The sequence below is a fragment of the Dermacentor silvarum genome, chromosome 11 (assembly GCF_013339745.2).
Source record: "Dermacentor silvarum isolate Dsil-2018 chromosome 11, BIME_Dsil_1.4, whole genome shotgun sequence".
Classification (NCBI taxonomy): domain Eukaryota; kingdom Metazoa; phylum Arthropoda; class Arachnida; order Ixodida; family Ixodidae; genus Dermacentor; species Dermacentor silvarum.
The window spans coordinates 95,136,855-95,281,033 of record NC_051164.1 but is presented as its reverse complement, the minus strand read 5'-3'; the positions used below and the strand labels follow the sequence as shown (position 1 = coordinate 95,281,033).

Sequence of the window (144,179 nt, the reverse complement as noted above, 5' to 3'; positions counted from 1 at the left end):
GACTGTTCGTCACGTGGTATGAAGCGCCCTTATCAGCGTAAAATAATGGCCTCCGCGATGGGCGCCGCTGGCGCGCCGCTGGCGGAACTTATCACAAAGTCCACGGTTAAGCTATGCTACAGAACGTGCAGTTGTACTTGTGATTAATATAACGTGGGAGGCATTAGATGGTGTCACAAAATATGTTCGTAGAACTGAAATGCGCTCTGCCCTATATTTGGTTAAACTGAAATGCATTGGGCCCAATGCACTCTAAGACGACGCGACCAAATGCATGTTGCTCACTTCTTTATGTAGTCTGTCACGCTATTTTGTGTATTTTGCTTAATTAGATAATTAGTCAAAAGTAATTAACCAACTTCTGAAGCAACGAAGCCAGGAAAAAAAATTCCAATGGGAAAGTTGCAGAGCGGTTTGCAAAACGTCTGAATAAACAGTTTATGTCTTTCTATCTATTAAGTATTAGTGTTGGTATTAGTGCGAAACTATAAGCGTCCTACGCATGCAGCGCGTAGCGCCGCATGCTTGGGACGCCGATAGTTTCGCTTACGCAACAGTCTGTGTGGTGGAAGCCTCGTAAACCATAGGTCGTTGCTTCCGCATGTCTACAGCGCCCTCTGCCTGCACACATGAATGAAACTCCAGCCAATTTCGTTCAACATGAGCCGGAATCGGATCAACGCACCATTCTCGCACCTCGCGAATCGCACGATCGTGCTAGCTTGTGCTGCGTTACCTGCCTCTTAGCTCGCAGCGATCGCCACTTACGTGGGGCGCGCAACGCAAGGGCGCAGATTTCACGTGCGTACGTGACACGCGACGGGGTTTCCTACGGCCGGCGCATACGCATTTGCATACTCAAGACCTTCACGTACGTAACACTTCTACGTACGTGAAACTAAAACTGTCTAATCATAGGTGCGCTGCCGCTTAAAAAGCGACAGGGCAGCGACGCAAGCGTTGGTTGTTCGATTTAGCTAGCAACCATTGTCGCTTGTGCTGCGTAAAGCGACTAACGGACGTGGTGGTGGTGGTGGTAGTTCCAGACAGCGATAAACAGACTATCGTGCATCGGCTGTTAAAGCGCGAGCAATTTCGTGATGCCTTTTTCCAACGAGGAAAAAACAGACATGATCCTTGCCCTAGGAGCTGCAGGCGCACAGAGACGGCAGGCTGCGAGAATATTTCCAAGCTGGCACCCGGGTACGCGACCCAGCCCGATGACAGCACTCAATACCTACGAATCACTGAAGCAAACGGGCAGCTTCACACGAAAGAGGCAGAGAGCTTCAGTCATAAATGATGAGGTTCGCTCCAATGTTTGGTCTTTCATGGCGGATAATCCACAAGCTAGCACGCGTAGCGTGAACGCACAACTCGGTGTGTCCAACTCAATTGCCTGGAGGACTTTGAAAACAGCTGGACTGCACCCCTATCATCTGCAGTTGCATCAATGCCTGGAGTCAAGGGACCTCCAAAAGAGACACTCGACTTTGCGGATTGGATTTTAATTCGGGAGGAGCAGGATTCTGACTTTCTCACCAAGATACTCTGGACTGACGAGGCGAACTTTTCCCGAAATTGGCAAGTAAATATCCACAACGCACACTATTGGAGTGAGCCAAATCCCCACCTGGCTAGGAAGATCCCGCCACCAATATCAGTGGTCTTTTAACGTTTGTGCGGAATATATGACCGCACAATCACTGGGCCAGTGTTCTTTAACAACACTCCAACCGGCAAGAGGCAAGTGAGTGAGATGTTCAAAGGGCCGGTTGAAGACTTCTGCTGCAACATGCCACTAGCCCGGCTTGACGCAATGTGGTATCAGCACGATGGGGCCCCAGCCCACAGCTGCAGTCAAGCACGAGCGTGGCTTGATGTTACCTTCCCAGGGTAATGGATAGGGAGAAACGGGTCCGTTCTGTGACGGGCAAAGTCACCCGACCCCAAACCCTCTTGACTTTTTCGGGTGCGACTATATTAAGGATCACATATAGACGACCGAAACGACGACTCCAGAAGCCTTACAGGAGAAAATAACTAGGGAAACGTGAGAGACCGGGTAGGTTGCGCCACCTGGTGGCACATACTTTAACCTGACGGGACACATCAATCAGTTTATTTCAGTTTCCTTATAAACGAAACTGAGGTTGGCAAGAAAAAAACTGTCTCAACGACTGCTTGACTAGCCTAGCCAACCCTATATTTGAGGAGCCAACCATTTTCCAGGAGCTAACCAGGTGCTGCTGTAAAGTGTTGGCAGCGACGTAATCGTTAGCATGCAGCCTTTCTTTTTGTATGAATTCCTCGGACAAGAACACACATGTAACACAAATTGCAGTAGGGTGTTTAACTGGTCGAGTTGGTTGATGTTCACCGTAACGGCAGCGCGAGTGGGACGGGCGACGTACAGAAGGAAACACGCAGGACAAGCGCTGATGGTCGAGTTCAGCGCTTGTTTTGTGTGTGGCTCTTCTCTGCGTCACCGTCCCACTTGTGCTGCCGTTATAATGTAACATGAAAGTAAGTCCGACGCGTTGTGGCTGGACAAGGCATCACAAGATGTCGCCAATATATATATATATATATATATATATATATATGTATATATATATATATATATATATATATATATAATATGACAAAGAAGTCTGGCACGGCTGTGGACGACACGAAGGAAGCCGACAGGAAGACACAACTGCGTAGGCTTATCCAGGCGCACCAGGAACAGCGTCGAGCCCGAGCCCCACTTCAGTAGCGCTGGCAATCCGGCTGCGGAGCTCTGCCCGGCGTACTTCTTCTTCCTTACAATATATATATATATATATATATATATATATATATATATATATATATATATATATTCAAATGTACAAACTGAAAAGAAAGTTCGTAATGCTATGTTTGGACAACGCTCCTCAGTTTCAAGTTGCATTCAAAGGCGGAGAAAAAAATCGGCTTTATCGGGTAATCCCTGGCCCGTGTCTTTTTGTTGAGTGAAGTACGCGGTAAACAACCATTAGGAAACAGGAAACTGAACAAAGTAAACCGGGAATAAGCATCACTCCTCAATATGCATCCGCCTTCGGCAGAATACTTCATCACAAGTAACCGTCTCTTGAAGAGAACCCCGATGTTTGTATCTCTCGTAATAAATTTCACTAATTAGATGATGCGCTTCTACGTATCAAGGTCACAGTTTGATTATGAGTGAGAGAGACACCTCACGGTTAGAAGCTCCGATGAATTCTCACTACCTGGGGTTCTCTAACGTGCACTCGATATTCGGCACAATAATCGGTTTTTGGCTTGACGCCCATACCGGACGCGAGAGGCGTGGTACCCGCTACGCGACGTCGTGCTAGAAATATGTCGCGTCGCACGTAAGGAGACTTATGCAATGCACTTAAGAAGACTTAAGTGCTTCTGAAACTTTTTGCCATATGCGTTGGTTAGAATTCTTGGCGTTAAACGTGCCGTGTTCTTGATTTCTGTGTTAAATGAGTCGTGGTTCTTGCGAAAACACCAAAAATGCGGGAGATGGAAATTCAAGACGATGAGTAACACGAGAACAAGGTGAGAGCAGGAGTCAACGATTCGACAAGTGGACATGTCTTTTTCAAGGCGACATATGCTCTCCACGGCGCAGCCTAAATAGGTACGGTTCTTCTAAAGGGGAGAGAGGGTAAGGCGGGTGGGTGAGGTAACCAGCGAGGGTGTGTTAACGGCGAGGGTGTAGAATTGAACAGAAAGATAATGCGCTACTGAACGTCGGTGGAGGAATGTGAAGTAGCGCAGTGTGTCAGCCGGTTGACGTGTCATTGTAGGTTGCTCTTTTCGTGGAATGGGCCTGGACGACGAAGAGGGGGGGGATGGCTCTGCTCGGCTGGAGGTCACTGAATTACCGTCTCTCTGAAAGCGAGAATAAATGTAGAGGCAGAAAGATGGTGTTCGTGGAAAAAAATGGCGGAAGGGGGGGGGGGGGGGGAGTAGATATACAAATAAAAGAACGAAAGGAATGAACGAAAGAAAATGGAAGTTGGAATATTATTGATAAGCCAATAACAACAAAAAAAAGCAACTGAATGAAAAATAACTAAGTCCTGTTGCCTATTGTTTGAAGTTTAGCATCGCGAATAGATTTTAAAGCTCCCTTTCAAACGTTTATGCTTATTGATTGCGATGTCTTGCACTTGTGGATGCCGTATGATTCTCTATATTTTCTGTCTCGCGCAGAACGGAAATTGGACTGTATGCAGTAGGTAGAATTTAAGTTCATCAAAGTTGTGACCTTCAGAAGGAACATTCAGAAGGAACAGAAGGAACATTCAAGCATATAAATTACATCGGAACTAGTGCAAGTAAAGCTAGTTATCATTTCGTGTGTATATCTATTTGCGGTGCGTTTAACTTTCCAGTCACTTTGAAGGTGCTTGTATGTTTTGCACCTCCGAGCGTGAAAAATGCCTCGAATACACACAAAGTGCCTCGAACAGCGGGCCGCGCGGCAATTTTGCGTTTCTTCGCGGGCTTCTTTCACACTTGGAAAAACACTTTTATGTAGCACGTATTCAGTAACAGAAAGTTGTATCGGGAGTTTTTCATGTTGCTCTGCAATTTTCTCATTGACATTTTTCATCTCATTAAAAAGATTGAGAAGTTGATTAAATATTTAGAACTAATTACCTAATTAGGCGGAATGCAAAAAAATATCTGAGTATCTCCAAGCGGCGGCAAACAACATTACCTTGGTTCTGTCCAGCTACGTATCATTTGCATGTTTTGTAGCGTGAGCTACACTGGCCGAGGTTGAGCAGTTTCGCGTGGCTCCTGGTGAGCCGTGCTGCGCATGCGCGAGGAGAAGTGACGTCACACGGCGCACAGTTGGTGCGCCGGGCGTTTGCGCTGGGCGTTTGCCATTGTGGTATAGCCATGGAGAAGGAGAGCGAAATTGCTGTTCAGCGGCGCAGAAGAGCGGAGAAACTTAACTCATCGGATCCCGAAGTGGTTGCCTGGCAATTAGCGGTTGAGCGTAGGAAGAACGAACAGAAGAAGGCTAAACGTGCTGCGGAGACACCGGAGCAAAAGGAGGAACATCTAGCAATTAGCGGCGTCGCCAGGAGGCTGAGCGACGTGCCCGACCATCTCAGCAGCAGCAACAACAAGACGCCGTCGATGACGTCGAGGCTCGCCGATTGACTGACTATACGGTGAAACTTAGCGAAAGCGCCAGTGCGACTCGGACCTTCGAGACGGACTTCGTAAACAATCTGTTTGGATATGTGTGCGACGTGTGTGAAAGACTGTGGCACATGAAAGACTTGACGCCGGTAAGTAGTGTCATGCGTGAAACGTTGAGTCAGTCGTGTTGACGCTATACCAGAAGCTCTGGAGTCTGTATCTATGTGAGGAATGGGATTGCTGCCAGTGAACTGCCAAACGTAGCGGTTCCCAAGGATGAAGCCTGTGCCGTTCAGCTTGAGGAAAGTGGTGTGGTCATCGAAGCCGTGTACGTGTCGCCGAACAATTAAGTTAAAGACACTATAGAGTCTAGACGTAGTGGCTACGTCTATACCTAGTCGTGCGGCAAGTGAGCTGTGTGTGGTGGCTGGTGACAAATCGTGCTCCAGACTCTCTTGGTTTTCCTTTGAAGGATACGTTTAACCTGGACTTAGCCAGTGTTCCAACAGTACAGACGACCTAATGGGGAAGCACAATTGATCTTGTGTATCACAGACAGACAATCAATTCAAAATACTGCGTTGGGGTCACGCAGACGGCAGCGTGTTACTACACTGACCACCGAGCCGTCTTTGTGGCAATAGAGAAGCAACCAGACGTTGAGCAATAAATAAATAAATAAAATAAATATGCATGTGTCACATAATGCGTATACCGTGTCTGTGTCATTGAAGCAGCAGTAAGCATGGTAATCAAGCTAATCCTAGACAACCAGGAAAGCTAAGAATAACCAGCTGAACCTTCGCTCACGCTACGTATATCCTGGCATAGCCGAGATAAGCCACTGCTAACGTTTTTAATGTTTGGCTAAAGTTACGTGAAACACCTTGTATACGGAATGGAGTACAGTTATGCGCAATGGAGGCGGACGTATCGGTTTCTCCGCGATCCGATCGAGTCAGTAATGTTTGCGCCGCTACGATGGCAATAAGACACACAGCGCTGCAGCAAACGCGCTGTAAAGACTGGTTCACCGGTTGCTTCGATCTCGCAAACAACCCGCGGTGACAGATGATAGACAGCTAGGAAATAACTCATACGGGCACCCAACCATTTGAGGAAACATTCGAGTGACAGTGCGAAGACCGCAGTTTCACGTATCCGTCACACGGTATATAAATCCACATTGCGGCGTTCGGCGACTGCTGTAAATACAGCGTGTGGCGATGTACACGTGGACATACACTGTAGGCTTGCAGCCCTGGTTGTCGTCTGCTGCACAAACGCTCGCCAAGTGACGGCGCCCAGAGAAGAAACGGGGAGAAGCGAGCGTGTGCGTGGGGAGACGTTGCTTTAACAACTACCCCGTCTATAGGGCGGGGCTTCTGCGCCACCACCTTCAGCGACGTCACAGGTCACGTGCGCGGCACTTTTAAGTATGAAATGATTTTAGCTCCCGTTGTCGGCGATCTTCAAGTGACCTTGAGCGAAAAGCCAGAGCCTTTATCCGGGCACTCAAAAGACGAATTCCGGGCGTCGTTGTGAGAACAAAACGAGAACATCCAGGCAACCAGTCAAAAGTTAAAAAAGATGCGGTCTCTGGCCCCCAACCCTTTGTACAGGACCGCATTGCATACGCTAATTACTGCCCAAACAAGTTACGAAAATATTGCTTTCGAGTTCTTCGCATTTCGATGGGGGCGAAATGCGAAAACACCCGTGTACTTAGATTTAGGTGCACGTTAAAGAACCCCAGGTGGTCCAAATTTCCGGAGTCCCCCACTACGGCGTGCCTCATAATCAGAACTGGTTTTGGCACGTAAAACCCCATAATATATATTCAATATCACTCAAGCTGTAAATGCTATAGCACGCTGATGCTTAATTTCTCATTTCCAATAGCGACGTTCAAGAGGCAGATGCAGGGCACCATACACTTGACTGTCATCTTTTGACGCTGAGACAGGGTTGCCTGTGCTCTCTTCAACGCCAGCGGTCCGTGAGTTCCGCGGCAAGGGTGATGCGTCGCCTCGAGAGATGGCGCCACGCTGCGTGGCACCTCATTCAGGTCATTTTCTTCTTCTAGCTGGGCAGCGTCCATATGGACCAGTGCGCAGTATGGCGTGCTGCAGTGGGGTGTGCTGAAGTGTGCCGTTGCGAACATGCACTCCATCCATTTTAGGATTGTGGCTATTACCATCTCCAACCAACCTGCTTTGCCGGTAGGCAATTAATGCCTACATGTACTCTCGATTACAGGAGAGCCAGCAATCTTTTTAAAGTCGATAACTGGTGACATGTGCGTGGTAGAAGCGTAGTGCCTGGCCAAAGCGATGCTGCCACGCATGGAAGTGACGTAACAGTCGTAATCGCGTGGTTGTGACGTTGTTTAAGCAAGTATGGCGTGTTCCGGTTCATAGTTTTGTGCGCGCTGCTGGAGCTGCTTCAACTTTTGAGCCGAGTCTAACATAATTTTATGGTTTCCGACTGTGTTGCGTGCTAGACTATTCTTCTATTTAGTGGCGCTGGAAGCACGGGATGGTGTTCGAGCTTGCCATCACGAGCGACACTAGGGCGCAACCCTGGAGCAGCTCGTTTTATTTTGCCTTGCAGAGCGTTTATGGTTGTTAGAGTGGTCTTTTTGCAGCTGCTATTCTGTTTTTCAGTGCAGTAGCTCTTGTTTGTTGAATTTGTTGTTGTGAATGGGGCACATGTGTGCTCTCAGCTAGGCAGCATTTTTTATCTTATGGTGTAAAGGTTTAAAGGCGTTCTAAATTCTTGTTGCTGCCGTTGTCGCATAATTTTGTGCATCGCTCGCAAAAAAAAAAAAAAAAAAACAACGTTGTTTCCTCCTTCGTGGGATTTCCTGTTGCACATAATGCGCGAGTAAGTGAGCTGTTGCAAAATTTGTTACGGGACTCGATGTAGCGTTTACCTCGACTGTTTCCTGTTTATCTCGGATTTCGTGGCTAGCCAATCACGACTTGCTTGTGCCTTTTGAACTGCGGTGAGCAGTTAAAAAGGCACAAGCGTGCCTTTTGCACGCGTCAACAACGAAAGAAGCTCGCCTGCATCGTGATGTCACTGAAATGAGCGAAAGCGATTAGCTGGCTAATATCCAAATTCTCTTCGAGTCGGACAGCAGTGCCATTTGCTCCCGAATCCTTAGGTTACCGCCGACTACAGACTGTATCAAGTGCTTCCTAAAGGTGTAGTTTACACTCAACGTAACCAAAGGAAGTCGCCCCAATGCATGCACGCTGGTAGTGGTGTGGCAAAGTTCGCGCATAACTACAAGATCGTCATGAGGTTATCGCATGTATAATACCCCATACAGAAGGATACGGAAGGGTACGATAACCTCGTGAAGCTATATAAGCACGATAGCGTTTAGGGCCCCGTGTCGCAGAAAATCCGGCGTCGACGTCGGCATTGGCGCCCGCGGCCGAGAAAATCATCCCCAACCACGTTTAGGTATGCCACACCATTCTATCATTAATGTTACTCATACTTTGTCTTGCATTCTTGGCAAAGCCATTCCTCGGAAGTTTGAGAATGACAATCCGCAAACAAATGTCGCGAAACAAAACAATCACGGCGCATGCCTTTTATGTTAAATCTTCTCAGACTGAAATATTAAAAGTGCGAAACAAATACGGAAACCTGAAAATGGTGTAATTTCTATTTGTTTGGCGCGGTTGTGGACTATCTCGGGATCGGCCCACGCCATGCAGAGGCCTAGTTTCCACCAGAATGCTCGCCTACGTGCATAGCGTTCGCCGCCAGCGTTTGCCAGTAACCATTACGGCTGCATAAGCTGCAGTCGTCGGGAACCATGTGTAGCAGTCAGGGATCTTTCAATGCTATCGCGTTCCACTCTTAAAAGCAAAGCTTAAGCGTCCTCCCAATTTTTGTACTGTATGGACCCCGAAAGTCGTACCCTGCTCGATACTTTTTCGCTTTCTGCGATGAACTGCGATCCTACGAGACCATCGTCCAGCGTTTCATGCAGCACTTTGTTCACCCGGCTAACGAGCTCTATGAAACTTCTCGCTTTCACAAGCGTACTCAAGAACCGGGCGAAAGCGTTGACGCTTATTACGCAGAACTGTGCGGGCTACTCAAGCGTTGCAACTACCCGTCGATCCAAGTCGAAGAGCGTCTTGTGCGGGACAGATTCGTAGTAGGCTTAAGAGGCGCTCGTCTCTCGGATGAGCTGTGTCGTAGCTCAAAGCTCACGCTAAAGGATGCTTGGACTCAAGCGCGTCAATGGGAAGACGCCGACAAGGAAATAAAAATCACAGCATATCCACGGGGTGAATGATAATGAGTGGGCGAAGCTCCGGAGGGAATCATCAGATCTCCCGCTTAAGGGGACGCTAGCACAAACGCGTTGGAAACGTGCAGTACTCTCTAGTAAGGGGGAGCGGCCACAGCGTCTTACGCAGCCATTTACACATGCCGGAACGTGCACCGCGTTTGCCGACGCCATCACATGACTGCTGAGAGAGTATACCCCCCGTATTCATAAACGCTCCTCGACTTGAACTTGACTTGCCACCGCCTTGGGCAGCGCGTTCGAAACGCGTTGAAGGTAAGGCGGAGAGGCCACAGCGTCTTACACCAGCTTCTTACACGGGCCGTAACGCGCTAGCACAAACGCGTTAGAAACGCGCAGTCTTTCGTTAATGTTGGGTATTTATTGCCATCGTGGTGCGTGTGTCTATGTGCGCTTCGTGGCGTAGTGGTTAGTGCCGCGCGTTCGGAAGCGAGGGGTCCCTGGTTCGATTCCGCGCTACGGACACAACTTTCGGATTTTTTTTTTCATAAAACGCCGGAAGCGTTCTCCAGAAGCCGGAAGCTGGCTTCCGGAACCGGAAGTGGAAACGGAAGCGGAACCGGAAGTGGAACCGGAAGCGGAAGTCGGCTTCCGGTTATACTATACGTATACATATATATGTATATATGGGTATACATACATATACGGACACACAACGCCATCTATTGAGCAATTCATAAACCTAGACGTGGCTACCTACTACGACGGGGACGAACGGGTGCCGCTATAAGGAGCTTCGCCCCTAAAAGCGGCAAAAGGAACTGCAGAAGGTTCCACGCCAGTTCAACTAGACGCAGTCACATTTCGCAAGGCCCTTCGACGCCCGGATGCCAGGCAGCCAGACGCGCCGCCCAGGATGGAACGCTCCGGCGACGCTACTTGTTCTTTCTGCGGGCGCTCGCTGCATCCACGCTCAGAATGCCCAGCACGTGCGTCGCTCTGCAATCACTGTCGAAAGAAAGGACATTTTGCTGAGGTATGTAGCTCCCGCAAAGCAAAGCCAACCAAGCTTGCTGCTACCCGCCTGGATACTGGCGTGGTGCCTGAGAACACCAAGTACGTTGACGTCACGGTGGACAACTATACTGCCTCCTTCAAAGTTGACTCTGATGCGGAAGTCTCGGCAGTGCCGGAAGGTTTCCCTACAGTGCCTCCGCAGCTTGACAAAGTGGACAATCAGTTGACAGCTCCAGGAAGTCAACCGCTTCGAGTACTTGGATCGTACGTCGCCCAGTTCCTCTGGAAAGGAAAAACAAGTGCCCAGCGACTGTATGCGGTGCAGTCTCTCTCTACTCCACTACTAGGTTTCCCAGCACTTCAAGCACTCGACGGCGTCAGATTCCTAGGAGGCGTAGGGACCCCTCCGCCGCAGCACCATGCGGAACTGTTCAAAGGCTTCGGCATGCAGTATCTTCCAGGGAAACTATTAGCAACTGTGAGCGCTGTCTCGAGGATACCACCCAAGGTTTCATCTCCTCTGAACACGGTAGAATTATTTGCAACGGAAGTTATTAAGAACGCATCCTCAACTTTGCCGTTGACTCGACAAGACATCGAGAGAGCCCAAAGCATGGATGGTGAGTGTACGTCCCTAATATCATACGCCCAACATGCTTGGCCTTAGAAGAAGCTGACATTGTACTTAACGAAGTATGGTGCCGTAGCTAAAGAAATCACAGTATGTGATGGTCTTCTAAGGCCCATGGATAGTGGTTCCCCCTTCCTTGAGACCTACAGTCTTGAATTTACTGCACGACGGTCATCAAGCTGTAAACCAGTGTAAAGCGAAAGCTAGAGAGTCGGTGTGGTGGGGGGAAATTTTTGGAGACGTGCGTCGCTCTGCAATCACTGTCGAAAAAAAGGACATTTTGCTGAGGTATGTCACTCCCGCAAAGCAAAGCCAACCAAGCTTGCTGCTACCCGCCTAGATACTGGCGTGGTGCCTGAGAACGCCAAGTACGTGGTGCTTGGTAGCCAGATGCGAGCAGTGTGCATATACTCGCATAAATCCAGCAGAACCACTTATTTCCACACCTTTACCGGGTACCCATGGGAAGTTCTTGGTATGGACCTCTTCCACAGCAAAGGACAAACATTTTTGCTTGTTGTGGATTGCTACTCTCGCTTCCCTGAAGTTATTACCCTTCGATCGTCAACAGCTTCTAGGGTCGTCGAGGTACTAAAGAGCATATTTGCTCGGCACGGTACCCCGGAAGTCATGAGGTCCGATAATGGTCCACCATTTTCCTCTCATGAACTCAAAAACTTTGCCAAGACCTATGGTTTTACTCTCGTGACCAGCAGTTCACACTTTCCTCAGTCGAACGGAGAGGCTGAAAGGATGGTCCGCACAGTAAAGGAACTACTTGGCAAATCGAGTGACCCACATCTGGCTTTACTCAGCTATAGGGACACACCGAGTGTGAATGGCTTCAGCCCCGCGCAACTCCTAATGGGCAGACAATTCAGCACTCGCATTCCGAAGACGAAACAGCTGCTGCAACTGGCTTGGCCTGCTAGAGACATCGTGGCAACAAGAGATGCAACTTACAAGAAAAAAAGTGAGTGCAACTTCAACCAGCGTCATCGGACAAGGCGAGTCCCAGCAATAGAAACGTGAGAACGTGTCTGGGTTCGACCTGAAGGAGTTCGAGCAACTGTGTTGAGTGAGGGCAACGACCTTGCTGTTACATCGTGGAGACGGATCAAGTAACAGTCCTGCAGCGTAACCGGTGTCACCTGTCGGGGTTCTCACAGGAGAATCAGACAGACCCTGAAGCATGACACAACGCAGGTTACTTCATCTGTAGATTCAACAGCTGACATTCCAGGCGCTGCATCGATCAGAGTACTAGAGGCCGTTGGTGGCTCTGAAGACGGCAGTGTTGTGAGGACACGGAGTGGCCGCCGCGTAGTTCCGTGCGTGCATTTGAACTTGTAAGTGGTGCAACAAAAGCTACAAGCTCATAAAGGAAGGAGATGTTGTGGTCGCCACCTATATTCTATGAGCTGTCTGGTGGCGCCACCTGTATCGGGGCGGGGATTGCGACGCGGCAATAAAGACACGATGTTGCGGCGCTCAGGCGAGTAGACGTGTCTCTTCGCAAGCGGCGTCCGAGCCGCCTCAACATTCGACACCTCTTGGGCAAGTTGGTGAAGTCTGCTAAACATTGTCTGCTAAGATACCCGGTTCTTGGCCAATCCCCAAGAGTGGGTATGTGCCAGTAACATCTAGGCGTTACATCTAGATCTACACTTTTCTGGCCAATAACCCGTTGCAGTTCGTTGTTTGGTTGGTCGATGACTGGAGTTATGGCTCAACCCAGTGCGGGGGAGATAGGCCATGAATCGGGAGGTACAGTACAGCGGAAAAGAAAGAAGAAAACTAAGTAAAGAAAATTAGTGGGTACATGTCATTGTCTAGGATCATCATCATTAGCTTCCGTGGCTTGAGCTCGCGTGCCTCGAGCTCACGTGTGCCCCGAGACTGCAAGAGAACCGTGTGCAAACGAAAGGAACGTGGCACGCTGCCGAAGGCGTCGGCCTGCGAAAACTTCTCGCATCGTCCGTCGTCGTTCTTCTTCGCATGTCTTCACCTGCACGTCCCAAGGCCCGCCCCGCCCGCGATGTGGACGACTGCAGAGCTGCTTCCACGATCGGCATTTCCGGGAGGCGGCGTCGAGGGGTACGACCTAAACGCCGTCCGCTCTGTTCGATTTCTCGAGGCTCGTTCCACGCGCCTACAGGGTGAGTGCAGTGTTCGACAAACGGCTTGCTCCATCGGTTATCGGAGATCTTTCAATGCGCCCATGCGACGTCGCGTATGCAGGTGGCGTCCTGCGCAGTTGGACTCTGGCAGTCCAGAAGACCCGCCGCGTGGCTCAGTTAGCTGCGCCGATTTGGCGCTGAACGCGCGATGTTCCGGGTTCGACTGCATGCCGGCCGCGGCGGACGCGTTTCGATGACCACGGATAGTAGATACACTCGGGTACTTAGATTTAGGTTCGCGTTCCACGCCACATAAAAGAAAATTAAATTAGCCCCGAACAGCCGAAACATCATTTCCCTTCAAAGGAAGTTAAAGCAACTTGTTCGCACTTATTTTCGGCCATAGAGCTCGTTCGTTCAAAAAACAAGATGCAATTGAGTGAAGGTATTAATACGGCAAATAATTATCTAGCAATTGGTTTTCTGAACTATCCACAAGAAAAAAAAAACTACGTCCAGCGAATAAAACACCAAGTTTACAGCGCCTAAATTTCATCCGACATTAGAGGCATCAAATTGAACTAGTCAAAAATGATAAGTTGACCTCTGTGGGGTTAAACAAGAGCCCTACGCTGCGGCGTATCACAACGCCACAGTTGCTTTGTGACGTTTAAGCCACGAATAATTCAAAATCTTATAAGTTAATTAATGAATTTGAAGAGAACAGCTTCAAACGCTGCTGGATCACCGCGAGGAACCAGCTGGCGTGGCTGACATACCAGATTATATTACCAATGCGCGCATTACTGCGCAGTTCTTTGCATGACGCCCGGGCTGCCCTACCGAGAATGAAGTGAAACGGTCTCCAGATTAGCGAAATACTTGTTTTTAGAAAAAAGTGTCGAAAACTGCAAAATCGAATATAAGTACGAAGTTTTCAACTCCGAGAAGTAAGTGACGATATCAAATTCTGTAAGCTGCACCTAATAAGACGTCTACACCGGAAAAATGTATGTATATTATACGTAGCAGTCTCACCTATATTAATTTGTTTGTATGACTTGCAAAACATACATTTATGTACTAAAATTGTTCGCTTTAGATTTTTTTAACATACTCAATTTAGAGAACTGCGATACCTGCTTTTGGTCCCGAGTTACGGATTTGTAAATTTCGTGCTTTAAACTTTTTAAACGTTCGCTAATTCAAAATAAATCAGGCATTTAAATTAAAATTCTGCACGCTAGAGTCGATACAACCGCTGGATGCAACAAATGTAATAAATTCCGCCGGTTGTCTCATAAAAACATTTCTGCGTTTTACATGTATCTCAATAGCCGGAATCAGAGTTAGCCTCGAGCTATAAAGCTTCCTTTCAATGGTCTTAATCTAAACTTCTGCGCATTGCAGCGATATCTTTGAAGGCGCGACCATCGGCTGAAGATCGCATATGAAAATCTTTGCTGTGCATTGAGATTTCCTGTCAAATATTCATTCATTGATACTGTAACACTACGTTGCCGTATGCATATTGCCACGGGTCTTCAAAGGGGGCTGACGACGTTTATTGGGAGCGGCTGGGGCTCTGGCGAAAACGGCAGCGAGAGGCAGCTATCGAGCGGGGCGGTTAGCACGCGCACTTCTTTCTTCTTGCGCCTCTGCGCTTGCCCTATGCCCACTACTACAGGTGACATTTCCCCCCTTCCTCGGAAAGAGCATCGGCTCGATGCTCAAGAAGTGGTGTGGGAAAGGAAAAAAAACAACAACAAAAAAACAACACACGCTCAATGAAGATGCTCGCGCACAGAACACAGCGAGAGCTACAGCAGCGTAGCTAGAAACAATTCTCTACCGCTCTAGAAACGAAGAGGTAAGTGCATTATGTGCAAATGGGCGCGTAAAAATCACTAACGCGCAACGTAAGGCTTCATGCGTACGACGTGAACTACGTCAGAACTAGGTGGTTGTCGGCGCCGTGTTTGCGCCGCACTGTCAGGAACGACTTCATAGTTCACGTCACTAATGCGGCGCAGCACTTTGTACGGGCCAAAATACCGGCTGAGCAACTTTTCACAAAGGCCACGGCGGCGAACAGGGGTCCACACCAACACTTGGTCGCCGGGACTGTAGCGCACTTGCCGGTGACGGATGTTATAGCGCCGTGCATCTGCGTGTTGCTGCTCACCGATGTGCAGCCGCGCGAGCTGGCGAGCCTCCTCAGCGCGCTGAGCAAATTCTTCGGCGTCAGTAGTTAGGTTCTCGGCGTCGTGGCACGGAAGCATAGCGTCCAGCATCGTCTGTACTTCGCGGCCGTAGACAAGGCGAAATGGTGTGAAGCGCGTTGTTTCTTGTACGGCGGTATTATACGCGAAGGTCACATAAGGCAGGATACGATCCCATGTTTTGTGCTGGACGTCGATGTACATAGAGATCATGTCTGTGATGGTCTTGTTTAATCGCTCCGTAAGGCCGTTGGACTGCGGATGGTAAGCGGTCGTCTTTCGATGCCTGGTGTTGCTTAGTTGAAAAATTTCGTCCGTGAGCTGTGCCGTGAACGCCGTTCCTCTATCTGTGATAACAGTGGCTGGGGCACCATGGCGCAATACAATGTGACACATGAAGAACTGCGCTACCTCAGAAGCCGTGGCTCGTGGGAGCGCCTCTGTCTCGGCATAGCGGGTTAAATAGTCAGTGGCGACAATCACCCACTTGTTGCCGTCGGTTGACAGAGGAAAAGGCCCAAGAATGTCCAAGCCGACTTGGTCGAATGGCTTATGAGGTGGTTCAATGGGTTGCAATAACCCGGCGGGCTTCAGGGGTGGTGACTTTCGTCGCTGACATTCACGGCAGCCTTTCACATACTGCTTGACGCTTGCTGAAAGTCCGGGCCAGTAATACATCTCGCGCACTCTAGCAAGCGTTCGTGAGGAGCCGAGGTGGCCAGATGTAGGCTCGTCGTGGCAAGCGAAAAGAATATCGTCCCGCAAGTCTTTGGGAACTACTAGGAGGTAGGCTCGATCATTCGGGCGGGCGTTCTTCTTGTACAGCACATTGTCTCGTAGACAGAAGGACGTCAAGACGCGACGTAGATGGCGTGGTATGGTTGTATCACGGCCCTCTAAGTGGTCGATGAGAGGTCGAATTTCAGCGTCGTCACGCTGCGATTTGACCAAGTCCGACGTAGTAAGGGCGCCCAGGAAGCCGTCGTCGTCCTCTGACTGTCGACTGAAAGATTCGGCGGGAGCACGCGACAACGTGTCGGCGTCTTCGTGCTTGCGGCCAGACTTATAAACTATGGTGACGTCGAACTCCTGTAGCCGCAAGCTCCACCGTGCCAGCCGTCCTGAAGGATCGCGTATGTTCGCCAACCAACATAGAGCATGGTGGTCTGTCACCACTTTGAAGGGACGGCCGTAGAGATAAGGGCGAAACTTCGTGATCGCCCAGACGACCGCGAGACACTCTTTTTCTGTAGTAGTGTAGTTCGCCTCGGCACGGGACAGCGAGCGGCTAGCATAGGCTATTACTCGTTCAATGCCGTCTTGACGTTGGACGAGTACTGCGCCAAGGCCGATGTTGCTGGCGTCAGTATGCACCTCGGTGTCAGCCTCTTCGTCGAAATGTGCCAGGACGGGTGCTGACTGCATGCGTTGGCGTAGTTCAGCGAAGGCCGCTTGTTGCTCATTCGTCCAGGCAAATGTCGTGTCATCCCTGGTAAGGCGAGTCAGGGGTTCCGCAATCTTCGAGAAGTTGTCGATGAAGCGGCGATAATACGCGCACAAGCCCAGGAAGCGTCGGACGGCCTTCTTGTCGGCAGGAAGAGGAAAAGCTGCTACAGCGGCAAGCTTGTCGGGATCGGGTCGAAACTCCTTTGGCGCTGACGACGTGTCCGAGAAACTTGAGCTCTTCATAACCGAAGTGGCACTTCTCTGGTTTAAGCGTGAGGTCAGCCGATCGGAGCGCTTCTAGCACATGCCGCAGGCGATGAAGATGTTGCTCAAATGTTTCAGAAAAGACAACTACGTCGTCAAGATACACAAGGCAAGTCTGCCACTTCAATCCAGCGAGGACAGTATCCATCATGCGCTGGAAAGTTGCTGGGGCTGAACACAAACCGAAAGGGAGCACTCGAAATTCGTAAAGGCCGTCGGGAGTCACAAAGGCAGTTTTCTCGCGGTCTCGTTCATCTACCTCGATCTGCCAGTATCCACTTTTCAAATCGAGTGACGAAAAGTACTGGGCACGCCGCAGTCTATCTAACGAGTCGTCGATACGTGGCAGTGGGTACACGTCCTTTTTAGTTACGTTGTTGAGCTTCCGGTAGTCGACGCAAAAGCGTAGCGTTCCGTCTTTCTTTTTGACAAGAACGACCGGAGACGACCATGAGCTGTTGGAAGGTTCGATCACGCCATCTTCAAGCATCTCTTGTACTTGCGTACGAATCGCCGCGCGTTCCTTTGCCGACACGCGGTAAGGCTGCTGGTGTATCGGGCGTGCGTCGTCGCATGTGATGATCCGGTGCCTTGTAACCGAAGTCTGGCGTACCTTAGACGAGCTTGCGAAGCATGCCCTGAATTCAAGCAAGAGCTCGTGCAGTGCTGCCTGTTTGTCGTTAGATAACTCGGGATTAATGTCGACGGTGCCCAGTGACTTGTCAGCCAGCCTCACTGGTTCAGGGGCAAAACATTCAGCTACGTGTTCCACTTCTTCGGCAAACGCTATCGAAGTACCGCGGAAGAGGTGTCGATGCTCATTACTAAAGTTGGTGACTAGCAACTTAGATCGGCCATCACGAAGCTGTAGCACACTCCTGGCCGCACAAACACCTTGTGTCAGTAGATGCGCTAAGTTACTTTCTGCGACCACTCCACCTTCGCGCATTCCACCGCACATCACTTCGACTAGAACACTGGCTCGTGGAGGAAGCGTAACACTTTCGGCGGAAACACGTAGCGCGTCATCACGTCGATTGTCGTCGTTTGCGTCGATTGCTTGGTCGGCTGAGAAGGTGACTACACCGCCCCGTAAGTCAATAACAGCGCCGTATTCCTGCAGGAAGTCAACTCCGAGAATGACGTCGCGGGAGCATTCGCGTAGGACAAGGCAACTCGCCACGAATGTCGATCCTCGAATCCGAACTCTTGTCGTGCAGGTTCCCAGTGGAGTAACGACGTGACCGCCAGCCGTACGAATCTGCGAGCCATGCCAAGGTGTAATTACTTTCTTCAGAAACGTCGCCATCTTCCCGCTTAATATAGAATAGTCCGCTCCGGTGTCCACTAAAGCGCTAACCGCGTAACCGTCGATCACCACCGGTATGTCGAGCGAAAGCCGGTCATTCCGTTCAGTTGATGGCGTACCGGTACCCTTGTTTACTCGCGTCGATCGGAGGTCTTCAGCGCGTCGACTGCCAGCGGCCTCGCCCCCAAAGGTCGCTGTAGTTAGTTTTCCCGGCGGGGACTTGGCGACCGTCCGCTCGAATACCGCTGGGGCGATGGTGAAAATCGCCTTGGCGACGGCGAGCGTGACTGCCGCCCGGTAGGCGGTGGCATGCGTTGCTGAGCCAGATAATCCTCAATGTCCCGAGGTCGTTGGCCCAGTCGGGGTGGCGGCGAATAGGCAGAAAAGCCCCGCAACCCGAGGCGTCGGTATGGGCACTGGCGGTACAAATGATCTGCCTCACCACAGTGGAAACACAGAGGACGGCGATCCGGAGTGCGCCAAACCTCTGACTTCCGAGGGGGCATGCGTCGATCATCGGCGTAATGCACTGGTCGCTCTTGCGGAAGCACAACCGGAGAAGCGGCATGGGGAAACGGTGGAGGCGTGCGTCGTTCCTCGATGTATGGCACCGGTTGGGCTGGTGGGAGTGCAACCGGATGAGCGGCTTGAACAAACAGCGGCGGGGACGAAGCAGGCTGTCGCAAGACTTCTGCGTAGGTCGCACGGTGGTGTACAGAAGGTGCAGGCGCGGTGTTAGAAAAAGGAACGGTGGACCGGAGCGCTTGGTGCACTTCATCTCTTATTACACTCGCAATGGAGCTCACCGTGGCTTGTGGGGTGCCGTAAACCTTCAGTATCTCTTCGCGCACAACGGTGCGGATGAGGTCTCGAAGGTTGTCATTGTGACTTCCGATGGTCGTGGACATGTCCGTAGTCGCGTTCACTTGCCGCTCGTAAAAGTTAGAGCGCTGCTGAAGCGTCTTCTCCATACTGACCGCCTCGGATAGAAATTCGGCGACAGTCTGCGGAGGATTGCGCACCAGACCAGCGAAGAGCTGCTCCTTCACCCCTCGCATCAGGTGACGCAACTTCTTGTCCTCGGTCATTCCAGGGTCTGCTCGTCTGAAGAGGCGCGTCATATCTTCAACGAACGCGGTAACGCTTTCGTTGGGAAGCTGGACGCGGACCTGAATTGCTCGTTCGGCTCGTTCGCGGCGATCAGGACTGGCGTAAGTGTCCAGTAGATGACGGCGGAACTCGCGCCACGACGTCAGTTGCTCCTCACGGTTTTGAAGCCATGTACGCTTGCCGTCCTCGAGGCAAAAGTAGACATTCCTACGTTTAGTCGCGTCGTCCCATTCGTTGTATTCGGCGACGCGCTCGAAGTCGGTCATCCAGTCTTCGACGTCTTCGAAGATGTCGCCATGGAACGACTTCGGCGCCAGCGGGTTCTGAAGTGTATACCGGTTCGTCATTGCACGTTCCATACCGGTTGAGGTAGTCTGAAGCACTACGGTGTCTTCAGGGGGCAGTCCCCGGATCCTGCGGCTGGTCCGATGGACGGGAGTATCGACTAACACAGGGCTGGTGCTTCTGCTCCCAGGAGGAGTCTGTGGCATGAGTGATAAATACCCAGCACCTCCACCACTTTGCCACGGGTCTTCAAAAGGGGCTGACGACGTTTATTGGGAGCGGCTGGGGCTCTGGCGAAAACGGCAGCGAGAGGCAGCTATCGAGCGGGGCGGTTAGCACGCGCACTTCTTTCTTCTTGCGCCTCTGCGCTTGCCCTATGCCCACTACTACAGGTGACAATATACACGTTACAATATGTTCATTTCTTTTGTTTCTGTGAGTCTACAAATGAGAATTCAAAATTTATCTGCAGGCACCCGAGAGCCCATCCCCTGGCTCATGGACGCGTCTTTTGGCAAGGCGACCGCATTCTGGCGAACAATGACGTGGCAGTATTCGATCCTTCACTGCGACAAGAAAGGCCGGGCATCATCCTTCAGTCTGACAGCAATGCCAACAAAGCGTACTTTTGCTTCGTCTGGTGGACGTCGTCAATGCCGCTTTCAATAACCTGCAGGGGTCAAAGGTCTCTGACCGAACAAACAGTTATTGTGAGACCGACCGGAACATCCACCGGGTGTTCAGGAACCACATGCGAACCATCTTCGAGATCGCAGACGTTCGAGGTTTCTGCACCATCGCCTGCAACCACGTTGTCACTGCCGTCGTCGTCGACATCTTCCAGGTGTCCACAGCCTACGGCAGACGACGCGGAGCGTCAGAGGTCGATCGGGATATGCATCAGCCGTACAGGATTGAGGCAGGAACCACCTTTGAAACTGCCGACGCTTGCGCATTCGTCGCCGCCCAAGTCCACTACGCCCTCGCCTGCAACGACCGCGTCGTCATTGCCACCGTCGACGTCATCTGGGTGTCCACAGGCCGCGACAGACGACGCAGAGCATCAGACGTCAGTACCGACGTCTACCAACCACTCAGGGTTGGAGTGGTTGGTCGACGTCTTCCAGGTGTCCCCAGCCTACGGCAGACGACGCGGAGCGTCGGAGGTCGATCGGGATATCAATCAGGCGTACAGGATTGAGTCAGGAACCACCTTTGAAACTGCCGACGCTTGCGCATTCGTCGCCGCCCAAGACCACTACGCCCTCGCCTGCGACGACCGCGTCGTCATTGCCACCGTCGACGTCTTCTGGGTGTCCACAGGCCGCGACAGACGACGCAGAGCATCAGACGTCAGTAACGACGTCGACCAACCACTCAGGGTTGGAGCACAAGCCAACTTCGCCACAACCGACGTTCGGGCATGCGTCGTCGAACAAGTCTACCTCGCCCGCGTCTGGGACCAGGTCTTCAGCACGATCGTCGACGCATTAAAGAGCTCTGACAGACGACGGTACGAAACTTCGGCGGCTGAGCGAGACGTCGACCGCTCTGATGGGAATGGCGCCCAAATCACCTTCGGGACCGTCGACCTCGATTTCGTCGAAGTCTTCAGGATCTCGGCGAGTCGGCGACGCGAAACGTGCCCTGTATACACTCTGCGTGGAGTCCCATCGGGGCGGCCAAACCACTACGCAAACTCGCCTTCTACAGGATATCTCCAGCGTCATCCTGGACTTTCCGCTGTAACTCTGTCGAGGCGTGGCCTCCGTCTACGAGAACCCCGTGTCCAGCCGCCACGGATGACGCGGCGTGAACAGGCATTGTTCGGTGGCTCATTCGCATCAATCCAACGGTGAGTCTATGAAGACACTCCTTCGATCTAAGCTTGTCTGTTGTAAAGAATCGCTTGTATGATTATTCAGTTTATGCTTCGTGTGGGCGGGGGAGTTTGATGGCGTCCTAGCTATTAAACGTAATGAGGAGGCTTTAGCTCGGGGCAAACTCCGATGCCGCCTAATAATGTCTGCAGAAATGCCTTTGAGACAAGCTCTTCGCCGAATTGAAATTTGTTGCATTCGAGCGTAAAGGTGAAATTCTAGTGACTGTGAGATGCATAACTTTAATTTATGGCTCGACTTTTTGTTTTACAAGATTTGAGCAAATAGGTAAGAATAAACAAATTTAGAAGCACGAAATTTAAAAATCCGTAACGCAGAACCAAGAACAGATATCGAAGTTCTGTAAACTACAACTGTTAGAGCATTTAAAGCGGACAGACTTTATATATTAATTTAAGGCTTATACGAATATTTGTATAATGTATAGGGTTCACTGGCCTCGAATATATGTAATGTATAGGGTTCACTGGCCTCGTCAAGCTGTCCATAAACAGCTTTTAGCCAGTGAACCTCTCCAGAACCTGTTTCTTTCTGGGAAATAAAAATGATTTGATTTGATTTGATTTGATTTGATTTTAGTGCTTACAAAACCGTACTCACACAGTAATAATAGATTTCAAAGCTGAGTCATCATCATCCTATATTTATGTCCACTACAGGACGAAGACCTCTCCGTATCCCCAATTACGCCTGTCTTGCGCTACCTGATTCAAACTTGCGCCTGCGAATCTCCTAACTTCATCACTCCACCTAGTTTTCTGCCGTCCTCGACTGCACTTCCCTTCTCTTGGTATCCATTCTGTAACCTTAATGGTGGATACCATGAGAAGGGAAGAGCGAAGTATTTTACATCAATTGTCCGCTTTAGATGCATTTTTAGGTGCAGTTTATAAAACTGCCATATAATTTTTAATTGTTTAGTTGTAAACCTAGTTTCATTTTTTAAATTTTCAACATTTATTAAAAGCTGTGACTGCCTAAATGAAAAGTCCGCTTGCTCCAGTAACTACATTACAACTTTACTTTATTTAACAAACCATGAAATCCGGTGAGCTGGCTGCCGAGAAAAACGATTTCTCCATTCCCATGTATCGAACCCCCGAGCCAAGGCTTATTAAAGGAAGAGGCGAATTCGTGTATGCCTACGTTCACATTATAACTCGGAGTTCAATTTCTATGTGGCGTGTAGGGGGAACGCAGCATTCGTTTACGCTCGCCGCAATGGCTGGACAGTAGTGTTGTACTTTAAACACGCAGTCACGGGTTCTATTCCTGTCAGGGACGGCCGCATCTGGACGGAGTTAGCAAACGAAGACACTCGTATGGCGATATTTTGGGGCACCAATAACATCAGGAGGTAAATATTAACACTTAAACCTCCACTACGACATCTCATGCAGCTAATTCGAAGCTTTGGCACGTTAAAGGAAATGTCTGTCCGTTGCTCGGTCACGTCAGTAGGTCGAGGCAGCCAATCGGTGTGTCAGACAGCCCAGCAACAATCAAACAGTCTAGGGGTCAGTCAGTCAGTCAGTCGGTCGGTCGGTCCTTTCAATGGTCTTCATCTAAACTTCTGCACATTGTAGCGATATCTTTGAAGGCGCGACCATCGGCTGAAGATATCATATGAAAATCTTTGCTGTTCATTGTGATTTCCTGTCAAATATTCATTCATTGATACTATAACACTACGTTGCCGTATGCATATACACGTTACAATATGTTCATTTCTTCGGTCGGTCGGTCGGTCGGTCGGTCGGTCGGTCGGTCGGTCGGTCGGTCGGTCGGTCGGTCGGTCGGTCGGTCGGTCGGTCGGTCGTGTCGACAGTCGTGTCGGTCGTGTCGGTCGTGTCGGTCGTGTCGGTCGGTCGTGTCGGTCGGTCGTGTCGGTCGGTCGGTCGTGTCGGTCGTGTCGGTCGTGTCGGTCTTGTCGGTCGGTCTTGTCGGTCGGTCTTGTCGGTCGGTCTTGTCGGTCGGTCTTGTTGGTCTGTGTCCGTCTATCTCTGTCTGCTCGCCTGTCTGTCTGTCTGTCAGAATGTCGCTTGAACCGTGTGTTCCCCGTAACACTGTTTACAGGCGCAATACAGGCCCACCTTCAGCAAGTCCGCAGCGGCGGCATGTCGACAACCAAGTCCGACCAGGCCGAGTGGTGGCTCGCATCAGAGGAACTCGAAGAGCGCTGAAGGTCAGGGTCTCCGAGGAGGCGACGGAGTGCGAGGTGGTGCCCGTGAAAGTTCTTGCCCTCGGATGCCTCCTGGGCTACAATACGTTTGTTGCGCACTTCGACAGCGCGAGCGTATGTTTTCACCTACGCTGCGTTCCTCGGGTCTTCCGAGTATTCGTCAACGTCGTCGTCCCGCGTCGAGGAATGTTGAGCGACGCAGTTCGACGGCGAAGACCGGAGGGACCACGGCTGGCTCCGGTCCTGTCTATTGGGACAACGACGCGACCACGCTCTCAGCCGCCGAGATCGGGCCGTACAGCTGCGCGGTCGCGGGGTGGTGAATCTGGTTATCGCTTGCTGGGTCCAGGACGAGGCCGAAGTAGTCGGCGTCCGTGCCATTGTCTCTGCCTGCTCAAGCGGTGAAGGCTTCAAGGTGAGGCAGCAATTTCTAACACAGTACGCAAATCTGAGGCGCCTGTTAGCTTGCTCACAAACGTTCTCACTCTCGGCAGCCGCTTAATTCTTCGAAAAAAGAAACTTTTTCTCTCTCCTGAAATATATATATATATATATATATATATATATATATATATATATATATATACTGTGGTTAACACCCGAAACTGGCCAGATGAGGGACGCAGTAGTATTAGAAGGGCTCCGTATCAACTACCTGGGGTTCCTTCACGTGCACCCAATTCAATAACGGTACACGGGCGCTTTTTCAAGCGAAGCGTATATGCTAGCCTGCGCCGGCGATGTAACGCTAAAAAATCAGCTGCTCTCAGAGCTGCACAGGTGGCTCGTGCTCGGCACACGCTCGCGGCACTGCTCCCGCGTTCGTCGTCGTCGTATGCTTCCACAGCTGGCTGTGTTGCCGCTCACTATTTCAGCGTAGAATTTCACTTCTCTTCTGTCGTCGTAATGGGGCGGCCGCGTTTACCGGGGTATGATCCATTGCTTAACGGGGTATTAGCCATTCATTGTCTTACGTAACGGACAACTTAAATTTTGAAAAAAATTCATAGTAATCCATCCAGAATGAGCGCACTCGGGAAAGGGCTCGTCGTCAACGTGCCGATTCTAGCGTGAGGGCTTCCGAAGCCAAATCGAAACGTCAGCGAATAGCCCCGGACCCCGAGCTGCGGGAGCGCGATGTTGAGGCCAAACGTCAGCGTTATCTTGCCCTCCAGGAACCCGGTAACAGTGGTGAACGCCTCGGCTTCGCTAGCGGCAACTTCCCCGGTGACACGGCCAAGTTTCAACGCGAGTTTCTCAACCGGAACTTCGGATATAGTTGCAGTGCGTGTGACCGATTGTGGATCGAGCACAACGTGGTACTCGTCAGTGCAATTCGTTCGGAGGAACAACGAAGAAGCAGACGAAAAACTTCGCTTGCCCCCATTTCCTCGACAGGGAAAGGGCTACTGATTTTTTGCATTTCATCCCATCGGAATGCGGCCACCACGGCAGGGATCGAACGCGCGACCTCGATCTAAGCAGCGAAACGCCATAACCGCCAATCCACCGTGGCGGGTATGTCTGTCCGACTCCTGGTGTATCTGCGGGAGACGTCTCTGCGAACTCTAATGAAAGAGCCCCTCCTCTCTTCCCCAGATGCCAACCCCTTACGTTCGATAAAATTTAACAATCATTGCTCGGTATCTGCTTTGCTATTATAGAATCGTAGTTTATTAGTAATGCTTAAGACACGGTTTCTGCTCAGCCTTTGTTTCCTTGAGGACCAAGGGTGTGTAAAAAAAATACGCTGTCACTTTCAAATCTCCCATGCATCTACGACCCGCTTGCATTAAACAATACTAACGCGATATCAATATAGGCGGATTTCCCCCACTTTGGTGGCATCTGACGGAAAATATGCGCCGATCCTGAAGGCAGTACAGTCTAAAGGCACGTCCACACCGAAAGCGCAGCGTCTAAGCGGCTAAGCGGATTTTCAACGTGGCGAGGCGGCGAGACCGGGCGGCTTGCCTGGCTGCCAGCGCCGCCGAGGAGGCGGAGCCTCTAGCGCTTTCGCGGCGGAGGTGTTGCCATCTCGTGGCACCGGTCGTGCGCCCTCACCGCCCGCGCGCTGACCGCGGTGATGATGATGATTTAATGGCATCCCCTTTGAAAGGGGCGGTGACAAATAGTCACCTAACCTGCTTGATTTATTTAGGTATACATGTTCTATATCTAGCATTTTTGTATACCTCTCATTATTTTTATTTTTAAGAAATTTACCTTATACCACTACCTATGAATTTAAGATATCAGGTCATATCAATCTCTTCCCTGCTTTCTTTCCATTTGTACTCTAATCGTCTCTTGCTTATCTCTACGGCTGATTGGTTGATGTTTCCTTCGACTTTAAACCCAAGCGCTTCTGGAAGTTGTACGTTACTTAGTTCTCTTTGGGTGAACCCCTTCGCATTCCATTAGGATGTGCTGAGTGGTCACCGGATCTTTATTGCAGCATATACATGCCTCATCTACTTCCTAATATTTGCTCCGGTATGTTTTCGTCCGTAGGCAATCGGCTCGAGCCTCAAAAAGCAAGGCACTGCCCAAGATACACCGAGATACACCGCCGAGATACACCAGCGCCACCATCGTCTGGCGTTCTGATTGGCTGCGGCAAAGCGGAGAGCTCCGGCGGGCGGAAAAAAATCGGTCCGCGAGCTTGCCGCCTCGTTTTCCGCTCGCTTTACCCGCCTGGCGAGGAGGTTTTGCCCGCTTTCCGCTTGCCCGCTTTGGCCGCTCGCTCCGCCTTAAGGCTGTTTCACATGGTGCGATTTTGCACTGCGATTTTCGCAGCTGCGATTTTCGCAGATGCGAAATTCGCAACGGCCATTTCACATGGTGCGGTGTCAACAATGCGATTATGCGACGCCCAGGGTTGCTTGCTGCCAGATTTTGTTGCACACGCCGCATAAATTCGTTTAATGTAATGAAAAAGACGTGCGCGTTATAATATAATTGACCTCTCTTTATTAGGACCAAATAATACGTGCGTTTTGTAATTTAAAAGCGCTTCAAAGTTTAGTTTGTTTTGGAGTGCGCAACTGCGGTTTGTGAAGTTCAATACGAGGAGAAATGGCGGACGTAAACAGCTGTTCGCAGGTGGTCGTTCAGCGTTGTGTGCTGTCTCTGTGTGTGTTTTATGCCTGTGTCGTTCTACCTGCGGTTAAACAAATTACAAGAGGACCTATCAACATGCCCTTATAGCTGTTGTCATCGCATATGCAGTATTCGGGATTCGGCGGAGTCGTCATGTCAACGCAGAGACCCTCGCGCTACCCGTGATTAACGTCAGCTTCTGAAAAACGGATGTGTGTGTATTGCTCGTGATTGCGCATTAGTGGTTCCTGCTCCTAGCAATATTCTTGCACCAAACTTAGCAGCAAGCACCAACCCAAAAGCTCACGTGTGCCCCTGAACAAAGCCGCAAATGATCTGTGTGTAATTACAACGTGCAATGGAATTTGTGTTGTGAACGTTTATCTTAGCGCCAGCCTGGCTCGTCCGTCTCGGCGCCTGTGCTGTAATTATTCATACAAGTGCTCTCTGAATATTTCGAAAGGCGTAAAAGCCGACACTACATTTTCTTAGGAGCTGCAGTCACTTGTGTACGTAGTATCGTATCATTCTGGCAGACATGGGCGTCGTCTATTTTCTCGTCCTGTTTCTTGCGCTGTTAGTGTGCTGTGAATCTGTATCAAGAAGCTTAAGTTAATATGCTGCAGTACGTAGCGCAGCCGCGTAGCCACACGGCTAACATTAAAATACCTTGTTAGGAGTACGTTTGTTTGTTTAATAACAAAATCGAACGCTAAAATTTTGTATTCATGGTGGCAAGTGTAAGGTAAGAAGCTATCGAAACTATCCGCTAATGGCATGCGTGTGCTTATACCTGCTTCAGCAGGTAGAACATATGCAACTGGAGCAGGTGCTATGATTCCTCTCCTGGAAATGAAAGCCAGCATCCCAGTCTGTTAAGCTAGTCATGTACTTAACCTATATTAGACCAATGTTAGAGTATGCTAACTGGAGCCATTTAAAACTGGGTTATTTCACCAAAATAAGAAAGTGCAAGGAAAGTTTCAAGGTACAGTCTAATCTGGTATTCCCGAACCTATTGCATTAGCAAAACTTTATGCCTCCCTGAATTGCCTGCATTAACCCAATGCTGAAAACAGGGGAAGGTGATTCCCTTTCTTGCTGTTGAAAAGCTGCTAGAATCTCAATAACAGACCACTTATGTTCTGAGAGAAAGTGAGGGGCACTGACAATATCTCTAATTTTTTGTATGAGCCTTCACCTTGAACGAAAATGGAATAAAAATATTTACCTTTGCAAGCCTCAGAATCCAAACATTCTCAAAAATTTGAGGAGCCACATTAAATTTTTGAGATACAGACAATAAAAAGGGTGCCTAAGTACAAGTGCGCACTGAACACACTTGAGTGGTTGAGTGGCCAGCTGCGAATGCAAAAACGTCCATAGCTGCTACCTCGAGGTAACTGCTAGGTTGCACGTGTGTTTCTCCTATAGCCCATGTACCTGGCAAGGGGAATGGTTATACGTAGTCCTGGGCTTTTTCTTTTTTTTTTCAATAGGTGGTGGCTAGCTGATTCCATCTGTTTATGTATTTATCATTTGTGTGTATCTTATGTGCATGTGTTTGTGTCATGTTCTGATTGTTATACGTGCAGTGATGCAAGAATCTTTTTTTTAATATATTGCACTACAGTCATTTATTAAACTTTGTGTTGAAATATACAAAATGTGGCCACCCAGTAATGGTTAGGACAGACAGCAGGATTGGCAAAAAATATGATGCAGATCCAATGCACTTGCTTGAATCGACATGAGGCGAAGTTTTCACGCAACGGTCAGTTGAACTCTAGAAAACTAACTGCAGTGTTTACAGTTGTCCTTATTTCACCCGATGCAACACGTACTCATAGACAATGTTTGCTTATTCACCGCACAGGTCACATAATGTAATGTATACATAGCACGGTGAACTCACTCAAACGTCGGCTCACTAAGTTCGAACTAACCGTGAGTCTGAGTTCGTTTCAGCCTGACTGAGTAGAATTTTGGTGAATACGAGTAAGAGCAAGCTCAGTTGAGTAAACTTTTAGTGAATATTGTCATGTGGTAGTCGGGGAAAGCTGATCCAAGTATAATTTTAGTGAATATGAGTCAAAGCAAGCTCGGCAAGTAGATTTTTGGTGAATATGACTCAGTGCAAGCTCACCTGAGTAGAATTTTGATGAATATAAGTCGGAGCAAGCTTGGCTAAGTAGATGTTTGGTGAATATGACTCGGTGCAAGCTTGCCTGAGTAGAATCTTTGTGAATATTAGTCAGATCAAGCTCGGCCAAGTACAATTTTGGTGAATATGAGTCAGAGCAAGCTCGGATAAGTAGAATTTTGGTGAATATGACTGAGCAAGCTCGATTGAGTAATGATGGGATATGGTTATACGAGTTTATGCAGTAATACATGTAAGTGCAGACTCATTAGCAACATTGCCTCCATCTTGATGGGCTATACCTACGCCTCGTGATGAGTCTGCACACTTTATGAGCTGTGGACATGCAAGACCCACCCACACTTGAAACGATACTATCATTCATACGAAGGAATGCAACCGGCTGACTTCACTGCACAATTTTGATCTGCTTTTCGCATTATTGCATGTGTTTTACAGGAAGTAGAGACAGAGAAGCAAGAAAAGGCAAGGATGTTTATGGCTATGTAGTTTCTTAGAGTACTGCAATATGTTACAACCAGCATAAACAAAAGTAATTCGATGCACTGAAGTAAGCGAAATGTGCAATTACCTTTTAATGTGAGGGTTAATACAGATGCAGTAAGGATACAAAGTCTGCAACACACTGAAGGTTTATTGGTTTTTTTATTCAGGAGAAAAATGATGCATCAGAAAAATGAGAAAAAGACTGTTGTATTGTATTGCTTCGAAAATAAATTGGCAATATTGCTTATTGCGTGAAATATGCTATTGTAGAACATTCATTACGATATCCAGTTTGCACGTTCGCTTTGCGTCTCGCAGCGGAAGTAACAGAACCTTGAAATGAGATAATTCATTGGGGAAAATGCGCATGAAAGCCCTAACCAACCGACTGCAACTAAATGGTCGCGCGTATAGCGTGACCTATTGACACACAGCATTTGTCCGTAGTTGCATATTCTTTAAATTGTTCCGTCCGTAAAAGCATACGGCGATAAAACTGTGGCGTTTTCGTATATCGCGAGTTGTCTCCAGAACCAGAAAATTGGGACGACATCCGAAGGCCATGCCTTCCCGTGAGGGACACCTCGTAGTATTTACACACTCGCAGCGCGTGTGAATAACGGAAAATCACGCAAAAGTACGTACTATCAGCACCCGAAGCCAACCTAAAAAACAGCGTCGCCAGATTAGCAACGTAGCGTGTCAACAAACTCGTAGAAATCACAGAACCGAATCTGACCTACGAGTTTTTATCTGCACTGTTCGCGTGTCGGTGCTGATGTTACGTACCGATTGCGTAATCCAAGGCTCCACTCAATTAGTTGCACTGTTCGAGGCTCGTTGATCCAATATTTATAGACAAAAAAGTATCTATAAACGTTGCGTTGAGCGACCGCCGCCATTTTCCAAAACAGACTGCGAAATACCTCTCGGCGCAATTTCGACGGAAAAATCGCAGCGATTGCTGCGACGTTGCGACGCTGCGACCAACCGGTTGGTCGCAGCCGAAAATCGCAGAAACGGCCCTGCGACTGCGATTTTCGTCGCATGCGACGGAAATCGCACTTCCGGTGCGATAATCGCAGTGCAAAATCGCACCATGTGAAACGGCCTTTAGGCGTGAACGTGCGTGCGACCATGGCCTAGAATGATTAGAGTTGTTACAGCAGTGAACTGCTGTGCTGGAAAACAGAGGTCGGATCTTACGAAGAGACCCGCACTTCTTTAAGGGAATTTAGGTCAACTTGGCCTGTATTGGAGTGGTTGAAATCTGTACAGAAAACTCAAGGTGTGCTACGTGTTCGGGAAAGCGTAATGTGCACGAAATCGCAAGTTTGTAAGAGATACGAGGTACAGATATGTTCACTTTGATAAACGAATGCGTAGCAAGGTTGCCCATGACACGCGCGCGCGCGCAGCTCTCGAGCCATCCCGATCTAAGTACGTTATCTCATGCTTATTTAACGGTGCTAAGTTTCGGCCTAGTATTTTGTTGGGATAACACCACTTCCGGTTCAATGATATCGGATGACTTTTCTAATGCGCCGTGTACGGGTTTTCTAGGGTTGCTGACACTCTACGCAGGTGACGCACTGCGACGTCCTACCCTGATCACTGCGGCAGTGCGTGGCACCTGTGCTTCGAGGGTGGCCCGGCAGGGGTCGCTCCGGCGCAAGGCCCCCTACCGGCTGCTAGTGCGGTACTCCACGACATGCCGCATCGTGCTTAGCAAGACGCCACCCGCGTCAATCATCACCGCGGCGTGCATCCGTAGCCGTGCCTGTTGCGGTGACTTGGCACGCCTGTTGGCGGAACGTTTGATGAATGTTTGCGGATTTTGTACTGTTTCGTCTCGTTGATAAACGACGTTTGATTGCGAGCCCGCGTGTTCCATGAGTTCTCTCGCGTCTGCATCTTTCAAGCTTTAGCTACATTGGTCACGTTGGGTGGTTAGACGATCTCGCATGTCCAGTGACCCACGTTATGTACTGGCTTGGGCCACCGGGTGTGGGCTGGCTGCAGTCTTGTCGATCAGACATGGGCCACTGTTTACGTGTCCGAATACACCAATTGCTGTTGGCTGCTGTATGGCCGAGTAGACAATGGGGTACTGTGATTGATATATATGCCGAATTGTGGCATCACTTGGCATTGTGGTTGGCAGCGAGACTGCCACTTCGCGTCTTCTGAAGGGCCAAAACAGGTTCGTAGAAGCAATGAAAGCTGAGCTAGTTAGTACGAATTCATTGTGGCTAAACAGCCACGTGTACGGTGGTGGAAAAGCACTAGACAAGGGGCGTGTCTCGCGCTTTGTCCCCGTGTACGTGTTACCGTTGCGCTGTTAAGTCAATAAGGTATCGAGATTCAGGGATGGCATAGGGATATGCCGCAGCTCGCACAAGAAAGCTATTGCTGACTTCGATAATCTTGGATGGTTTCTGCACGAAATTTCCGTTCGATTGTCAACTGAAGCTTTCTTTAAAGTAGGTGTGCAAGAATGTTCGGCATTTTTCAATTTGTGACCAAGTATTCGCCCACACCTCTGTTACTGAATTCGTATTCGATTCGAAAATTCGCCATTCGAATGTCGACCTCTTTTCGAATAGTTGGAGTGTCGAGGGAGAGAAAACAATGGCAGCATGCGATCGTTCGGAATAATTTCGACGTAGGCGAGCCGGCAGTTCCTCTCAAGAGACAGACACACCAGTTCCTGAGTGGTATACCCACGGGGCCGACAGCTTCAGAAAAATTTCCAGATACACAATAAGATTCCCTTGCTTTTGCAAGCCCATGTACAAAGTTGTTTTCAATTTGTTTTCAATTTGTATTCAGCAACATTGTTTCCTCCAACGAACAAAACACTAATACGCAGATATGGCAACGTGCTGTTACTTTGCTTAATTACTGCCAGTGTTGTTGCGCCCCATATAAATGAAAAGCACTTGTTATACATTTACAGACACTTCAGTTTCCAGACTTCCAATCGCGAATGACAAACATTCAGGCAGAAACCATCTCACGATAACTGTCGACGTCAATGCGATTAACATTCAATCAATCTAGCGACGCACCGCATTGCTGGATATACGTTTATTAAATATATGTAGTGGCCATGTCGAGATTTCTATTGCTCCTACAATTGCATGACGTTTCTGAAATGATGGCTATGGCAGGACGACAGTGTGATGACGTTGGCATGACGATTGGATGACGGCTGCAGACGACGGCGTGACGGTGACAGGCATGACGAGAGTGGCATGACGTAGCTGGAATTCTCAAAGCGGCTGCATGTGCGTTTTCCGAAATGTGGCTGGGCGACTCAAGTGCGCGTCTCCCGCCTAACTCCGGCTGTCGACGAACGTGGACGCACGTGCGGAATTGAGCAGACCACGTGCGAGTAAGCTGTCGTCAACGCTTTGGTGGTTCACGTGACGCCCGTGACGTCGGGTATGCTCGACATTTACGTCATTCAGTTTATTCACCCCTGCTGGCGCAAATTTTGAAATGAGAAACTGTGCGGTAGAAATTGCGGGATACTTAATTACTGCGGACACGATCGCGCGTATGCCGGTAGTTAATATGGTCTACTAGATGCTTTGTGTTACCCGAGAGCAAAGTATCGTCACCCTATAATTTGGTGTCTGCACGCCTTTAACGCGAGAGCATCCTCGGCTAATTGGTTATTCATATTCAAGCGGTAACACCGCCAAGTGCAGGAAAAGAGATTACCGACACTAAGAAAAAGCAACACGTTGCACTGACTGACAACTCATTCGTTTTCTTGCTTTTGTTTTTGCGACAGACCAAGATTTAAGTACACCGGGACCCACCTTAATATACATGGAAGTAGGAAGACATAAAAAGACAAGCATACAAAATACAATTACGTACGTATCAGCAGAATACAGTTCTGCGTGGAGAAAAAATGTCATTTTATTTGAAACGCTTATCGCTGCTCACTCACACACACACACACACACACACACACACACACACACACACACACACACACACACACACACACACACACACACACACACACACACACACACACACACACACACACACACACACACACACAAATTTAAGGCTGTATCATTGGGCGATCATTGTTGGTGAGCAGGCGGCTCCGCTGGCGGCGTCCTTTTTGAGCCTAATTCACACCGTCCCATGTTGTTGATGCCCAGCGGACATCTGCAGCTCGTGCCCACTGCCCACTGTCGCTCGTACCCAACCGGTGGTCTAAATTAGAGTTACTGAATGGATGTCAATGCAACGACAGCGCAATGGTGGACGGCGGAGAACTAGCTGGTGATATGAAATTGAAAAATTTGCACGCATAAGATGGGGGTGTCAGCTGGAACAAGAGAGGGGCAATTGGCGATAGATGGAAGAAGCCTTCGTCTTGCAGTGGACGTAAAAAATACTTATGATGATGATATTACCTTAAAGTGTCTGGTAAGACGGAAGTAATGCTTCACGCCAAGGAAACAAAGCTGCGTTATATAACACCTTAGCTTGCTTCTGGAGGTTGCGCACCTTGAAGATGATGTTCAAAGGAGCTAGAGAAGTTTGGAACGTTTTATTTTCGGCGTTTCTTTTTTCAGCCTTGCAGTTTCTTTATTGAATGTAACTTCATTTATTGCAGTTAGTGTAACGTCTGAGGTAAAATCGAGCACGAAAGCAAAACAGGACAATAGAAACAACTGGAGACGTGCCCTTGTCTCTTGCTCACAATATTTGTTTCTCTTATCCCTCTTAAAGATAGCGTGAGCACTTGTCCAGTTGTCTCTTGTGTCATGCTTTGTTTTCCTCCAAGATTTCAGCTACAGATTATGTACCAATTCTTGCAGCAGTCCACTTAAGAGGAACCTTTAGCTCGGGGCTTCCTATCTAAATACACGAGAAAGGAGAAATCGTTTTTCTCGGCAACCCCTGCACCAAATTTGATGAGGTTTGTTGCATTTAAGAGAAAAAGTTATAATTTAGTTACTATTGGTTGTGAATTTTCGATTTAGATCATAAATTTTTTATAAAAATTTACAAATTATATCACCATTCTGTAAATTGCACCTAATATTAAATCTAAAGCGGACAAAATTGATATATTATACACGGCTCTCAAACAAACCAGACTTGTGAGTGGAACTTCTGCAAAATCCACGTAAGCAATGCAAAAAATTCACGTCAGATATAAATTGGCATATCCAATTTGTCCGCTTAGGATGCTCTACTGGATGCAGTTGACAGAACTGCAATATCTGTTGTAGGTGCAGATCTACAAATATGTAAATTTCGCTCTTCTCTCTCTCTTTTTTTTTTCAAGCTTACCTATTTTCAAAAATCCCGTTAATGACAGTCAGGCCCTATATAGAAATTCCCCTTCCAACAGTCACTACAATTTGACTTTCTCTCTCAAAAGCAACAAATTTCATTAAAACCAGCCCAGTGGTTATCTCAGAAAAGCGTTTCTGCGTTTTACATGTATTTGAATAGCCGACATCGGAGTTGGGTCCGAGCTAAAACTTCCTTTAACTGTTAATTCTATGTGTTTGCATAGTTCATTTCTGTAAGGAACGCTTTACTCTGGGTCATCTCGCGCTGTTTCTTTTTTTTATTTTTGATCACTGGACGAACACAGCGTCGGAGGTGATACCCTTCCAGAAGACGTAAGAAGACTGCACCACGGTGGCACTGCAAAAAAGTTTGTTGAAAAAAATAAAACATAGTTTAATATTAGTTCATGAGGTTAGCTTGCTGTGAAAGTTGGTTGGCAGCTTGACCAGAGGGGGCAGGGGATAGCAAAAAAAAAAAAAAAAATATGCCCTCTGATATTTGTGGGAACGCGCCGTCCCAGCTCCTTTGAAGGAAACAGTTTATCTGCTCGGATATCTGTGACGTCGTGCTTACTGATCTGGAATGACCATTGACTGTACCGTTGAGTATGCGCCATTCGGTCGATTGAAGACAACGATTTTCAGATATGAAGTTGTGTCAAAGATAAAGCCAAGTCCAGCACCATGTCTTCAACATTTTATGTATCTTCTAGGTGGTAAGGTATTTGGGCCGTTTGGCGAATAAATGCGCCATGCAAATTCTTTTGTGAAAGATAAGAGTAACAATTTTAGCGACACACGTATTGTCATTCTTTTTCTGTCTACAAATTCAATACAATTTTTTTCTTGGCTTTTTTTCGCCATATTACAGAAAATTCATTGTACAGTGCACTCCTTTATGGGAGTCACTTTTCCTCCGCTTATGACTGGAGCTTTCAGAGAATACGAAAAGAGTCAAATACCACGATGCGGTTGCAACAGATCACACAAGTACAGATATACAGAACATACGAGAAGCAACAAGACACCAAACACTACAACACACATCCAAAAATCTAGTCTACCTGTATGCTATGTTCTGAGTGGCATAACGGGCTCGGTGAGTAGCTCTTGTCTTTTCAAGCGAAGCTTGTATACGCTAGCCTGCGCCGGCGATGTAACGCTAAAACTCCGGCTCCAGCGGCGCCGGAGCGTGAGTGATTGGGCACGGTGCCAGCTGCGTAGGCGCGCGCTCACGCCACGTGCGCAGCCAATCAGAACCGTTTCGCTTCCGCCGGGGAGGGAAAGGGCAGGAAAGGGTTTCGCGCGCTCTGCGCCCGCTTCGTTTCCGTTCAGTTCAGTCTCGGAAAACCGATGGGACGGCCGCGCACTGTGCGTACCCCCGAACAACACGCAGCCCTCGCTGAGTGCCGACGGGATATCGCCCGTGAAAGGGCGCGTCGTCGCCGGGCCGATCCTACGGTGCGAGTCGCTGAAGCTGCGGCAGCCGAGCAGATCACCTGACCTTCCCTTGGTCACGTCGAATTACTCACACGAAACATAACCGTCAAACACAAGGTGTACCCAGGACAAGCTTCGCTTACCCCCATTTTGCGGCAGGGAATCGAAGGGCCGACGATTCTTAACAAATTGACTAATTAACTCGTGCATATGAGATCTATCTGTCTAAACTGACATGGTTGATATTAGCTGAGCGTAGTGAGGAAACGACCAAAATTCATTCCTCTCAGCATGCATAACAAAACTTTCACTTTACAGCATAAAGAGCAATTTTGTTAACGAAAATTAGCTTGATACATGGCAGTAATTTGTATTTCCGTGCGTCGGCGCCACCACGAAAACTTGGGGCCCTTTCGACTACGGGCACCGCGTTGCAGCTAATATTGAACACGACTGTATCTCAGGCGAAGTTTCCTGCCTTTCTTATGATGAAACATTTATCTCTCTCTGCGTCATGAAGTAGACGAATTGCCGCAGTTATGCTGGCTTGAATGCTAGATGCACGCTCCCCACAAAAGCGGACAGAACTGTGCAGCAGGAAAAAACAAAATGTCTGTGTATGAAGGATGTGGCATGGTTTTAAAAGTCGCTTTAAGTATTTACGCACTCCGAGACCCTTCTGGACTTTTTACTAATGACCTAAGATTTTAATTAAAACAAGAGCAGGCATGATTCGGTGCTCTCACCTGAAGTACACCTGCCCAGTGTAGCCTGCCGGAGCAGTCCAGGTCACCACGACCTGCGTCTTATCGTCCCTGCTGTTGTGAGTGATGGCGTTCTGCAAGAAACAAAGCAAATTGCAGCGTGCCACTCGAACAAAAACATGTAATGCATGCTTACAGAACTAGCGTAGCTCGCCCTACAAAGATCGTGACAACGATGACAGCACCACCACAGCGAGTTAATGATATGACTTGAAATGTTTGCCATTCCGTATAGTGCTCACGTATGCCGAGAATCATCCGTGATAATTTCAGCCAGGCCTCCCCGACACGGCCGCGGCCTACGACACCTCCAAGGGGCGTATCCACCACCACCAACGAGTTTCAGCCTGGCCTTAGAGATCAGCACCGTGCGCAACCTGATCTCGGAGGTCTGGATCGACTAAACCCAGAGTATGTCGGTATGACGAAAGGAGTGGCACCCGCAATCGCGTCGCATCAAGGCTTTTTTTTTTTTTCGTGACGTCGCACATGTTCCACAATTACAACAGCGCATCGACAATAGCACAAGTGACCATTCTGAGAAACCGCATAAGTAATCGGTAGTTTGATTAGTGAAACAATGGCCAGTCATGGTGGCGACAATGACGTCATGCACCGTATTGTCAAGGGTACATCACTTTGCTTTTTTGACTGTGACCATTTTTCACCGGATTATTACCATTATCAATTTGTCGATCGGTGCGAGACGCGCCTGTCGCGCTGTCACTCTGTTACGTTTCTTGATTACGCGGCTTCTAGAAGTTCTAGTAACCGAGAATGGCTGTCCACGATGACGGCAATATAACCAAACCATAGTTTGCTCAATTCGCATTGTTTTCTCGCAGAAATTCAGGGCAGTGGTTTCTTGTGTGCAACATATAGAGTAGTTTTAACCTCTGAATGAAAATTCGCACCGGGTAACTCATTTGCTTGAAGGGTGAATTGATAAGGTGGTAAACATATGAACAGGGCATAAACTGATGTCATTTGAAAATGATGACAATTCCCTCGGAATGTGTGATCCTCCGTCTTACACCGTGCTTTTGGATCACAACTTGTCGACATTGTCCACCAAGTCGAGTCAAGCGAAGCGAATATAAGGCAAAAGATGGCGGAAAGCACGACAGGGAGCGTCGGCATGGAGGAAGGGAAAAAGATAGGGGAGAGCATTACGTCGCGTAGCCAGCCTTGGCACGCGAACGCTCCGGCAAGTGAACGCTCCATCCCTTTGCAAAGTGGTGGCCCAACACGCGACTTCTTGCGTCGAGATCACGGAGCAAGAATCGAGATTTGCTGAGGTGTTTGGTTCCAAGTCGCTATGGCGGTAGTTTTTATTCGGTGCGCGCTTGCTCGGGTACCGTGGCTCTGCCTGCAGAGCGGGAATACTAAAACCAACCGCGCACTTTGACGTGCGATGACGTGTTGGGCTGACAGGTCTGGCTTCAATCGCGTTGAGCGACGCTCCCTCCTAACTTTTTCCTTCCTCCATGCGCGTCCGCTGCCTCTGCTGAAGAGGAACGAGAACGGCAGTGGCGTGTTATCGCCGTTCGGATGTGCATGTGGGCTTCTAATATCCACATCGTTGGCGTTTGCCATAGCAAAACACGCGCGTACATTTACGTCAAGTCAATCGAAGTGGCCGCGGCCGATGCTCCAGTGCAAACAAACACGACTGCAACAGCCAAATGAAAATACGGCCGTACAGTCACTGGATTGAGAGTAGCTTTCTGTAATTATGCACTGTGATGCACTTAAACATCATTACGTAATAATTATAGCAATGGCGGCCGCATTTCGATGGGGGCGAAATGCGAAAACATCCGTGTATACTTAGATTTAGGTGCACTTAAAGAACCCCAGGCGGTCTAAATTTGCGGAGTCCCCCACTACGGCGCGCCTCATAATCAGATCGTGGTTTTGGCACGTAAAACGGCACAATTTTAAAAATAATTAGAGCAAATAACAAGAGCTGTTTTTGTTAAACAAGAGCAAAAAAAATGTACTACTTGTGAAGCTGACCGTTAAGCACCTGGTGCCGAGGATACACATTCTGTTTCAAATCGAATGCTAATGAGTTTGGCGAACTCATTTGTCATTACGTTTTACCGTGTGACCGCAAGCAAATGACACTATGAGCGAATGTCATTCGTTGTAAATGACCTTACATTTGCCGTGTGACAGGGGTATTATTTGCCTGAAGGGTGAATTGATAAGGTAGAACTATGAACAGGGCTCACCGCGTTTCCTCCGGGGCAGTCTAGAGTCTTTGTCTGGGCGTCGGGGGTGAAGGTTCCCTGCAGGAGCTGGCTGGTGTGTACGTCACGGGCCGTCAGAATGACGCCCTTGAACGGAGTGCTGCCGTACACTTGCACTGAGGAGAGAGAGAGAGAGAGAGAGAACGTTGCTTCTTCCCGACAGAAATCCGCGCGCAGGTGATTGGAATAAGCAGGTAAAGTGGGATGTGAGGATATCGACCATGCCGTTCATTGTCCATAGGCGTCTACAAACAGAAACATTAGGACAAACAACGTATGTTTACATTGTAACGGACATATTGTATCGCCTGTCGACTGCGCCATTGTAACGGAATGAGAGACGCAGACACAGCACCCGTTCCTGGGCCAGCTGTTCTATTATCTGCCCACCTCCTCTTCCTCCACTTCGCCCAAGCAGCCGAGACACGGTGCCGTTCTTCCACATCACAATATATCAAATGTAAAGGGGATCCCCAAAAAAGTTTGATATATAGATAACTTGCTATATAAAATAAACATTTGACACAAACATTTTCAAGGGGATCTTACTGCTGTTCATTACACGCAATAATTCGTTATATACGGGTTCAATATATCCTATATATATGTGGGTTCAGCTGTATCTTTAAAACAAACATTTCTTTGCCTGCAGAACACTGTCTTGCGAGAATGTGCTGCCCTGGCTCTGCCGCTGTACATTTGTCCAGTGTACACCAGTGTACACCGATTGAGCTGAACGTTCCAAGGCGTCTACTCTGCTTAAGGAACCTGTCCTTCCTCCTTAACTTCTCGCAGCCGCTGAAGAACACGTGACCGCCAACTCTCGGTGCGTGGCCAGCGCATGCACCGCGGATGCCGGGACATCACGGCGACGGCGGCGTGAATGCGCTTCGAGTGCCCACGCTGGCATCGCAACAGAATATACCTAAGGCGTTGTTAAACAGTCGCAAGATCTCACTACCGGCGTCGTTGCTGTCGTCAACGTCTCCGGTGAAGCCAGTATTTCGGGAACGGTAGCACCCGCACCAGTGGCCCAGCGAATACGGCGCGTTCTGCGGCAGAACACAAGGTCGCGAGTTCGAACACTCGTGTAGGATGCAAAACTTTACTAATGCAAAACCACTAGCATTAATTTGGTGCACGTCAAAGAACCCCACCAGGTGGTCAAAATCAATCCTGAGGTCCGCACTGCAGCGTGCCTCACATTCAGATCGCGGTTTTCGCACGTAAAACCCCGGAATTTAATTAAATCTTGAAGGATTGTACGTATAAGAACAAGTTAACACTTATATATATATATATATATATATATATATATATATGAACGAGAAGAAAGGGAACCCAGGGGCCCGCGCTTTTATTAATCATATCACACGAAGCCAACAAACATACACACCAAGGACACCATAGAGGAAATTACTTGTACTAACTATTAAATTGAAGAAATCATAAATTATGGCAATTAAAGAGGATGAAAAAACAACTTGCCGCAGGTGGGGAACGATCCCACGTCTTCGCATTAGGCGTGCGATGCTCTTAACATTGAGCTACCGCGGCGCCGTCTTCCCATCCTTTTTCAGGGGTATTTGTGTTTTTCTACTAGAACTAACCCTGGGAGTGTTAGCCAGCGCCACCACTCACAAACCTTGGCGGCGGATGTGGAACATCCTTTCTATCACAGGCGTCACGAGTACGTGATCTTTCTGGGTGAAGGCAACTGGTCATAAACCTACATAGGCTACCTGAAGGCATCAATGTTGCCGCATTCGAGACCCTCGTTATGTAATGAACGAGAAGAAAGGGAGCCGAGGAGCCCGTCTCGTTGGGGCCCCTCGACGACGACGTCGCAAGACATATCGGCACTTGTTAAAAATAGAGAGCAAGAAGAAGAAGAAGACGAAGAAGAAGTAGCAGTGACTATAGCGCGCGGTATTAAAAAGCCGTCCGTTCTTGTTACTGTCTCTGATGACAAGTGCGTTTAGTTTGCCTCGGGTTTCCGACGTCTCGACAATATATATATATATATATATATATATATATATATATATATATATATATATATATATACATACATACATACATACATACATACATACATACATACATACATACAAACGCACGCACGCACGCACGCACGCACACACACACACACAATTACGACCACGCTTACCGGTCACGCGTCCTCCCTGGTTGATACTCGTGGGAGTGGCCTGGATGGCGTACGGGGACTGCGAGGCCTGGGGCTCGGCTCCGCCGTGCTTGGGCAGTTCGCTGTTGCACACTCCGACGGGCGCGCCCGAGGGGTAGGCCCACAGGGCGGCGGGCAGCAGGCAGGCAACCGCCACGAGGCAAGACACGACAACAGACAGGGACCGCATCGCCACAATCCTCTCTTGGTCGTTAGTTCAGAAAGAACTCTGCGGGAAGTAGATGGAGTGGGGTGTACAGAAAAGTCAAAAAATGAATAAAAAAAGTCAATATACATATAAAAATACATTAGTGACAGTCAATGAATATATATATATATATATATATATATATATATATATATAGATCAATCTACCAGTGGTGGTTGATAACAGGAGGGCCCAGGGCAACCCCGAAGGGCTTCATACTGGCAAGCTGGAGACGCGATTTAAAACATCAGCTATAACGTTCTTGGCGCCGATTTAATCTAGCCAAACCAATAGCAAATCAACAAATTAGATTATCGATCATTTAATGAGTCAGTAAATACAAATCAATCAATCAATCAGTCAATCAATCAACCATGGTTGTTTGTTAGTACGGCCAGGACAATTCTGTGGCCTTCATAGTGGCTTATTCGAGGTACCACTGAAAACAACTGCGACAACATTCTTGGCAGACCTAACCCTCATAAAAGCTACAGCCTAACCAACCACTTCAATAAATTATCAGTATATAAATTTGGTCAGTCCATAAATACGGACAGACCAATCAATTTACCGCAGTGCTTCATTAAAGCGGCCAGGACATACTGGCATGCAAAACATACTGGCAACAGGCCTTCATATACTGGCATGCTCTAGACATGCCTGAAAATAACAATACAACATTTTTGGCTGATTTTGCATAACCTATTGTCTGACCAACAAATGAAGCCATCCATGTGCTCTCTATTGCGCCTGTTATGCACCAGCGGACTCCACTTCTAGGCCTGAAAATAATTATACCGCTGCCTTAACACCCCATGCACGACCTCAGAAGCGTCTGTACATACACTTGATGCTCCAAATTGTGTCTAAAGGTCTCAGCGCTGATGGTATATTCACACCGCTTCATTCGCGTCGCTTTCAGACAAATACCATCAAAGCGATCATGCGACGGGCACGATGCAACTGCTCTTCCTACGCACCTTGCTGCTGAACGATACCAGCACTGAATGTAGCGGGCCACTCTTACCACTGTTTTATTGGTGCACTCCGTTAATTAGAGAGAGCTAAGGCTGCGTACTCAGAAATGCTGCTAACCATGAAACAGCTCGTTAGACTCTCATACGAACACTTTGGTCACGGGTACCGACTTAATTTACGAATAACCTCGACATCCTTAATTACTATTCAAACCTTCTTAACGAGCGTTCCTTCTTGTTCTTGCGTCTCTGGTCATGTACCGCACCTCAACACGAACGCTTCCTAATGATTCAAGTGTCCTGCATCACGCCGGATCAGCGCGAGGACGCCCGGTTAGAGTACGCATATGTTATTATCCGCTCGGTTCATTAGGAGTACGTCCAATTCGATAAGAAGCCGTTCAGTGACGTTCACGCTTTTCATAACATTACTAGTGCTGCGGTGCGAAACCAGCCACAACCTCCTAGACACGCCATCCCTCACTTGTGATCGAAATTCCTTTCGGCTGAAAGAACGGAACCCGATGAATGGAGACCCATCGTTTATTTCGAACATCACCTAAAGCCGAGAGTGTTCTAAGCGATCGTTCGGATGACTGATAGCAGACGACGGGAACGATGGACCGAAGCAGACGTGATATTATACCGCTCGTCTAGAACATTGGGGTCACGGCGACGTCGTCTGCATCTAAGCTACGCCGGGTTCGTGACCCCATCGCTTCATCATGGCGCCCCAAGCAGACGCACCGCTGCGAAGTAAAGGGTGATACAGACGAAGGAACACGTTGTATACGTGTTCCGGCAGATGGCTGCATCTCCGGACTGGCTCGTCGGGGGGCGTAATCAGACATGCATCGGTGCCATCTCACCGGGTAGTCCGTGCTTCTGTCCCGCTGTTACAACGCAGACTTCTCGATGGCGGGCGGGCCAAGGCGGTCACTGGAGAAAGTGGCGTTATAGGTTTCGACACTGCACCTTCTATCTGCCACTTCGCAAAGGGAATTTGAAAGAGCGTCTTAAGCGGACCAGACGGCATCATCGTTGGGCTCTCGACAATAGAGTTTTACCTTTGCGTGAACTTGCGGGTTTCCACTGAGCTATTTTGTGGAGCGCTTGCCTTTGCTTCGAGTTGTTGATAAATTCGACTTCGCCCTGCCATCTGCTGGCCGCCTGGTTAGCTCAGATGGTAGAGCGGGGCTGTCCCGGAAAGGCGGTGATCCCGGGTTCGAGTCCCGGACCAGGACGAATTTTTTCTTCAACTGCGAGGCTTTTCTTTCGAGGAACCCGTACGGGTTTCCTTCGTAGCAATTGCTACGATAGGGTGGCTGTCTCATTTTCCATTTAATTACCACGACATTGTGGTACGTCAAGTCCTAACTCTGCGCAAGCGCTTTGCCTTTCCACGGAACCGCGGCGAACACGTTAAGTCATTAAATAAAATTCTGAGCTTTTACGTGCCAAAACCACGTTATGATTATGAGACGCACCGGAGTGGGGGACTCCGGATTAATTTCCGACTACCCCGGGTTCTTTAACGTGTGTGCACCCAATACACGGTGCACGGGCGCGTTTTATGCATTTCGCCCCCATCGAAATGCGGCCGCCATGGCCGGGATTTGGTCCCGCGCCCTCGGCCGTTGCAGCGGAGCGCCGTAGCCACTACGCCACCTCGACAGGTCACGTCGAATGATCAATGTTTAACAAAACGTCATCGCGTACCGTGTTAGATGGTATGGGCTTCTAGAGCGTTCCGCGTCGCCAGTGCATCACCAAAGCCGATGCGTTTGTGATGAGACCGAAGCTAAGCTTGGTGATGCTACCAAAGCTAAGCCAGCACATAAAAATGCCCCAAGTATGTGAAACATAATATGGGACTGCATTCAAATATGTGGTCAAATAGTGCAATACCGGGTCGACCAGCGGCGGAGGTGAAGCATGATTCAGGCACTCCGCCCATAAAAATAAATAATAATAAATGAGATAAATCAATCTAGATGCATTGATTCAAGTCGATGGGCATACTAGAATCGTTTGTGAACAGCGCATGGACTCACGAGCAGGAGGTATTGCCATATACGCAGAGGACAACATGTATGTACAACCATACACCCCTGGCTCGCCAGAGAACAATGCCACCGGCTGTGGGGATGCCTGTGCCGTACGAACGAAAGACGTCATAGTGATATATTCACTGTGCATATATATCTCCAGGCACAGCCAAGTGTGATATCGAGAAGTTCATGACCACGCACATTGCATGAGTTAGCCATGATGACACTACCCCTGTGACCGTCGTTGGAGACTTCAATGTGGACATTTCAAAACCAGACAACAAATGGTTGACTCAGTTTGTGCTAAAAGAGTTGGGCTTGAAGTGCCACACCAATACAAGTCACTCAAGTACTCAACAACGGTCGTGTATAGATTTAACAATGGCCAAGATTCTGTCTAAGGCTGTAACCGAACCAATCAGTGTATATCACAGTAATCACAACGCTATCGTCACTGCCATTACCAACTGATGAAAACAAACACATGTACCCCTGTCTAACGCGTGTGATGTAGCACACCACACTTGACCTGTGTGATGTGCTACAGCTTCGCTGGTCGTCCACATTCGCAAAGTGGACTGGCTCCTCAATTATTTTCCTTCTCAGTTTCCTTCTCTCAAGACCGCTCCACATGAACACGCACGAAAAAACGAAAAGGGAAAAGAAAGCAATGTAAAAGAAGAGAAGACAAACGAATAAGTGCAAATCGAGGTCGCCTGCACTCTACTTGTTTCAGCGTACAGTTCAGTTGGACGCCAATGAACGTCGCCTCTCTCCCTCTGTTTTGGTAAGGAGCGACGTACCGCCTGCTTCGTTCTGTGAGATAACGTTCTGCTTTCAATTTTACCGGTCTTTTCTCTGACCCTTTAACCCCCACCCCCCAGCTACGTCCCATCTTAAGTAATTTGTTTCTCAGCCTTGAGTCTCCGTTGCCTTAGCCCCTCTGCGTGCGTAGTTGCGTGCAGTACATACGCACGAAAAACAGAAAAAAAAAAGAAAAGTATTTTAAACCGGATGTTACGGTATATGCTCTGCAGGATTCTCTGGAAGGGCGCGTACCCGGTGACGTGAACTAACGGTGCATTTAGAGCACTCTGCAGCGCGGTGTGGTTTACATTCGACCCACCGGGGTGGCTGAGTCAGCTAAGGCGTTGCGCTGCTGAGCACGAGCTCGGGGGATCGAATCCCGGCCGCGGCGGCCGTATTTCGATGGAGGCGAAATGCAAAAAAGGCCTTGTGCTTGCGTTGTAGTGCACGTTAAAGAACCCCAGGTGACCAAATTAATGCGGAGCCCTCCACTACGGCGTGCCTCATAACCAGTACTTGGTTTTGGCACGTAAAATCCCAGTAAGAAGAAGGTTTACACTCGGCTGGTCCAAATCGAGCCCTCCACACACATTCGCCTGGTTCATTCAGCTCGGAGCTGCTCTCACCTTCCAGCTCGGAGCGCAACCGAGATCCGACAAAAATCTCTATCACGTGCCTTCTTCAACTGCCTCGAGAGGAGCTGAACGTTCGCCTAGGGCACAACGTTCTTCGGCTCCAATGTCGAGAGGCCTCCGCATCGATGCAAAAAATTAAACTTGTCGTAGCGCCTTAGCAACCACAGTCGAATGTAACACATGATTGCATTTTTCCTGCGCTACGCTAGGCAATTTGGCAACGCGATGTACGTAACAACCATTGGTCGCCCGTTCGCACGCGGCACAACTTGCTTGAAGGCCAGGAGTCGGGTTGCGCGACAGTAGGCAGTTGCCGCATTGTGTCCAAACCATTAACCTCCATCTGCGCCTGGTCCGCCATTACAGTGCTGTCCGACGCAGCTGCGCACACGAGCTGGTGCATTCGAATGCAGATATATACAAGGTGCGTTGCGGAAGGAGCGTCGATAAGAGGAGCAACAAAACGTGAAGCTCGGAAGGTGGACGGGGTGTTGCACCATGTGTACGCTGGTAGTGCATTGCGCCAGTCGACAAAGGGGGACCAGCATGGCACGAACCTGCGGGGAATGAACCCTTTTGGGAGCAGGAACGAGAGTCTGCGCGCGCTGCGCTAGATGTATTAAGTAATGATCCGTTCTCTTATTCGTTGTTATTCGTACTTTTACCCCGGAAGAATTACAGCTGTACATGCTAGGTGGTATGTGAAGTGTTGTTATTTTACAGAAGATCTCTCCTTTCCAGGCCCTAGTGATACCATTCATATGAACAAGTGCGATCAATGATTGAAAAATTAATAGATTCATTGATCGACTTAGTGAATTAATGAATTTATGACTGATAATTAAGCCCGATCATTGGTTGATTGATTGATCGAATGATTGACTTATTTATTTATTGACAGCCTGACTGATTCGTTGATTGCCTTAGTGAATGAATGAATTGATGACTGACAAGCCCGATCATTGTTTGATTGACTGGTCGATTGATTGACTTATTTATTTATTGATGACTGACTACTGACTGAAAGAAGCCCGTGAATACATGCAAAATTGCCGCGCGACTGGCCGCTTGAGGCACCTTTGAGTGTATTCGCGGGCTTCTTAAACACTTTTATGTAGCACGTATTGAGAAACAGAAAGCTGTATCGGGAGTTTTTCATGTCGCTCTACAATTTTCCCATTGACACTTTTCATCTAATTATAATATTGAGACGTTGAATTATTAACTAAGACTCATCATGCAATTAGGTGGAATGCGAAAAAAATAATCTTAGTATCTCTAAGCGACGGCAAACAACATTACCTTGGTTCTGTTCAGCTACGTGGTGTTTGCATATTTTTAAATCTTGGTGCATGATAGCTGGGACAACCTGTATATAAGAAAACGGCACATTCCGAGCTTCCTGCAATTTTACCGTTTGCGTTTTCAGCCAGTCAGGGAGGACGTGGGTCCCCGGTGAACCAATGAGATATGTCGAAAAGATGGTGAATACGGCAATAAATTATTTGCATTGACGTCATCCAGGCCGCTATCTTAGGGTACTAGCACTTCGAGAAGCTGCGTAAACAAGACACTTGACAGCATGGCAGACGCATCCTGCCGTGAGCGACAAATCGATAACAGTGATAATTTGCTGAAAAACAGTCACCATAAAAAAAAAAGTTGCAGTGGCTTAGCTCGGCTATGCCAGGATATACGTAGCGTTAGCAAAGGTTCAGCTGATTATTCTTAGCTTTCCTGGTTGTCTAGATTGTCAAGGATTGGTAACGCTAAAGAGTGGAATCTTCTGCTTAACGAGAAAGTTCTTGCACGTTGTACAAACCCGCCCCACGGTTTCAGCCCACTGAGGCGCCGCCGCTAAACTCAACGTTTCACGCATGGCACCACTTACCGGCGTCAAGTCTTTCATGTGCCATAGTCTTTCGCACACGTCGCACACATATCCAAACGGATTGTTTACGAAGTCCGTCTGGAAGGTCCGAGTCGCACTGGCGCTTTCGCTGAGTTTCACAGTATATTCAGTCGATCGGCGAGCCTTGACGTCATCGACGGCGTTTTGTTGTTGCTGCAGGGGTGGTCGGGCACGTCGCTCAGCCTCCTGGCGACGTGGCTTTGCTAGACGTTCGTCCCTTTGCCCCAGTGTCTCCGCAGCACGTTTAGCCTTCTTCTGTTCATTCCTCCTACGCTCAACCGCTAATTGCCAGGCAACTACTTCGGGATCCGATGAGTCAAGCTTCTCCGTTCTTCTGCGCTGTTGAGCAGCATTTGCGCTCTCCTTCTCCATGGCTATACCACACTGGCAAACGCCAGTCAGAAGCGCAGCGGCTCCAGCGCAGTGTCAGACGGCGACTGCACAGCGAGCGAGCGCCGGCGCCAGTGCGTCTACCACGGCTACGACGTCACTCCTCTGGAATGCGCAGACCGGCGGCGGTGAGTCGCGCGCGGCGGCGGCGGAGTGCGCGAGAGGTGCCGTCTCCGGTGGCTCCGGTGCGCAAGCCGTGTGACATCATTGATCCTTGCGCATGCGCAGCACGGCTCTTGATGTGCCGCGCGAAACGGGCTTGGCTAGGCCAGTGTAGCTAACGCTACAAAAGTGTCACAGTTTCGCCCTAAGGGCGAAGCAATGAATGCGATAGCAACACAGCAATGTCATACGAAGTAAGGTGAGCGGCTTTGGTAGCAATATGAATTGTAGTAAACATGAGCCGATTAAGTAAGCAGGTGTGCTGCGGCGTAAGTAGACCGACATGAAGAGAGACTCGATGACCACGAGGAGGCGCATGTGAAACGGTGGTGTTGATGAGAAGCGCTTCCAGTGGGCAGCGCGTGCGAAGGGACACACCTGTAGCGCTGCACTGCCGACCCGGGCAGCATTGCATGTGTAGCGTGCGTTGGAAAATGTGGCCCGACTATTACTAACTGAATGAACAAGCGTGGTGTGAGCGCGCACAAACAAACACGAATAGATCACACTGAATGACTGCAGACAACGACTGTCAAAACGCTGGCAGCAAGCATATACGCCGCAGCAGCGGGCGAAGGTACGTGCGGTCTATCGCTTCAACGGAAACTGAGCGGCGAATGCACGGCGCATAAAGGTCAGAGCCGTGTGGAGATAAGAGACGGTGCGGACGAGCGACGAGCGCGGTTGTTGGCAGCGTAGAAGTGCGCCCCCCCCCCCCCCCCCCCCGCGCTCCCTACGGCGCTGGCTTCCCGCTTCCTTGCTCGCGCGTGGGTGATTGAGTGCGTTCGCTCTCCGTGATAGCGCGCGTCCCCGCACGCTTCCGCTCGGGCATGCGGCACGCGGCGAAGATTTTATCTATAGGGAACCTCACGGCGACGGCGACGGCAGAAATCCGGTAGAAGTGTCCATATAATTGCTATCGCAATAAAAGTACGCTTTATGATATGGTGCCCTGACGTCATCATGACCGCCATCTTTGGGTACCAACACGGCGAGAAGCAACACCACCTAGATAGCAGAAGGCCTGTCCACTCAGATCCATGACGTCACGCTACCTGGCCCGAAATTTCTATTGCCAAGGCTGGCGTGACGAAAGCGATGACGTCAAAATCACTGTTGCTTACTCGGGAGCATCCCCATTAGATTCTATGGCAGTCGGGCCAGGTAGCATGACGTCATGGATCGGAGTAAACAGGCCTTGTGCTATCTAGGTGGTGTTGCGAGAAGCCACTTCCATGACGTCATGTTCAAATTATTCATGTGGCGGAATTTCACAGCACCCGGAAAAGCAATTCGTGAAGGAGTGAATTGGTTAATCTGCGAAAATATAAATTAATTCATCCAAGCTTGCATTTTTATTTGTTCTTCACAAAAGTTACAGAACTTAAAAGGAGACAAATTGATAAGTCGTTACTTGAAGGCTTGACGAAAACATTGGTCACGTTGTTTTGGCACTCTTGGTTAGAAACCATCAGCGCGGCCAACAAGCGCACGCAATAGATCACGAAGAACAAAACTGATCAACACTATTCTGGAATGCGTTTTATAAGCTACGGTAGCGAGAAACTTATCACGAAAACAAACGGACCTGAGAAACACTGTTTACACTTCAGAATGAACAAACACATGAATCCAAGAAACAATAGAAAAACCGTAGGATATGTTACCTGCGTCTTTAATTGAAATTCAGAAATATATAAGCAAAAAAAGGAAGTGAAAGAGAAAGAGAACTGGAAGCTGGAAAAGAAATGGAAGCTGATTACCTGCTGCCGCAACACAATTTTGCCAACCGGACCAATATCAGGGAGCAATAACCGGAAAATTTTGTTTACCTTTACAGGAAGGGCAGAAGACCCGAGTAGATCTACAGCTTTCCTCGCTTCAGAGGCCGTGCCTTGCTTTACCGCATCGAAAGCGAAAGCTCACTGAGTATTCAAGGGCCTGAAGAGCAGTGGAGATTTTATATACCGGGCGTGTTATTTCGACACATCTCGCGAAAAAAAGAAAGAAAATTAAGTCAGATTTCTCCACAACATATGTAATTAGGTCAGCCTGGTCGTGTTCTACAAAAAAGAAAAAAGAAAGAAAGAAAAGCTTTGCGTGGCGAGCATTTGTTGCGCGTCCCTCTTCTGCCACGTGGTCGTGATGTCCGACAGTGATCTGCCCGTGTCGCAGTGCTATCTCTAATAAACCGCGTTTGTTCTTTCCCTTCATACGCGTCATACTGCATTGCACAATGCAAGCGCGTACAATGTGCCCGAGTTATTAACGCGGAGGCATTATGTCGTGCGTCGGTATCCGACGACTTCGTGTCAAAGTCGGTGTGTTTTCGGAACTGAATTTCGCAGCTGGCACAGAGTTTCTCTTACCTACACGTCATTGTTGGCTCAACGCCTGTGACGCGCTATTGCTGGTTTAAGAGGTCGCGGGCTCTATTCGTTGCCTTTAGCCCATGGGGAAAGGCCACCGAAGAAAAAAAATCACCAAACCACTTTACCTGGGTAAGGTATACCTTGAAGATCCTGTTTGCATATTGTTTAGCTGGAAAGTTCGGTTATCAGCGAGGGAAGTAAACAATTATTCCTGATTCGACGCCTTCTGAGCATTAGCCCTCTGCTATTGGTCCAATGTTTTCTGGCTACGCCCACTTAGCCTGTCTCTCACGCGACCTCACAAAACCGCGAAAACTAACCACGTCAAAGTGACGTGTACTGCGAGAAAAACCAAATTATTACTCCATCTCCCGCTAAAGGGAACCATGTGTGGATGCGAAGCAGCGGGGAGATGGTTAGCTTGAGCGGGAGATGGTTTCGCGGCAGCGGCCCGAGCGCTCATCGCGGCGCTGCACAGGAGAGAAAATGAGGCGCGCGCGCTCAGTCATTTTCATACCGCGGAACTACCGTGGCGCCCCCAGCGGAGTATGCAGCTGTCGCACCACCTGTCGTGCGCGCCGCTCCGGAATCCTAGAGGAGAGAAAGGGGGAGCGTAGGAGAGGAGAAAGAGGGGGAGGGAGTCGGGCATGCGCTGTGGCGGTGTGGGACGCGGGCGCCGCTCCGTACAGTAGAGGATTCCCTAGAGGAGAGAAAGGGGGGCTGCGTAGAAGAGGAGAGAGAGAGGGGTAGGGGACGCGTATGGGCTGTGGTGGTGTGGGACGCCGCGGGACGCAGGACGGACAAAGGCCCCCGCGACTAAGCTGCTTCGCATCTAAAACAATATGGCACGTTCTATTGCTCGATTTAGAGGGCTCCCGCAACACTTGAACGGTCGTGTAGGACATCAACTAAGCTTTGCTGCGAGTGTGAATGGCCGCGATTGGCCGTAACGGAGCCAGAAGTAACAGTACTTGATCGGTTGTTATCTTAATACAGGTTCAAAACTGTCTTAGACAACTTCATAATAGCACTGACAGTAACTATGCATATGCCACGCATATGCCACTAATTTCGTAACATGATTATAAGCAGCCCAATAAGTATTAAAACTGAAGCAGTGAAAACAAAGCGACAAGACCGTGAGGAAGACGCGCTGTTGGGCTACTTGGTGTATGAAATAATGAAACTCCGCGAAATATATTAACAATGAAACGGGAGTAAAAAGAAGAATCCTGTAACGATGTCGTGTTTAACGGTATTATAAAGAAGAAAATCTATCCAGTCGCCCTGTTAACTTCCACCGTTTTCTGCAGAAGTGCAAAAACAATTTGTTTTCTCATTTTTAAGTTTTATTATTTATTTCATTGGCGGAAGACAAAGTGCTGCAATCATAGCACTGCTGACTTTAACCGACCTCCTCTCTGAACCTGACATCCTAGAATGGACCTTAAAGAGTAAAAAGTTATTGAAAACTTAAATGCCGGGGTTTTTACGCGTCAAAAACACCTGATTATGAAATCTGATCATGAGGCACGTTGTAGTGGGAGCTCTCGATTAACTTTGACCGGCTGGGGTTGTTTAACGTTAACTCAACGCACACAAGCGTTTTTTGCATTGCGCCCCCATCGGAATGCCGCCGCGGAATGCCACCCCCGACCGCGTGGTTCGGCTGATCAGCATCAAGGAGGAGGAAAGAGAAAAGCAGAAGGCAGGGAGGTTAACCAGAATAACATCCGGTTGGCTACCCTACACCGGGGGAATGGGAAAGGGGCCTCGAAGTTTTTTTAGTCAAGCTATGCCGATGCGTTACGCTTTCAGAATGGCGAATACGAGTAGGTTAGCCTCCACGAGACCCAAGGTTCAAGAAAGCCGTAGAGACCACAAAGGTTAAATGAAATATGGCGACGCCTTCAAAGAATACCGACTATCGTTCTCTGTAATGCCACAACGTTTGGTAGTGTCTGGTCGGCGCAATTGTGTCACTGATCGATAGAACGGATGACACTGGATGCTATAGAGTACGCAACGGTTAAAGTCTGGAAATTTCCGTCGTTTTTATCAGCGTTCTTCTGGTATATACAAAATTTTGCGCTCCATGCCGGTTCTCTGTGGCCAAACAGTCAACATTGAGAGCGACGTTTAACTCAAGGTACGTTGTACACCTATACTAAAGCTAACATTGCCAGAAGGTTAACGTAACTTGCAAAGCATGAGTAATAATATTGAAGAGTGATGTATACGACTACGGACGAATTCGGTACATTCCTTAAAATGTTACTTCCATTTTAAACACGACTTATTTTTCAGCCCTGCTCATTCTAGGGCCTTTCTCTCCCTTTTACCACTGCCTTGACGTGAGCGAATAGTTACACCCCCTTTTCTCTCCAGTTTCTCAACATTTTCTCTCCCCTCTCCCACAAGACGTGAGCGAATAGTTACACGCCGGCAAACCTATATATCTGCCATTTCAATAACGATCTCGATATCTTCCTATGCTTCTATTTATCAGCGCACGAAAAATCCGAACATGTGCATATTTAGCAAGTGTTATGTACCGTATTTAGAGTGGTGAACCGCTGTTGTCGGAACAGCTCATGGTACTAAAGCACAATCAAGGGCTCACGGAGACCCACACAGGATTGTCCTGCCTCGGACTCCGTGCGTCCTTCGATCCTGCTTCCATACCATGAACATCTACAAACTATAGCCCAGGTGTCCAATTTCAGAAGAGTTTTCCGAAATGCGGCGGAAATTCGGCTATTAGGTGTAATTATACCATACAATATTCAAGCACACAAATGGCTAAAGCGTTTGTGGCAGTGCACGTACTCACGGTTCAACGACTGGACACGAAGTGCCTGCCCGTAAAGTTACGGCGCGATGAACACGATGCGAGATGCAAGGACCACGGCGGTTTTTAGGCGTTTATGGAAAACAGACATTTTAACTAATGATTTCCGCTTACCCACGCAACGCGTGCTGCAGGTGTTCATGCACGGGTTTAACAGGCCTTGGTGATTTAGTTCGGCAATGCGTTATAGCCGCGAAGAGGTTCATAGCACGTTGTTGCCTTTGCCGCGCTGCTCCAATGTCTAATGCACACGCTTCGGCGAACTTTCTCGCGGTAACATCTAAAGGGACACTAAGGAGAAAAAACTGTCTTGAGCTGTATTAGTAAGTTACGCTTCTACAACACCAAGAAAAAAGCCACTCCTACATGCCGTGAGAGGAGGATTTATGAGAAAAGACGCAGAAACGAAAGACTGGTGGCGCCGCCGTCTTCAAGTTCCCGTACTAACCAGCCATCATTGTGATGTCACTGATTTTGACGTCCTCTGCTTCTGGCCTTGTAATTTTTTTATAGGTGAAGAGCTGCATTGCATTCTGAAGGAGCCAAAGACAGAACGTAGGAATTTTCGAGAACTTTTACTGCCGCCACAAGGCCTCAAATACAATTAAATGATTTGAAATTCGTGACGTCACACTGATCATTCGCCGGCGCTGGGGTTTGGGCGAGAACGTTTTAAAATGAAAGTGTGGCCGTAATTTTTTGTTCTAGTAAACACATTCTTACCGCGAAATTAACGAAGACTAGTGTTTTGAAGGCATAGTTTATCAGTCTAGACTGATTTAGGTTTTCCTTTTAGTATTCTGTTTAACGCGCTTTCAGAATGAAAGTAATAAGTATCTGTGTATATCTTAGCCATTACGAGTTGCTGCATTGATACCGCTTTTTATTTTCTTCAATATATGATGAATTTACAAAGTCACAAGTTTGTTTGAAGCTGCCAAGGACGTAATCTAGCAAATCCATCGATAACTCCCATGCTTGCAGCTATCGCAGACGCTTAGCGTCATATTTTTGCGTAGTAATTTTTGCAGGGAAATTATTTCCTCATGCGCAACTAGTGGTTAGGCTGGGCTCGCTATCAAAGCTGCTTCTCAGAAGTGTTAAAGGAAGCCGGACACGATAACGATATTGCCATTTGCCGCTGTCATAGCAGGCTATGCACACTCCTCGAACGTTTGCATTAAGCGACCATGCATATTCAATAGCACGCGTTCTCTGATCGCGTTACTGAGTTCGTGAGATTGCTGTGCGATGCGACACGATGATATGATTAACGCAATTATGTGCGACTTACGACATGATGATCGAATGATGGTGGTGGTGGTGAGGATCGTGATATCAGCATTCGTTTTGAAACTTAAGTGCCGCCAAACTGGACAAAACGAGCAACATACGAAAGGTATCAGCGCTATACCTGGCAGTGCCACAAGAAACTACAGCAAATTGCTCTTCACTTGGCGCCCATTATGGAACGCACGACGGACTTTCAATTCGCGAACACCTACTAGCCTATAGTATTGACTTTTTTGGCAACAAAATCGTAACTCAAGAGCGCTTGCGCATTCTGTCTCCACCGAAATGAGGCCGCATCTTCTTCTTTCTGGGGCTTTACGTGCCAAAACCAGTTCGCAGTGAGCCGGGATACGAACCCGCGACCCTCGTGGTTCAACCGCAGACGCCTCTAGATTACGCGATAGCGCAATGTCTGTTATAGGAGCGCATCATCAGTCGGCGGGAACCCACTTGAAACAGACCTGGTACCTTTTCGGATCTCCCGTTCAGGCGGCAGGTAAGTAAGACGAGCAAGACACTCGGCAGCAGATACTGCGAGAATGAAGCAGCCAGACACGTACCCGGCCTAATTTTGGCCACTTGGACAGGGAATACCTAAACCCACGAGCGTTCACGCATTGCACCTCCGTCGGAATGAGGCCGTGATGGTGGGTCGGGAGTCGAACCCTATACTATAAGCAGTAGAAAGAACGCGCAAGACTTATCGCGAGCGACAGCCCTTGTAGTATCGGTCTATCATATAGGCAAACACACTTCCGACAGGCTCGTACCCTTTAGGATCTCCACCGGAGCAGCAGCAGCAGCAGCAGCAGGAGGCGCGGGAACGGAGCAGCCAGAGACCCGGTCTAGCACGCAGCAAAGGAGGACACACCGCCGGTGGCTTCGAGAGCGGCACGCGCAATCGATCGCAGGTTGTGGTACGTAGTACAGGGCCGACCTCGTTCGACGCCCGCGGACTTCCGCCGTCCGAGTGAGTGTGCCTCGCCGCAGCAAGAGTTGGATCTCGGGCTCACCCGCTGACTAGTTTGTGACGAAACGCAGTTGTCTGGCCTTTTACTTTCGTCGGGCGTAGCGAGAGTGAGGGGGAGGGGGTTAGGTGGGAAGGGTGAGGGCGAGCTTGGTCTGACCTTTCGCTTTCGTCGAGGTAGCGAAGGAGAGAGAGAGAGATTTGAGGTGAGGACGAGAGTGAGCTTGTTATCTGCTCTTTCGATACAGGAGAGGAGGTCGTATAGAGACAAAGAGAGAGGTCTTTAATGAAAGGTCAGTGGAGAGAGGAACAGCTGGAGGCAACCAGGCTCTGCTGCTCAGCGTATGGGGAAGCGGGACTGGCAAAAAAAAAAAAAGGAAATGAATGGATATTTGGCGACGATGATGGCAGGTAGAGAAAGAGAAAGATAGAAAGCTGTGTACATGCACCATTTGCATATGTTGTAAAACTGTTGTGGCAGAAGGAAAGAGACGAGGGAGGGAATAACGCGCGGTGACGAGTAACCGCAAGAATGGTTAACTCTCTCGCCTATCGTTGCGTCACTGCCGCCTCCTTCACTCCACTCTATACCACTGCTGTGTCCGAGATGTCTGTTTTTCTTATGTATCTTTATTTATTTATATTTTTTATCCATACGTAAGTTTATAGTATGCGGAGAAGAAAAGGAAAGAGTCGGGATGTGAAGGAAATGGAGATACGAGCCAGCGTACGACGGTAAAGCTCCGACTCCCGAAGGAGTTGGACCTTCAGCTCGAGTTCCAGTTCGAGTAGTCTGGTAGCTTACCTTTCACGAGATAGACAGACATATATGTACACCGGTTAGCAAAAGTATTGGGACCACGGCCCTCGCAGAAAGAACTAAACGATAAACTGAAATTGAGGATTGCGCTAAAATGTTCCCAATGAGAAGCTTAGACTACAGACTTCAATGTCAAGTTACGTTCACTGGGTGATAAATAGGTTGGCTTTATCGCGGCATCCTTGGTCCGTAAACTTTTGCTCGAGGGTGTACGTATTCGCGGTAAGGCACAAGAGTGCCGATGGCGGACAATCGTTAGATGCTTATTCAATATTACAGGAACAGTGGGAACAGACTAAACCACTAGACAAAGAGGAGTTACCAGCACTTGTTGTTAGGCTGGTCGGTTCATAGCGCTAGAAAAAAAAAACGAAAAAAAAAACGTAGCTTACAAAAGATAATGACACGGGAAAACTTGTGTCCCGTAGCCTTCATTGTCAGACACACAATGAAGGCTACGGGACACAGACTTACCCGTGTCATCTATCTCATGTCTGTCTCTTTTTCAAGCTACATTTTTTTCTCGGGCAGAACGGAAGGAGGCGAAGTTGAAAATAACGCACCGCAAGGTTACGTGATGCAGGCGGTTCAAAGAACGTTTCACATGCGCCGCCAGGGTATTAAGTGGCGCTGTCTAACACGCCAAGGGCTAATCTTGCGCACAATACGCAGGAAAAAATGACGAGAGGACGGCCGCGATGGTTGCTTAAAGGGACACTAAATGAAAATATTAAGCCGAGTTAGTTCGACAGGTTATTCGTCTAGAAGTATACCATCTTTTCTCTGTGCGCCAATATACGACTCTGCTGCGCACAATATTAACCTCCGGAGGTACCGCTGCCGCTCCTCCATCTGAATCGCCCGCGCCAAAACGGACAAGTTCAAGTAACCCGGTTCCATAGTCTAACATAGGTGGCGCCACTCCGAGTTTTCCTATTTTCCGTAATTTTCTCGATTAGAAAAGCTCTGTTCTCGCTGGGAATGACGAATTCGCTTACACTGGAGTTTAACCTTTCACCCTAGCTCGGCTTCGCATTTAGTGTTCCTTTAAGGGTGCAGTCCCGCACGTGTAATGCGGAAGGCACGTGGGTTGAACTCCCACCTGCGCGCACCAAGTTGTCTTTTACTGCACGTTTATCTCCACTTTCGTTATTATTTCTACGTTTCAGTGAAACAATTAATTTCACGCCAAGCTTTTCAGGTTTCACTGTCTATTTGCGTCACTTGGTTGTAACTAACCAAAAAACATCGAGCATCTCGGTTACCCCTTCTTCTTACGGCGATTACGCGTTACAAGAATGGTCGGTTTCTCTGGCCACAGCCATCTTTCTTTTCTCTCACGTTCTCTCCCCCCCCCCCCCCCCCCGCGCCCCCTTTGTGTTTTCGTCCACAGCAATGACGAAGAAAAGTTGTTTGGCCTTCAGTGGTCACGAGGAAAGAGAGAGACAGAGAAATAGAGGTGGGTAAGTAGAGCTTGTTCTTAGGCTGGTTAGTGCAAGGTTAGTGCATTGGTTAATGCAATTAGTACAAGGAGATTGGTCTAGCGCAAAGCAAACGTGCCGTGTCTCTTTGAATGTGAGGCTGTTTGCTCCGCGCGACGGCTATAACTGCGCTAAAGAATGCTTTTGCGAAACCGCGCTTATTCGACGTTCGAAAGCAGGAAATTTGGATCCTGGAACTGACGCACGCGAGAGAAGACCTCCAAGCGTATGCCACCCGAAGCACTGTTTCTTCCGCAACTCTCAGTCCCTCCCCTCTCCTACCCGAGTACATCCCTCCCCCATTTCCCTTTCTTATCACCGATTTACGAAACGAATTCGCCTAGCCTCGCTGTAGTTTCCATGCGCAAGCGGCGCCAAGGTGAGTGGGGGCTATGCAGCGGTTGAGGCTAATTGCGTTTTGGATTATTCAATACGAGAGAGAGAGAGAGAGAGAGCAACGAAACAAAATGCAGCAACGATTACCGCACGCCGCGCGGTGACTGAGTAGCGGTTGGAAGAGGAGGTCGGAGGAGGAGGGAAAGGAAGAAGGTCGTGGCGCAGTACGCTCCTTTCCTGCTTTCAATCGTGGCCTCCTCGGCTAGGCTGTTTGTTCTGCGACGCCAGCAGAGAGCGTGGCCGATGCCGAGATGTGGGCCAATGACCTCCTCCTTGCCCAAGTCAACGGAGCCGCCGCCCGGCACCACTGCCACAGAAACAACAAAACGTCCGGGGCAAGGCCCCGTTAACCGCGAATGATATAGTGTCGAAGGAAGGAAGGAGCTACGGCGCGAAAGTGTTTAGGTTAAGGAGATAAGAAGTAAAGGTTCGACTGAAATAAAATGCAGTGTTGAACGCTAGATAAGGTATGCAGCGATGGAACAGCCGTTTCACGTTTCGGCGCAGATGTTGGCGCGTGCAAAAAGCTGATTTGGCGAAGCGATAACCACCTTTGACACAGTGTCTCAATATCCCCTCAAATAGTCAACAAATATAGGCGAGCAGGCTCTATGCGTAATAATGCGGCATTCAAGATAAAGGTTACTCGGGCTATAGTTTCATTATTTTTAACAGAATGCTTTTCCCCGTACAAAGCAGCTTCTACCATTACGAGTGGCAACAGGCGCTTGCGCTTTCGAGATAGCGGAACAGGAATGTGTAAGGAATATCACACCCTGTAGGACATGCACAACTAAACCGAAGTTACAGTGAACTCGTCCAGAGGTTTCTTCACTTCTAACGTGCAAAGACTCTTCTACAAAACCGTGCATCGGGTCACGCGAAAGCCGTTTAAATACAGCCACGGGATCAGCTCTTCCGATCGTGCAGGGTTTCAAGGAAAGTCCTCCGCTGATACCAAATTGTTAACCAGGGGTTGCTAACCTTCCTGTCTTCCCCAGTGTTTATCGTCCTCCTCTCCCTTAGCCAGAGGTTGAGGACGCGTATTACGCGGTATCTCCAAGAGGAACCGCCAACAACTGTGCGGAACAATGTGCGACCGAACCTTATTCGAAGCTGCTTTTTGATCCAACAGACTCCTCGCGCGAGCTCCGCGCCACCGTAGTGCGAGGAATACGCCAGTGCAGCACAAACGGCACAAAGAACGGGGCCGCGCAGTAGCAAAGCATTAAATCTTCCGCCACACACACACACACACACACACACACACACACACACACACACACACACACACACACACACACACACACACACACACACACACACACACACACACACACACACACACACACACACACACACACACAATCGGTCCAATGGATTGGCGTACTTACGCCAATCCATCGGTAACGCTTGGCGGACTCATTTCAGGGCGTTGTGTCGGGAGGGGGGGGGGGGGCGGGGTGCACCATGCGCGGGGTGGGTCTCACACACGTTGCGGGCTTGTGTCCTGTTCCGCATCGCTGTGCGCGTCGTCTTGTTCGCCCGTCTCGTGCTGCGCTTCTGAACTGTGGCGAACTTTCCTGCATGAAAGGGGGCACTCGGGCGGAGCTGTTGCCGGCATGCCTTCCAAGGCCGCGCCTGTAGCCAACACACACACACACACACACACACACACACTTGGAAACTGCCCTGACGAAGAGCTTTCCACTCTCGAAACTGTTTTCATAAATAAACTTTACGTTGTCGTTTACCACAACGCCTCCATTGTGCCATAATTTCTTCGAATAACGACTGGCCCATTGATCTCCTACCTTATCATGATATATATATATATATATATATATATATATATATATATATATATATATATATATATACCTTTTCATTGGGAGAGAAATGGCGTGCGGCGAGCCTTTCAATCGTTATAAAACATTTGCGTAAGCCACCGCCACCGTTCTCACGCCTTCAAGTCTATAGCAGACTTGAAATCCCTATACTATGTCTACGTTAGCCTCCTGTATGAGGTCGACGGTCTTGCTCAACACGGCGATCACTGCGGTTGCTAGACCAGTATGATGCATATAAGCTTTGCGCTTCGGCACTGCTATTTTGCACTATAAGGCATAATATCCAAGGGGATCGCATATAAAGAATCCGGCTGCTATTTGTGAATACACAATTTACACAATACACAATTAGAATGAAAGCGTCGCAGTGGACGAAAAAAAAATTAACCGGCTTTCGTACTCTTCTTCCGCGAAGAAAAAAAAAAACATTGGCTAACGACACACTAAGGCTTCGCATGGTCATGCCTCGTGCTGGGACCATGCGCTATGTAGATCGACGAGATCTGTAACGCATACATCTACCACTGCCTCGGACACTCGCGTAGTCTGCAGCCGGTCGCTCGACGGCTCCACAAGTGTGATTCACGCTGTGTGGTACGCAGTTATTGCCAACCAAAACTATATTATGCGTGGGCAGAAACCTCATCCAACAAACGAGGTAGTCGCGCAATGTATCTACAGATAACGATTTGAGCGCCTGTCAAAGCAAACAGCTCAATTTACTCCGCAGAAGAACGGTACCCACGTTGTTAGGATAGTGATGTGTTTTGTAGCTATTCATTGCTGCTATACCTCAGCTTATAATTACAGTGAAAATGCTCTACTAAGGTCACATTCGTGAAACGAATTTTGAGAAATACAGAAGTGATCTCCGAGGCTCATTGTAGGCTCTAAAGACGCGCGCGCACATCGCATTGGTACTCCATCCGCCTCAACGCCTCAGAAACTCCTGCCATGCTGACTTAAATCCCTTCAGTACATCTTACAGAACTGTTTCCCGCGTAGAAGACGCCATGTTATGCTAAACCGACCCCGCCAGCGCGAAGAAACCACCAGAAACTGCCGCCAAGCGCATACCATGGCATACAACACGGAGCGCCCGCTCAAGCCAGCAGTAAGTAAGTAAATAAGTGAGTGGTCCTGATCCCTTTTGACGCAGGGCAGGCGTTTGTCAACGCCACAGGAGATGTAGAAAAAAAGAGAGATGGCGCCACTGCCTACGCAATATGGCGGCGCCCATGAAAAAAACTGTCTATATATAAGCTTGACAGTAATTACCAGTGGGAGAACAAGGAATGTCGCGGGAGCCAGCGCTTCAACAAATGCGCTTGTCGGGGCGAAGATAAAAAAACACCGCCCAAGCACTCCGTACAGAGGGTTAACCAGCGAAGCTGAAACGTGCGGCCCCGTTGTTTAGCAGTGGGCTAATCCCGACGCTGTATTGAAGCGTTTCTCAATTATTGGTTACGTGTTTGTGTTTCTAGTGGAACGCAAGCGCCAATGGCGGGCGGATGCTGCTAACCACGACGTCGAGCTGACTTGAGATATCGAACGCGTGCGACAACGGCGAGCCGAGGAGGCGGCGTTGCGGGCAGAGCAGCGTCAACGTGGCAATGGCGGGAACGCGTTCGCCGGGGCCAACGCCTGCTTTCGGCGGGAGTTTCTCGAGCGGCACTTTGGCTTCGGCTGCGACGAAACGTCCACGTTGGAATCGTGAAGTGGAACGCAGGCGCCAACGGCGGGCGGACGTTGCTAACCACGACGCCGTGCTAACTCGAGATATCGAACTGATGCGACAACGGCGAGCCGAAGAGCCGGCGTTGCGGGCAGAGCAGGTAGGACGCAGAGAACGACGTCCCTAACGGCGCTGCCAATGGCGCGCGTGTTTGGGTGAGACGTAGAGAACGACGTAACTGACGGCGCAGCCAATGGAGATGTTTAGAGAAACATGGGACGAATGGTATTTCGTTTCACGTAGCCATATACAGCTTTCACTGTAAAATGGACGGAAAATGAAAAAAATGCAGAGCCCTTCCCCTGTCGAGAAAATTGGGGTAAGCAAAGCTTCTGCCAAGACGACGCTGTAGCAGGCGTTCCGCTTCGTTTGCCCTAAACTCAGGGTCGGCGGCTCTTCGCTGACGTTTGGCCACAACATCGCACTCCCGCAACTCGGGGTTCGCGGCTCTTCGCTGAAGCTTCGTCTGGGCTTCGGAAGCCCTCACGCTAGAACCGGCACGTCGAATACGAGCCCTTTCCCGAGCGAGTTCGCGGCACCGTTGCTCAAACGCAGCCTGCTCCTCGGCAGAACGCACCCCGCGCGGCCTTTGTATCCGGGCGCCGAAACAGATCTGAGGCGAGGGAAGCGCGGCGGAGCGCGCGCCAACCCCCTTTCCTTCCCCGCAACACACCAAACGACCCTGACTGGTCGCGCGCGTCACGATATCCGACCATGCACCCCGTACAGATAGTAAACCAGAGGAGCTGAAATGTGTGGCCTCGGTATAAGCCACACGTGATTTTTTTTCTTTCTTGTCCCCGGCTCACACCCGCATACTCAATACGGGTATGCACCACAGGTGATTTTTATTATCGTTAATCGTGACATAACTGACCAGCATGTGATGTTGTTGCTGTCATGACCAACCAGTCTTGTTAGTCATACATTCGTAGCCTTCAATGCCAATTTTGGTATGTACCAAGTCAACGAAACGCGAGTTTTCGACAGGTTTTCGATAGGGCTTTAGCATGACACCAGTACCACACTTGTGAGGCAATACAAGCTTCGCTTGAAAACTTTCTTGCGAAGTGCTGTTACCCGTTACCCAAGACAAATTTCCTTGGCGCGGGAACTGTTAACGATATCGACTACCGATAAACAGCAATCGACAGCGCATCAGCTAGCAGCAGACACGCCCACTAGCGACAAAAGTGTTGAACTACTCCCGATAGAAAACTTTCGAGGATATCACTATAAGTGTACGGGTCGTTTGACTAAGCGACCGGCGATAGTATTTGTCGTTACAAGAAGACGTCGCACTGGACTTTACATCACGCAATTATATAAGCAACTTAAAAAGTGTCTAACGGATTCAATTTTGTTTAGGAGGGGCCTCGAACGAAAGACATATTGACAGGGTCTGGTCTTTTTAGTAGCAGTGTGCCAAGCACGCGAGATGCACAATCATTATACGATGAGCAAAATTATCTAAAAAAATAAAATAAACTAAAAAGATCATGTACACGCTCCATCATAGAAGCGAGTGCCTTCTTTAGCCAATGTTTGCTGAATACGCGTTTCAACAACTTACAACGAACATGTTATCTAATGCAAACATATGACGTTGCTTTTCATGATTAAGCCAAAAATAGAATATTACCGTCTTAAGTTTCCCGGCACATGACTACGACACCAGCACCTTGTAAAGGGCTCCAATGGTTAATCACTCATCGCTTTAAATCCCGTCGGCGATCCCATAAGTTATTTCAAGATTGAGCGTGAAGGTCATAGCTGTTATTGTTGTGCCCCTGGTCCACGTGCGTACGATGGACATCAGTGCATACAGCGGCATACATACATACATACATACATACATACATACATACATACATACACGCACACACACACACACACACACACACACACACACACACACACACACATACACAGTACAGAATTGAAATTGAGTTGCAGTAAGCGCACGCTTCCAATCATTTCATCTTATTAATCCCCACCTAAATTTTTACATCTATTTGTGAAATAAGTAAAGAGCGCTAAAGAACGCGAGCCAAAAAGCACGAAGTGCGCTGTGCCCTCAGCGCTGTCAAGATGTTTGATTACACAATTAAATAACTCGCCAAGCTTTCAGCAATAGCACTACATGATTTAGCATTTGAAAACTGAGGTGAAAACCACGTAACACTGTATATTATTATTTGGTTTAGCTGCACTCGGTGAAAGAAGAAGAAGCAAGTAAAAAGAACAGCTCACGTCAAAATACCTGTTTCATAATTTTGTTCATGTAGTCTCGCACTTTTCTTTCCTTTCGTTTTTTTCCCCCTTTTGAACTTTTTCGTTTCTGGTCGTAGAGTAATGATTTCTCTTATGATACCTCCTGTCGCCCGATTCTAGGCCTATCCCTCTTAGTAGGTGCGTGCCATAGCTGACGATCATCATCTTCCCCAACGTCAGAACGTGGCACGCTTCAAGAAAGAGGACAGACAGTTAAGCTGCCCTGGTTGTCCCCTCGCATCGACGCAAGATGTGCCTGGACGATGTGAGTCCGACCATATCCTACCGAGCTTTCGCGAAAGTGTTGCATATGAGCCCGGGGTCGCTGATGCAGCGTCTGCATAGAAACAGATCGCGAGAACTCTGCTTCGGTGAGCGTGAATAAACGCGGCAGAACGGGCGCATCTACAGCTAGTGCGCAATGACGTCACCGAGCCGCAAGGCTGGGGCTCTATAGTACCGTGCCAAGCAGCGTAGCGAAGAAAGGCAATAGCATGATAGGACGCGCTAAAATGAGGAAACGACATCGCGCGGGGGTTCTGGTGCAGGCGCCATTAACGTTCCGGTTGCGTCTCTATCAAGAGAGGGAGGGTTGCTTGTCCGTAAATGCATTGCCCTTCGTGGAATATCGCCTTACAGGAAACGCAAACTTGAGAGACCGGGTAGGTGGAATCACCCGGTGGTTCGTACCTTAAGCTGGCAGGACGCATAAATCAGTTTTCTTGCAAGAAGAGAAAAGACAGACGCGTTGTAGTTAGACAAAGCGTCACAATATGCCGCTATGATATATATATATATATATATTATATATATATATATATATAATATATATACAAATGTGCAAACTGAAATCAATCTAGGAGTGAACAAGAAAGTTCGCAATGCCATGTTTGAATTGCCCTCCTCAGTTTTAAGTTACATTCAAAGGCGGTGAAGACAATCGGCTTTATCGGATATTCCCTGGCCAGTGCATTTTTGTTCAGTGTAGTACGCGGTAAACATCCATTAAGAAAAAGGAAACTGAACATAGTAAACCAGGAATAAACATCCCTCTTCAATCTCCTTCCGCCTTGCGCAGAATACTTCCTCACAAGTAATCGTCTCTTGAAGAGAAACTGGGTGTTTTATGTCTCATATTAAATTTCACTAAAATAAATTATGCGGTTCTACGTATCAAGGGCACAGTTTGGTTATGAGTGCGAGAGACGCCTCACAGTTAGAAGCTCCAGATGAATTCTCACTACCTGGGGTTCTCTAACGTGCACTCGATCTTCAGCACAACATCGTTTTTTGGCTTGACGCCCATTCCGGACGCGAGAGGCATGGTACCCGCTCCTCTAAATATAAAGATCTCCTCACGTGGGACGCGACGTCGTGCTAGCACGATGTCGTGTCCCACGTAAGGAGAATTATTCAATGCATTTAAGGAGACTTAAGTGCTTCTGTAACTTTTTACCAATGGCGCTGGTTAGAAGTCTTGATTTTGGTGTTAAATGCGTAGTGTTTGCACCAGATTTTCCTACTCACCTTGATCGCTTGGAGCAGGTTTTACGCTGTCTCAGTGACGTTGGCCTCCAACTCAACCTGAAAAAATGTCACTTTGTGGCACGCAAGCTGACAATTCTTGGACATGTCGTGTCGAAGGACGGCGTTCTCCCCGATGCCGCAAAGCTCCATGCTGTTAAAGAATTCCCAAGGCCAACGTCTCTAAAAGACTTGCGTAGTTTCATTGGCCTCTGCTCGTACTTCCGCCGCTTCATTCGAAATTTAGCTTCGATTATGGCACCGCTGACAGAGCTACTTAAGGGAGACCCCAATCTTTCCGCGTGGTCCCCGGCTTGCGACGAGGCCTTCGCGAAGCTACGTCGCTTGCTTACAACACCACCGATACTGCGCCATTTCGATCCAACTGCTCCCGCGGAAATGCATACGGATGCTAGCGGCGTTGGTCTTGGCGCTGTGCTGGCCCAGCGAAAGCCCGGCTGCCAAGAATATGTTGTTGCTTACGCGAGCCGCACTCTTACAAAAGCTGAAGCGAATTATTCAGTCACGGAAAAAGAATGTCTAGCGATCATCTGGGCCATTACAAAATTTCGTCCGTACCTGTACGGCCGGTCCTTCGATGTTGTCACCGATCACCACGCACTTTGCTGGTTGTCGTCCCTCAAGGGTCCCTGCGGCCGCCTAGCCCGGTGGGCGCTGAGGCTCCAAGAGTACGACATCCGGGTTGTCTACCGCTCAGGCAAGAAGCACGCAGATGCCGATGCTCTTTCGCGCTCGCCTGTCCATTGTGTGTGTCTGACATTGTCAGTGTCCATTGTGTGGGCCTGACATTGTCAGTGTCTCCGTCCTAGACGACCCACTTCCCCCATTCGCTTCTGTCGACATGGCTTTGGAGCAGCGCAAGGACTCCTGGATTTCATCTTTGATAGATTACATCTCTGATTCACCTGAACGCCCACCATCCCAAGCGCTACGCCGGTAAGCTTCGCACTTCGCCATCCGCGACGGCATCGTCTATCGCCGTAACTACAGTTCCGACGGCCGCAAATGGCTGCTTGTAATACCCCGGCAGCTCCGCACAGATGTATGCGCCGCTTTCCACGCCGACCCTCAGTGTGCACACGCTGGTCTCTTGAAGACCTACACCAGACTACGTCATAGGTTTTATTGGTGCGGTATGTACACATTTGTCCAAAAGTACATTCGCTCTTGCACAGAATATCAACGCCGCAAGCCTGATCCTTGCCGCTCTTCTGGACCAATGCAACCTTTGCCGTGCCCTTCACGACCCTTTGACCGGGTTGAAATAGACCTATACGGGCCTCTGCCATACACAGCTGCTGGCAATCGCTGGGTCATTGTAGCTATAGACCACCTCACGAGGTATGCCGAAACGGCCGCTCTATACCAGCCGCGACGGCTCGTGACGTTGCTTCCTTCTTGCTTCAACGCTTCGTTCTATACGTCACGGCGCTCCCCGCGAACTACTGAGCGACCGCGGCCGCGTCTTTCTCGCCGATGTCCTTCAAGAACTTCTCGCTGAATGCCGCATTATTCATCGCTGTGCCACCGCATATCACCCGCAAACAAATGGATTGACAGAACGCTTTAACCGAACTCTTGGCGACATGCTTTCGATGTATGTCGCCTCCAACCACACCAACTGGGACCTCATCCTTCCCTATGTCACGTACGCCTACAATACGGCACCCCAGCCAACGACGGGCTTTTCTCCTCTCTTCTATATGGCCGAGAACCATCATTTCCCATTGACACTATTCTTCCTTACCGTCCCGACTTATCAGAGGGTACACCGGTTTTCGAAGCCAATCGGTATGCAGAAGAATGTCGGCAACTAGCTCGCTCCCTTACAACGCAAGAACAAGCGCTACAGAAATTTCGTCATGACGACGGGAGCCCCCACAATTTTCGCCTGACGCTCTCGTTTGGTTGTGGGTGCCGCCTACTTCGACATCAGGTGTTTCCTCCAAGTTTGTATCCCGATACCATGGACCCTACCGGGCTCTGCAGCAAACTTCTCCGGTGAACTACGTCATTGAACCTCTGACGCCCCCTACGGACCTGCGTCGCCGAGGCCGCGAAACTGTCCACGTCGATCGGCTCAAGCCGTATCACGATCCCTTCTTCCTCACGACGCCGTATGCCTCCTGTGCGGCTCCGTCTTCAGCGAGGGGGGAAGATGTAAGGAAGAAGAAGTGCGTCGTGTAGAGCTCCGCAGCCGGATCGCCAGCGCTACTGAAGTGGGGCTCGGGCTCGACGCTGTTCCTGGTGCGCCTGGCTAAACCTACGCTGCTGTGTCTTCCTGTCGGCGTCCTTCGTGTCGTCCACAGCCGTGCTAGACTTCCTTGTCATAGCGTCATGGCTCTAAGAATCTAATGTTAAATGTGCGTTCTATACTGTGATGTCATGTGAAAACTGAGGTTAGATTTGTTTTTCCACTATGTATGGGCCTTCGAGCTAACAATATAAAATAAATAAATGTGCGTCGCTGTCATTGATGTGTCAGATGCCATATATCTGCGATGGATATTTATTTTTAGCGTCTGGGAAAGTTGCGCGGTCTCATTCGGAAATCGTCCTCAAACAACGCTGCCGAATCCTCAGCGAGATGTCGCAAAAGCGAGCAACGCAATGCACCGTTCCGTTCATTGCTGCACTTGTAAATACTCGCTAATAAAATTCCACGAGATGGACGACAGTGACACGCACATGTATGCGTGAAGCTGTCGGTGGGGGCAGCAGTCGAATGATTGTCAAGATTTGACCCCAATACTACGAGACTACCTGCAAATACCTCATGCGTAATTTAGTTCGACGGCTGAATCTATCGCTGCTACCTCGAAAGCCGGATAGAAAAGTGGGTCAACGCAAGGCTTTCATTAGTCTAGAACGAGCAGGATTGTTAATTTTTTTTTCGCAGTGCACGCTCTAGGCGTCAATCAACCCTTTGTAGTTTACAAATCCTTCCTTCGCTGTCCTAGGTATGCAAATGCTTGGAGTCTTCGAGTAGCGCTGCTTTCGACTATAGAATCCAATATTCGCGATAAACGACCTTGGAATATCAAATCGTATACCTAATATTTCCAACTTCTAAAAGCGAAATATTGTCACCATTTCGTAGAAGTGCAGGGTATCGATCCCCGTACCTCTCGCAGATGCCACTTGGCAGTGATCGTCGAAAATGTGATTCTGCCGGTCAAGCGCGTCGGCTTTTATACATGACTTGTCTAAGGTGCCAGTGTAATCGCTGGTGCCTGCGTGCCTTCGAGAAAGTACTACACAATTCGTGCCGTGCATATAATCTGATTACACAAGGTTCAGTGAAAACATAACCTATAGAATCGACGATAACCTAGCTTCCAGTAAGTTCCAATCATGCAAAAGCGTCTCGCGCTGAGCGATAACTTTAAGTTGTTAATCGGGTGAAATGCAGTCCCCGAGAAAAGGATAAAATAAGTACACGTGTCAACATAAAGATTCCGTGCAGCCTGTTTGGCAATAAAAGGTTTATTTAGATTATTTGATACCGCTAATGCCGATATCAACTGGATTTCAGCCCAACTGGGAAGCTTGTAGACTAGAAACAAAGGAAAGTTGTTCCTAATAGTAGTCGAACAGAACGATTATTCGACAACTTCGAACAATCAATTCTGAAATCGAATACGAATAGAAGAGCGAAGGCTACTTGACTGATATTCGGAAATTTCGGGTATTCGCACACCACAAATAAATGCTTGCCTGCGGACTCAAACAGGTTACGCGAACATAGGTGGTGCAGCCGCTACACGAAAAAAAAATCAGTGCCATTCCACTCTGTGAAGGCAGATAACCAGCGAAGCTGTGTATGTGGTGATTGACCGTTGCTCCGGTGAAACGTTCCAAGTTTCCGGGATCGGGGCCACATGGACGGTTCACATTTTTTTTTTTTTCACCACGCGGTCCTGGCGCGCAGAACGCTTGCGCTTGGCGTCCGCGGCCCGGTCATCGTCGGTGGTCTCCTTTCGCCGTCGCGATGTGCGCTAACGCACAAAGAACCTACACACAATCTAGGAGAGACAATGACGTTTTTCTTAAAGACGAATACACCAATCACAGCGCGTGTACTAGCGCTGACGCGCTCACGTGGCCGTCAGGGTGAGCTACGTCACGTAATGAAGAAGCAAACATACGTTCCTGCGAAAAGCGCGGTGCGGTGCAGAAGTTTTTTACGATTCCGAAGTAAGCGCCTCCATTCCGACGATTTCATACGACGCCACAAGGTGGCGCAACGCGTCTCAAATTGTTGAACTACTTCCGGTCTATCTATCTACTTCCGTTGCCGGACGCGATCTCCTGGAACCTAGCCAATACCAGCTTCGCTGTAAAAAAAAAAAAGAAAAAAGAAAAAAAAAACGCGCTTGATTCGGGCACTGGCAAAGCGGTGCTCACAAAAGACGTCTTGCAGTGTTATGCTGACTTTTTGTTGCCTTGCGTTTTGCAAGGACATGGACTTACAGACCAGAAAATGTTACTCTAGCAAAACCGTTCAGTGCAAGCGCCCTTACTCTCGACCCAAGTCCCCAGCTGTCGGCGCAGCTGGACCGCGCAGGGCTGCTGATTTGGTGACTTAGAAGCTGACGACAAATCCATGATGATCGCCCACTGGCAGCAAACATGCGACAGGAACAGCTTGAGCGTTACCACCGTTGTTCTTTCCAGCAGGTCCGGCAGTCTCCGGCAAAAAATGGCTGGCCCCTAGAAGCGTTGCAAACTTTGGTTTGTAGCATTCTGGTGTGCGATCTTATAACGGTTCAGAAAGCGAACCGTTAAAGGATAGTGCTCCTGGTCTATAGAACTCTGCCGTACGAAAAAGAGTGCGGGGAAATTACGGCAGAAACCATGCCCGGTGATTATTTAAATGAATGCGAAGCATTTCTCCCCTGCACGTGGCGCAAAGCCCGAACGAACTCGCGTCCTCCAGGGGAAACGTTCGCTCGAGGACAGCCACATGCGCGGGCCGAGACACCCTGACGACGTACGATCGAAACCAGACACAGTCTCGAACGCTACACGCCGCACCAAATTCGTATTCGACTAAGTGCTTTTGAAATTACGCGTGGGCGACCCTCAAGTGGCTTGGTCTCTCCGGCCTGTTCAGCGGCCGTTCGCTTGGCGTGCCAACTGTTCGGCCGCGCGTATCTCGTCGGCACGTCGCGAATCGCTTCCTGCCTCACCACTTCGGTAGGCATCGCATGTCTATGTAGTCTCTGTAAAGCCTTTGCACTGTTACGCTCCTCCTCCGCTTGATACTTTCGAGGGTTCATTGCTGTATCTGCAAGTAGAGGCCTACGCGCAACATATAGCGCAGCTAGCGCAACCGAGCCACGTCTGTTTGTGGCGCGCACACCCGTACCGGCGAGTGGAGCAAGACGAGTTGGTGCAAAGCGAGTAGGGGCGTGCGCGTGGAAGCGTGGGAGAGCTCGCGCATGGGCGTGGAGCAAGGAGGGGCCGAGTCAATAGCGGCCAGCGAGCGGGAGCATGGTGGCGACATTTGTTAAGTTCGACGACCCTTACTTGGATATTTTATTTGTATACATGGAGACTAACTAGGGGGGGTATTACAGAAACGTTTCCATATGTGTGTAGGTATGCATGAAAACTAACTAGGAGGACGTTACAGAAACGTTTCCATATGTGTGTAGGCCCGGGGAGTGCCGCGCGCTATCGGCTAGCAAGATAGGCCGTTTAGAGCGGGGTGGCGGGCGCCGCTGAGCCGATGGTCATGGACCACATGTGCACGATGTTTTGAACCGTCAACCACGGCAAACTGATGCCGACAAACGCGTCACTTGCCGATCGTCACTGTTTTCGCTCCCCCACCCACGGTGTCGGGGGAGCTGGACAAAGGATAAAAGGGCACGCGCCGGCAGCGCTCCTTGTGAGGCTAATGGGCAGGTGGGAGTCGCGTTGCTCAGGTGGTCTTCGTCGCATAGAGCAGGCCGCCACCTGTGTTCAAGCAATTGCGCGGCGCATCCTCTAGTTTGCGGCTTGCTCGAGTGCATGGGCCGGGTAACAAGGGGATTAAAAGTGGAAGGGAAATTCTTTTCCTGGCTTTTGCTTGTGTACTTTATTGGTGCTGTTTTGTGTTACTAGTTTGTTTATTTTTGGTTTGCTCGTGTTTGCTTTGAAGTGAAGCTACAATGTAAGGATTGGCCAGGGGGAAACGGGAAAGAGCGAAATGACCAATAGGGGTGACTGAAAGAAAACTGTTGGGCTGATTTGAGCTAACCATTGGATCGTGACAGTGTATGCTTGTAAAACTGTTTGTGATTGTGAGAGTGCTCCGCCCTACGCTGCCGAGGGGCGGAGGAATGAAATTTTTGTGGGAACCGAATTGCTTAAAAGGGGGAATTCGGCCATGTTTTGGGGGAGAGCGATGGGATAGCAATGAGAGAGCTGGAGTCGATGACTCCGCGAGCTGTTGGCGAAATGTACATATGTAAATAAACGTGTACATACGGAGGAGTTGTTGCGAGCCTTGTATGCAACGTGTAGCCTGACAACGAACGGAAGATTGAGGGCTAGGAGCCCGGATCAACAAGGGTGCCATCAGGAGCGACGGACGAGCAACGGCCTGAACTCGAACAGCGGCACCCCCACCACCACGGAAGGAAACGTAACTACATTATTGGGACCATAGCGCTTAGGTGACGCGGGCAAGGAAGAACAATAAGGACGGGCGCTACTTTCAACCGATTCTCCCTTGTGCGCGTCATCAAAGCGCTATTGTCCCAATGACTGTATCAAACGAACTAGCCCAAAAGTCTGTAATCCTGTGACCTTCGACGACCTGGCGTTTGACCTTGGCTCCGGGTATAATGCTTCGCATTCTAAAAGCCGTTGTGAGTAACAGGCGCTCCGGGCCAGGTAATGCGCGCAAAAATGCAATTGACCACGTGAATTGAGAGACAAGACAGACCACGTGCCGTTTAGAAGTGTGATAGATGTCTTGAACCACATGGTGTGCGTGTTTATGTGCAAAGCGGTGGACCATGTGATTTACAAGGTAGCACCAGGCGCTGTTGGGAGTGTGACAGACACGCGGATCTGCGCGCGCAACGTCCAATCGCAGCAGACAGTGAGGTGTGCGTGGGACAGCGGACCACGTGACGGAAGCGGGCTGCTGTGCTTAACAGGGCGATTCGTCACCGTTAGAGCACAGTCTACGGGAACAGAGCAAGTGCTGCCAACTTCTTTCGCAGGCACCAGCGCTTGTCTGTACTTTAGAAAGTACTTCTCCGACTGGGCACAGAGTTTCAACGCACTAGGTAGGAGAGCGCTGCGTGCCTTTCGAAAACAAGTGGTTATTTCCGCACGATGAAGTTGCGTTTACATGGATTTCACAAGTTCAACGCCCATCGTTAGCGGAAGCAATCCCAGGAGTGGCGTACTGGTTCACCGTAATCTCACAACATTAATTATTACTGCCTTGGCTGCACAACACTTCCGACGTACAAAGATCGGCGTGCGGTTACTGTAGGTGTTTTTATTTCTTTGCTCTATCGTTCCCCCTACCCACCCCTCAACCTGTTGGGAAGTATGCAACTTCAGGGGGCCGCAGTTCGCTCACGGTCAACACCTTTTCGCAAACAACACATCCTCGCAACCGTCCAAGGAGCACCTGTATCTCACGCAACAGGAGGGGGAGGGGGGGGGGGGGCTCAATGGATTGCGAGACCCTGGAGGTACAGAGACGACGGATATAATTACGCGCATTAATGTGCGGCCTCCCGCCGGATGCAAGCGAAAAGCGTAAGAACCCTGATAGCGTCGGCGAAAGCAAAGCGCTCGGCGGCGTCATCGTTCCGAAGGAAGTTGCACGCGTCAGGTGGGAACGCGCAATGCCTTCGTTTGTTTCGCCGATCATAATGATGCGGAAGCGGATGATTATCAGCTTCGCGTCCTGCCCGACGCCGACCGCCAAGGTTCGCATTTATGATGCCACCGCGGGTTTTGGAGGTCGATTGCCTCTCTCGGTTTTCTTTCGTTCGGGGTGCTTTTTTCAGCGCGCCGTGTAAGGACTGAACTTCGTGTACCGGTACGAGATTATCGGAATAGGTCCCGGTGACGATAGGGCCAGCCCCATGTTTCTCAAACAAAGAAAAGAAACAAAAAGGCGTCCGCGCATAGTCCTCGGGGGCAAAGTATAGGCATTGCGTAGCATGGGCTCCACAGTCCAGCCGTTGAATTCGGCGGCACGCTCAGATTGACCGAGTCAGTACTTCAGCATCCTCGAAAGCGTCCCCACGGAAGGGTTTGAGAATTCGCGGCTGGTTAACCTCAGTCGGTGCGGTTGAGGAAGCAGAAGGAAGTGATGTACTTATCCTTCTGACGCTATTGGGTCACCGAAGTCACCGAAAACGCCACCGGTGTCTACTTGCACACCTCGATGACGTGCACCATGGATGCTGCTCAGCTATTTGGTGCGATGCTCTTGGCAATGGCGGCGAACAAAAACAGACGTGGGCGTAAACGTGAGCCGAAGATGTGAGCCGAAGCAAGGAACCGAAAGAAAAGAACATGACGATTTACAGGCCACACGAGTTTCAATGAGTGACAGCTAGTCATCGCAATGGTGCTTGTGTTTGATCTTTTATTGGTGTTTCCCGTTTGTAATTAATGTTCAGGATCGCTCAAAAGTAACAAAACACCCCCTACTCACCAAGCAGGAGTTTCCAAACCCCAATTGGATGTCACTTGAGGGAAAAGTTACCGCAAGATGCTTTTTAGGGTGTAGGTATGTCGCTGAAAAATGCCAAGTAGAAGTAATGATGTCATATGTGTTTATAGGCAATGCAAATAAGGTCGGAATTGAAGGAGGGAGTGGTGTCTGTTACTTTCGCACGTAAGAGAGAGGCTCTTCCTTAAAAGGCAGAGAGTTCTGACGCTACTCTGCATAGGGAGGGGGGGGGGGGGGGGGAGTGGATTGAAAGATACCAGTGGAGAGTGGGAAAAAGGGACAATATATTATGCGAGCAAATCTGGTAATGAGATGTACAGGGAGACGATGGTGAAAATGAAAAATTCAGGCCTTTCTACATCGCGAAGTGAACTGTGGCTAAAGGTTTCGGGAAAGCCTGATTTCAAAAAAAAGTCATTGAACAATGAATTCAAGACCCGCCGCTGTGTTAAAAGTATTGCATACATGAGTATAGCTATATGAGCAGTTTATGGCAATAAGTATGCTGAGTTGTTAGTCACGGATAGTGGCCCCTGTGCCTAATTATTTCTATTGACGTTTATTTTTTGCTTTATTATTACTTCGTACACGTTTTTCTTTTTTTTTGGCAAGCACGGTCAATTGATATCACATGTTGCGTAGACAACGGAACCGCCCAATTTTAAACTATTACGGAATGCTTGGAAACTCCTACGGCCCCCGCATTCATGCACCAACGCCGGCATCCGCGCTGTGTGGTGCGATGCCAAGTCTCATTCGCCGGTAGACTTGCTCACAGATTCCCGTGCCGAAAAATGCGCCCCGAGGCGCAGTTATCCGAACTGCTGGCTCCAATAAACAGTTATCCTCCGCTATGGTATGCGACTATACCACAATGTGACAATGTATATCAAGTATCTGACGAGAAGTATCCGACAAATAGGTGACACATAAGTAATCGCGCATACGCAGCATCTGTAATACAAACTCTTTAGCGAAGCGCAAATTCCACATCCATTGCTACAAACGTTTTATGGGCGCCTCCCGATTTTCTCCTTTGCTAGTTTGTGGACTTTACCGTCCGCTTCTCGTTGACGCAATTCACAGTCATTCCTTCGGTGACCATACATTCTATTTTATTCTGTCTGTCTGTCTTTGTTGTAAACGTTCAGAACTCGGCACAGTGACCGGTAGTAACACTAACTGCCTTTGAAACAATAGCAACTGATTGACCATGCCAATGTGTTCTTTTTTTTTTTTTCGTGTTGTAAAAGTGCCGAGGTGCTTCACGAATACGTCTTATACTCTTTCAATAACTGCTTGCAGAATGACTTCGGGTTCTTCACCTAGTATGAAATATTGCCTCATAAGTGTATGTAAAGAGTATGAGTGCGGAATATTGCCTGTCTCATAAGTGTCGACCATTAGAAAATCCCCTTACCATGGCTTTGCTGTGTTCGACGGGGTAGAAACTTTATCAAGTGAACTAGTTTCTCACTTTGTTGTTCTAGTCCTTTTCATTTTGTACTGTGTAAAACCTAGTTGCAAAACTTATGAAAACACTGAGCAGCTTTCCTCCAATGAGAAATTTCATGCTCAATGGCACCGCGCGCGGCCCGTCCTCGTTGAAACTGTAGGGTGCAGCGTATGCGTCTCGCGTGCTCGGCCTCTGTCAAAGCTTGTGCTGCTCACCAGAAGCAGCTCGCGACAGCGCCATTCAAGGAGGAAATACTGGAATATGAAGGGCGCGAAATCGTCAAGAGAGGAAAACAACAATTGAAGTCTGAGCTCTTACGTACCAGAACCAAGCCTTGATTATGAGGCACGCCGGCCGTGATGGGGGGCTCCGGATTTATCGATTTTGAGCAGCTGGGATTCTTTAACGTGCACCCAATGCAGAGTGCACGAAAGTTTTTGCATACGCGGCTCCCATCGAAATGCGGCCGGGGTTGAACCCGCGACCCTGGAGCTCAGCAGCGCAACGCGACAGCCACTGGACCACCGCGGCGGGCGCGTCAACAGAGGGACTATACAAAGGATGGGGCCTCGATGTGCAGGCATTTCCAGAAACCGGACACGTACCCTAAGACGCTGCATTACACAAAGTCCGTGAGACAAGCGCAAGCATTACTTAGCGCTAAATTCACATTGGGCACACACAACAAACAAACAAACAAACAAACAAACAAACAAACAAACAAACAAACAAACAACACAAACACTTTAGATGCACTCGTCTTTCTTATACCGTAGTACCCTTTACGCCGTATAAGATACTTTTGGATTACCACTCCACGTACAAACTATGAAACCCATATGCTACTGCACTACTTACCTAAGCTCAACAGTATTATATTTGCAGGCTTTGACATAAGCACGAGTAGTGATGCCTTAAATTCGCAGTTATCTCGCGAAGTGACTTCTATTCTGCAATACTTTAGCCATTTGCAGCGAGAACGGCCTGCGCCGCCATTGTCAGTGAAATCTTGCAGAGCATGAAAAAGCTTAACTCGCCGGTTTTGAAATTCGTCAATTAACGGTAGATAGATCAATTTGTCGTATTGGTTCATTTCGCGTACCGTACGTGACTTCACAGGACTTCGTGGACCGGGAGGAGATGTTCTTCTACTACACGCCCGCGAACCAGCCCGCACCGCCGCAGCAGCAGCAGGCTCCCGTCCAGGTGGTCCCGATCTCGGCCTCGACGACGTTCAGCATGCAGACGCAGCAGCCGGCCACGATGGACCAGGGCGATCCCGCGTCGGCGCCGGACATCACGTACGCCGAGCGACCGCCGGTCACCAGGGGCATCGCGTCCACCAGCATGACGCGCTCGAGGGCCATGACCCAGGAACAGGATGCCGGAGAAGCCTGGGCGCCGACCCAGGACCCGTTCCAAACGTGTCTGCACCGCAGGACGGCCACGTAAGTCGGCGTTCCCGCCCGCTTCTATGTCTGCTAATGCTCAGGATAATACGTGTCCTCCCGATACCTTTTGTACGCTATATTGCATATTTTGCTTTGTAGAGTCAATCAATGCACATGCTTAAGTAAGTTATAGTTCATTACGGCACTCCAATCCCCGACCATTGGTGGGAGTCGCACCAACGACCTTTGGTGTCAATTAATGCAAAGTTAATGAAGGCACAGTTAATTAAGATAGTTAAATTAAAACTAAACATTCAAACCCACGAACTTTGGTGGGAGTCGAGCCGTCGACATTTGGTGGGCGCAATGCTTTCGCATTCATCCATGGAGGAATAACTAAGTGCCCCTTGAATGTTTTCAACCGTATTAGTAAATTACACTGCTACAATTACACACCACTCGTGCCACGAGAAGAGGCCAGATAAGCCCCAGAAAAAAAAAAAACGAGAACAGAAAAGACAGGTGGTGACGCCGCCTTGAAGTTTCCGCACCAGCACACTGTGACGTCATGGATTTTTTACGGCGTCTGCTAAGGCAGGGCTCATTGATTATCGGCAAAAATGGACTACATTGTATTCCAAAGGAGATAAAAACTGAACTGGGCAAGTTTCGCGAACTTTCACGGAACTCCCAACGTGGTCTGAACACGAAAAAGAAAAAAATACTTTGTGAACTCCGTGACGTCACAATGACGTAACCGCGCTGAGGTTTCGGCGCGAAATTAAAGCGGAACTTTGACCCTGATTTTCTTTTATTATTATAATAAACCTATTGTCGCAAAGGTAATGAAATATAGTTTTTACAGAATACTATAGCAGAATACACCAATTTAGTGTTTTTGTTTAGTGTCTCTCTCACGATAGAAGCGATTACATAACATATTCAACCATGATATGATGCCAGAAGCGTAGGGAACTGCATGAAAGTGGTTTAATTATATTCTTGCAACCAGCTTTCGAGAAAATTGATAATAATTTGACATAAGCCTTTCTATCGTAACAGATGACGCAAAGCCACCATAAGTGAGTTTCGAATAGCACTAAATAACATGAAAATCATGGACGAAGCATCAACGTGGTCACCCACCAGACGATGTTGTTCACGTCTGCTTTTATGCAAAAGAAAAGCAGTTTTTACCATGTCAAACATTAAGGGACGGTTACAGTGTCCACGCAAGTGCAGTTGCTGTTTCTGGCATCTAACAATGTCATTTAAAGAGAGAAAAAAAAACTTTTCCACGTACGTCACACATCAGTAATCGGAACAGACTTGAAAAGCAATTGTGATCCTGACATGTCTTCAGGCTGAACAGAATACAAAGAGTTTTATTTTTTGATTGTACATAATTTTTAAACATTGCCTGTGACACACACTTCTAACATTTGAGGTGGATACATCGCTATTCTTGACCGATCGGACTATAGTGAAGGGCTTACTTCGTGTACACATATAACTTTGTCCACTTTCTATGGAAACCTGAAAATACTGAATCTTTCTTTTTAATTTTTTTTAAATTTCGTTTTCTACATTGCGGATGACATAAAGCCCTGAAGTAGTTAACCTGTCTCTTACGTGTACGTGCGCGCATTACACATTAACCACCGAGTGAAAGTCGACAGTGGTGGCCATACTTAACGCCTTGACTTCACGTTAGCATGCTGAAACAGAAGTCAGGTTGGCTTGTGGTATCTGTCTTCTGACTGACACTGGTTATGGATTTCTTGCTTTCTTTCTTTGTTGTTCTTTGTTGCACTACGTAATGTACGCAAAACATCGCTTGGACCCATTGCCAGCGGATAGTAACGAGTCCAATGGAGAAAGATATATGAATTGCAGGCAACCATTTGTCAAAATTAGAGACGTTAATACTAAGAAGTTTACAAGAAACGTGCAAACAAACAGTTAATAGTCACTTTAAACACTCGCTAGGGAACCAATTGCCAGAAGTAATAAAAGATGTATAAACTAAATACTAATAAATCTAACGGGAGTGCGTAGAACTTGCACAAGGATTCTAGCAATGTAAATTTAATGCACACTACCACATCACACAGACCACAAAAAATATAATATCCCTCAGATCACAAAGAATGCGTCATATCAAACTATATATATATCACAGAGAATGCATAGTATCATATCACACCGCAAAGCGGATAACCCTGCAGTTTCACGGGCATCGCACGCAGGACCGCTCTCACTCGTGGACGCCTGCGAGCAACATCGATGAGCGAACCCAGGGTGCAGCAACTGGTGTTCCCCTATCCAGTGTGGAATCCGGAACACGCGCGGCTAATGGGTATGTAAAACTGTGCCACGAGATGCTCGTGTTTCTTGAGATAACTTAGACGAGCTGTGCGTACAAAACATCTCGTTCGCAAGTCTTCTTTGCCATCGGTCGGCGGCCGTTGCTAATATTCTCACCATCAGACTTGGCTGGAATTTGCTCTCATTAACAATTCTAACGCAAGCGCTTCTTTCGTGAATTTCGGGCCCAGTTGTGTCGATATCGGCATCCATTCAAACGATTTGGAGGGGGGGGGGGGGGGGATTTGATGCACTTAGGCCGCCCAACGCTTGAGAAAAAAGAATTGAGCGGGAAGTAACAAATTAAGGAGGACGAAAAACACAGAAGCATCGAAGTTATAACTGCCTATCTGTGTAATTGACGGAGATCGCGATAATGCGATCGACACAATATGTAGCTTTCGACGTTGTATAAGCTTCGCGGTGCGCACTGCCTGTCTAGTGCATTTTGAAGTGACTTGTTGTTTCGTGTTCTATACAGGTAATTTTTTATTCCGATTTTTTTTCTTTTTTTTTTTTCAATCGCATGGAGCCCATAAAGCAGTAAGTGTTCAGGCGGATTTACCTGAAGAGGCGGACAGTACTTGCATGACAAATTGCAATGTGCAAGTGGCTAATTAAAACATTGATTATGTAACTTAATTATGAACTTAGGACGTGCTACAAAAGCGAATCTGAAATTCTAGCAATATTTAGCATAAATCCCAAGCCTCAAACCACTTCCACAGCATCCGTCCCCAAGTGCTGCTGAAAAATACATTGGCGTTCCAGTTAAAGTCGACCTTTACTGCTGGACGCACGCTTTCTGAAACTGCTAACTGAAACGCCATTGTGTTTAGGAACACAATTCAAGGCCGGATGTTTGAAAGCGGTGCCAATTTTAACAATTTTTGAACAAGAAATAGGTGCCCTATTATGAATACTGACAAAGGCAATGATTAAATATATTTAATATGGTACATAGACATGGCGATTTCTTATGCAGGCTAATTTCAGCGTTGTGCAGAAGCGCATCTGAAAATGCGAGGCAGTGCTGTCTGTCAAGGGCAATAAATAGAATCTGTAGGGGCAAAAAAAATGAAAAGGAAACCTTGTATTTAACACACTTTGATGGCTTGCGTGGGAGGTACGACTTTTGTAGTAGATGTTTATCACTCAGACTGCTGTTGCGGCTGCAGCGAAAATAAGCTCAGATTCTATCCATGCAGTTGCCGTAGGTTGGCCGCATTTACGTTCACAAGTTTCTCCTATCATGCTTCGTGGCAAATCGCAAAGCGGTTTCACGCGCCGCGCGCAGGTCTGCCGCCTCAACCCACGCAAGGCCCCTCTACCATCATCATACCGCCGGCGGCCCCCGCTCCGGCGGCGCCAGCCGCGCCTTACCCTCCGGCGCCTCCCTACCCTCCGCAGCCGGCGCCTTCCATCATCATCACGGGCGGCGGCGGCGGCGGCGGCAGCGCCCCCTGCTGCCACCACCACCCTCCTCCGGCGCCGCCTCCGCCTCCCCCTCCGACCTTCATACCAATACCCTTCCCCATGCCACAGCCAGTGATGCCGCAGATGCCTCCTTACCCTCAGCCTCCTGCGCCACCGGCGCCCATCATCATCATTCCGCCGGCGCCTCCTCCACCGCCTCCCCCGCCACCCCCTCCACCTCCCCCGCCGCCCCCGCCACCGCCGCCGCCTCCCCCGGTGGCTCCAGCGGCACCGGCCGGGCCGGGGCTCGGCGCGTTGCTCCCCATGATGGAGGGCTTCTACGACCGGGGAGGCGAGCCTGTCCGCAAGCGCAGGAAAGTCATGTACGTCGCAGTCGCAGTAACACGCGCCACTGCGCTGTTATTCGTGTCCCACATAGGTTTGAACTACGTGGAACATACTTGCCGAAGTGTTACACGAGGGAACCTATGTGAAACAAATTTCCTTGGCCGCCGGCTCTTCCATCAGTTTAATTCCGAAGTCATAGTTCGCCATAAGATTCACCAAGTGGAACATTATTATCTCGTTCTACATATTGGTTCCACTAGGTGGAACATGCTTGTAAAAACGGTCCACCTGTGTAACAATCTTCAATTACCCAGCGCGCGGTAAACAAATAAAAACATAGAGACGGATACACACGGAGCGACGCCGACTATCAGCTGATACTTGATAGACATAAATATAATTGCTACGTAGTAGGTAGATTCAGCTGCTAACGCTCACCACATTCGCATTTGATGTTCTCAATAGAATATTTTTTTTTCCTGATAGCGCGATAATAGTTTTGACACTCAACGCTCGTCGAGCGTAGCTATTGACCTAACCTAACTAACCCAACAATCGTTGTCCTTGAGCAAGCTGGGCGAGACTTGCACCCCAGTAACACGCACCTTTACAGACCACCGAAATCGGCGAAACCGATGTCGGCTTCTCTACGTAAGCACGCAGAAGGAAGTGAATGGGGCTCGCGGACTTCATTGGTCAAAGGTCGTTTCCAGCGGTTTTCGAAGTGTCCACGTGACCGAGGCAAAAGATGGACAGTGAGTGTGAAGAAACAGGATTTCGACACTGACGCATAGTACGGAGTAACATTCGAATAATGCGTGTGTAGGCGTCATCACGGTGGAAAGTAGAAGGCAAGACGAGGAAAAGTTGACATCAGCTAGGTGAAGGCAGGGTTTGCCTGCCCAAAAGGAATAGGTCGAGGAGAAGGGGAAGATAGTGAACACTGCGCGAAAGCATATGATGAAAAATAGAAAAAGGTCATTATACAGATCACTCGGCCTGGTACACTTCAAGGAAGTGCCGACGTACGCTGAGTGCTATTTCGTGCCCGCGACGGGTTGAAGCACGTTCCGAAGATCTTCGCATTTAGAAACATTCCGAGGTCCAGTCTGTGATTATCTATCTATCTATCTATCTATCTATCTATCTATCTATCTATCTATCTATCTATCTATCTATCTATCTATCTATCTATCTATCTATCTATCTATCTATCTATCTATCTATCTTTCTTCGCCCTTCTCTTGCCTGGCAGAGAGCCGTCGACGCCGTCGTCGTCTGTGGAGAGCTCGAGTGAGCTGAGCGAGGAGGAGCCGCTGCCGCCACTTCCGCCGATGCCGACGTTCGTGCCCCCCGAGGTGCCCTCGGAGCCTTCCGAGCCGGTCGCCGAGAAGACCACGGTGCTCGAAGAGTGGAAGCCCCCGGAAATCGAGAAGGAACCGGAGAAGGAGATCGAGATGCCCGGAGAACCGCTTCCAGAGGAGCCGCCCGAGATATTCCCCTTCTTGTGAGCGCGGCCGCACGCTTCCCTATCGTTTCATTGCAATATCAATTATTTGGATATTCCAGGCGCATTGTTGCCGTCCGCGTCGCCGTGATGTTCCGTATAAAGTCCAAGGGCGGTAATATCGTTGCCGCGCGCCGAATGCTGTATGTGCGGGTGAAAGCATGCGAGGGTGAGGCGACGACGGTGGCTCAATCTCAGGCACGCAAGGGAGGAAAGCGGGGAGGAAGCGCGCCGTCTTCCGTCACGCGCAAGGCACCGGGGGGAGGGGAAGGGGGTGTTGTACTCCGGCAGCCACTCTTCCTCACTCCAGCGTTTTGATAGCGAGTTTCTGGGGTCATCGAGTTCGATGCGTTTATGTTTGCTTGTGCGCGTGTGACACTATGCTTGTTAATTTAGTTAGTGAGCGAATGTTTACAAGAATACACGGCCAATAAATCTGTTATCCTGTTATCTGTAATCTATTATCTGTTAATATCGCAACCCATGCTTCGCCTTTCCGGCAAGACTGCGACTTTTTTTTCGTTTTTCTTCTTCTTTTTTCTTTTTGGAGTATGTGCGTGGCACAGAGTAACTTACTATACACCACACAAATCTATGTAGAATTTCCAAACGGGCCGCCGTGCCACGGTGGAAACCGTAATAACGGCGATGATTCGGCCTGCCTTGAAGATTTATTGGCCCATAACATGTTTCATGCAAAAAAAGGATGTAAAATTTGGCGAAGAAATACTCAACATTGTTTGTTTACTAATATGTTGAACATTTAGTAAAGATTCGCCGGCTTAATGCAGTTGAGGGCATTGTGAACAGGCATGCTGCTCGGTCGCCGCAAAAACAGTGATATACGCCACATGCAAATATCTATGAAGTTTATCCCCAAAATATTTTTGCAACGACACCCAACATTTCGGGTTACCGCTATATATATAATGGCGTCGCTGCTGCGCTGGTAGGTTCGTATATTCGACGGGTCCGAAAAGTCAGGTCATGAATAATCGTTCAACCCCTGAATTTGCATTATATTGAAATCCCTCTTGCTCTAGTCTAGAGACGCCAATAAAAGAATAATAAGGTTATTGGTATCGACATATTTTCAATGAGCGCAAAAAAGCATACACAGCCCGAAAGAAAATGAGGTGGACACGGGACAAGCGCTTGTCCCGTGTCCACGGTACTCGAAGCGCTCATTAATTATGTCAACTAACCCGCCGTGGTTGTTTAGTGGATATGGTGGTGGGCTGCTGAGCACGAGGTTGCGGGATCGAATCCCGGCCACGGTGGCCGCATTTCGATGGGGGCGAAATACGAAAACACCCGTGTACTTAGATTCAGGTGCAAATTAAAGAACCCCAGGTGGTCCAAATTATTCCGGAGTCCCCCCACTCGGCGTGCCTCATATTAGATTGTGGTTTTGGCACGTAAAACCTGATAAGTTAAGTATGCGCAAAGTAGGCCTTCAGAAAGTCATTGTATCGGTGTCGATACGGCATTCGTAAATGAGTTACAAAAAATAGCGTAGCATGCACTGGAAGCGTAATGCTAAAGAGACAGCGGAGCTGATGGGCACCTAGCTAATCCTGGCTTTTGGGCTAGGCTAAGCACTACAATGTCATCCCCGGCATTTTCCGGAATTTATTGATTGTTGATCGATTATAGATTAGCTATTGATTGGCTATCGCAAGGTATTGGCCACGTATTTGCACTAGGCTAAGCACTACCAAGTCATCCCCAGCATTTTCCGGTATTTATTAATTATTTGTCGATTATCGATTAGCTATTGATTGGCTATCGCAAGGTATTGGTCACGTATTTGCGCTAGGCTAAGCACTACCAAGCCATCCCCAGCATTTTCCGGAATTCATTATTTGTCTATTATCAATTAGCTATTGATTGGCTATCGCAAGGTATTGGCCACGTATTTGCGCTAGGCTAAGCACTACAAAGCCATCCCCAGCATTTTCCGGAATTTATTGATTATTGATCGATTATCGATTAGCTATTGATTGTCTATCGATGACTGAGTAAACTTAAGTAGTCCCAATCATGCTTAGTTAGACTTAGCCAGATTCAGCTTCGCTAGTTCACAGGGGTATGTGCCATTGCGCTTGGGCCCTTTCTGCACTACCGCCAGGATCGGCCCACATTTTCTGAACACGACTCGCGGACTAACGGTCGGCTAAAACAGCTCCGCTGTTAAAAGTCGGGCATATTACAATACAATCGTAAAATTTGGCAGGTATGAGTCATTGTCATAAAGCTGCACAAGCAATGCTTTATGGGGATGAAAAAAACCTGAAGTCTTGGTCCAACGTAAAATTAAAGCAACAGACACGTACTCGCACAGTGATAGTTATCTTTACGGAGCCATGTTAACTTCCGTCTCTATTTATTCCACCCGACAGCGAGGAGCCGCAGTACGGTGCGCTGGCCTGGTGCTGTCTGTTTCTGGTGGCGCTGATCCCCTGCATCCTGCTCTTCTTCATCGTTGTGCCAGCAGGCGTCTACCTGGGACTCTTCCTCTGTGAGCATACGACGTCCACTAGCTTTCCCCGCACACAGAGACACGGCCTCCAAAGTTGGCAAATTTTAAACTTCTCCGTTCCTGCCACAATGACCCACAGGCTTTAAAGTAGTCTACCAATCACGAATTACCGGATTCGGTGCATTCAGTGGCACGTTCGGTTGGTTCCTGTAACGCGCTTAAACTCGAATCGCAACGATGCGGAGCTCACTCTCCATTGTTGCCGGAGAAAGCGTGCCCGTGGAGCAAACGATCAGTCGCTCGTCAATGCAGTCGGAGACCGGAAGCGGAGACACGTCAGCTCTGCTTCTCTTCTAAGCAAACCTGGCGGACAAACTGCCGCCGCTAGAGTGAGTGGCCTAGTACATCGCCGCTGGCCGGCCGCTACCATTACCGCGACGCAGCAAACACGCCACGTACGCCAACAACGGGAAGTTTGGGTGGCCACTTGACCGAAACTTGGCCGAATTTTGGTCTCGCTCTCCCGTCGTAAGGTACTTAACTAGCGTTCGCGTCACACCGGAGACGAGAGCGCCTTCAAGCGCTGCAAGCTAGAGAGCTCGGCGCTCTGAGAACCAGGCGAATGTTTTTCGAGCACTCGAAAAAGGTGCAGCCGAACGTACAATTATGTACAGGCACAGCTTGGGCAACGCCAAGTGGTCAATAATAATCCGTGTGTGTCTGCGGCGCCAGCACCGTGTGCTGCACGCTTCCATGTGTCATCTTGTCGCACCGTGCACATCTGTCTCAGTCCTTTGTAAGTTACTCAGTTAGTTCAACAGCGCTCAGTAACGGAAACTAAACTAAACTAAAAAAAAAATTAAATCAGCGGCCTTCAGCGATTCCTCCTGGTCTATTCTTATTTGCTACGACGTAGCCGGCTCTCACAGCGTCTTCTCTGGAAAAAAAAAGAAAGAAAGAAAGAGAAAGAAAGAAGGGAACAAAAAAATGCGGACAACGTCGTCTTCGCCCGCTACAGTTTTATTAGTGCAGAAGTTAGGGCTCGCTGGATTGATACAGTTAGTGGAACCACAGCACTTAAGCGTCGCGGAAACGAAATACAAGGACGGTGCACTAACTTTCAACCGTGCTTGTCACTCTTGTACGCGTCGCTTAAGCGCTAATGGTCCCAATAACTGTATGGCCTGTTGCCCCCCGGCACCCAAAATACTGGCTCGGACGCTCTATTCGAGAGTATGCGTGGCGCACAAAGACCCGAACGAATTTCCAAGTTCCAATGTTGTGCGACGGCAGAGTCGACATCGCGTTCGGCTTCCAACTGCACACATCCGAAGGGACTTGAGTTCGAATCCGACAGTGAAAGTAGGCGACCAATTTCGATCGTCCTTTCCCAATATTCTCCTCAGACTAGGAGGCAGGTCAGGCAGCTAATCGCTCGTCTAGTCGGTTCTTATAGTCTACTGTTACGTTGCGAACGAGAGAAACCGCATTCTCTTGTTGTTATTTGTTTAAATACCTCGATTAAATGCTGAGGGCAGCACCTGCATGTACACAGAAAAAGTAAAACTTTCTTGGCCTAATAAACAAAGAGGAAGGCGCGACATCGCGATTTAGGTCCGAATGGTGATGTTACGGCTTGTACTTTCATGTCAACACGTGGCATTCTCAACGCACTTTACGAGTGCATTTCGTCGTTCGTGACGACACAATGGTCTATATGACACTATAGAGTCAATTTTCACGATAGCCTGTGGCAGGAATATGGTTAAACCACATTCATTCAGTTCAGCACGCACCCGACTAGAGTATATACATCCTGGACGAATACTTTACGCATTCGTGTCCGATGTTGCAAAAAAGTCGTGCAGAAGCCATCGATGATGATTGTCAGTATAAGCGATTAGTCAGAACGAACGAACGACTAAACGAGAGAGAGAGAGCGTTTCCTTTGTCGAGTCCAAGTTTCTTTTTATAACCTCCTTGGTCGAGTCCGACCATCGACCGACCATCGACCATCCATGAGAACGACCGAAAGAGCCGAAAAAAAAGTTATTCGTTTTAAAAAATTGAAAGCTGTTACATTGTAGGTCGGACACTGCGCTTGACGCAGGCGAGGCAGACGCAAGCTGACAAGCTGGAAGAATGGACGTTTATTTGCAGTGCACGTCGAAATACAAAGACAGGTTAAGGAAGGAGGGGAAGGGAAACAAAGTAAGAAAGCATAAGATAGACAACCATAATGACACGTATAGCTGTCGACTTCATCTGAGAAATGATAAGAATAACACTGCAGTTATAACAAAAGCAATGCGCAATAAATGCACAAATGGTCCCACGAGGCTATAGAGAGGGTGTATCAGAAGGATCTGTAGGTGGCATGACAGACGTACTAACGGCGCAGCGGGGAAAAAAGCAACCAGGGAAGCCCACTTGCAAGCTTTAAAATGAAGGTTTACTGTAGGAGTTCAAATAATACGTGGGAAGGAAAGAAATCGTTTTTGCTCGAAATTCAATGCATCGATTTCAACAACGTTTGTAGCAATATTAAATAAGGTTAAAATAAACCGACTGTGGCGAGTTAATTTTAGATCTAGGTCGTGAACTTCTTTAACGATAAATAAATTTAAAAAATGAGACGCTAAATCTAAATTGCGCTTCCTTTAGTTGCTACAATTCCGCGTTCTCTCTCAAATGCAACAAATTTCATTCGGGTATGTGGAGCGGTTGCGTAGCGACAGTATTTCCACGTTTCGCAGGTGTTCGAACTCGAAGCTTACAAAGCTTGCTCCCAAAATACTGTCGGTAAACGAAAGAAAAGAAGAACAAGCCGGCTCGACTGCTCGTTTCTCAAAGAAATCTTCACCTTTTCCTTCTCGCAGATAGCTCCACCGTCAGTTACTGCTACTCGGACTCGTGCAAGGCTGACGGTAAGCGAATGCTTATGATAATATCTACAGGGTTTTTTGCCATTTAGATCGTTATTGCACATGAATCTTTATATTCTGGTCTTTTTCGTGCCAAAACCAAGATATGATTATGAGGCACGCCGTAGTGGGGAACTCCACACTAATTTTCACCGCTCGCGGTTCTTTAACGTACACCCCATGCTCGGTACACGGGCGTTTTTGCATTTCGCCCCCATCTAAATGCCGCCGCCCTGGCCAGGTTTCGATCCCGCATCATCGGCCTTAGCAACACAACGACAAAGCCACTACGCCACCACGGCGGGTACACATCAACTTTTTCCACCCGGAAAAACAGAATGTATAGCTGCGAATAGCGGTAAGAAAGACCACAAAACATGGATGAATACAAATAATAAGTCTACTTGACACAATTTACGGAGATCTTAAGCGATCAGTTGAGTATAACCACCAGTATGGGAGAGTTTCGCGCGGCTTCGTAGATTTTACGGGTATTTCGACGAAACGGGTATCTTGAAAAAAAAAAAAAAAACTTTTTGCGTACACATGCTCCTCTGTGTTGGTAGGTCACCATTTCGCAGCGCGAGAAAAAACAATATCGCTCAAAATGCGTGCGGCGTTGGTGACTGTTGCCGGAGCCTGTGATATAAATAGGCACTTGGTGCCGCAGCTAAACGTCGCCTCCCTTCCCTCCCCCTTCCCCCCCTCCCCCACGGCGTCTCGCGCATCGGAAGAAGGCGCGTTTGCTCTACATATATGGTGATTGTAAAGGAGGAAAGAGACGCCTACTTCTGCAGCCCTTAAGGAAGCACGGCGCAGAACGCGCGTTTGTTCTCCGCCGTGCGTTCACTCCCCGTGAAAGAGCGCGTCCTTCGCGCCCTTTCACTCGCACATACAGCGTTCGGCAGCGCGCGTTCACGATTTCATCTCCATTGACGTCATACGGAACCTCACGGCGACGGCGACGGCGACGGCGACGCCGACGGCGACGGCGACGCCGACGGCAGAAATCTGCTTTTGAGTGTCCATATAATTGCTATCGCAATAAAAAAAAACCAGACCCATCCCGGCATGGGATGGGCACATACGCATGGAATGGGCCCAAGTTGTGAACCTGGCCAGACATCAGTCAGCACTGTAATATACTTTACACCCCTAAAAGCGAGACATCGTGTAAATCTGTCTATTACTCAAACCCCCCTCCCCCTCTAACACTGTTTGGGTGTTAGCGTGTGAGTTAGAGACACATTTACAACCTTTTTTCAAATTTAGGGGTGTAAATTATGTTACAGTGAGCGTCCGCAAAGTGGGGCAAAGAGGCAAGGAGCGCCTTCCTTTTAGAATAAACGAAAACGTCTCGCGCGTTTACTTCAGTTTTCCCATTTTGTTTTAGGGACCTGTAAGGCTGGAGCTATCATTGATGATTGTTATAGCCTAGTTTTATGTAAATGTTGCCCATATCCTGTCGTCCAAGTCCAGCGTGCGCGTCATTTTATGTTAAAGTGTGCAATCAATTGCACCCCGGCCGCCACCTTCTGCCTCCCTCCACATACAGAGTTTTTCTGGTGAGCACCTAAACGACAGACTACAATTTGTCGCGCACGCGATGTCTCTTCCCCAGCGGCCACGTACGCCACGGCGTACGCGAACGGAGACCCGTGCGAGGAGTTCTACGAGCTCATTTGCAGCGACTGGGAGTACACGCACAAGATACCCAAGTACCGGTACATCTACTCGGTCGCCCTGCAGCGCCAGGAACGCATCGCGGTCAGCCTCAGGAACCGGCTCAACCGTGAGTCATTATAGAGAGCTTGAGCTTTAGCTTGTTCGTAAACATATCATAGTTTACGAAACACACGGTTACCGGGGACGTGGACAGCAGGGGAGGTATTCTACAAGTGTCCACTTTGTTGATATGTCCACTTCAGCTGCTGCTGAAGTGCCGATTGGCTGGGCTGGGGCACCAGCGAGAAGGAAACAGGCGCCCACAATCAGTTTCCTTCCAGCTGGTTCAATTCCAGCCAATCAGCGGTGGCCGAAATGGACAGTCCACTATATAGGTGGACACTTACAGCTAAGTTTAAGCAAATTTAACCAAGAAGCGTGACTTACGCTATCCATCTGCGATAACTATAGTTATCTCTTAAAATATACCACAGATAAAAGACTAAAGCCTAACACTGCAGTCTCAAAGCATGCTGGCCCGTCCCGTAAGGCGGCCTATTTTGACAACAAAATCACACCGCAAAATGTTCTTATTGTGCTTTGCAGAGATCGCGCAATCTGTCGCAACTCCAACCACGGACGTTGAGAAACTGGCGTCGATGTTTCACACCTGCACCACTGGTAAGTGCAAGCTTTCCTGCATCATCAAGTACTACGCCCACATATAATGGTAACCTTCATTATAGCTGTACGCGAGGTTTCTCGGAGTACTCCGTGGTGGATGCGACCCTCGAAGTGGAGAAAACAAAATTTGGTGGACTCCGCAGAAACATTTCTGTAACTTCTGATGAGAAGCTCAAGCAAATAACTGTCAAAACGCCCAACTTAGCGTAGGGTATTACGAAAAGACGTTTGGTTACACTCTCACCACGGTTACCTCGTTAGTTCTCGTTTATTAGCTAAGGAGCCACAAATACTCAACGTGCGCAATGTCATCCGTGCTCATGCACACGTACAGTCACACGAGCGCTAAACAATGAAACATTTCGAGTCCCAGCTCCAGTTTCTATTATAATGACAAGGGAAAAGAACTTACAGCTCAGCGGTTTTGATGCCGTGGTTAACTTTTAGAGCGCAGCGCTTTGACGCCAGCTCCTGCCGCGAGCGTCGTACCTCGTAACCGAGCGAACGAGCACAGCGGAGGATGAGAGCGAACGCTGAGCGCAGCGGGGGATGAAAGACTGCGACAGCGAAGAGAACGCGGGAGGAAAGCAGAGGAGGAGGGTGCAGCGGAGCCATGAGGCGGAAATCGGAGGAGGGTATGGCGAAAGCGTGAGAAGAAAAACGTAGTGTCGCGCAAGACGGACTCTGCGGCGACGATGGCTACGAGATGGCGCCAGAGTAGCGCGCCGCGTCTGTTCACCAAAGCGCTATATGAGTGGAGCTCTGTCTGCGGCGGCTGCTGTGGATCGCGCCCACGCGTCACCCACGCGCTGCCTCTCGCGATCTCCCGATTAGCGAGACAGTCCGCCACCACTTCGCTCCGTTTGGAACGTGCCGCACGAGACAGATTGTGCACGCCAGCCAATATATCCCGAAATGAAAACGCGTGCAGAGCTGTGCTCAAATTTCGCATTAAGACTAGGGCAATCGTCGGCGAACTTTTTTTTTTCTTTTTTTTCCTTGAGCGTTTGAGCGCAAAGTGAGCATTAAGCGGATCTGCGCAAACTTCTTATTGGCCTTTTGTCTGGTTGCTGCTTTAGTGTACTCATTGACGTCAGATCCACAAAATACATTGTACACGCGGTGACGCTACACTTTCATGCCGACATTCAACCAGCAAGACAGCAACACGTGCGACCGAAGTGTTTTGTAGCTGCCTCGCTGATCCAAACCCTTTTTGAAAGCGTAACACATAAGGCAACACGAACAGAGATGGGCCGTTCTTCAAACCTCGTCCTCTTTCTCTACGCACAAGCGGGAAACCTGTATTAGACAACTTCATTATTTATAGCATAACGGAAAACCAAAAAATATTCGGCTAAAAATTCCAGTATACTGGCGCGGCTGATATTAAATTAAAGTAAGTCACAGCTGTGTTGAATATTGTATTTGTCTAGTTAATTTTATTCCGAGAGAATGAAGTCGGCATACATGTAACATTCTAACATCACGTGATTGACAACCTGCGTTCCGTTCCTCCTTTATCATATGTTGTTCCTAAGGCAGCAAAATAAAGAAAACTATTGCATAGTGGCGCCCCTTTTCGACACGATTACACAGTCACGTAAATTGCTTTTTGGCATCAAGGCCGCGGTCGCGTGCCGACACGTGCACGGCAATTGCTTCGAAGCCGATGCATTCCATACCAACAATTTTGAACTACTCGTACATTGCCGCTGATTTATATGAAGCGACCTTCAATCTGAACTCGGCGGCTCTTTTCCAACCAAATGGACATGACACCGCATCGCAGCCAAACGTAGCGCAGGAGACGCACAGCGCGATATGGCCTCCAACACGGCGTACGACTTGGGCCAGCCACATTCAACAAGTTCCCAGCTGGTTTCGTGCGATTACAATCTCAAATTGCTTTCTCAAGTTGCTGTGCTCATGAGAGGTTGTTACATAACTCAACTAGGGCAAATGTGTTTCTCCGAACAATATTCAGGCACTATATTTATAGTGCTTTTGCTTTTACCTTATTAAAAAGAATAAATTCTGTGGTTTTATGAGCCAAAACCACGATCTGATTATTATGCATAGTGAGTGACTTCGACATAGTTTTGGACACCAGGGGTTCTTTAACGTGCACAACTAAGTACACGAGTGTTTTCGCGTTTTGCCCCGTTTGAAATTCGGCAGCCACGGCCGTAATCGAAACCGCCACCTCGAGCTTGCTTTTTGATACTCGCATAGTCTGTCTCTGCTAATGTAAGACTATTTCCGACCACTTATTCTTTATCATTCTTACCTTTCACACGCACAATTTGTATCTCGATGACTAAAGTGCCTTCACATACACCACCTTGTATTGTCCTATATCTTTTTACGGCATGACGCAGCTAAAGCATTACGGTCAAAAGTTGCGTCAGTCTTTTTGAAGGACAACCTCTAATACCTTTAGTGCACACCATATGCGTCAACTCTGAGTTTGAAACAAATTTGTTGGCGTAAGCGAAAGCGCGTCAAAAAAGACTAGTTGTCTGCTGGGCTCGAAACTTACTCTAGCATTGCTTTACTGTAAACATTCAACCTCCCTTATTTTTTAAGGTGAGATCTAAATACTACAATGCACGTAATCGTACAAAGTGCGAAAATTAGAAATTTTTACACTGTGAACGACCGCAGAGCCTAAATTCCCGCTGTCCGTCATAGCGCGCCTATGCGTGTTCCGACCCAATATGGCGGCGCAACCAGACGTGTTACCACCCTGTACGGAGACGTGTTGCATCGAGGCACCCTACGGCAGCTGCGCGGGGAGGGGGGGGGGGGGGGGGAAGTTGGCCCAGAAAAGCTGCAGTTGCCGGGAAGCCTGATTAGTAGCCAGGAATCATTGAACGCTATCGGGTTCCACTCTTAAAGGCGAAGCTTAAGCGATCTCAATTTTTTTGTTTGCATCATTCTCAGCGCTTAGGTATACTATACGGCGTCCCCTGGACCCACTCCCCTATTCTAGCTACACTTTAGCATTGTTATCGTGCTATATAGCTGAACGATCATAGCAACAGAGTTTCCATCCATTCATTTTTGTAGGGAACCCTATGATGTAACCTAACCAGCTGCATGTTTAGCCCTGGACGAGAAAAATGAAGTAGGTACGTGGTCAGAAGAAAGAGCATTGGAACCATTCGGCCGTTTTCTGCACGTGGCATCGTTAAATTTGCATGTCTGGGACTATGACGATTGTATTCGAAGAATAGGAGGTCCGTGCCGATTTGAGTGTGCACCGTCGCGAGACATCGTCAAACAAATGACCTCATAGGCGTACAGCAAGCTTTGGTTCTTGCAGCTAACCAGAACAAAAACAGCGGAGAATGTGGGAAGAACATTTTGAAGTCAGGGCGCCGGCCTTGGTAACGCCAGCCCCGCTCCTTGGCTCTGAATTGCCGTGGAGCGGCAATTCAGAGCCATGGAGCGGGGCTGGCGTGCTCACGTTGGTGCTCACGTTGGTTTTTCCGTGCTCACGTTGGTTTCGACGGAAATTCAGGGCGCAGGCTCCTTTCCCAAGCGTATCACCCCTGAAGGAAGCCGAACGCCAGGCCGGGGTATGCTTGTACCCTTTTGAACCAGTGGGTGCCCGGCGGCGGTGGGAATCGAACCCACAGCCTCCCGCAAAAATAATTTTCAAACTGTCCGACGAAATGCATGGGCGTTCCAGTTAACTTTGTGCTTCAATGCATAAAACAGCGTTTTCCTCAAAAAGTTAACTGCAACGCCCATACATTTCGTCGGACACGTTAAAAATTAATATCTCGAAACTGGTTCAGTCCTGAGAATTCGTTCCAAGTGGATACGCCTTGCGAACTCAGCGGCTATAATTCGTAGATTGAAAGATGTGCCGTAAAATCATTAATTAAAAAGTTAACTAGCGTAATTATGTTCATTAATCAATTAGGCGTTTTGATTTCTCGTGGGAGTAATGGCCGCCTCATCGAGTAGTTTAGATCAAGGATTATAATTGTGCTATCTGCCACAGGCAATTTCTAAAAAATTTGGTGCAGCTAAAATGAAACACCCTGTATAGCTGAAAGATATTTTTTGTGTGGGAATCTCTATATGGACACACGGCGAGTGAATAACGTCTCGAATGTTCTCGGTCTCCACGCGCAGACAACGGAGACACCGCGTCGTTGGTGGCGAGCGCCACGAAGCTGATGCACTCCGAGTTCGGCTCGGACTTCCCCAAGAACCACAGCGACATCATCGAAAGGCACGCAGCGCAGCTGGGTCTCAAGTACGGAAATCATATTCACTTGACCGCATGCGCGCACACTCAATACTCGCTATGACGTCAAGCGTGACGTTCTTTGGTCTAAACTGCTCGTGCGGACGCGGTGTAAATTTAAATACCGTATAGACTCGTGTAAGGGCCGCACCCGTGTCAAGACCGGACCTCTAATTTGGCAGTCGAAAATTTTGAGAAAAAATATTCCATTGGAGAAGCAATAGCGTTCGGTGCCCCGATGCTGCGCGCGCTCATCGGCGAATTTTCGCGCGCTGCGTACTTCCACGTGCCGCTAATAGATGGCGAGACCTGCACGTTGACCTCTGATGCAATGATACATCCGGGGATCCGAGCTGTGCACAAGTCAAGGCTGCGCCGGCATCATCTTGACCAAAAGGTTCGGTCCCGTGTAAGAGCCGCACCTCGTCAAAATTGTAAAAAAAAAAAAAAAAAGTGCGACCCTTACACGAGTCTATACGGTATGTGAACCTGTGTGCGACATCAGCCGTTATTCCTACACCGTAAAATAGCTTACGCCCTTAAAATTGCATAAAGGTGTAAATTGCTTCACAGTGTACGTCCGCATGTGGGCGGAAGGCGTGCCGATTGAGAATGTCGTCAGCGTCGTCATCGTGACGTAAGTGTCCTCGTTACAGTCGTCCGGAAGAAAACAATTTGCCTGGTAGACGCGTTCAAACAGCGAAATCGTTTTGTTGTTGTTATTGCAAGTACTTATAGCTCGTAAAGCGCGACGCAGTAAACGAGACTATACAAAATATCAGTACGAGCGCCTCTGTCTAGGATAGACTGTAAAGCGATTCAGATTTTCCAGCGCGCAATTTTGTATACATTTAATTGCATGTGTTCCGCACTGATGCAGGTTAGCATTAAGTTCGTAAGAACAAACCTACTTCGGAGCGGTTTGTAAGAAGACGTGTTTAAACAAATGAATTGAGAGATAAAGGACTAAGGGAGACAGACAAGAACGTCGCTCTACTAACGACTGCAAAAGACAGACGTCCTTTTCTGGCTTCCTTACAGTCTTGTTTTTTGAGCTGTTAAAACTCGTCTTAGCCATGAATCAATAACCGAGTTAAATATTCTGAAGTTCGTAAGAACTTCTTACGAATCGTACGGAATGCTTCGTGAATGTGGGTTCAAGTTCTTGAGTCAATGAACTATGGGGATACGCCCAAGAGAATTGTACTCGCCCCCCCCCCCTTCCCCCTTTTTTTATTTTGCTCTATTTTTCAGGTATGGCCTGTTCCCCATAGCCCGAGTGATGGTCCGACAGCGATTTCCAGGACAGAGGGGCGCCATCCTCATGGTCAGTTCGCGCGCAAGGCTGGCGAGTGTCGCGAACGAATAAGTGTACGAGATTTTAGCCGAGCTTCCTGGAATTCTCATTAGACGTACTGTTCGGCTTAGTTCGTAAAGCATGCCATTGTTATGTCGAAAGCGCCAAAGATGACGCGAGAACAAAAAACAAAGAACAGGAATCACACGGGACCTGCGATTCCTGTTGGTAGCCCAGTATTGCTCTGGAATTTTGCCTTTTTTGCTGCAGTGTCTTGGACATGAGTTATGAGGACACGACAACAGTGGTAATGAAATTGGCGAGTTGGAATTGGCTCATTTTTTAAAAGACGCTTACAACGAGCGACAAGGCAAAGAACACGCATGCGTGCTGTCTACCTTCTTTGCCATGCGCCTGGTTCTAAGCGCAATTTCAAAAAATGAGTAGATTGCTCGCAAGGAAATAGAGCCGTGGCGAGGTATTCCAGTGGCTCTACGGCACGGCTGCCTGCAGTGCCATCTCCCGTGCTTTCATAGACAGAGTAGGCAAGCCAACCGGAGAGTATAATGTGCAGTCGATGACTTCTGCAGAAATCCTGGTTATTCTGGCCTCAAAGTTTCTTGTGTAAACGCGAAATCAACCTCCTCTAGTCAGCGCATCATCCACAATTTCAATGTGGTGGCATTCAACCTTCAAATGTGGCGACCCTGGCTCTATTACGTTTAACTCGAATTCGGTCGAAACTATGAGCAGTCCCACAGTAGGTGCCAGATGGGCAGTCGTGTCCCGAATTAATGGAGTCGCATTATAACCGCAATGTGAATTACAACCAACACCAGTAGCAAACGAAGAGAGTCGGGCTAGTGGGTGTTGATGCAATTGCTTTGACATAGTTAGACCAGTAGCTTGACGTCATCGTTGAAAAGTGTACGATCGCTAAATCTGCACTAACCTAATGAACAGAATCTTGGAGGCTAAATGCGGAAATTGGAGGCATAGCATGGAGCCAGTTGGCACAAAGCAGGACATATACCCTAATATGACCTTGCTTAATAAGCTGCTGCTCTGTCTTATGGAGTTAGTGCGTCAACAGAGTCCTAACTTGTCCGTAAATGGATGCGTTTGCGTACAAGCTAGCTAATAAATTAACTGTAACATACAGAGCTTTAGCGTGTCCGGTATTCTGGTATACGCAGGCTGATTGGGCGGACTGCCGGGTGGGCGGAGGCGTAAACGTGAGCAGCAGGATTGGTGGCGTCAACTTCTGGCGCAGGGCTGAACCAGTGAAACAGAGCTAATATCGCAGTAACCAGTTGTATTCTACTTCGCTGCTGCTTCATGTTTTCGGCAGAGGCGTAATCGCGAACGCGTTGCCTTTTTAAATGTTTAAAAGGTTTACGCTTGGTTACGGCCATATTAGCTGTGTGTTCGGCTGGTTGAGCTCTGCACCACTTGGTGGCGCCACCAGTCTTGCCACTTACGCCTCCGCTCACCCGGCTGTCCACTCACAATCATCCTGTGCATACCGGAATACCCGACATGCTAAAATGACATTCAACGAAAAACCTGGTTAACGGAGCTGTGAACGGTATATCAGCGCTGGCAGCAACAGCTTGTGGCGTTTTGTCCAACTGCAACTTGCTTGAATTGTGCTTGTGGTGCGAGTGCGTTCTCGCCGAAAGGACATCGTAAAATGACTGCCCATGAACAATTATGCTGCTACCGATGCTTTGCACCAGCAGGTAAGTAGAATGTGGTGGCTCTGTGCAAAAATAGCGTTGTGTCCTCTCCAGTTCAGCTCTGCGTTGTTGCTGAAGGCAAAATGCTAGAAGGATCGATAAGCATGTATAGCTTATCTGATGAGCTCAAGCAGGCTAGGTGAATATTTGGCACAACCCCGTTTCACAGGTGACGCCAGTAAATCATAATCTACAGTCCACCTCTCCGGTCACCTATGGTTCCGCAAACACTAATGCGCCTACTGTAGTGTACGATACGTCTATATATATGCGTACAAGCCAAAGCTCTCCAATGCCACGGTTCTGAGCATCACGTGTCTCCCCGCCCCGCGCAGCTGAGCATTCCGGACACGACGATGCTGCCGCGCTTCTACCAGGACCCCGACACTTCGGGAGAGGGCGTCTTCTTCATCGACAACGAGGACATTCCGGGCAAGATTGCCCAGATACTCTCGGACTACGGCCTCAACGCTACCCTCAGCACTAACATCTACGAAATCGACACCGCCATAGCGTCGGTAAGTGCCGGTGCGCGTCACGTTGGAGAATGTCAATGCACAGCCTCCTCAGACCCCTTGTAGATCATAGTGTATGACCTTCCGACACACACGACTCCTGGGAAACGAAACCGAAACTGGTTCGTAGATAAGCAATAAGAATAAATAATCTAGGAAGCTCCACGGCTTGTCACTATTTTTTCTCGGCTTTTGGCCTTCAGGGCCTTTACCTGACGCAAAAAGAGGAAGACGAGAAATTGTAAGCGACCTGTCAGTGCTGATTCAAGGTAAAACAATTAAACAAATCAGCAATCCGTTGTTTTCAGCGTACAAATCGGGAAGCCAGTCGACAGATCAGTCACCCAACCAATCTACCAACGAACCCATCTACGGATTCACCAATCTATATCCACGCTATGCGGACGACGCAGGCATACAAGACGGCGCGTCGCAGCTCGCTGGACAAGCCCAACCTGGCGACGCGCGGTGTTCAGCTGCTGAAGTGGATCCCGTCACGAGTTTGGAAGTGGAACGAATTCCTCGAGCCTTTCTACGGCACCACCGTTCCCGACGAGATGTTGGTGCGCTACGAGTACCTGCCTTACTTCCAGAACTTCGAAGTAAACATCGACGACGTGCTAAGCGCGAAGCCGTGAGTATTAACTCAACCGAGTTTCTCCGAAGATGACCAAGGTGGAAGCAGATTTGGTCCATAAAAATATGTCGTAGTCGTAAAAATCATAAGGCGACAGATCGTGGGGAAATAGGCCTTACCCACGTGTTGGGCAAGCGACCATTTCTACACTCTTAGCACGGTAACGTTTATTTTAACCTATAACTGCAAGTAACGTATAACATAAAGGTTACTCGGTGACTAAAAAAACTTGATCTTTATGTTTTCGTGAATTTCCGTCGCGGCTAGAGGTTACATGTGCCGAAGCGTATATTTTAAAGGTTACTGCAACGCCAAATGTCTTGTAACCTTTAGATTGTAACTTCTAAAGGAGTTGCCATTCGTGGCTTAGGGGACCTACTGTATGGATTGGAAGTTTACTTATTATTGTGTCGTATTGCTATCCTGATGTGGTGTTTTTAGCCGGGACTAACCTATACGATATGTTGTGCGCCCGAGGGAATGAGGCTGGTTGGACTAGATTAATATTTTATTGATACCAGTAGGGTTCTTCGGTTTCGCAATGTAAAAAAAAATTAAATCTTGCACGAGCGTATGCTCAAGAGAGACAGCAGCAATTCATTCGTCACTGATCTCTACTGCACATGTGCCATTATAATCTAAAAGGAAGCCACAGAAACAGTGAACATACACCGGAGAATATTGTGGCAAACGATGTTGTGGCATGAATTATCACTACGCGTTTCAATGTGATGGAAAGCCCCCCGCTACCGATACAGACATTTTAGGCTGTGGTATAAAACACAGACTTGTGGGCCTGCACAAAACCTAAAAGCAGATGCATTATGGTGATTGAATATATATTTGTACCCAATATTCTTTTTTTTCCCTTGTGTATCAATGCACCTTATATTCGCGTTTGTTTTATATTCTCCTGAAACGCGACACCCACTAACAGCGGGCGCACACTGAAGGCCGCACGTGGGCGCACGCTAGAGTAGTGTAAAAGCTCGACGACCGACAGAATCAAAGCGTCGAGCAGGCCGAATAACTAATCTGCAGGGCGAGAAAGATGCTTCGTAATCAGACTTACTTGTACACTGCAACTGAATGTTTTGCCACCGCGCTTTCTTTTCCTTCTTTTCTTTCTTTTTTTGTATTTCGATGTATAAGAGGGAGTGGTTCCTAAATTACAGCAAATGTTGGGTTCATTAGAGAACGCCAGACACGCACCAATTTTGCCCGCTCACTAACACGCGAGAAAGACGCCCCTACATTCACATGACAGCAGGCGACAGCCGCTCCAGTGAGGTCTCGTAGAGAGATGAACGTGCGCTCACGGTGGGAGGCCACAATGGCGGCCGGCCAAATGAGCAGGGAGAAAACATACAAATACAAACGAAAAGCAACATCCTGAAACATTAAAATATTAGCATCTTGATATATATGGTCCTGTGATACTTTGACGGAACCGTAGTTTGATTATTATATTTAGTTGCGCTAGATGCGGGGCGTAATCAAACGCGCTTCAGCTTCAGCCACACATGAGCGCCGTCATATCTCCTCTGCATTGCGCAGTTCTCGCGATGCATGCTGGGAAGAGTATGGCCGGTGGTGTCGTTTTAAAACGGTCGTGTCGCGCTTTGTTTCATCCCTTTACCCACGTTTTTACGCTCTCCGATTTGGTGGCGTGCGCTTACCAAGCGTATTGTGTGTCTGAGTCACTCGTGACGGGTGGTACAGTTACCAAAAGGACTCCTAAAGGCTCGCGCGCCGCTGAAAAGAAGCCGTGACGCCGGACGTGGAGCACGGACATGTTTGGCGTGCTGCGTGGCCGCTGCGACGAGACTCATTGCCGATGGCCAATGGTAAAGGTTCTTCGCTTACCTGAGAGTGGTGAGCATCGTTTGTGTTGTGACTGCTGTAATGAATGCCGAAGACAGCAATAAATGTGACCTAGGTAAGCAATGCTTCCTGTTCAACTATCTATTTGCTGGTGTGTGTTTGTCGTATATTTCACCGTCAATTCTTGCTCATGCTCGCACTGTTCAGTTTTATTTAAGTGAACTACTTGCTTGCTTCATAAACACTGTTGTTTAAATATTTTTTATCACTATCAGTCACCGTGTTGGTTATTCTTAAATCTGAAGTTTATGTTGCACTTTTGTGCGGACGCACATTGACCTCATGCGCGGAACTGATGTTTTGTGCTGATATTCATTTTGTAATCACTTGATATTGCATTTTGACTGTTAAACTGTCACATTATTGCGGTGTTGTTTTTTGTACTTGTACTGGAGGGGAGTACGAACTGACTTGAGAATTCATTTTCGTTCAGTTTTTTTAATCTTTAATTTTTATTCTTACCGACATTTCCTAGACAGAAGAGTATATTCGCCTTAGGCGTGTTTAATTATTTGTTCTGTGGTAGTTTTTCATCTGTTTGTGGTTTATTTATGTCTCTTTCATTACATGTTAATAGCTGTTGTTTGCAGGGCGACGCTAACACATAACTATGAGATTGTAAGATTACTTTTCTGTCGTTGTAGGCTCCACTACACAGCAAGGAGATCTGAAAATTAGCAACTGACATACTAACAGCAAAGAGACATGATTGTGCTCGAAACAGGGATGAGATCGGCCTCCACGTGGAAGTCTAAAACTTATATGTATTTGTATTTGAACATATTGTACACGAACCTTCAACATTTCTCTTTTTTTTTGCCCTATTCCTCGTGATGCTGTAGAAATTTGTGATGCCAGGCAGCGCTGTACTCAGAGGTTTTTTCATTACTGCTTCATGGCCGTGGAGAAGAAAACAGACCAAGGAAAAATGTAATTTTGCTTGTGAAGGGAGAACTTTGAGTTACCTTGTTTTGTATATGCAAATAAACATGACATTTTCACTAAATGTTTTGTGTCAGCTTGCCTTCTCACAGCTGCTACTCACATCATTTCCAGAATGTGGGTGCTGCCGTCTCATACCTATATATATATATTTTTCGATACAAGAAATGTTGCATGCAGAAATGCGTATTCATTCTGAATTGTGCCGCCTTTTCAGATGTGCTTTCCACTTGTGCAAAATATAATTATTAGAAATCTCATTATCATGTGATGACGACATGATACTTTTTGCAAAAAACTTTTAACATGGTCCGCAGCAAAGAAAAATGTTGCGGGACGAACCTTTATACAATGCATTCACCAGTATACAAAAGCAACATACCGTGCATTTCATAAATTATTTTGTGTTTTGCACATTTAACCCAAAATTACCAATTATGTGCCAGCTTATTTCAAAAGGTACAACTCTTGATGCATTGTGCATTCTATACTAATTCCTGCAAGCTGCCTTGTGTAAATGAGCTGCGCTGTAAAATAGCAAGGTGGCAAAGGTTTATACGTTGTTAACCAGTCTGTCCATGAATATTAAAAAAAAGATAATTTGAGACGAAATGTTGAGGCTAGCTTAGCAGGGCCATTTGAGGAATTATCAGGCATTGCCTGGGATATTATTTGGTGTAGCGAGGTTATGATTTCTGCTGAACAAGTTTTATAATCGCAACATAATTTCAATAATAATCATTAGTACGAATGGCGCCAATGTTTGACTGATTAGCATGTAAATAAACAATCGTGGTTAACGGCAGAGCTGGCCAATCAGCACGCCATATCCGGTTGCTGGAAGCATTCTGCCACAGGATAGTCTCAAAAACACATACTGTGAACATGCCATAAAATGCATTGCTGTTCCAGTTGAGATATTTACAGAATTTTGCAGCAAACATGCCATAAAATTCATTGCTGTTCCAACTGAGATATTTACAGAATTTTGCTGCAGGTTGTGCAGAAAGAATAACTGAAACAGCAACGCACTTCATTGCAGATTCAATTTCTCGAACTTGGTGCCAGGCACAATTATGGCAAATCGGTATGCTTTCAGTACTAGCTGCCTTCAATGTGCAATTACATGTTCCCAAAGAAATGAAAAAGCTAATTAGTAAAATTTTCTTCCCAAATGTATTGAGTATCGCGCAAATGCTGTCTGTCGCCACTATGAAGTTTTCACAGCAATAAAATGTCATTTTGTCTTAAAACCTGAATATCTTTTTGGTTTTAGACAATGAGTCATGTCTAAGAAATTAGGGCATAACCCCTGCGGCCATATTTAGGAACCTTTTTTTCTGTAATCTTTCGTATAGGCATCCAGTCTTGCACGTTTTCACCCGCACGTCCTTCTGCGCACGCACATGAATTTTGTGCATTGCTCCTTCAGCCATCCATTGAACTTCACTGCAGGGCACTAGCGTAACTCACTGAGCAGCGTTTTCAGAAAAAGTGTATTTCGGAAGATCAGCCGAATTTCAACAACTTTCCGTTGGCTACGTCGAAAGGATACCTTTTTCCGATAACATAAGCTTTTACGGCGCTTAATCGTAAATTGCCTGCTGAGTTATAGCAGTGATTTAACCTTGACCAAAGCGCAAATATAACGCAGCATAGAAGTTATGACTAAGTGCCTTAAATGCCTATATTTTCAGAAGAGTGCATCCTCCTGACGTTGGTAACCGAAAGTTGTAGAAATTCGGCCGATCATTTGAAGGAGAATTTTTATGAAGTTCTGTTCAGTGAGTTACACTAGTGCATTGCGTTGAAGTTTGGTGGTTGGCCGAAGAATCAATGTCCTAAATTCATGTACATGCGCAGAAGGACGCACGTGCGAAGCCTTGCAAGACTATGCCTATACGAAAGGTTACATACAAAAAGGCTACGCGTACCTATACTAAAGGTTACTATATAGTAACTTTTAGTATAGGTACACGTAGCCTTTTATTTTATAGGTTACACGTTGGTGAGAGTGTACCCTTCATTAAAGGTTACTTAAATAAAGGTTACTATGTAACTTTTTTTTATAGGTGCACAAATTTGTGAGAATATACCCCTTTAGTAAACGTTACCGTGCTAAGAGTGTAGCCGCCAAGCCCACGGTGGTGAGGGCTTCTGTACCTGTACCTTTTCGCGCTACAACTATAGTTCTCTGTCATGAATACCAACAGCCCACACTGCTGCTTAAGGAGCGATCGTGACAAACGCATCACTAATAACTACCAGGAACCAAACAATGTTGAGTAATGATCTGGCAACCATGGAGGGCTTACTTCCCAAGAGCTGGCGCGCAGACGGGCCCCGGATAGAGGGAGGGGCGGCGTCAGACTAGGTTGCCTGGAGGAAGGTAATGAAGTATAGGAAGGAACATTACGTCACGAATACAGCCTTGGCAAGCCGACTCACCGTGAAACTATTCCCTTCGCTTTCTCGCTCGCAGAGTCGGCCCATCACGTGACATCCCAGACTCGGCGTATTGGTCGAGAATGTTTTGTTCCCGGTAGTTTTCAATTGTTGCGCACTTCGGTTGCTCTGCCTGCCAGCGCGGGGACACTAAAACCTACCGCGCGCTCTGACGTGGCGATCACGTGGTAATTGGGCCGACTCGTATGGCTTCAGTGGCGTCACGCATGCTCCCTCCTAGTTATTTCCTTCCTCCGTGGTAGGTTTCACGAGACCGTCCGTTCCCCCCAATTCAAACTGCAAGCGCTGCTTAAATTGGCGCGCGGCCACTGACGCGCTGGTCGCAGCATCGTGACGGTGCACTTCCTGGCGCTGCGACTGCTTCTGTGGCTGGCGCCGGCGCTGACCACGGTCGACGGCGAGCCGCAGAGCCTGACCGAGTTCTACACGCTGTACGAGGTTGGCCTCCGGTACCCGGCGAACCCTGCGCACCGGCAGCGGCGTTACCACGCCTGCCTGCGCGTGCTCGACCGGTTCATGACGCACGCGCTGACCGTCGCCTTCGAGAAGGTCGTCGAAGACAAGAAGCACACCGCCTCGCAAGTATGCATATACGCACGCCTGCGCCGTGGTGTCAGCGCTGTGCTGCGTCGCGGCCTCTTTCGGAAGCGTGCAGTCAACCACAAAAGTTTACGGACCACGGGATCTCGGGAAAACGTTCGATTCCCGAGCGCGCAGTGGGGATATATCGACGCCTCTTCTAGATGCTCGTACTGTCTTGCGCTAGTACGGGAGGCAGACCTACAGCACTTGCTATGGACATGCCCTGGTCTGCAATCAGCTCGTCGAAGTCATCTGAGCCGTGTGGGTCTCCACCCGAATCGGCCGCCAGACTTACACAAGTGGATCTTTGGCCCTCATCATCGCTCGTTATTGGACTTAATGCATGAGACAAAGCTTCACAATCACGTGTAACACTTCCTTGTGGTGCTGTAAGGCAAACTAACGCAATTAAAGAATTCCCGGGCAGCCTGTAGAAGCAGCCAGTAAAACTGTATACGACTATGTTGCTAGCATATTCTAGTCGAGGCCCGACATGCAAATAGCAGGTTGCGTTGTGAGGCTGCGTAGATATTCAGCTTCTTCTTAGATTGCATGGTCCGTAATATTTTGTGGTTGACTGTACATACTAAGCGATCTTGCAGCGTTTGCATGGGAAGACACAGTATAGACTAACGGACGGACAGATACGCACACAGATGGAAAAACTGACATACATACATAATTAGAAGAATTAGAATATAATTGAAATTTATTTATTTATTTATTTATTTATTTATTTATTTATTTATTTATTTATTTATTTATTTATTTACTTATTGCAGGCCCTAGACGTGCACGAGAAGAGCAGGTACAAAAACAAAAGAATATGCACAACATTGCGGCACGGTAGGCAAAACTTTATGAACGCATAGATAATATTTCAGACAAGTTTCAGACTCAGTGTGAGTGATTGGTGCAAGTTTTAGTCTGTTCTATTCTGTTGTTGTTCTAGGACAGAAGGCGCTCTTAAACGTGTCGGTTCTGGCGTAGTACGATGTAAAAGAATGTGACTTCTCATGTCGTGCTGGTCTAGCTGCTAGTGGTGACGGGTACTCGTTGGGGTCGACAGCAAGCTTGTTAGTCAGGAGCACGGATAGGAAATGAATCCGCTGAGATTTTCTGCGTAAGTAGAGTGGCTATAGATAGCGTTATCTTTCATTACTTGGGAAGAATAATCACGCCGGCAATACTTGGAGTAAATTAATCTGACGGCTTTTCTCTGTATTCCTTCAATCTCGTTATTGCTGTCGTCAGTATTCGGGTCCCATGCAACGCATGCGTATTCAAGCGTGGGTCTGATAGTAGTAGTATAACTTATAAGTTTAGTGCTTGAATGGGGCGTTGTGTAGCTTAATTGTCTTTGTAACCATAGTTTCCGAAAGGCCGACGTGCAGATTTTATCAATGTGCAAGAGCCAGTATAGGTTAATTATTATCGATAGTAACTGCCAGGTGTTTGTGGCTTGAAACATTCTGTAAATATGAAGAGCCAATAGTTGAAGTGTTAAGACATGGTACTTTCTTAAGCGTGACACGAAGAAAGAAAGCATATTTACTGCTTTAATGGTCACTGCCCATGTATGGCACCAAACGAGTGTTCTGTTAAGGCAAGTTTAAGGTAAACTTGATCGTTACTAGTACTTATCTCGTGGTACAAAAGACAATGGCTAGCAAAGAAAAAAGAAAAGAAAATGTTAGTAGGACAATGTACAGCGGTTACAATGTCATTAATTTACAACAGGAACAGTAGGGGACCCCGGATTCTTTCCTGGGGTACCCCGAATGTTACTGCACGATAGTCCGAGTGTTGCCAGATCTATTCCCACAAACTGCTTTCGGTTAATTAAACATTCAGCAATCACGCATATTAATATTTCTGACAACCCGAAATTTCTGAGTTTAAATATTAGGCGGTTGTGAGGTACAAGGGTCGAATGCTTTGCTAAAATCAATAAACATCACATTTATCTGGTCATTGTTGTCAAGGGATGACGCTAGTGTAGGGACTAGTGTGATTAACTGAGTGATTGTTGGGTGGCCTTTTCTGAACCCGCGTGCTGGAAGATTGTCAAGGAGGAATGGTCGTCTATGAATTCATTCATTTTCTTTCATACTACGTGCTCAAAACAAAAATACGGATAATAATAAAAAATTCAAGGGGCACTTAGTTATCCCTACGTGGATGAAAGCGAAAGCTATGCGCCCACGTCAGCAGAAGCGCCGCAATGTCACGTGACCAACGGTGTTCGTCGCAAAGTGCGCACAACGCAAGGTCTTGGGTTCAACTCCCGCCAAAGGTCGTGGGTTCGGGGTGCATTGATTAAGTGTGCCTTAAGTAACTTCGCCTTAATTAAAACCAAAGGTCGTGGGTTCGAATCCCACCAAATGTCGAGAGTTCGTAGCCTTCTTCGACCATCGTGTGGTCACGCTCTTCCGCCTCATGAGCTATGTAATGCTATCGCACTAATAATCCCCCCCCTTCTCCAAACAGATGCAGGACATATTCCGCGCCCTGATCCGCCAGAACCTGACCACAGCAGCAGACAAGAAGTTCTCGTTCAGTTCGCACACCAATGCCCGTTCGCGGCTGCTCTCCTACAGAAAGGTATAGGCACGCCGAACGGCACGCACGGGTGCAAACACGTGCACGCTTCTAACTTGCCCCGACCAACATGGCCGCCGTTCTCGCTAGTAGCACTGTTAGTGCTGAGGCGCGCATGTTGACTGCTTGGGCGGGGCAGGAATGACGACACCAGCCCGCATGTTGAGGCATTAATTGCGATTCTAAACCGAGGTTCGTTATCCTGGTTAGGTGAAACGCTGTGTGTGGCGAAGCGCACTTGCAGGCTTTGCATATCGTCAATTAGAATGCCGCTCCTACGCGTGTCGATCGTTGAAAATAGACTAGAATGAAGTGGAGAGGTCATAGATTTGATTAAAGTTGGCAAGAGGAAAACCTGGCGCTGTTGCGAGCATGGCGATTCCGGGATGTGGTGGCTTCGGATTACCGTCGTTCTCGACAATCCAGGACCCCTTCACGGGGCGCCTGGCTACATCTTTGCGTCTGCGCAATGGTTTATCATCTCCAAAAACAGCGTGTAAAACGCAGTTTTTTTTTCTTCTAAGTTACACAAAATCCCTTTTATTCTATCATGCAATTCTGCATGTTACTCACAAGGTTTACGTTTGATGCCAGCACTGACTAAACGAAACATTACGCTTAAACGTAAAGCGTTGAAACGTAAAGTGTGCTGGCGAGCCGTCTGAGTTGGAGGACAAATGACGACTGATGTCTTCGCTCACTGTGGGACGTGCCTCACTCAATTTTTGTTTGCCTCCTGAATAAACTGTACCAAAACATGCAGTATGGGCGAATCGAAACTTTTTTATAAACGTTTATTTCACCGAATCATAATCTGGGGGCCCCGCCGTGCACGACCATGTTTGAGCCCACGTTCGAGGCAAAGCCATCACCCGCCGACATGCCAGCGTTCCAAAGGCGTCACAACAAACGTCCGGAACTTCGCACAGACAGTGACACTAGATTTCGCTATCGGTAATATTGTAAGAAACTCTATGAGGGAGACCATGACGTCAAGAAAAAAAAAACTAAATTTAGAAGGAGGCATGACGACACGTTGTTAGCCTCGGCAAGCCACCGTTCTACAACGCTGTCCCCTCCCTCTTCCATTCTCCCTTCGTAATCCCATCTGCGCGTCGACTTGGCGACACGCAAGTGTGCTCGTGGCCTCTTAGATGAAGCAGCGCGCGCTGATCTCGGAGGATATGTTGTTCTAATTGATTCTGCCGCTTTAGCTTGCGCGATGGAATAAATGCAGTCTGCTGCTCAACTTAAGTGCGGTGCTAAAGCGCGGAAAACGAGCTAACCAAAATGAAATCATAATAACAATAAAAGAAGCTGCAATAAGGTTTCTCAAGTAATCCAACCTAAATCGTGAGAATATCCACGTGTTACCCAGGCTTTTCGTGTCAGCTTAAACGACCACAGCGCCGTATTTTTCGCTAGTATTCGTAGTATGAAACCTTGAGGTTGTACCATTGCCTCAGAGATTGACAGTGCACTCGGTGTGTTGTAGTGCGCGCCACCAATCTCGGAGATCATGGTTTATTTATTTATTTATTTGCATTAATGGTTGCACGTAATGCTAGTGCCTCCCGGCGACACGCCTATACCAATATGTTACTCGACGCGAAATGAATCGCTTCGCGTTTATTTTCGCGTGATGTGAAAGCAAAAATTGACAATGACGAAGTGGCTGATTCAAAAACAAGTGATTTATCTTCGTATCTGCACTCATCACGCTCTAGGTACGTTCCTGTGTGAAATTCAATTAAGATGTTTGACTTACTCAGTGAAACTCATATGGAAAGACAGTAATATACGGAAGTCATTTACTGTAGTGATGTACAGTGACAGTGTCCAGAATGTCCACGAAAGGACCCGCCGGGGTGGCTCAGTCAGATAAGGCGTTGCGCTGCTGAGCACGAGATCGTGGGATCGAATCCCGGCCCCGGCGGCCGCATTTCGATGAAGGCGAAATGCAAAAAAATGTCACAGTTTCGCCCTGAGGGCGAAGCAATGAATGCGATAGCAACACAGCAATGTCATACGAAGTAAGGTGAGCGGCTTTGGTAGCAATATGAATTGTAGTAAACATGAGCTGATTAAGTAAGCAGGTGTGCTGCGGCGTAAGTAGACCGACATGAAGAGAGACTCGATGACCACGAGTAGGCGCGTGTGAAACGGTGGTGTTGATGAGAAGCGCTTCCCGTGGGCAGCGCTTGCGAAGGGACACACCTGTAGCGCTGCACTGCCGATCCGGGCAGCATTGCATGTGTAGCGTGCGTTGGAAAATGTGACCCGACTATTACTAACTGAATGAACAAGCGTGGTGTGAGCGCGCACAAACAAACACGAATAGATCACACTGAATGACTGCAGACAACGACTGTCAAAACGCTGGCAGCAAGCATACGCCGCAGCGGGCGAAGGTACGTGCGGTCTATCGCAATTGCTATCGCAATAAAACGCCCGTGTGCTTGCGTTGTAGTGCACGTTAAAGAACCCCAGGTGGTCAAAATTAATCCGGAGCCCTCCACTACAGCGTGCCTCATAATCAGAACTGGTTTTGGCACGTAAAACCCCAGAAAGAAGAATGTCCACGAAAGGAAGAGTTGACGCTAAATATCATTCGTACCACATTGTTTAAATTGAAATGAAATTCTGAAGTTTTATGTGTCAAAACCACGATCTGATGATGAGGCACGCTGGAGTGTTGGGGCTAATTTTGACCACCTGAGGTTCTCCCCATAGGTTCAACTTGGTAAGTGGAACATCATTGCAAATATATTCCACTTACAGTAAAACCTCGTTATAACGAAGTTGAAGGGACTGCCAAAACTGCTTCGTTACACCCATTACTTCATTATGTCCATTACTGCACATACTGCACTACGAATCTCTACGGTGATTTCAATGGAAATTTCACTTTGTTATGTTCATTATTTCGTTATATGCCGTTTCTCTATAACGAGGTTTATTTATTAAAACCTACGTGCAACGACATTAACAGTATGCTGTTGTTAAGAAGTGATCACGCGTTACACGGAGTAGTAAATGCGCATTCTTACATCTCTCTCCTACTGGAACTTTAACCTCGGTTCAGACTGGGAAGCTGAGAACGTTCGTGTTCCAACCGGAGAAGAACATGGAGCGAGTGCTGCGCTTCATCTACGAAGGCGCCGTGAGTCCCGCTACATACTTTGTTACAACCGATGCAACTTTAGCTTAGTTTCGTGCTTAGCAGGTAACAAGAAAGCTTGGTGCTAGGCTAGTTGGACCTAGCTCTAGTCCCTGTCGCTCTCTCTTCTCCTCCTCGTCTGTTTTGCGCGGTATGTCTTTACAGCTAGGTTCCGTGCAAAACAATGCTATAACTAGCGCTAGTCCCTGTCTCTCTTCTCCTCCTTGTCTGTGTTGCGCGGAATCTCTTTACAGCGAAGATCCGTCCCAAAGACTGCTATAACGTAGCAGGGACGTTACCACTAAGCCCTGTACTATCAAGCAATCCACGACTCCAAACTCTTCCTCCACTCCAACCAATCGAACACAATGCCGCCTCGCGGGCGACAATGACACTACGCTTCTCAAGAATTGCCATGCGATCTGAAAGAAGCTCAATGGCCGCTCATGTCGAAGGGTAGCGTTACAAACCACTTTCTCCCTGATACATGTAGTAAAACCTGATTAAATCAAGCACTCTAGGTGACTATTTCTCTCCACCCCGTTTCAAATGGCGCAGAACTCGACAGAAGTTCGACAGATGGCCGAAGGCGCAAAGTCCGAAATTCCTCGACACGCGTTATTCAATAAGTAAGCGCAACACATTAGTCCCCTTTAGTTTTGCTTTAGGTGAAATCCTTACCTCAGGCGCTTCTAACTCGACTCATGGCAACGGAGAAATGCTTTGCCCGATGCACTCTGAAAGCTGATCTAGAGATTCTTTATGATTTAGACCTCGCATTATCTTAAGCAGAAGCGCCGTGATTCGGGAAATTTCAACAATCGGCATTACACCATTATTTCTGCCTGCAGAACAGATGTTGTTGCTGAACGTGCCCACTTAAACACACACGGACAAAGAAATACACAACCTTAGGGCAAGAAAATAAACAAACACAAGACTTATGACTGTTTCTGCGTTTGTGTGTCTATCCGGAAGTTGCGCCGCTCCTCTACATTAAACAAAAAATGGTAATACCAACTAGCTCACAAACAACTAGCTCTCGTGCCAGAAGATCAGGCACGAGATCTTTAGCAGCTATTAAAGGGACACGAAGGAGAAACAATTCTTTGAGCTATGTTAGTAAACTAACTTTTACAATAAAGAAAAAAGGATTCTTGCCATGACAAGACGCTTGGTAAGTCAAAAAAGAGGCAAGGACAGACGATAGGTGGCGACACCACCTTGAAGTTCCCGCACCAGTCCGCCGTGACGTCATTGATTTTGACGGTATCTATAAAGGCCTAGATCATTTTTATGTGTAGAAATCGACTACATTGCATTATAAAAGAGCAAAAGGCTGAACTTGGAAATTTTTCGAGAGCTTAACGAAAACCATGACGGCCCAAATGCCATATATATGATTTGAAATCGGTGACGTTACCCAGACGTACCGGCCCTGGGTGTTCGGCGCGAAATTCAAAAAATGAAAACTTTACATTCATTTTCTTTTCTAATATTAAATATACTACAGCAGAAATAACGAAAGTGTAGAGTTCTTCGAGAATACCTTATCAATGAAAACTGACTTAGCGTTTGTACGAAGTGTCCCTATAAACCTTACTTCATGCAGGTTTTGTGTCAAATGTCGCAGGGATCATCACGTTTATTTGCTACAGAATGTCGAGAGAAATAAAAACTTCATTTGTTCTAGTCAACGATTCCACGTTACACCATAAGGGTAAGGGTGTTAACGTTGGTTCAAACAAGCACCTTTAAGGGTGAGACTTTCTTACTGCGATACAACAGACCGCAACATCTCGAGGCGTGCGAATAATGGAAACGTTTCGAATAAGGAATCGAATAGCGCTTTATACCGATTAGGGCTTCGAATGGAATAGTCGCTATTCGCAAATACTAATATTTTTAATAGAACATGAGAACTTACTTAGTGGAGGAGTCTACGTCGCTTTTTACCGGCCATACAGCGAACATTCGCTCTCCAGGAACAGTCGTGTGCATGCGGGCCAATTTCTTGCTTGTTCCTAATGCTCCATCTGTACATTTAATAATCAACGCTTCATAACCTGCAATGTATTGACGAAAACTTGATATAGTTATGAGTACTGAGATGTCAACATCGTTTTAGTAGAATATCTGGCACGAATCGCAACGATATGCAAGGAGGACTCCGGCGTTTTATTAACTCATTTCGTCGCTCCGCCTGCGGTCAGTTCGACTTCCAGGGCGCCACATTCGTCGAGAACCTGCTGGCGTACGCCCGAACTGGAAACGCACACTACTGGAAGTTCATGTCCGGATTCAACGCCAGCAGCTCCCAGCTCTACGTGTGAGCATATCAACACACGCACTTGCTTCTTTTTTCTCGAGCGACCGTTTTTTTTCATCCGCTAATCACTGTTGCAATGTTGACACTTGGCGCGAGACGAGCCTTCATATATCGGAACTTCCGCGAACGTTGTCACGGATTCTATAGAGAAAGAATCTGGTCTGTAATCAGATTGCATGCGCTACGCGAGTACGGGTGTAGATTCTAGAGCGTAAGCGAACACCAGCTCGAATGTACGATGAGTCATCTACAAATAGCCTACGCGCCTGTCTTGCAGATCAAGTTTTCGACGACCGACGAGTGTGCTCGCCGTTATCGTTGTACTCGAGTGTTTCGTGCTGAAGACGCGTTCTTCTTAGCAGAATTCACACGGGCTTACCGTATCTGGGATCTGCGTATCTTGTAGCCACTCCCAGAAACAGCAAAAACGGCCGTTTCGCGCCTCCAGGGCGTCTTAGCGAGTCGCAAGAGGTGTAAAAATGTAGTTCACAACGAAACAAGAAGCTATAATTAGTCGTAGACTAGGTGAAATTCACGGTGCGGGCGTAATTAGCGCAAAAATAGTCAAAAATTAACCAGATTGCAGTATAGACTGAAATATCTCCGGGATCGATCCACGTGACCTCTTGGTTAAAAAAAGAGACAGGCTGAACCAAGTGTCGACGCTAAAGAAAACAAGCTCAACGTAATTGCGCGTGGAATACGATACGAATTAAAAAGTGAATGAATAATGAATATGAAAGCGACGGAAAGATACACGAGGTATACATTTAATCATCAATCTTTAGCGCTGACGCTTGGTTTATCCTTTTTTTTTTTCTGGGTTCGTCCAATAAAGAGTTAGTTTCCTGACTAGTAGTTGTGCCACTGCTGCTCCTCACCGTCACTACGATGTCACAATATACTTTTTTTTTTACGCGAAGCATTCCTTCGCTTAACCCTGGCACTACGGTCTAGGTAGGTTCCCGTCTCGCCTCGTTTCAAGCCTTTTTAATAAAAAAATTGTGCAGATCCCTCGCAGTGTGGGAATCGATGTTATGCGAAGCATTTGGAGGTACCTGGCTATGAGCATCCAACATTCTGAGCAGGTGTGCGTGAACATACAAAACTTCGAATACAAAATAAAATATTTGCCACAGGAGTTCATATTCGATTCAAAAAATTCATATTGGAAACGTTGGACAAGAGAAGACAATTTACCCCAAATGCAAGGAACTACCATCGATGCATCGTATGCGTGAGAATGATTGTACGAATGCTTTCGATATTTAACGATCTTGTTACTTTAACTTACTGGCAAGAAAATTGAGAAACTGTTCACGTAACAGGCCTAGATGACATTCATGAATCGAAAAGTAAAATCGCCTATTCGATCGGGGGACGGGGGATATGAAGCGGCGAATTTGTGGAACCATTTGATTGCGGGGCGAAGAGTTTGCAGTTGGAACGCATACAATGTGCCGATAAACTTACGGACTATACTAACCTCCGCAGACACACGCCGCTCCTGCTCAAACCCGAGGCATCGTACGTATACGACACCAACACGCTCGGTAAGTCCCCGTGAAATGTGCAAGGGTTGGGTGTGGCGTGCAGCCGAACGGCCTACCGCAACGCTGCAGGCACAGCCAGATTGGAAAGCCAACTGCAAGGAACGTTTGGACCACGTAAAGAGCCTATTTTATGATAGCGTTGATGCAAAGGAACCTCTGCGCAAATTTTGGCGACTGAAATACAAGCGCAAGCTCCCGAAAAGCTGGCAAAAATGGTCGTTTTCGATACCAAAACTGACAAAAAAATACCCCCCACTGCAATGACCGCTCGCTGGAAGTGCGAACATGCGACTCCTCGGCATGACTTTGGCATACGATAACATGGCACCCACGTCCTGCCGGCGACGCGCTGAAAACTCCCGGAGGCAGTGTGCTGGGTCTTACGTCATAGCGACAACCACTAGGTGCACTAGTCGTCTGCTTAGGTGATGTTTATAGAGGCTCCTAATTGATAATTTTCACGTGACGTCACGCACCCACTTTATCACCGTTTTGGGGGCACCAACATGGCGACTACGAGCACTTCAGTCCAGTCCATCCTATTGAAAAGCTTTCACGTGACGTTACGGACCCAGCTTATCATCGTGTCGGTGCACCAACATGGCGGCTACAATGACGTCAGCGCAAGCCACCTATAAGAAAACTATGCAATTACGAGCCCTGCGGCTTTGGCACGATCGTTTAAGTGGTACATATTACCCATAAGAAATTTAGCCAAATCGAAATTTCGTTGCAGTCGGCCTTTAAGGTCTCCAGATATGCTTTAAGGCATTCCTTCAACTAGCCACCGTCCTTCTGGTCGTCCTCATCCTTGCCTGTGCGTGATTGGCTTTAATGCGGCCACGTGGCACGGAAGAGGTCCCGAAGTGATTTCACGCAGCATGGTTTACTCCAACGTTCGCATAGATGGGGTGTGCAGCATGAAATATAGTTTCAAAACGAGTATTGACAACAATGGAGTACCAAACAAACTAGAAGGTATTTTGTTTTGGAACGCGCGTTGCAAAGTTTGAAACCTTTTGAAGGTGCTAGCGGCGCTTAATGTAAGAGGAGGATCGGAGGAAGAAAGGAGCGGGAAAGGGAGAATGGCACTACATTGAAACTTATTTAGGGACCTGAAAGGAGGATCCAGAAAGGGGAACTGTCCCCTCCAACTTTTCCCACCTGAGAGGTTAGCACAGCAGCCACTACAATAACTGCACGTTTTCCGACCGATTCTTACGGAAATTACAAGGAATTTATATGGAATCCATTTAGATTCTCTAGTTATTATACGGAAAGAATACTGGATTACTGGAATATGGCATACGGAACATTTCAGCACAGTAGACAGTTTATATTGATTTAGGACATCGGATATTTTACAAAAAAAAAAAAAAAAACTGCGACGAAAATCGAAACGCTTGAAAAAAGGAAAAGCTTTAAGTTTCGAAATCCATATCTGCATCAAAAAACAGGTATCAGAGTTCTGTAAACTGCACCTTCTGGAGGATCCCAAGCTGACCCTGGCCATGTGACATATTAATTTACAGCTTAGGTGAAATTGTTACGATGTATACGAGGGTCCTGCAAAATCCATACTAGCAAACTAGTCATTTCAGAGCGGTGCGTAATACATCAGTTATGTCCGCTTTAGATGAAGCTTATAGAATTACGATAGCGTATATTATTGCGGAATTGCAGAGTTGTAAACTGGATGCTTCAGTTTGAGATTTTGCAATTTACAGGAACAAGAGAAGTATGTCATAACTTGAACATACGTGCACTTCCTACAGTAAAGATGTTTACAAACGTCCCGCTCACAAATTAGTGGTACGTTTCAGAGCGATGTATAATACATAAATTTTGGCAGCCTTAGATGTCCTAGTATGTTCAATTTACGAATTTGTTATATTTTTGTCTTGTTGCTCAGAGGCAGATTTGTAAACTTCATCCTTTAGCTTTTTTTAAAATTTCGTGCTGTCTATTAATTCTAGGAAAACATTTACGGAAACGTGGACCCTACAATCAGTAGATTCCAACTTTCTTTCTTTTAAATGCAACCAACCTCATAAAAATCAGTGTAGTGAACGTCGAGAAAACCTTTCCTATGCATAAAGGCAGGAGCTCCTGAAGTCTATATATAAAGCTTCCATTTAACGCGGTGTCATGGGTGATCGGCTGCAGAAATGGACGCGCCTCAAAAGAGAGAACCGGCAGAAAACCCGGACTCCTAGCGAAGAGTGGCGGCCTCAATGAATCGCGCCAAAAAGCAGCTCCATCGTGTTTCGATTATGTGGCGCTAGGAGGCAGAAGTAATGCGAGCAGAAGTGCGGCTTCGATAAGTGCCGCCTTGCGCTGCTATCGTGCGCTGCTATCAAGGCACCCAGTCGTAGTTTGGCAAATTCACTGATGGGTCGACTCACGGACACTCAGACCGACCCGCAATTACGAGTGAGTGCGCTCGGCGAGTAGACATTTGGTGAGTCCGAGTGAAGCCCGGTTGAGCAGTTTTGGCGAGTCTGAGTGAACCCTAAGCAAACAATCCATTTTGCGAATGAGCCTGAGTTCCGCTAATTTTGCCGGACGTATGGGCAACCTAAAGCATAAGAACAAAGTCCGAGGGGGGAGGGGGAGTTGGAAGTCAATTCACCCCTGCGGCCGTGGGTTGTTAAAAAAAAAAAAAAAAAACCTTACCAAATTGAAGAAATATACGACCTCCTCTGAGCACCTATCTGGGAAGCGCACTCCCGGCTACGGTTGCCTCGCTGACCGTATTTTCAATCGACACGGCTGGTCAATCACTCGCAATGCCGGCTTTCTTTATTTATTTACACATACTGCAGCCCCTCTTGATGCTATTGCAGGAGTGGAACAGATGTACACAGAGAAAAGGATATAAATTGCCGCAGTCGTACACGCTTGAAATGAACATATCGAATAATTAATATTGATGCAAAACAAAAAAAAGTATTTATAATGGCTAATCAGGTCTAAACGCAGGTCCAGTGGCAACGAACGCATGTCACCTGATAATGAATTTCAATCGTCAATCGTTCGCGGAAAGAAAGTATACTTAAAGGTGTTAGTACGCGTAAAGAAAGGCATGCTGTTAAGCTTGTGGAAATCCTTTGTTCTAGAGGGCCTAGCAGGTGGTAATATATTTGTGTTTGACAGACAGCCTTTGGTTCAACCCGAACACCGGCGCGCCATTTTCTGGTTTTACAGTTCTCCCTCAGTTGTCACATTAAAATCTACATCGCATCATCCATAATAACTTACATTCTCCATCATCCCTTAAAGAAACAATTTTTATACCGTGTACCATTACCAAAGATTTTCAGTGAAGTTCAATGAGGCAAAATTTTGTTTTCTATTCATTTTAGTTTCAGTTTAGCATACTGCACTTTTGGCACACATACTGACACACACACACACAAAAGGAAAAAAAAGACAGAATCCCCGCCTTCTCCCTAATTGCCTTATTTGCTTTTTTTAGTTTTTTTTTCTCAGCAAAGGTGGCTACCCTATACAGGCCGGGAATTCAGCCTACCTGATCATAGCCCCCTTGTATTTTTTTTACAATGCCTATCTAGTTCCTCCGCAAAGCACGGAAGTTAATGGTTCACTGCGGCGAGACCCACAGAGGAAAAACGAATTAAGTAGCAAGGGCCTTCAAGGGACCATTCTGCAGCCTAGTCATAAAAAAAAAAACTACAAATGAAAGGCTCGTGGGAAATAGGCCCTCATGACGTCACAGGCAGACGTTCATTTCTAGCCGCCGAGCCCAAGGAGAGGATGGGGGAGAGTAGAGCGGTTGGCGAGGGCGTCACTATGAGCTACCACGAACCAAACGATGTCTTGGAGGACCAACTTCCCAAGATAGGCCCCGAAGCTTAGAGGGAGGGAAAGAGTACGTCAGATTGGGCTGGGGTTTTACTGAGGCTAGCTGCCTGACGTCATACTCCCTCATTATATTTCTTTTTCCTTCTCATTTTGTACCTGTTGTTGCCAGAGCATAGACAATTCTCGCCGGCCGTTGCTGCCACTCCGCGCTCGCTCCTTAGCTTCTGCGTGACGTGCGATGAGAGAAAGTTGACGGGACCCTAACCATGGCCCATACACGTTGACCAACCACTGGGAAAGTGGCGGCCTCTCAGTGACCTGGACCGACACAAACGTGGAAGAGCACAAACTGACAAGCAATGAACTGTTTTCAGATTTTTCAGCGACATTGCCGCAGCAGATCTCGCCCGGTTCGGAACCTTGTACGAATAAACCTGCTCGAAGCAGGCACGAGGACATGCAAGGGTATGGCACCGACGAGCGAACCTTTTTAGCGAAAGGACGTTTCGTAATGCTCCACGAAACATTCGCAAAATGGTAGAACGTGACCGAAATTCCGAGGAGTTGGCGGGTGTGCCTTATGCATCTCTATCATCCACATCTTCTTTGCCTTTTCCATCTTTTAACACGTCTCCCGCCCTTGACTTTGCTTTCAGTGATCCCTCTCAGCATCATGTACGACCACAGCATTGACGACCTCGAGGTCAAGTAAGTCGCACCCATTCCGCCTTCGATTTCAGTGCGTCAGTTCAATGTTCCGCGTGTTTGAGCGACAACTGCCCCTGACTTTCAAAAGGAGGAGATTCGAGACAAAGGGACCATTATTTGCTGATCCAGATTCATAGGAGTGGAGGAGATCAGAATGGGTGTGATAATCGCGACTACAATTTCCAATCACAAAAAGAAAATTCAGTGATTACCGTCCTGAATAACGAATTTAAGGAGTACATTGTAGTTGCAGAACCGAAGTCAACCAATACCCAAAACATACCTTTTTGCAAAAAAAAAAGATAGTTTCGTGAAATAAGTGACACGGAATGGGCCGTGCAATGCATTGCTATTCTAGTTAGCAGTTACCAGATCTTCTTGTTACGTTAATTTTTATTTATTTTTACTTATTTATTTTTTTAGCAGAGTGGATGCATGCTTATATTTGAATTTGGAAGGTGGCAGTGCAAAAAAGACGGGCGGAGACGAGACGACAAGGTCGAGCGCTAAACTTCCACCATTAATGTGAATAATTCACGAACACATACGTTATGTCTGAGCTAGCTAGGGGTTATCATCTGCGCATGCGTAAATATGCTAGTTCTTTGTCTGAAAGCTTGATGGAGCCCATGCTGGCCCATCCCTCCCCAAGTCTATAAATCCGTTCAAGTTCTGCGATTTCCAGTGTCGCACACGTTTTACTCTTCTTGGTAACGGAAGTGCCTACAAGGTCGGGCGAACAGTCCTTGCAAGTCAGACAGTGACTTGACAGAAAAGCTTCAAAATATTTTCCTTCGTGTGTGTTTTTTACGTTGTTTGCGTGCTCCCTTATCCTATCGTTAACACGCATCTCCCAGTTTGGTCAACGTACACTTTTCCGCACGTTAAAGGAATTTGATAGCCTACACCTTCTGCGCGTTCAACAAAAGGCCGCCTGTGCTTTGTGCCGCAGTCACGTTGCTAAATACGCAGAAGGTGTAGTCTATCAAATTCCTTTAACGTGCGCGAAAGTGTACGTTGGCCAAACTGGGTGACAATTTTAATAATATGTAATTATTTATTACAAAGTACTCTGTTGAAAAGTGACGAATTCACAAAGTCGCGGAGCCGTTTGAAGTCAGGGGGACAAAGTTCAGGCAAATTCATGTTCTTCCAATAATTCCCCATGCTGGCTGAATGGCCCGGCTGCAGCTCACGTAGACACTATATCTCTAATATTATTGTATGAAACTTCATGGTCGACAGGGCGAAAACGAATCCCGTTGTCCAAAACTCCGGCTCCGGGCACGGGCTTCCCTTGCTCACCCATTGTATGCACGCACTTGTGAATCCAGCCTCGTTCGGATTTTGATCATCCTTTACCACCGAAAGCAGCGCGTTTCCTCCTCCTATTTTCTGCCCGTATGCAGCGTGTTCCGCAAGGTAAAGATCGCCTTCAACATTCTTCGTGCCATGGTCAAGCTCTACGACGTCATCGGTGAGCGACGCGCGATAATGGAAAGTTTGTAGGGCGTGCTCTAGCTACACACTCGCGGACAACCTTTCCTTTTTTTTTACGGCAATGAAGGGAAAGCTACTCTCAGCTATTCTCATTCGCGTTGGATTAAGCTGGGAAACCGAAGGCATAAACATGTTCTTTACAACATCAAATTATTAGAGATTTCATGCATTTGTAGCGCTTATGCAGATAAAGGAAACACTAAGAGAAGAAGGTACAGCTGGTCCTTAATTAAACTGATTTTACTATACGAAAGATACACCCACATATCCTGCCGCAACAGACGGAAGAACTTGAATCGTAGCGCATGTGTGACGCCACTCGTCAGCGACGTGTGGGACTGTCGCACACACGTTTCGACGCTGGTAAGTATACACACTATCATTATCGAAGTGACAGAAGCAGTTGTAACACACATATCTTTCCGGCAGTTGTAACACACATATCTTTCCGATAGTGAGTTTAAAATTTGACTTGCTTTGATGGGATTTTCTCCTGACGCGTTTTGGCATACGCGAAGCATTCGCAACTATATAGCAAGCTACGTTGACTTGGCATCTCAATCTGCTACCACATAAGTTCCACTAAGTTGAACATTGTTGCAAATATGTTTTACTGTGTTGGCGGAGCTTATGCTCAAAGCGGTTAAGATGTTCAACTTACTTGGAGTGACTTAAGTGGAACGAAATTAGGAGATAAGAGTATAGCAGCGACAAGGTCGAAGCTCTACCAAAGGAAGAGCCGACACCTAAAATGATTTCTTTGCCCATATACAGCAGCGAACAAAAAGATATCTTTTTCATCCGGGTCTCTGTCCCTTTGGCTGCAGCGCAGGATGAACAACATTTTTTTTTTAGTGACGGTGCCATAAGGCCCTACTTTTTACTTTGTTCATTTCTACTTTGCTGCCCATTTCTGAGTTCTCATGCGAGTGGATGCGTGTGCGTTTCCCCCCATGTTTTCTCTCATCCTTGGTCTCTTGTTACATATTATACCTGTGGTAACGTGCCAGACCTTTTGCTCGGCTAACCTCTCCACCTGTCATTAAAGTTTACCTCACCAGCTCGCACGTATTTCCTACATGCTGGTTGATACATACGGTTTCCTTGTGACACACTTTGAATTGCGCAAGTTGTGGGCACGGCGGGTCGGCTATGCGGCATGAATAACGTAAGATGGCTGTGCGTTTACAAGAGACTATTGCACTGGCCAAGCGGTCTGGCATAACGCAGCACCGAAATTCTGAGCCGTTTCACGCACGAGACCGAAATGAAGTCGCATATTTTTGTTCACTATACTGTATGTTCCACTTAGTAAGTGAAATCTTTTTGCAATACTCTCCAGCAACTTCCTGTGGCAAAACTGGCAATGAAGAGCAAGCTACAAGGGCGGTGCTTCTGCCGACGTGTTAATGCGCCTGGGCTGCCTAGCAACCCCCTCGCGAAGCCGGCGAGTGCTTCGCCTCCTCTCAGTGCCGTGCACATGTTGCCTTGACATGGGACGTTAAGGAGAGCGAAGGAGAGCATGCGCGCGGCGCGCGCTATGTTTCGGAGAGAGAGAAAGAAAATGAGAGCGAGAAAGAGAAATTGTAGCAGCACCAACGAGGCAACGCGCAGAGCTGCTGCCGGCGCCGCCCGCGTTCCCCCGCGTTCGCGCCGAACGCGCGCGGTGTCCGTGACTGCAGCAGGCGCCTCTGGCGGCGGCTCGACAGGTTTCGACCAGGCTTTGCCGTGACGTCACCGGAGCGATAAAGCTTGGAGCCACCGCGACGGCGGCACAACTCTCGTTGACTTTGTGGCGAATACACGTACATGTAGCCTTGACATGGGACGACCAAAGAAGATCCGGACACCCGAAAAAGAAGCCGCGCATCGACGCGCAGATTCTCGGCCAAGCGAGAATCTGCGCGTCGACGGCGAGCCGCGATTCGGAATACTATGCCTAGAAGCCCTTAACATTTCCTAGCAAAACTTAGCCAAGCCTAGTAAGACCTGGAAGAAAAGCTAGGTCGATCACCAGCTCCGCTGTTTACTCCAGCCCTGCACCACTAGTGCAAGCTACCAACGTTTTTTTGTTGTTTTTTTTCACACTCAACCTCGTTCCACATAGGTTCTATATCTGGAACGAGGTTAAGTGTGTAAAAAAAAACAAGTACGCTGGTCACACCCTGACGGACTGTTGGCGCAGTGACACATCGGCAGAAACTTCACCCCTGTCGCTTTATCTTCATCGCCAGTTTTGTCATAGAAAGCTGTTCGGGAGTATAGCGTTCGACGGTTAAGAGACCTCAGTTTGGTGGATAGTGAGCAGACGATGCTAACACGTGGAGTGAAACACTGCACACACTTGAGTCACAACCTATATGTTGGAGTTTTTTGCATATGATATCCACTTATCCAGGAGGAACAGCGTTTCTTGTAAAATCGCAAAATATTTTAAACGACGCTCTATATGTCACGTTGCTACGCAACGTGACACATGCGGCGATCATCTCGAATACCTGGTTGGCTGTGGCACAATCAAAGCGTGCGTGCGACTGGGGCCTAACATTTACAGCGTGGGGCTATGCTACGCTAGGAGACCGAGGTCACGCGCCATCGGTCACGTGTTTTTTTAAGTGCCAACTATTCGGTAAGACAGGAGCCACGATCACGAACGCCCGGCAGGGTTCGCAAAGAAAAGAAAAATGCTCATCTGTATGCAAGAATTGTCTTGTGCACGCGAGCTTCTCTAGATCTATTTTTAGAACAAAAGCTCTACTACACCATGTCTGGCAATGTCATTCATCGCGTCGCAATGACCTTGAGCCTCCGGAGCGCAAGTGTGGCAGGTGTGACGTCACGCCACGTGATCTGCTGCGGAGAGGCGTCGCAGCTGCGCTCGCTCGGAGCCTCGCCGCTGCGATACCACGTGACTAGGCAAAGGTTTAACGGCTGCTTCGCCGGCGCTTGGTCGCTCAGTCTCGACATGGATGGCGCGCCGGCTGGGCCGTCTGTGCGTGCGCTTAAACGCAAACGACTGGCTGAACCCAATCATCCAGTAGATATAGCTAGACGGCAGGCTGCGAAATCTCAAGCAAAGGCAAAGTTGGCGTCTGAAACACCGAGCAAAGGGAGGTCAGATTAGCATGTTATAGATAAGCTTACCAAGCGCGGAAGCGTGCATTGATGAAACACTGTGTGCAAAATATTTGCAAAACCAGGCGAAACAGACCTTTCGCTCGTGATAATAAGGTTTACAAGAGTTAAACGTTTTTCTTTTTCACGCACCAGTTGTACTCGCTCGGTGACTTGCGCTGACTTACGCGTACGACTTCCAACAGCTTCGTCAATGTAGCTATTACTAAAACAATAAGTGAAGTATTTTCTTTTTTTTCAGGGAAAGCTTGCAAATGATATCTTATATGCACAGTAATCGTCTTGCGCGCAGGGTCGGTGATGAACGAAAAGGCATTCTTCGAGAACTGGGTCAGCGGCTACGCCCTGCTGAAGACGAACGACCTGGAACGCTGCATCATGAGGCAGTACAGGCTCAAAAAGAAAGAGGTAAGTAGGTCCACCCATGGTATGAATTGCCTACTTTTCCAAAATTTCTTTCGTCATAAGGAAGACTCGCTATATTTTTTTTCGTATAAATAAACGAATATGAAAGGGTGGGGAGAATTGGCATCCACTTGACTGAAGCACGAAGCTTCAACGGTGCTAAACCCCTACGGGTTTCTCAGAAAGTTTCGCATTCGATGAAAAATTTGACCTGGTCCGGCATTCGAACCCGGGACCATATAAACCCTTTCCGGGGCGGCCGCTCTACCATCTGAGCTAACCAGTATGCTAGCAAATCACAGAGCGAGGGCGAATTATTCGACAACGCTAAGCACTGGGACACTGAATTTGAAGAATCAGTTCTACGGAAGGACGCAAGACAGACTCCACCTTGCGGCCTTAGCATAACTGATTTTTTCAAATAAGCGAATATCATACTTACGCATAAGTGTTAGGTGAGCGGACTCTCAAGTACGTCCCGTCTCTCTCCAGAACCCTCTCCACCAGAGACCTCCGATCGCGGCTGTGGAGAACTTTGCCGACTTCATCGGCATGGCGGCCACGATAAAGGTGAGCACGGTAGAAGCCTAGCGCCCGCTACGCGCTCCTACTAATCTTTTGCCACACGGCATGTGAAACATTCTTGAAAATGTGTTCCACTTAGTAGAACCTCTGCGGAACGAGCTAAAAAGCATAGCACAGTTGAAACGAGCTACACCGGAGGAAGAGCCGTCGCTCAACGCAATTCGTTTCGCATGGTTGCCACTTAGTAAGAGCAACATTTTAATGCGATTCGCTTTCTTAGCATACTCCACGCACACTTAGGAATGTTTATATCTGTGTTCCTGCCAAACTACTGGGTAGTCCACGGTCGATTTAGTCTAGCATCGGGCTGATGTGCTGATGTAATCGAGTTGGAAACCAACCGTTGAACCAACTTGGGTCACTGAGTATTGGACACTGGGTTTCTGCTGTTCTTGAATGACGAAAACAAGAGAAAGCAAAAAAAAAAACTAGGCATTTTTTTGTTGCTGGCCGAAATGAACCCGTGTCATATACAGGCTGTCCCGACTATTCGTGCACCAAGATTTAAAAATATGCAAATGACACGAAGCTGGACAAAACCAAGGTAATGTTGTTTGCCGTTGCTTTTTTGGCATTCCCCCTAATTACATAATTAGTCTTAAATAATCAACTTCTCGAGTATTATAATTATATGAAAAGTGTCAATGTGAAAATTGTAGAGTGACTGCCGATACAGCTTTCTGTTGCTCAATACGTGCTGCATAAAAGCGTTTTTTCCGAGCGTGAAAGAAGCCCGGGAATACACGCAAAATTGCCGCGCGACTGTGCGCTCGAGGCATTAATTTGCGTGTATTCGCGGGCATCTTTCCCGCTTGGAAAAACACTTTTATGCAGCACGGATTGAGCAACAGAAAGCTGTATCGGCGGTCGCTCTACAATTTTCTCATTGACACTTTTCTTATAATTATATTATTCGAGAAGTTGATTAAATAATTAGGACTTAATTATTATGTAATTAGGGGGAATTCCAAAAAAAATGTGGTTGATCCCTCTTATATAGGAATCGGTATAGAACACGAAAGTGAAACGTGTATTCACAGAAGTAGTGTAATGTTTATTGCACATTGATATATAATGTCTATTGGTGTTTTGTGGCTAAAGCGCCCTTAGGCGTTGATGCACCCACGCTGACGCCTGGTGGCACGTCTCCTCCATCACGACTACCAACGTCGGTGACCATGAGCAACCGTCGTGCATATGGAAGCTGCACTACGCTGCACACGCTAGCACAACGCGAAAGACGAAGCACGTAACTGTCACACTAATACAACGCGCAAGACAAAGCACGTAACTGAATCGTCACCGAGTCAAATCAGCGCGTACAGCGCGTCGTAATTGCAGCCTCCGCAATCAACTTCAGAAACATTTTCAGAGCTAATTGCGGAGGCCACGCTCCGCTGTGCTGAGTACGGTGAACGCCACCTAGGTGGCGTTGGTAGTGCTTCTTGATGCCAGCGTCCCTTCGAATGCTGGCATCGAGGCGTCGTAGTGCTGAGACCACCGAAGCGTTCACTGTCGGTGCGCGTTAGTGTCATAATGCAGTACTTCTCTTTTCTGCTCGTAGGCGGCGGCACCGCCCCGAGCAAGAGCGCGGGTACACGGAGGAGTGTTAGATATATAAGGCGTGTCTGTGTAGCTCTCTGCAAATGCGTTTGTGGCGCAATGGGTTAAACGCTCGGCGATCTATCGTCGCGGACCGAGAGGTCGTGGGTTCGATTTCCAAATTTTGCATGTTTGTGGAACTTTTTCTTCTGGTTTCTTTCTTTGTATTATGTTCGTGTACATTGTAAGCTGACGTATTTCCGTGACGGAAATACGTCAGTGAAGTCTTGGTGGACCCCGGCATAAAACACTTTCGTGTTAAAATATTCTGAGTATCTCCAAGCGACGGCAAACAACATTACCTTGGTTCTGTCCAGTTACGTCGCATTTGCATACTTTTAAATCTTGGTGCATGAATAGTAGTTGGGACACCCTGTATACTCACACAATCTTGTCCGCGTGTATATCATTACACGCGCCACGAGTGGAGTACGCGGTGACGTCGCCAGGTGGCACAGCGTGGCCAGAAGGATGACAACGGAGTCGGCAGTGAAGACTGGGAATTGCTATAAGAGCTGTGGAGGGAGATAGGGACAACCGAGTACAAATCGTATGGGAAGGCCCGAAAAGCAATGCAGTTTTGGAAATTCACCTAGGAAAGGAGCAAGAATGTCTTCCGTTTCTATTGTTGTTGCCGCTGTACGTTAATTAAAGACATGGAAATACGACCGGAAAGCAATGAATTAGCTTTTGATTCCTAATGGGCGAAAAGGTGCAAGAGAAGATCCCTGGGTTGATTCATGCGGACGACGTAGAGCTACTAGGGAACAATGCAAGGGATTTACAGAGATTTGGGAATATAAGTGGCGATACAGCAATGAATCTAGGCCTTAAGTTTCGCATAGAGATATCGGGAATTATGGTCTTTAATGAAGAGACAAGTACTGACGTGGTACCAATTCAACAGGATACCATGCCCCTAGTCAAGCAATATAATATACCTGGGTGCATACATAAACGAAGACCTACTCTGGCGTCCACCAAGATAATCTAAAAATGAAAGGAAAGAAGAATGCAGAAATAATGAAACGTAGATCACTTTAGGGCTACAATAAATACAAGGTAATGCGAGGAATTTGGAAAATTTTAATGGTGCCAGGGCCAACGTTTGCAATTAAACGAAAGTCGGTTTTCATTGGCATTGGGGATCCACGGTAAAACCACAAATGAGGCAGTGCAAGGTGACATAGGCAGGGAAGGCTTCTTTTGAAGTCGGAGAAGCGTAGACCAAATACTTTTGAACAAAAGACTAAAGAACGTGGATGAAAAGAAATGGCTGGCTAAAGTGCACAAACATTTGTACCTCAGAAGCATGGACACGCAATGTAGGAAGAGGTCAAGAAAGTTCGGCAACCAAGGACAGTGTATTTTAATGTGTAAAGAGACAACCAGGAGTCATAAAAACGAAACTGAGAGAAAGCGAGACTGTCAATCGGATGAAAAGGATGACAACAAATAAAGACCGTGGATATTTACAAAAACGGCAGGAAAGAAATCGGGAGGGAAAATCAGGAGCCTGAACCATAATATGATTATGAGGCACGGCGTAATCAGAGACTCCGGATTAATTTTGTACAACCATTGCACGGTACACGAGGCCCTTTGCCTTTCGCCGCCTTCGAAATGCGGCCACCGCGGCCAGGATTTGCAGTGCAACGTGCCTATATCAGTCTAACACCAAAGCCATTAAGCAACCACCGCGGGTTAGGCATTACAAGTTTAAAGGGCGATTTGCTCGATGAAGGGTACTCTGTGGCGGCAGCCTCGGTTCCTTACGCGCGCCCTTCTGCGTCCTGCGCAGTACTTCCGCGAGACGGTGCGACGCAAGGCGTACCCTCGAAGCGACTACCGTCTCCAGGACTTCAAACTGCTGTCGTCAGAGCAGCTGCTCTTCTACGCTGTGGGCGAGGTACGCAACATTGCGGGTGGGGCGATGGACGGAGGTCGCGTACGCCTACGTCCGTCCTGAGACTCCGTTTACGTCACATTGCACATTGCCTTCGAATCCTTAGATCATAATTAACGCGGAAGCCCGAGCTGGCTGCTTGAGCATAAAAATTTTTTAATTAAAAATGGGAGACTGCCTTTAAAGTGTCCCTGAAACGGTTTGGAGAAATTTTGTAGACACGTCGGGTACAGCTACAGTAAAACATTCGCGTCGCAATTTAAGTGAAGCGTCTCATATTAAGAGGGCTACGGCGATTACAAGTTACCCTCCTCCATAGCCATTCTTTTCCTCCTCAACTCGCTCGCCGAGCGATCGGGGCTAAGCTCCGCCTTCGCTGGCTCTACGCCATGATGTGACGTGATGCCGTCTACTTCCGGTTGTCTTGGAGCCAGCGCGCGAAGGCTCTCCAACCTCCCCGCTAGCCGCCTGGCAGTCGATTCCCAACGAGAGCTATCCAAGCAGCGTGCGTTGCGAGGGTTCTGTCGCAGCGTTGAGCGTGTCCGGTATTTCGGTAACCACAGGCGAGCTGGGCGTTTGACGGATGGGCGGAGGCGTGAACTAAGGTCCCTCCATAACTACCGCTGTGATGAAGGAGCTTGAGCGTAGACGTGCGTGAGCGGCCTGATCGGCATGCACGGTCCAGCTACCTGGTGGCGCAGAGCTTAATCAGCCAAACACAGACCTAATATTGCTGTAACCAAAAGTAAAATATTTTAAACGTGTTCAAGATTACGCTCCTGCCGAAAATTTGCGCCAGCAGCAAAAGTAGAATACACTTGGTTACTGTTATATTAGCTCTGTGTTTGGTTGAGCTTTGTGCCACCAGGTAGCTGCACCGTGCAAGCAGTTCACGTTTGCACCTCCGTTCATCCCGTAAAACGGCCAGTACACTTGCGCTTGCGTTTACCCGAATACCAGACACGCTAAACTCTATTGTGGTAGTAATCCTTCGGCGTGAAGTGACGGCCGCGAATGTGTAGATGCTGGCGCCGTTTGGATACCGAGAGTCCGATGCGCTGCAGCCACTCCGCTCGTTTACTGCCTAGCAGAGGGACAACAAGGGCGAACCATGGTACTCGCGAAAAGAAAGAACGAGACCAACGCTGACCGCGCCGCTCTCGTCAACACGGAACACGTTGTAGCACAAGCAGACGACACTTGATGTGTGCCGGAAGTGCTTTTAGTGTAGTGATACATTGCCCTTGTGCATTCTGTTTCTGTTGCTTTCTTTTTACAACTATATCGACACTCCAAGCGCATTTCCGCCGTCGCCGTGAGGTTCCACATAAAGTTCAACGGCGACAAAATCGTCGCCGCGCGCCATCGCTGTGTGCGCCAGTGAAAGCGTACGAGAGTGAGCCGGCAATCGCGGCTCACTGTAGCGCGCGCGAGGGAGGAAGGCAGGCCGGAAGCGCGCGGTCTTCTTTCGCGCGCGAGGCACGGGGCGAGGCGATAGAGAGGGAGGGTGCGTTCTGCTCCGTCGGCTGCTGCTCACAGCGCGGCCGCGCCGGGTGTCGTATCTTGAAAGCGATCTGCGATGTGGGCGAAGTGCGCGCCCGCGGGGGCCTCATCTTCAAAGCGATCTGCGATGGGGACAAAGCGCCAAGTGCCGGTAGCTTCGTATGCGCTGTGCTTTCGACGTTTAGTTCGCGTTGAAGCGAGACGAGAGACAGCGCGAAGGGCAATTTGCCCGCCGCTGCTGGCACGCTTTCGCACTCCGGCTTTTTCATAGCGTGTTTCCGCGGTCATCGAGCGAGATGTGATCATGTTTACCTGTGCGCCCGTGACATTGTGCTTGTCTATTTAGTTAGTAATCGAATGTTTACAACTTTATACGGCCCAATAAGCTACTATCCTTGCTTCGTATAGCTCTCTACTTATTTACAATCGCAATCGCTGCTTCGCCTTTCGGGCGAAACTGCGACTTTTTTTGTAGAAGCAAGCTAACTAAAATCTCAACTATTAATAACATTTGTTCACCATGATGTTGGAAAAATTATCGATGACGCGCCCTGGGCAGCCAATCGAATAGCTCGCTACTGACGTCATATGGTCAAATCACGTCACCTGGTCAGGGGCGGCTGAAAACTCAGCCGATTGGCGTGCTGCGATCGGTAGCGATGTGCCGTTTTAAAGCCTTATAATAAATTATCCACTTTACGCGAGCCACTTATATGCGTCAATTAATGATGAGAAGGAGCTACTCTAACGACTCAGTAGGTTTGTACAAAATCGAAATCGTTGCAGGGTTCCTTTAAGAGTGGAACACGATAGCATTGAAAATTATATCAGTTTCAGGTTTCTGTTACTGTTTCTAGATAAGCAAGACACGTTGTAGAGCATTGGTAAAAAAAAAGCAGGGAAGAGATTGATACGACCTGATTTGATCTCTTACAGTCATAGGTAGCGGTATAAGGTGGACATTGAGATATTGAGGGAAAAAAAAAGGTCAATGAAATGTATACAAACATGCTACATAAATAAACATGTATAGCATACATGATTAAATGAAGCAGGATAGGTGACTGTATGTCACCGCCCCTTTTCAAAGCGGATGACATTAAATCATAATCATCATTGAATCGAGGTGGAGTGTTGGTTGGAGTAACGTTCTAGAATACGGTGGATGGAACACCGTCCGAAGGGCTAAAGCGCCACGTTAAACCTCGCTGTCGCCCAATTTTAGGGGCGAAGCTCCTTATAGCGGCACCCGTTCGTCCCCGTCGTCGTAGTAGTAGTGTGTAACCAGCCTGAGAAAAATGAGAAAAAAAATTCCGAAGTTGTGTCCGTAGCGCGGAATTCGAACCAGGGACCCCTCGCTTCCGAGCGCGCGGCGTTAGCCCACTACGCCACGAAGCGGACATGGACACACGCACCACGATGGCAATAAATACCCAACATTAACGAAAGGCCGCGTTTCTAGCGCGTTTCTAACGCGTTTGTGCTAGCACGTTACGGCCCGTGTAAGAAGCTGGTGTAAGACGCTGTGGCCTCTCCGCCTTACCTTCAACGCGTTTCGAACGCACTGCCCAAAGCGGTGGCAAGTCAAGTTCAAGTCGAGGAGCGTTTATGAATACGGGGGGGTATACTCTCTCAGCAGTCATGTGATGGCGTCGGCAAACGCGGTGCACGTTCCGGCATGTGTAAATGGCTGCGTAAGACGCTGTGGCCGCTCCCCCTTACTAGAGAGTACTGCACGTTTCTAACGCGTTTGTGCTAGCGTCCCCTTAAGCGGGAGATCCGATGATTCCCTCCGGAGCTTTGCCCACTCATCATCATTCACCCTGTGGATATGCTGTGATTTTTTTCGCTACCGAGGCAACGTTTCGAGGCTCGAGGCAGCAAAGTGAGTTAGACGAGCGTACTCACTGCAGAACGAGTGCGTTCATAGAGAATGTCACTAAACTGACTAAACCGTTACAGCCTGGGACAGACATTAACGGCGAAGCACATTAGCTCAAAGTGAGAGTATGTTTGCCCGTTTCACAGGGGGTCTTACGTCGTTAACAAGAAAAGCGTTTAATTTCTGCTTACACACACAGACACACATTCACCTGATCTGCAACTGTTTTCGCAAGACGCAGGCATTACTGGTTCATTAAAATGTGCCATTGGTTACACAAGACACGCATACTTCTGATCGGGAAACGATTCGGTTTCGAAGAAAGGGTTTTTCAGATGCGCAACCGTAAGTTCTTCCACAAAACTATCCTCACCATACACAACTTCCGCAGTAACTCCCGGTACATGGGCGAAACCTCTCTTTATGTTTCTTTCTCATTCGTATTAGGCTTAAAACAAAGCAGTATTTATGACGAAATGTAACACCAAGCAAATTTCTTTTAACTTGATATCACCTTTACCGAAAGCCTAAGCTAGGTTTCACGTTCGACATTACGTAAAAGTCATCCCAGAGCTATACGAACGGAAGACTCAGAGTGGCACTCAAAAGCGGTTTAGCTAAAGTCAGCCTATGCGCCCATTTCGTAAGCAATTTGACTGAACTATTGTTATCTAGAATGACACACGCTGTATATACATATGCCATCTTGAGACACAAAAGAAGGGCACGTGATACAATGGCTTTTGAAGTCGGTTCTTACTATTGCGACAGCAATTTAAGGACAGGCGAGCCGCGCTCACGGCGTGGGACGTGATGTCTCGTAAAAGCGCAGCTCGCTTTGAATGGCGAAATACATTGCAGAACTCAAGTTACGTATACACGAAAGAAAGCGTTCATCTTGTCGAATGCGACGCGCCAAGCTGGATCCATCTCACGTGAACGCAGGATCTAGAAAAAGCACTTACCAGCATGGGCGACGCCTCCCTAGGCGATGGCGACAGCGTATCTGATGGTGTAGCCATAGCTGCAGGGAAAATAAATAAATCGACTAGTGCGTACTTCAACTTGTATACATAAAGGTCATAACACCCACACGACCCATTCACTAAGCAATTCAATTGATGTCCTGGAAAATATCTCGGCGGTTATACCAGGAACCTATACTTTACGCCGTTTCTTTAACGCAAAGGGAACAAAATAACGCTAGAAACATGTGATTTTTCCAAGTATTGCACTCATGCGGGCCTGCAGCGTGGTCGCGTTTATAGGCCTCCTGGCACATAAATGTTTTTACTTTAAGTGAAAGTGAAAATACGAAGTATTCATGAATTCGTAAAGTTAGGAGGGATCTCCGTTGCGGAGGAATCGTGACTATATTTTGACTACTGAACAATCGCTATAGTACCCCGAAATGCATGTGGACTAGCTTTTCAGCCCGCCGCAATCCAAATACGGCAGCCGCAGCTGGGGACCCAACCCGTGACCTCGAGTTCACCAAGAGAACGCCATAGCAACTGGGCCACCACGGCGGTTGAAATTTGAAGCCCGTAAAACAGCGCTGTCTGAGTTACGTGCTCGGCACTACGTTTTCAATTCAATTTCTCAATTCAATTTTAATTCTATTTCAATTCAATTTCAATTCAAGGGAGTTGGCGTGGACTTCAAAAGCAGACTGCGAGCGTAATGCAAGAGGCAGTGGATTAATGAACGAATACCACCTGGCCCCTCACACAGGAATTCTGCGAGCGTTGGCCGAGCCCCAAGACAGCCGACGGAAGGGCGACCCTGGAGCGGTACTCGCAAGACGATTTTTACCCGAACCGAAAAAGGCACGTGTGCAAATTGCCCTTTTGTTTATTGCGGTATTTGCATTTTTAGTCCCTAGGTGTCAATGAATACATAGCGCACCTGTGCCCCTGAAACTAAATATATTAAAATAAACCATAGCGGTGATTCATTAGCGAAATCGTGCCGAATAGTACCAATGTTCGTACACGGAAACTCTATGTACGCGGTAACATTTGTAAACGTACAGTCGCGTTCAATATGAGCCTGCAGCAGTGCGCCCGTGATCGAAGGAGCTTCGGGACTACACAGCAACGCCGGCATTAAATACCAGTAATTGGAACGGTGCTTAGTTCTCCGATTTCTCGCATGCCGGCGCCGCCATGCACTCTTGCATGGAACCCCTTCCACCACGCGGCAAGTCGCGTTTCAACTCACATCGAACGCGACTGTACATAATGTCCGCGCGAGTTTCGATGCCTCCTGCAGTCACGTCATACACCTTTCCGTATGCAACCTGTTTTTTCAAGTTTTATCCTGTAGCAACGCGAACAGCAACAACAACAAAAGTGCAGATCCAACACACACTGATGAAATCTCTGTTAAGCGGATAATTAAAAACATCTGCAACGCGTTTTTATTACGCGCCTGCTCGGAAATCCGCAAGGCGCTGAAAGCCCCACCACTGCTTATGTACGGCATCCGTGCTCTGTCTTATTTAACTGTTGCCAATAAGCTGTTTATGTCTTCTCTTCCCCAACCTAAACCAACGTGGATTAAAACGCGGGACTCTTTTCAGAGGCGCTCGCACTTGTGCGCGCTTTGCTTCCGTAGCTTTCCCTTCATTGCCACAGAAAGTTGTCCGCGAGCATACTACACAATCTCCAGGACTGGACGCACTTTACTCGGCAGAAAGCTGGCCGAGCAGACGCGCCACACCCCGTGACAGAAGGCAAACATCCGCTGTAATAAAGAAATGATGTGCTTGAAAGCGTATATTTGTTGCACTGAGCATGTTCAGGTATCATTTATTGTTTCGATATTTAGTTCTGTGAACACCTCCGTACACCGGCACGCATCTGCAGGTGTAGTACCAGATGCGGCTACATATACAAACGGGGTCGTTATACAAGTGATGTACTGTGTGTGAGCTTTTGCTAATAAGCAGCTGTAGCAGCTACGGTCAGCAAATCACGGGAGCGTCTGCTTGCAGAAAACTTCGCTTTAAAACCGCGAACATTAAGCTGCGCATAAATTGAACCCCCTGCTCACGTAGGCCGGACTCCTAGCTCATTTAAATGCGCAGTGTTAATTGCTGCAGGCGGCTACAAGGGATGAAGTACCATGCTTGAAGGAATCTTCGACGTGCCGTGCTTCGTCAGCAATAGTGAATGGATAGCTCTTCCCACGTCAGAGTGACTGTAACCAATGATTAAGTCGTGCGCGTACTTCAAGCCAGTGATCCCTTTTTTTGCGAAAACGCGCGACGTACTACACGGATTCCTTACAACATCGAGATTTAGCTATTCTAATTACAACGACTCATTGGAAAATACACGAACGATCATCCTATTATTTTGGAGTCAACCTCAATCAGTATGGTCCATCAATAAAGTTGACAGCACCATGAAACAAAGTAGTTTTAGATATTGACAGTCCATCACGCTTTTCCCCCTGTCCCTCTCTCGCGTGTTCACAACAATTTCTGTTGTGAAAAGCTCCTGCATCCAAAAACTGTACGCAAAAGGTCCTGCACGCAAAAACTCTTGCTCGCAAAAACTGTTGCACGCAAAAACTGTTGCACGCAAAAACTGTTGCACGCAAAAACTGTTGCACGCAAGAACTGTTGCACGCAAAAGCTGTTGCACGCAAGAACTGTTGCACGCAAGAACTCTTGCACGCAAAACTCCTGCACGCAAAAACTCCTGCACGCAAAAACTCCTGCACGCAAAAACTCCTGTACGCAAAAAATGCTGCATGTTCAGACTTCTGCATGAAAGAACTTTTGCATGTAAACACTCCCACATGCAAGACACTCGTAGACGCAGGAGGTCCTGTACGGAGACACCGTGGTTGCTTAGTGACTTTGTCGTTAACGCTTAGTAGCACGAGGTCGCGGCATCAAATCTGGGCCACCGCGGCCGCATTTCGATGGGGCGAAATGCAAATACGCCCGTGTACCGTGCATTGCGTGCACGTTGAAGAACCCCAGGTGATCCAAATTATTCCGAAGTCCTCCACTACGGCGTGCCTCATAATCAAATCATGGTTTTGGCACGTAAAACCCCAGATTTCTTTTTTTCAAGAGCTCCTGTGCGCAATAACTGCTGCACACGAGACCCCCCCTGGTCGCAAACAAAACTGAAACATGTGCTTTTTCCGGCGTTCCTCTCCTTCGCCGTGTTCTCAAAACGCCGTCCGTGTTGCGCTGTTGGTGCAGACTGACCAAGGTGTTCGACAGCATGGAGCTCCTGCACGAGACCTTCCGCTGCCTCTCCCGCGCAGCCTGCAAGGTGCTCGCGTCGGACTACCCCGAGAACGACACGCTGCAGTCCTCGCTGAGCATCTTCAGCATCTTCTGAACTTGCCCAGTGGTCCCGCAAGCCTTCGATTCTCAAGACTCGACAGCGGACGGACACTGCTGTCGTGCACTTTTGCCATAGCGTCGCGTCGTCGCTCAGTGACGCGGGTTAGACTTGTAATATATATAGCTGCGCGCCGAAGAATGTTTGTGTTTTGTTTTCGGATATCTTTATACGTGTTTATGCAAGCCTTCTTGTTCATGTGTCTGATTTTTCTGTGTAGGGAAAAACGCGAGCAATAGAGAGAGAGAGAGAGAGAGAGGGGGGGGGAATGACTGGAAGTAGGAGTCGTCGCTATAGAAGCAGCTGGGTCTCCCGTCATGAGGCGGAGTCCAGTTGTCAGGACACATTAGCGTTTTGATATGTTCGGCCCACCAGCACTGGATATAGTCTATTCAGACGCCAATTAAGTCAGTTCATTGAACGTTTATCTTCACCACATGTTTTGCATATCCGGTATCGTGAAGAGCGCACTACTGTGGAATAGATTACGAATTTTCAATTCTTCGAGTTTTCTCGCGAGTTCACAGCGTGTGGGCTTCATTCGAGAACTTCTCTACGGGAACGCCAGATATGCGAACACCGACCACTTCATGACTAGCATACTTGGAAAGCACCCATCCACTTGAATAATGCACTCCGCAGCGCAAGCTTATTGAAGCATATGAAACAAAAATTGCCGCGTATCTGCGTGCTTCGCTGCAAATGTCGTCGAAAGACGATAGTCTTCTGCCGGCCGTACTACACGAGTGCTGGTCTGATCCGCGGCCACCCGTGATGCTGTTCTCGTACCATTTCCGTCCTGGCATGATAAATGCAATGGAGGTTTGTTTGAACAGATTTCATTTTACCGCATTATTTCATCAAGCGGCCATTTATGTTTTGCCCTGCCTCAGACAGCGCTTCCTTTATGTTGAATCGGCCGCATCTGGCTGGCATTGATAAAATTGAGGAGGCGCTGCGTGAGACATGGACGCCATCTGGCAATACATCGGGAAACATGAGCTTGTGCAGAGGGTTTCCTTCCTCCATGGCAGAGGGCGCTCGTCGGCGCGCAGTCGGGGAACGTCGTTCGTCGGCGCGCATAGCATGGCATTTTCAGCGCAGCTTAAGAAACTAGGGTCTTTAGAGTTACGTATCTATGTATTTTCTATTAAAGGAACACACCTGCTAATACTTACCTAGTAATGTCGTGCCTTAGATATGCGTAATATTTACTTTGTGATCGATAACGTTCACAAGTATGAACAGCCGTACCAGTTTAAGTAGTGTGGGCGGTAAGCAAGTGGTCCAACTTTGGCCGGGTGGCTGAATCGGGTGACAGACAGACAGACAGACAGACAGACAGACAGACAGACAGACAGACGGACGGACGGACGGACGGACGGACGGACGGACGGACGGACGGACGGACCAAATTTTCAGCGTTTAAGTTCCCCAAGAAAGACTAGCGTCTTTAAAAGACTTTCTTAAAGCAACAAAAATTACGCCGCCCATGCACCGCGTACAGATGGTAAACCAGCGAAGCTGAAATGTGCGGCCCCGGTGTTCAGCACTGGGTTGATCCCGACGGTTCATTAAAGTTTTTTCTCAATTATTGGTTACGTCTTTGTCTAGCTCGGCCGTACGAGCCAGCGGATCGGCCTGACATTGCCGCTTGCGCTTCGCATCGCGGGCCCGATCTTCCGAGCCGTTGGCGCGACGCCAACGAGATTTCTCCAGCTTCTGCTCTCGGCGGTTCATACCCACATATCCAGTGCGGGTATGCGCCGCACGTGATTTTATTGTCGTTAATCGTGACGTAACCGGCGAGAATGTGATGTTATTTATGTCATGCTAGTCATACATTCGTACCTTTACATGCCAATTTTAGGGGCGAAGCTCCTTAGGGTGTGGGTCTGTCCCTCCTCTGTAGTAGTAGTAGTAGTAGTAGTAGTAGTAGTAGTCGTAGTAGGTAGCCTCGTCTACTTTTATGAAATAAAAAAATTCCGAAAGTTGTGTCCGCAGCGCGGAATCGAACCACGGACCCCTCGCTTCCGAACGCGCGGCGCTAGCCACTACGCCACGAAGCGCACATGGACACACGCACCACGATGACAATAAATAGCCAGCATTAACGAAAGACTGCGCGTTTCTAACGTGTTTGTGCTAGCGCGTTACGGCCCGTGTAAGAAGCTGGTGTAAGACGCTGTGGCCTCTCCGCCTTACCCCCGTATTCATAAACGCTCCTCGACTTGAACTTGACTTGCCACCGCCTTGGGCAGCGCGTTCGAAACGCGTTGAAGGCGGTGGCAAGTCAAGTTCAAGTCGAGGAGCGTTTATGAATACGGGGGTTATACTCTCTCAGCAGTCATGTGATGGCGTCGGCAAACGCGGTGCACGTTCCGGCATGTGTAAACGGCTGCGTAAGACGCTGTGGCCTCTCCCCCTTACTAGAGACCTCTGCACGTTTCTGACGCGTTTGTGCTAGCGTCCCCTTAAGCGGGAGATGGTGCAATTATAATGAAGGGCGCTGTTATAAAATAGGAATGACGTCACATATGGCGCGTGTCATTGGTGGAAGTCAATCGTTCGATTTAGTGCGGCGAGACTGGGCGAATTACACGGAAGATTCACGGTTGACCGATGATTCCCTCCGGAGCTTCGCCCACTCATCATCATTCACCCCGTGGAGATGCGGTGTTTTTTTTTTGTATATACCAAGTGAACGAGACGCGAGTTTGCGATAGGTTTATTTCCGCCGGTCAGTTTCTGTGGTCGGACCACGAGTGTTTCGCCTAGGCATATACAGCTTCGCTGTAAATAGTGAGCCCGCTACATAACATGCCGACACCGCGGGAGGATCACCCAGATGCACCTTCCTTTTATTGCGATAGCAATTATATGGACACTCAAAAGCAGATTTCTGCCGTCGGCGTCGCCGTCGCCGTCGCCGTGAGGTTCCGTATGACGTCAATGAAGATTGACGTCATACGGAACCTCATGCACCGCCCGAACGACCGCGCGTGCCCGCCGGGAAACAAGGGCTCCGGGGGGAGGGGGACGCCGCGTACTACGCCGCGCGCTCCTGCCCGGGTGGGCGGCTGCATCTTGAAAGCCGCCTGCGGCGGGGGCAGAGTCCTCCCTCCCTGCGCTGTTCTCGCGGCTGTTCGCGCTGATGCGAGCGGCGCGAGGAAGGTCAATTCGCTCGCTGCTGCAGCCGCGCTTACTCACTACAGCGTTTTGACAGAGAGTTTCCGCTGTCATCGAGTGCGATGCATTCATATTTGCTTGTGCGCGCGTGACATAATGCTTGTTAATTTAATTATTATGCCTATGTTTACAAGCTTATACGGCCGACAAAACTGCTATCCTTACTTCGTAGCTGTCCGCTAGTTTGAATCGATGCTTCGCCTTTCGGGCGAAACTGTGACTTTATAAGAAGTTAAGTCGTAACATGGTCATGAAACGCTGAACACATTTATACAACTGTTTTCATGCTTGCGAATCGACTGTAGTACCGTAAACTTCGTTGTTCAAGACAGAAAACAGATGCGTTATCAGCCCAATATGGCGTCACCTAAACGCTTCCGTAAAATGGTGTATAGTTAAAGCTTCCTCTTGACGAAGTGCAGACACCAAATTCTCGGGTGATGATATTTTTCTCTCTCTCGGGTAATACATAACATCTAGGGGCCTATACTAAACTCCGTTTTATGGCACTAGCACCTAGCGACATTGTTTCTCAAGGAGCACACCGGAAGTCGGGCTCAGGCAACCAGAAGTAGAGGTCTCCGAAACCGTGAGAATAATAAATACCCGTCTAGATAACGTAGTGGTTCAAGTTAAAAGTTGTACAGGATATATATGATATAGAAGTTTAGTTAGGGAAAGGGCCAATTAACCGTCAGGTCTATCTCATTATTATGATAATTACCTAGCATCAGCAATGGCTCGAGCGTCGTCGTCTTCTTCCACAGCTGGCTTGTTGGCACCCCTCGGGCGCAACCGCGCTAACGCGCTCGTGCCACTGCTCACGCCTTCGTCATAGTCGTCGTCTTCCACAGCTGGCCTCATTGCCACTCATCATTCCAGCGTGGAATTTCACTTCTCTTCTGTCGTCGTAATGGTGAGGCCGCGTTTACGGGGGTATGAGCCATTGCTTAAGGGGGTTTGAGCCATTCATTGTTCGTCCTAACGCGCGCTCCACCGGCGCGTTAGGACACGTTGCCAGTTGCTTTTCTGGGTGTGGTAGGAGAAAGGACGTGCGTTAACCGTTAATGGGGTTAGCGCCATTAAAGACGGGTATTAAGGTCGCCTAAGGTCACCCCCCCCCCTCCTCCGCCTCTCAGGAACTGGGGTAGGAGCGCGTCTTGTTTCTGGATTTGATAAAGTTTTTCTACTACCACTGCTACTACTAACAGCCGGCATATGTGCAATCGCTTCACCCGTAATTTAGTATCAGACGATTTCCATCACCCAGTTCCAGATTTCAAGACTCCCGCCAGCAGGTGCGGATAACCTTTCAGCGGCGTAAACCAGGAGTATCCGACGTCACGGGGTTCACGCATGAACCACCGAAAATAAACTCATCTGTCGTCAGGGCAAAGGCACGTGCAGCAGCTGTGAAAATGCGTCGTCATCGTTGTCTTTAACGTGCCACTATTTTGGTCTCAAGAATGACGTTTTCATGACGGCTATCGCGACGAGTCTGCAGACGGAACCACGCTTCTTTTCTAGGCTTAGAAATTGCAAAAAAAAAAAAAGCCTTTTTGTCGTCTACTGTCCTTCATACTTCCTTAAAGCGTTGCTCGTAAGCTTGCAAAGCTGATGCTACAATCAATTTAGCCTCTAAAATTGGTGTCAACTTTCCTTTAATACACCCATTTCAACTACAATATCAAACGCATAGCCACCAAGTTTTACGATGTCATCGTAAAGTGCCACTTTATCACACATCCATACGAGTACCGTATCGACACTCGTATATTTAAGATTTTTTCTCGTTCTGTGTTCAAAACTAGCAAACGCAATGAGCGTTGGTTTATGGGGTCGCTACGACTGCTGCACCTCGTCTATTGGCGGTGCCACGTTGGCAACACTGAATGGGTCGGCTTGCATCGAAATTCAAAGCCAACGATCATTCGCGTATACATAAACTCCGTTGTTCCTCTATCTCGCGCGTTGCTGCCGGAGCTGTGGCACATGATCTCGTGCAAGTAGCTGAAGCGATGTCGGGGAAGAAGTACTTGCAAGTATTTATCCCCAGCTATTCGGCCGACTTTCCATCCATGAAGTCACACAAAGGCGAAAGATACGCATTCTGTAGTTTCTGCTGTGGCGATGTCAACATTTCGCACGCTCATTCTATTGCATCTGAGTACGAAAAAAATCACCAGCCCTTCCCCTGTCGAGAAAATGGGGGTAAGCGAAGCTTGTCTTGCGTGTATCTGACCTTCATGAGGGTAACGTAAAGTTCACGACATGTCACGGTCTCTCTCTCTATTTCTTTCTATCTCTCTTTCTTTCTTATCCCTGGTATTTGCCATTGAGCTTGGACCCTTTCTGCAATATCGCCAGGATCGGCCTACTTTTCAGCGTGACACCACCACCACCGCCGGCGAAACTTGTGAGCCTATAAAGCTTCGCTTAAAAACACAGCGAAACAGGTGGACTCAAACGAGCAGCTTGGAGGGTTCTGCAGCCGATCTCGATACTATCCGAGCTGAATGCCTTTTTGCTGAGTTCATGGTCGAACACAGAACTCGTTCTTGATTGGACACACATGTGCCATTCACGGCTGCTGATCACGCCGGAGAACTCTTTCAGAAAATGTTCCCGGGCTCAAAGATAGCCAGAGCGACGCTTGCGTCCGCACAAAGACAGCGGCAATCATGAAAGAAATGGCCGACCAAGCGATCTACGATGTGATTAGCCAGCTAAGGCGCGCTATACGTTTTCAGTCGCGACAGACATATCGGAAACGGTGCAATATTTTATCCGATCGTGGTGACGTTTTGTCAACAAAAGAATGTTCGCAGCACCTCACTGGAGAAAGATTTCCTGAGAAGTGTCAAAGCTGCAACGGCTGCAGAGCTAGCCCGGTCCTCAACATCCAAGAAGTAATGAGTTTGTAGTGCCGTTATTGTGACGCATTTTTGTGCCGTTCACCTAACCAAAAGTTTCTGAGCATTAAAACGATCTTTAAGTATTTCGTTACGCAACTGTTTCTTTTTTTTTTTTTTTGGGGGGGGGGGGTGGTCTCGTGTACTAATTTAAGCCGTGTGGGGTTGGTAGGTATGCAAACGTATACAGTAATGGGGTTAAGTCCACCCACGTTAGATTATAAACCGGTTTTGAAATTTGCGTCGCCGCTATAATGTGGCGTTCAGTCGACAGCCACGTCACACGCGATTTCAGTCTGACGCCGAGAAGCGGAGCTAAACCAAACTACGAGTAATCATGACGTGTCACTGCTCCATATTTAAAACAGATGACGTCGCTAGTTCCACGAAAGCAGGATCTCGCGGATGCTAAATGAACGCGCTGTTTTCATGCAGATATTGGGTTGTTACGAAACACACTCCGCTTCAAATACCTTGGTCCAAATTTAGTGCGTTCTTTCGAGGATTACCATCGTGTTGCACAGGTATCGAGCTCCAATATGACTATATATATATATATATATATATATATATATATATATATATATATATATATATTGTGGGAGACGGCTCGATCCCACATTATCATTTTGAAGTTTTCTCGTGCTACTAATGTCCGCCTCTTCGAATAACCCAGCTCAACGATAAGAATTGCGCTACCTGCCACAGGCGATTCCTGAAAATTCCGTAAAGCTTAACTTCGAACACCCGGTATATAGCGACGCAACGTATCGCCACCGTCGAAACAAGTTATGCACGAGGCGTGTGCTGAAGCGGGTTTCCACTTTCGCGAGTCCCTAATAGGGAGCCCACGTATTCCCTAAGAACACTCGCCGCCATCCAGCGCCGCCGCCGCGAATCCTGGGCGTGGTCTCCGAGATGCACGGCGGGTCGGTGCGTGCGAACGCTGAGAAACGCGTCACGCGGCAACCATTCCCTTCCCTCGTCGCTTCTTTCTGGAGACGCCGCGCCATCTAGTGGCATTGCGGCGAAGTCTACGCGTGGTCTCCGTGACTAGAGGCGTGGCGCGCCGGTGCCTGGAAACGCTGAGAATTGTTCCCTAGCTTGCCGCACACCCAGAGGCACATACTGAGAGACCCAGGTTGGAGAGAGGCTCATTGAAGGGCGACAGGATACCCAGCGAATTGACGGCTCAGCGCGCCCATGCATTGGCTTGAAGAGCGTTCATCGAAAAGCGGCACACATCCAGTGAATTTGTGGCACAGCCTGCTAATGCGTCGGGTTTCTGTCCTTGAGGAACCCTAGCGTCGTGGGTTCAATTCAACATCGCTATACATTC

At 48.1% G+C, this 144,179-nt stretch overlaps 2 protein-coding genes and 1 non-coding gene across 6 annotated transcripts; 1 reads left to right on the top strand and 2 right to left on the bottom strand.

Moving 5' to 3' along the window:
* Window positions 1-35,296: 35,296 nt before the first annotated feature.
* Window positions 35,297-77,692, bottom strand: LOC119434146 (putative defense protein 3). Of its 4 annotated transcripts, none has more exons than XM_037701469.2 (5): window positions 77,668-77,692; window positions 41,668-41,914; window positions 39,480-39,613; window positions 37,225-37,316; window positions 35,297-35,396 (listed from the first exon to the last, which is right to left on the bottom strand). In XM_037701469.2, the coding sequence occupies exons 2-5, from the start codon at window positions 41,873-41,875 to the stop codon at window positions 35,327-35,329; spliced, it is 504 nt and encodes a 167-aa protein (XP_037557397.1). In that variant the 5' UTR covers window positions 41,876-41,914; window positions 77,668-77,692; the 3' UTR covers window positions 35,297-35,326. The 4 variants fall into 4 exon arrangements, with proteins under 4 accessions (XP_037557397.1, XP_037557396.1, XP_037557398.1 ...); XM_037701468.2 differs by lacking the exon at window positions 77,668-77,692 and adding an exon at window positions 56,114-56,391; XM_037701470.2 differs by lacking the exon at window positions 77,668-77,692 and adding an exon at window positions 50,660-50,756.
* Trnar-ccu (transfer RNA arginine (anticodon CCU)) lies at window positions 40,983-41,054 on the bottom strand. The gene has a single exon. It is a non-coding gene; the product is annotated as a tRNA-Arg (tRNA).
* A 21,870-nt stretch (window positions 77,693-99,562) lies between the features above and the next one.
* On the top strand, window positions 99,563-136,736 carry LOC119433438 (uncharacterized). Its single transcript, XM_049658378.1, has 13 exons — window positions 99,563-99,798; window positions 105,420-105,675; window positions 108,166-108,279; window positions 111,362-111,439; window positions 113,650-113,765; window positions 115,260-115,318; window positions 119,800-119,851; window positions 121,261-121,328; window positions 124,779-124,894; window positions 125,384-125,461; window positions 128,880-128,987; window positions 134,104-134,198; window positions 136,595-136,736. Exons 1-13 carry the CDS (start codon window positions 99,563-99,565, stop codon window positions 136,734-136,736), a joined length of 1,518 nt encoding a protein of 505 aa, XP_049514335.1.
* Window positions 136,737-144,179: the final 7,443 nt, after the last annotated feature.

What these genes read in the sequence shown, in the direction of transcription:
- LOC119434146 (XM_037701469.2), bottom strand. Translation starts at nt 41,875, where the DNA reads ATGCGGTCCCTGTCTGTTGTCGTGTCTTGCCTCGTGGCGGTTGCCTGC. An exon ending in CCAGGGAGGACGCGTGACCG is followed by an intron (nt 39,614 to 41,667) that starts GTAAGCGTGGTC and finishes CTCTCTCCTCAG; the next exon opens with TGCAAGTGTACGGCAGCACT. An exon ending in ACTGGGCAGGTGTACTTCAG is followed by an intron (nt 35,397 to 37,224) that starts GTGAGAGCACCG and finishes ACTTTTTTGCAG; the next exon opens with TGCCACCGTGGTGCAGTCTT.
- LOC119433438 (XM_049658378.1), top strand. Translation starts at nt 99,563, where the DNA reads ATGCGGACGACGCAGGCATACAAGACGGCGCGTCGCAGCTCGCTGGAC. An exon ending in GCTTCATCTACGAAGGCGCC is followed by an intron (nt 111,440 to 113,649) that starts GTGAGTCCCGCT and finishes GCCTGCGGTCAG; the next exon opens with TTCGACTTCCAGGGCGCCAC. An exon ending in ACAGGCTCAAAAAGAAAGAG is followed by an intron (nt 124,895 to 125,383) that starts GTAAGTAGGTCC and finishes GTCTCTCTCCAG; the next exon opens with AACCCTCTCCACCAGAGACC.